The sequence below is a fragment of the Eupeodes corollae genome, chromosome 3 (genome assembly GCF_945859685.1).
Source record: "Eupeodes corollae chromosome 3, idEupCoro1.1, whole genome shotgun sequence".
Taxonomy (NCBI): domain Eukaryota; kingdom Metazoa; phylum Arthropoda; class Insecta; order Diptera; family Syrphidae; genus Eupeodes; species Eupeodes corollae.
The window spans coordinates 2167406-2283283 of record NC_079149.1 but is presented as its reverse complement, the minus strand read 5'-3'; the positions used below and the strand labels follow the sequence as shown (position 1 = coordinate 2283283).

The 115878-nt window shown below is 29.8% G+C and overlaps 6 protein-coding genes across 9 annotated transcripts; all 6 read left to right on the top strand.

Annotated features, from left to right (window-relative positions):
- Positions 1 to 8515: 8515 nt before the first annotated feature.
- On the top strand, positions 8516 to 22155 carry LOC129952975 (putative inorganic phosphate cotransporter). The gene is made up of 4 exons (XM_056065977.1): positions 8516 to 9117; positions 20316 to 20449; positions 20509 to 21588; positions 21663 to 22155. Exons 1-4 carry the CDS (start codon positions 9045 to 9047, stop codon positions 21840 to 21842), a joined length of 1467 nt encoding a protein of 488 aa, XP_055921952.1. The 5' UTR covers positions 8516 to 9044; the 3' UTR covers positions 21843 to 22155.
- A 4259-nt stretch (positions 22156 to 26414) lies between these two features.
- LOC129952974 (putative inorganic phosphate cotransporter) lies at positions 26415 to 41440 on the top strand. Of its 2 annotated transcripts, none has more exons than XM_056065974.1 (4): positions 26415 to 27210; positions 39490 to 39623; positions 39777 to 40865; positions 40929 to 41440. In XM_056065974.1, exons 1-4 carry the CDS (start codon positions 27132 to 27134, stop codon positions 41106 to 41108), a joined length of 1482 nt encoding a protein of 493 aa, XP_055921949.1. In that variant the 5' UTR covers positions 26415 to 27131; the 3' UTR covers positions 41109 to 41440. The 2 variants fall into 2 exon arrangements, with proteins under 2 accessions (XP_055921949.1, XP_055921951.1); XM_056065976.1 differs by lacking the exon at positions 26415 to 27210 and adding an exon at positions 37729 to 37883.
- A 964-nt stretch (positions 41441 to 42404) lies between these two features.
- On the top strand, positions 42405 to 44721 carry LOC129951333 (putative inorganic phosphate cotransporter). Its single transcript, XM_056063430.1, has 4 exons — positions 42405 to 42529; positions 42605 to 42738; positions 43120 to 44217; positions 44285 to 44721. The coding sequence occupies exons 1-4, from the start codon at positions 42493 to 42495 to the stop codon at positions 44471 to 44473; spliced, it is 1458 nt and encodes a 485-aa protein (XP_055919405.1). The 5' UTR covers positions 42405 to 42492; the 3' UTR covers positions 44474 to 44721.
- A 7256-nt stretch (positions 44722 to 51977) lies between these two features.
- Positions 51978 to 53966, top strand: LOC129948936 (putative inorganic phosphate cotransporter). The gene is made up of 3 exons (XM_056060086.1): positions 51978 to 52079; positions 52257 to 53354; positions 53428 to 53966. Exons 1-3 carry the CDS (start codon positions 51978 to 51980, stop codon positions 53608 to 53610), a joined length of 1383 nt encoding a protein of 460 aa, XP_055916061.1. The 3' UTR covers positions 53611 to 53966.
- Positions 53967 to 67180: 13214 nt separating this feature from the next.
- On the top strand, positions 67181 to 79056 carry LOC129952040 (putative inorganic phosphate cotransporter). 2 transcript variants are annotated; one of them, XM_056064465.1, is made up of 7 exons: positions 67181 to 67594; positions 71367 to 71502; positions 71579 to 71643; positions 71770 to 71895; positions 76686 to 76819; positions 76924 to 78012; positions 78082 to 79056. In XM_056064465.1, exons 4-7 carry the CDS (start codon positions 71865 to 71867, stop codon positions 78259 to 78261), a joined length of 1434 nt encoding a protein of 477 aa, XP_055920440.1. In that variant the 5' UTR covers positions 67181 to 67594; positions 71367 to 71502; positions 71579 to 71643; positions 71770 to 71864; the 3' UTR covers positions 78262 to 79056. The 2 variants fall into 2 exon arrangements, with proteins under 2 accessions (XP_055920440.1, XP_055920439.1); XM_056064464.1 differs by having other exon boundaries at positions 71706 to 71895.
- Positions 79057 to 83079: 4023 nt separating this feature from the next.
- Positions 83080 to 111234, top strand: LOC129951015 (putative inorganic phosphate cotransporter). Of its 2 annotated transcripts, none has more exons than XM_056063004.1 (4): positions 83080 to 83399; positions 109402 to 109538; positions 109609 to 110682; positions 110753 to 111234. In XM_056063004.1, exons 1-4 carry the CDS (start codon positions 83363 to 83365, stop codon positions 110957 to 110959), a joined length of 1455 nt encoding a protein of 484 aa, XP_055918979.1. In that variant the 5' UTR covers positions 83080 to 83362; the 3' UTR covers positions 110960 to 111234. The 2 variants fall into 2 exon arrangements, with proteins under 2 accessions (XP_055918979.1, XP_055918980.1); XM_056063005.1 differs by lacking the exon at positions 83080 to 83399 and adding an exon at positions 95028 to 95692.
- The last annotated feature ends 4644 nt before the right edge of the window (positions 111235 to 115878 follow it).

The window sequence follows — 115878 nt, the reverse complement described above, 5'->3', positions numbered from 1 at the left end:
TCCTTTAAAAAATAAAATGCACGACACGGTCGCACAAACTTGCTCCTGCATGCAAAGAGCCTGTTTAAAAAAGTACCTATGTACATATATAAGATATAAAAATATACCTGTAAAATAATTTTGTCTTCAAAGATATAGATGCCATTTGATTTGTCAAAAAAACCTCCATTTTTCAATTTTTTTGTTTGAAAATCGTTAGACCGGTTTTATTTAAACAAATTTTTTTATATATACAAAATATCCATTTTTTCTTAAACATATTTTTTTCTATGCAGTTGTTTAGTGATTTAGTAATGAGAATTATAAAAAAAAAATACGGTTCTATGAGCGATACTATATTTCGTTAGCATGTCTCCCTTTTTTGGCTTTCTTACGGAACTAATTTTAACAAATAAGGTGTAAAAACAAAGAGAATTGTCCGTAAACTATGCGAATTGTATTTTATTGAATATTAATTTATAACTAGTTGAAAAAAACTTAACTTTTTATTATAATAAAAATATGAAATACTCTGAAAATATTATGTTAAGGGGAATGGTTTTGTGTATTGAAATGAACTTATGGAATACACTTCCTTTTTTGTCGGTAAGCTAGTTTCATCCCAAGAAACAACTCATCCCGGATATGAAAAATAGTTGTAAGCATAACGAAAACAATTTTTTGTGCTTCAACTAGTTCGCCCAAAGCTTTTTCCTTTTGATAGCTTTATTTTAATTTCATGCTAGAAGAACCAGGATGGAAAATAAATTATCTGAAGATAAGAAAAGGAAAGAACATGTATGTTTAAATTGTAAAGCGATCGCGTATTGGTTGTGTAGTTAGGTAGGTGTCTAAAACATAGAAAGAATAGTTCATTGGCATGCAAGTAAAAATTATCATTGTACTGTGGACACAATTGAGTCATTCATTGAATTTCACCTCATTCCAGTATAATTTTTTATTATGTGTTGATTATTGATCTTGCTTCATAATTGTATTATTTATTATAAAGTTAGAATTAGGCAAGAAGCATGTGAGATCAAATTAATGACTTAATCATATCCATGTCACAATTTAAGTCCCTTAAATGCATATGTTTCTATATCCAATAACATATAATAAATGAAATTAAATTAGGTGGAGCAACAGTCCGTTGAGTTGAGAACAAGAGGCTAGTGACTAACAACCCTCAACCATTCCTGTGTGCGAGTTTTGTTGTAAGGGTTAGAGAGGACCTACAGTTTTAAGCCAAATCCGAACGGCTTTTTAATTTTTACTAAAGTTTAAGTCAAAAATGTCTGCTCCGTATGTTTAGTCTGTACGTTAGCGACGTTTTTTTCTTCACCCATAGCTCAAGAACTAAAAAAGATATCGACTTCAAGTAAATTTTGTTATACAGATAATATTGCAGAAGAATGGAGAATGAGCTCTCAAGAAAATTGTGTAGGCGGTTGTTTTACCACAGCAGTTTAAAAAAAAATGAACATTTTGATTAACCAAATATAAAGACTTGAATTTAATTTTATAAAGTATACTGTAACATGATACCAAACCAGTATATTTTTGTTAAAAATCCAATTAACTTTTTTTATAAATAAAAAAACTGAAAACAAATTTCACCTCGAAAATTTTACGAATACAAAATGATTTTATCTCCAAATCAATTTAGTTCAATGAAAAAAAAACGTTTTTAACATCTGGTAAAATTTTGAGCAAAATCGAATTGACAGTTTATTTTTTATAAAAAATAAAAACCTAAAAATAATATTACTCAAAGTTGGTAAAAATTAAATTTTGAGATTATAGCTTAATTTACATTTATAAGAAATAATGTTTTGAACATTTGGAAAAAATTTGAGAAAAATCGAATTTACAGTTTTTTTTACAAAAAAAAACAACAAACAAATTATAAAATTTTGTAAAAATTGATTTTTACTCAAATATCTTTCCAAAGCTTTAAGATATTGGCTCTAAACTAATCTTATCTTTTAAAAACTATTGTTGCCAACATTTAGTAAAATTTTGAAAAAATATCGAATTGAAATTTTTTTCTACAGAAAATAAACACCTTAACAAAAAAATTAATAAAAGTTGGTAAACATTGATTTTTGGCTCAAATATCTTTTCGAAACTTTGAGATATTGGTTTTAAACTATTATTATCATTTAAAAAAAAATGTTGTCAACATTCAATAAAAACCTCATTGACAGTTTTTTTTACAAAACATAAAAGCCTTAAAAAAAAAAAACAATTCTAAAACTTGGTAAAAATTTACTTTCGACTCAAATAGCTTTTCAAAAATTAAAAATATTGTCTTCAAACTTTTTTTATTTCAAAGAAAATATTGTTTTCGATATTCAGTAGTAGTAGTAGTAGTATAAAAAATCTACTAAAAATAGTACTCTTGCTTTTTTTCAAATTTTCGTTTTTCGTTTTCAAATTTATCGCATACATACATTTCTTATCTAAAGTGGCTTAAGTAAGTTGCAAGTTGCTACTAATTTGGTAATTCTGGAACAATAAGTCTTTTAAAATCTAGGCAAAATGTAAGTCATTGGAAAATAACTGAAATATTTTGTTTCAGCTTTTAGTTTTGTAAAATATAGTTTAGAATTTTATCACTGTGGCTTCAATTTCGTACATTTCAATTCAATGTTGATGCTCTTAAATATGTATTCACTTTATTCAATGTTTAATTTCACTTAATTGTTTACTGCAGATTTTTTGTGGAATTCCAAATAAAAATAAGCTCATTGAGACCAATTTGATGATTTTGCAGAAGTTATCGAAAAATTTAGCAAATCTGACTAAAAGCGTCTAAAAGAGCAATATTGCAATATTTTTTTAAAAAATGTAAGATTTTTTTTTAAAACACAAAAACAATACTCTATACAGCAGTTATAAAGGTTTTAAAGTTAACTTAAACTTTGATCAGTTAAAAGCTCAACTTATATTTTAACAGCTCCTAAAAGTATACAGATTCAATGGCAGAGTTTGCATATAGACTTCAAATCTGCTATAAAACACATGCAAATAAATATTATTTTCTTGCTATAATTTAAAACAAAATATAGGCACATGCATAGTATAGGCTTGATTTATGTTATAAAAGCATGCTTGTTTCTGTTTATCTTATCAAATTAATCGATATTCAATTGCACTTAATATTCAATGAAATTAGTTGCAGATTAGAAATGAACACAATAAATAAATCCATTGACCATAATATGACTTAAGACTGTTATCGGTTTATATATTAATAAATTCGTAATAAAACTATTGAAATTCTTACAACGAAATTTATTTGATTGAATGACAGCTCATTGATGATTCCAAAGCAATCATTTTTTTTAAACACAATAATCACATGCATCATATAATTTAATTGGGTTTTTATTTTACATCATTATGTCATTTGATTACAGACATATTGATTTATTATGAGCACACTTAAGAAAATAATGAACTCTGGTTCACCTTATCAAAAGAAAACAAATCCAATTGGAAATAAGTCGGAATTTCTTAAAAAAAAAAAACTTATAAAATTGGTTTAAACTGCTTTAAGTTAGTACGGCTATAAAAAATAATTTCAAAAATAATTTCTGTGGTTTTTGCCAATTCTAAGTAATTTCGAACTTGAGATCGACCAAGCTAAATAAATGATGAACGCTCAGTGAATTCAAAATTAAATTTTGTGTGCGACCGGAAAGTTTGAGGAAACACAAATTAATTATTACGAACGCGAACCATAATCATGAACTTGAACGTCATGCTTTTTTTGTATCATTCGTATATTGCCATCGAAATCTATGAACGGATTGTATGGGGTCAACATGGCGTATACGTAATAAAAAATAATCGAATTTGCATGCAATTTGAGATTGGTTGTGACTATAGATTATGTTATTCTTTACTTTGTTTAATTAATATTACTTCCTCAAATTGCCTTGCGAATGACAGTTTTTAGGTATGGATGCACATTAAATTCTGCACTAATCACTGCCACTTGCCACACCATTTAGAGTAGAATATTTTTTGTATTAAATCATTATTTGTTGCGAGTCAATGTCATGAGTGTGCGTTTCGCATGTGGAATTTGCACTTTCTGTTTCTTTATAATTTTCATTTTATTTTCCTCAATTATGCGAATAATCGCATTTCATGTTTCATATGGTGGTGTTGCCGGTCATGATAAAAGCACAGCATCACCTTGTTTAACTAGTTACTAAAGTTACTTCGTAAAAGAAAGGTGCCTTACTTTGACATTTCGTAATAGAAGTGACACTATGAACTGGTCATAACTTTCTCTGGAAATACAAATGTGATTTGTCTTAGGTGTTTGAAATCCTGGACAAATTTGCCGCAATATTTATGACATACATCATTTCAACCTTAATTCGTTGTTTAAAAATATAAAATATAGTATTTCCTGGTTATGATGAGTATCATATCAAATTACTTTTTTTCTAAGATCTTTTGTAGTAGATCACGATACTTGTTAATGAGAGTAAAACTGAACTTGATAATGTAATTAATTTTTTATTAAATAAAATTACAACCGTAATTGAATAATTGTGTATGCTTTGAAGATAAGACCAAAAAGGAAGCATACAAAAGTTTTGAAAAGATTTGATTTCTGATTGAAATTTAATTATTTCTTTGAGGTACTTGACTCAAACGACAGGTTTGCGATTATGTTTGATAATTGAAATAAGATAACTCTAATTTTCGCAATTTCATGCTTGACGTAATAATTTCTACTTATCACTTTTCTATACTTGTCAATCAACAAAATCCTGGGGAAATCACCTTTGTCTACTGATTTTTTGGGAAAAGTTGAATGTAGATAACACTTAAAAACGAAACATAATAAATCTCTTATAAGTTTTGTGTGATTAAATGTGTTGTATTGCTTTTAAATTGGCTTGGATCAAATAAATTACTATTGGCCAGATAACATGTTTCTAGAACTGAACTTAATGTTAAAACTTTAATTGAATTAAATTAATAATTTTAACATATCTTTCAGTCTGTAACACGTTTGATAATTAAAACATTTTTTTTATGATTGATAATGAAAGCTCAGATTAATGACTTTTTACACGCGTAATATTTTGAGATATCTGTAAATTACTTAATAATCATAATAAATTTGACATGATTCTTTTTGTGATAAATATATTTTGAGATTGTATATAATTGTATAAACCAATTTATTGATAAAATTAATGTGTTTTTTACGATATCTTTATTTATAAGTTAGAAGTTCAAATAATTTAAAATGTTTACTCTACTCATACACATTTTTTTTTGTTGAAAGAAAAGATGAGCTGATCAAGCTGATCGAAGTTTATTTCCAAAGAAAATGATACTTCTAAAAATTAAATCAATTTTTTACATTTGGAATTTTTTTAGTCTTGTTGGAATACTACTTGTACACATTTTGTTGTAACTTAAGATTGAAAAAATATTCAAATTTCTTGTATATTATATTTATTTGAACAATTTCTAGTGCTTAATTGATTTCTAAGACATTAACAGAAAAACTATAAATAACCTTGTTTATTATTTCTAAGAAAAATCTACCTCTATTTTTGTTTTTTCTTTGAATTTTGTAAATCTCCAATCACACAAGAATATATTGAAAATTTAATCATGTAAATTATAACCTTGAAAATTTGCGAACTACTCACAAATTCTCTTTTTTCAATTTGTTGCAGTTTCTTAATAAGACTTGATTGATAAAAAATAACTAAAAGAATAATTTAATTGTTTGCATAATAATAAGCGGATATTCAAAGGGATATTACTACCCTTATTATGCAAAGATTCAGTGTGAACACTGGGATAAGAAGAAAGGGTTTGAAAGGAGATGTCGGGACACATTAGTTTTGAATTTGAATTTCCGAATACTGCAATGACTGAGAAGAACAAAGTTTATTAAGGCATTCCACATTCGCTTAGTACGGCTAAAGAACGAATTCGACAGTACGACGACGTTGGGCTCGAGGGTATACTGATAATCATTCCTAGAAACGTGAGTATTACGGTTGAATTGTTAAAGGGGAGGAATGCAGCTGGCTTATTCTCTGGAGCATAAACTGTTAAAAAAGGGTGACAACAAGAAAATTTACGACGATGTTCAACCGAAGTAAATCATCCTATGATGATATTATCACCAATTAATCTAAATGATATAAATTCAATACTGTCGAAGATGCTTAAGTACGTTGCAGGAGTAGCAGCCCAGAGATGGAAGTTATACTCATATACTGAAGCTTTGGATGTATATAAGTCTTGCAGATCAGAGAGGTACATTTAGGCATTTAAGGCAACATCACGTATGTGTTCTTTCGACAAGAGGAGGTTGGTGACACACATACCGAGAGTATCGAGACGTTCGGTCTTCTTCAATGCAAGTGTCATCCTTGTATAATCACAAGGGGGGTATATCTCGCTTTTTTATCCCACATTGTCCCATGGTGTCTAGGTCGGAATTTAATAAACTTATCTTATTTTGTGGTTGTAGTTCCACATCCGAACTACCGAACTAAAAATAAATATAAAAAGCTAAGAGTACTATCGTCAGCGAAACAATGTATTGGATTAGAAGTTAAAGACAGAAGATCATTAATAAAAATTAGAAAGATAAAAAATGTTGTTATTGATGAAACATTTTTGCTTAAAAACTTCCACAACACAATTATTCTTGTATGTAATTAAAACTTTGGCACTAAAAAAGTCGTATAACCTTATCGTTCAGTAACAATGTTCGACCGACTTTTTTTTAACTTGTTTCGATAAAAATTATACTACAAGAAATATGTCACTCTGTAGTAACAAGAAAAGAGTGAACTAAAAATAAGTGTTTATGTATCTTATAGTGCAGAATGAATTTGTTTGAATGCCAGAACTTGGCCACCTAACTTCATTCTTAAAATGCAAGAATAGAAATCTGGATTGTATGTTAACGCTTTATGTTATAAACAAATCAAAATTACATAAAACAAAATACAAAAAATATGTAACGATTATTTTTTACCAATACTATAGCTTATATAAGAACCATATCATGAATAACAACAGCCTTAATAAAACCTTAAAAAAGGTTAAATAAAAATTGATAATCCACTTCATATCGATAGATTTAATTATTAATATTTTTGCCTAGGTAGATTTAATAAAGATTTAAAGCAATATAGATAAGTCAAGGTCAGTGTACCTATAAGTTCTATAAATAATTATTGTTAAGTTGCAAATGTCTGCCTTTTGGGCTTCGTTGACTTCTGTTCCACTTGACTTACATTATTGATTAATTAATATATTAAACACTTAAAACTCTACCTAACCTATACTCGAATTATATACTTCGTTTTGCTCAATTTCATTTTCATTTTTATTGAAAACGATAACTTATTTTCAATACTGTGCTAAACACCGCACGATACAATAAAAAGTATGTCAATTTCCATGTTTGTAGGACAGTTTGTATTTCTCTTCAGATTACATAAAATCTTTTAAATGATAAGATGGCAATTTAAACATTGCAAATAGACATATAACTTAGATATATAAATGCCCTCAATATTCCAATAGCCCAACAAACAAGAAATTCGCAACTCCATTCATGCGTAGAGCATAGTAAGTAAATAAATTAAATCTAAGTTACTTTTTATAATTTTAACATATTGGTTTGCATTTTTATTTACCTGATGATATGGCTGCTATAAATGACGTCGAAAAACTCTCACTCTGAATCTACTTCTAATCAACGTTACTAGAAAAGACTATACATACTAGACGGACATCAAGTTTTTCATGTTAGATGTTGGAAGTTGCAGGTCTTTTTTTTCTTTTTCTTGTTCATCAAGACTTACCTTTTAACTATACTTAGATATTAATAAATAGGCACGTATCAAATTGAGGGGCTTGGGGCCTTTAGTCCAATAGTGGAATGAAGTTTTTAATTCGGTCTTCTAAGTTTGATTTGGCATAAGAAAAAGACGTGACAACTTTATACAATATGTCTTATCTTCTTAAAGAGACATTCCATTGTTTTTTTAGTGAACATTTAAAGGTAATAAAATATTTTTTTTTAGATTTTCCAGATGAACCCACTCTGGGAGCTTAGCCATTGTTAACTAAATCCAGAAATTCCTTTATCCAATATTCCCTTAGTTTTAATTGTTAGGAAAATTCTTGACATTGATATCTGTTTATTTCAAAACCTAATCACAACCATCGTCGTTATGTTGGAAAAGTTAAGATAATTCCTAGAAATCACAACTTACTTATCAAATAATAAAACTTGAGTATCACCTCTTTTATCAACAATAAATCCAAATCTACAGAATCAAACCAAATTGAATTGAGTTCTATCTGCTTTGGCGTCAATTTCTAATCAGCTTGTGTCTTAACTCAAACAAAACAATAAATTCACTATCCGCTTCACGAATCTACACACAATAGCAATTTGAACAAAAAGTAATTATTTTATGAACAATATCATTAGTTACCTGCAACAACTGTTCGGACGTGCCGACTCCGACTCCAATATTATACCGAAACCGTTTCTGAAAATTTACAACAACAACATCATATAAGAGTATACTATCGTATACAATTCCGCATATGAGCTCGCATGTTTGCTGAAGCTAAAACTTGAAGCTGAAGCCTAGCCCGGCGGTAACGCTATTAGCGGCTGATCATTCGCCTTTTAACTCTGTTCAACTAAAGTTGAGCAAATGTGCAATTATCCAGACATTTAGTCGTCATATCGGTATAGAAGTAGTCGACGAACGACGACGCCGCCGACGACGTCTTGGTTGTGCTCTGTGGAAATAAATGTGTAAAAATCTGAAATAAAAACAGTGACTTCCCCATAAACTCAATTAAACAACAACAAATTCAATAATTATAGTGTGCGTTCAAATTTCGAAGGCAGGATAGTTGCGTTTTGTTTTAAGCGTGAATCGGGAGTATTAACTGAATTGGCGAACGGAATCAAACCGCTATACTCTAATTTATTTTGAAAAATCAAGTCAAGTGCTAACAAAACCGAAACCATGAAGAAGCCATACGACATGAACGTGATGGACAAATCCAAGGAAGCTGCATCGACCGGAGTCAGAAAACCAGGTAGACTAAATAGACTTTAACATAAAATCAATCAAACAACTTTACAACTTCGTTAGAGAGTTTGAACAAAGCTTGTAACCTTGATCTCACTGAACACCCACCAAAAATGGGCAGGACAAGTTTGATACAAGTAGATGTTAGATGTCAATTAAGTGCCAAGAAGAAAAAGTCCTAGTTGAAACATTTAATCAAAACTACAAGAAACATTGTGAAGGCATTGTGTAGAAATTAATTTTATTTATTTTTTTTTGGCTCTAAACATTTCATTAAGAAACTAAATTTATTCTATCGAACATTAAAAAATAATGAGACAGTAGCAAAAGTTTTTCGTAAAACACATTCATTAAAAATGCACTCCTATAGAAGCTCTGGGGGAAGTAAGCAAGGAGTTCTACATCTAAATAGAGTTCCGCAAATGATCATGTCAAGTCTTTTTTTTTAATTTTATTTTATTTAATTTAATAACTATAATTATGTAGTAGCCTAGTTTTTAATTGTTGTTAGTATATAGTATGCAGGTATGACTACATTAAATTCTAGTTTATTTAGAGCATATTTATTTAATTCAAGTATTGAAAACTTTATTGCTATAACCTTCCATAGAAGTTATAGAGCGTGCTTCATACTCTAACTCTTGGCAGTAATGAGAAAAGTTGCTTTGTGTGGCGCCTAATGTCGCCGGTAGGTATAAAATGCATATTATTTATTGGATTTTGGTTTCATAAATCATCGGTCGTATATATATGCATTTTTTGTTGGCACTCAAGAATCTAACACATTAGATAACAATAATTTTATTAAATAATATGAATAAATGCAAATTAATGTGCGTGGTCGAGCAGCGTTGATATTTTTCTGCCGTGTCCATTATTCAAATGCATAAGAAAAATTATTTTGTAAGTCAAGTACAAAATTTTAATCGACGACACATGTCTATTTGCCAATCCTATGACCATTGGATTTTTGTCTGTTACTTGTAGAAAAACCTTTATAGAACGCATTAATTGATTGTGATTAAAAATATGTTGTTTCTTTAATAGTGTCTTACTGATCGTTTTAGTAATGTAGCATAATTTTCACAATCTTCTATAATTATCTATAAATTTTATATTAAAAACTTTTAAAATTATTTATTTCATTTATAATATTACTAGCTTTTTACCCGTGGCTTCGCCCGCAGTGGAGAAATTAAATAAGTATGAGAGATAAAGGTTAAGGGTAGGTTAGTCTATGTTTGTACTTATTCCAAAGAGTTTGAGGGTTAGAAAGACCGCAAGAAGATAAAAGCGTAGCGTAAAGTTCCCTGATTTTATCTCTATAGTTTCATCCCAATGATTGTCATTTTCTAACAGTCGCCAAGCTTCACCTGCTTCTCGGTAGGTTTGACATTCCTGACCATTGACAGTTTTAAGATCTGTAAAGCTAATTGGACCTCTAACATGATGCAACAACATGAGCAGACATTCCTAACATGTACGGTAAATATAGAAAATTAGAAACAGTTGAAACTATATTCAATTGAATTAGATATTGTCGTCACCGTCGGTAATACAGTGGTTTTGTATTACAATATTCAGGGTTGAAACTTCATTACTATGATGCTAGATGATGTTATATGGCGTTGACGTAGCTACATTTGACGATATTTTGACAAACAATTTTCTTATTTTTCGTTATTTTTTTAATTTTTTGTATGAGCTACAAAGCTATAAAAATGTTTTAATGATAACTAAAAACTAAATAATTTTTTACTAAACACGAACAAAATTATTAGAAGAAATAAATTAGTATCGCTTAAAAATCTTTTAATTTTATTTAAAACTAGCTTTTTACCCGCGGCTTCGCCCGCAGTGGAGAAATTAAATAAGTATGAGAGATAAAGGGTTAGGGTATAATAATAGAAATGAGTCAATATAATAACTAAATTTTATTGCTTGGCTGAGATCAACAATTTTTAAAAATTACTACAGACAATGAAGTTTCAACACCTTAATATATGCTTATTGAAATGCAACAAAAAAAGTTAAAATATATTTCACCGTAACAAAAATAAATAATTCTGAATTCTAAAGAAAGAAGAGTCCACCACTGCCGGAGTATATTTTACGTAAAACTTGATGGAAAACATGATTTTGCTCTGGAAGTAATTGAGGGACTAATTCTGCCACTTTCTGTTGCAGTGCTTTGAAATCATAACCTAGCTCTCGTGCAATTTCATTATGAAAATCATCCACATTGTCTCGTCGAGGGATGGACATTCCAAAATCATCTAATTTTTTTCCAACCATCGTAAAAACCTTGTTTTCGATTATAATTAGCGTTTTATTGTAGACATGTTCATTGAAAGTAATTTCTGCGTGAACTTGCTGCAGTTGATGTAAAATATCTTCAGCCATGTATTCTTTGTACTTATTCCAAAGAGTTTGAGGGTTAGAAAGACCGCAAGAAGATAAAAGCGATCGATAATGGCGATCGGCATTGTAAAGCTTGTTCCATAGTTTCATCCCAATGATTGTCATTTTCTAACAGTCGCCGAGCTTCACATGCTTCTCGGTAGGTTTGACATTCCTGACCATTGACAATTTTAAGTTCTGTAAAGCTAATTGGACCTCTAACATGATGCAACAACATGAGCAGACATTCCTAACATGTACGGTAAATATATAAAAATTAGAAACAGTTGAAACTATATTCAATTGAATTAGATATTGTCGTCACCGTCGGTAATACAGTGTTTTTTGATTGTAAAATACTACCAACTGCAAAACAGCATAGATGACATTCAATTGGGGTTGAAATTTTGACTTGTTCGAAATTTATATTTTGAAAATTATTTGATTGTATACCTTACTAGCAGCCCGTCCCGACTTTGCACTGATAGACATAAATAGGTACAGATATTTAGGTTATAAGCATGCTAATTAAAACGACCATGAATCACTAAATTAGAAAAAAATTGTGTGTTTATCTTAAAACCTCTCTGTACACTACGTTGGCTGTGGTATTTGTAGGTGGCAACAAATCGTGTTGATTTTCAGGAGATCCTACTCGAGAAAGTGCCACATACAATTGCCTGTGGGAAAAGTCGATACCAACTATTTTAAAAGTTTGTCCCTGGGATTTATTTATTGTTATTGCAAAGGATATTTTTAAAAGAAACTCTAACCTTTTATAAAAGAAATGGGCAAATAAGTTGGTATCATCGGGATCCGTGGAACATGTGCGAGCTGACCGGCCGAGGGACCCGTAACGATAATTGCTACAATCACATTATCTCATAATTCTTTGATCAGTAGTCAGCTGTTACTCAGTGATAATGTAGCTTTCTAATGAAAAATAATTATTCAAATCGGTTCAGTTCTTTTTGAATTTATTCGTTACATACAAAAATACAAATCTTTCCTCTTTATAATATTAGTATAGATTTGATGATTTGCATAACTTTATAATAATATTGAAACAAAGTTAACATTTTAAGAAGTAGAATTAAAAAACAAATTTGAAGTATTCAAAATGCTAGATACTCGAACAATTACGAGCTGTTTTTTTGATGTCTACAATATTTTTCTTAGAATAAGCTTCTTTGATTTCTTCATTAAAAATCTGCAAACTTATTTACCATTGAATTATTACAAATTTTACAACTAAACAATATTTTTAGGACAGTCAGATAACAAACATTCAAATAAATTTAGCAAAACAATATTTACGCCACGAATAAAACGTGTTGAAAATTTTCTTCAAAGAACCCTTGTTTTGTTTTCTTAGCGTTATATTTTTAGAATCAAATTTAACATGAGACTAATTATAACAATTTAAGGGTAGATTTAAGAACATCAAAGGCCATAAACTCATTTCAATACAATTTTAATTCTAATTATAAAATTTTCTAGGATTTGTTTACATATTTTTGTACTATATTCGAAAACAAAATAAAGTAATAAAAGTAAATTAAAATTTTATTTGATAAAATAAAAGTTTATTTGAATCAATAAATTCATATATGTACATACATAATGACAAGTCAAGTCTTCATTTAATTTACTATTTGTAATTGTGCCATTGTGCTAAATTAGATAACAAAATAAATTTTTTTTATACAATTTTGAAAAACAAAACGTCTATCGGCAAATTTTCGAAACACATAAAGTAAACTTAACTCAGAAATAATCTTTTCAGTACATGTAATTACTTTGATTATTGTTTTAGAATTTTAAATAAAATTATTGGACGGATTTTCTTAAAACATCAAAGTACAACAATAGAATTTCAAGACTTTTTTTGACTCAAGTGGCCGTTTATCACTTTGACGAAAACCATATGTTTATTTGATGAAATAATTTTATGAACTAATCAAGGCTCTTACAAAAACTGACCTGTATATTTCATGCAACTATAGAGTATATCATAAATACAAGTAATTCTGCAATATAACAATAATTGTTAATAAATTTAGACAATGAGTTGTAAAAGAAGAAGATAAGAGTATTTTGGGTTAAGTCTATAAGTGTTGTCATAGTCAATTTCAAATAGGGGATATCACAGGCAGCCAATAATTGACACAATGATTTAAAATCCATTTTTATTATCTTTATAAATGAAGTCGTATGTCCATGATGGGGTAATAATGATAAGTGTAATACAGTTATTTATTGATGTAATCCTCTTATAAACTTGAAATAAAAAATTGATTTTAAACTTTTGTAAACATGAAAACCTTATTTCTACGATATTGACAAGAGTTTATGCGAAGTTTTTCTTTGTGGTTAACAAACAATATTATAAGTCATAATAAAAATCTATAAGAGTTCTAGGCAGAGGTAATAAAAAATGTATAAAATTTATTACAATAACTTCGTATTGTTTTTTCAATTATATTGTTATTATTATAGAGACACTTTTATTTTACACCATTCGTTAACCCTATTTAATTCTATCAATGGAAAATTATTTCGTACCTTCCTTTATATTATTAGCACATAATTAAATTAATATGTATATAATAATTTTTGTTCATTAATCAATACAATAATATATTTAATGGAGAATTATATATTTATTTTATTATCACATCATCTAAGGAGATATCTAATTATAATTTAATTTGTTATGTTTCATAGCGCAGCTAGTTAATTTTATTACAGCAACTGGAAAATTGTTTGTTAAGAAGCAAATAGTTTTGTGATTTATGAAGTTGATGAAAACTGCATGTATGCATTTTTCTTTTTATATTCAGTAAACTTTAAATTCTCAGTTTCTTTTCTAGTTCATCTGAGTGAAATCAAAGCAGTTTAGAGTTTAGTGAACTTAATTTTAAAAAATAAGTATTTATCCATGAGCGGTTTTTAATAAGTACAATAAATCATTTTTGAATTTTATTCCGGAAAATGAAAGATCAAGATGTGCATTTATTTCATTGACTGAAACTGACCTTGAAATTGGTTCATTCATTCCGTAGTTTGTTTGTTCTATGTCTAGGTTGAAAAACAAGGTGTTTTTCCCACAACGGTCTTGTTGGAGCATAAATAAAAATTAAAGACAGTAAGGTAGGGCATTTAATATGGTAGCACATAATATCACGCACAAAAATTATATCATGAATAGTTTTTCGAGATTTGAGCATCTGAAGGCCTAGAAGACTTTGGGTGGCTAGGGAATTTGTACAGAAATTCCAATGCATTTTATAAAAAACATACCTTGTAATACAATTTCGGATTTTTTGAATAGTTATTGGTGAGGGTTCCAGATTTCAGATTCAGCATATTCCAAAATAGATCTTACTAAAGTAGTGTAGAACGCAACAAAGGTGTAGGGGTCGGAAAAATCTGTTGAATTTCTTTTTATAAATCCTAACATTGAGTAAGCTTTGGCGACGATGGCATCAACATGTGGAACAAAAGAAACTTTGTGATCGAATGTTACCCCTAGATCTTTAACTTTAAAAGTTCTTTGAAGGTGGCTGGATCCTAGAGAATAAGGAAACTCGTAAATAAAATGTTTCTTGGAGATAGAAATAACAAAGCATTATTTAACGAAGTTACGAGCTTTAGGCTGTTTGACTTACACCAACAGGATAAGTTATCTTAAGTTTAATGCAGTATTCGCTTGGTACTTTCAAAAATAGTTTGAGGTCATCAGCATATATTAAACATTGGCTAAAATTAATGTGGTTGACAATATCACCAATAAATATTATAAACAGCAAAGGACCAAGATGACTACCTTGAGGTACACCTGAAGTACATCTAATAGGCCTTAAAGTATATTCCTCTATTTTCACTTCTTGCACTCTACCAATTAGGAATGAGCCGATCCACTGAAGTAGACTTGAGTGTATGCCGAATACTTCAAGCTTACGAAGCAATATATTGTGGCATACAGAATCTAAGGCTTTGCTGAAGTCTGTATAATTAGCGTCAACCTGGCTTTGGGTTTCAATAGATTTAACCACGAAAGAAGAAAAACTTTCTAAAAGTATAGGAATGGCAAATAACTTACAAATTCCCCTTTAGTTTTCAACGTTGTTTTTAGAGCGCGATTTAAAAATTGGAATCAAGAAAGATGATTAACATTCAACCAGAAATATTCCGGAACACAAAGAACGGTTAAAAATAATAATTAACAGAGGTAGGCAAAGAGAATTATAGCATCGTTTTGAGACAGTCGCAGGAATTCATTCCACAATAGGCTTAGCGTTGAGACTTTGTAATCCTTCTAAGACATCAACAAAATTAAGCTGTATGGGCCCAATATCCACTTTGGGCTGATCATTAGAAGGAAAGAAAGCATATCCCTGAGCTTTAGAGTATACGGATTCAAAATACTGAGCAAAAAGTTCAAGTGTCTTACTAACCTCAGTAGATTCATCACCTTTAAAATTCATAGAGTTGGGAATCCCAATTGATTTCCGATTAGAATTAATAAAATACCAGAATCGTTTTGGGTCGCATTTTAAGTTCGCTTCAGAGTTCAAGACATAATTTCTGTGCGTGAATTTACTAAGAACAATGAATTGAATCGTTGAATTTCTTAAACTTGGCAAAAGATTTGTTTTTTAGATTTTTAAGGTGAACCAGCCTCTCCTATTATACCACGGAGGCTTTGAGACATTCTTTTTCAATCTAGCTGGAACAAATAAATAGAAAGCATTATGTATTAATCCCGAAAAATAATTAAACATATCCTTCAAGTTTAAAAATTCAGTCTTCCAGTCGATATTTCCAAGGTAGTTATCGAGCTCCACGAAATTGGTTTTTAAAAAGTTATAAGATTCTAAATAGTTATGATCAATTTCTAAACAAATATATAATTCATAAATTTAAATTGTATACTAGTTTAGTCAATATGACGAAAATAAGATCAGCGTCTGAATTCGAAAATAAGTCTGATATTTTTTATAAATACTTTCCTTTGGATATTCCAAAGAATGCTAAAAAAATGTCATACAATTTGGTAGCCTATAACTTAGACCGCTACTGGTACACATTTTTAAAGATTTGTGTACACAATGTTTGAAACACCAAAAATAAAATGTAAACCAATTTCTTTGCCTTTAATTTTCAATCAGTACCATTAAAGCTTTAAATTGATTTACATCCGAATTTCGATCCAGTTGAAAGTACCTTTGCTTGAAAAAACTTAATTTATCAAATTTGTTTCCTTCTCAAACCAAGAACAACACATTACTGCGTAATAAGTTCTAATTGATAAAAGAGGTGTAAAGTAAAGTCCAAAAATATATCTACACATTTTACATTTTATCTTACAAAAAAAACATAGGCATGGAACTTATCTTAAATCTACCTAATTGATATTGTTTAACATTTGACGGAAACTCCAAATCGAAAACTAAGAATTTAAGTACCTGCAATTCTTTGGGCAAAAGCTCGTTATCTAATGTTAATGATCAGTAATTCTTAGATATTTTTGATAAGAACGTATAACGCACATTAAAAATTAAAAATAAGCAATCATCTTCAAGGTTTATCGTTTTGTTATTTGTTTATCAATTCGAATTTGTCTGGATAAATACCACAAGTGGGTTTATTTATTTATTAAGTTTTGATATAAATCTGAAATTACTTTTTGAATAATATTTTTCAGATATAAATTAATACTTGGCTTTGGTTTTTGAAATGCAAAACCACATGATAGTAATATTCAATTTAAGTGATTAAACAACCAGCTGCTATTATACTTTATCAAAGAATTTGATCGTGTATTTGGAATAAGTTTATTAAGTATTGTTGAAATAAGTGTAAAAACCCTTGTTAACATCTTAATTAAATGTTATCATTGTGAAAAAGGAAACTGTTTTATTATTCAAATAGTGTATTCATTTTTCAAGCACGTTAAGCTTCCTTATAAATGTTTAAAACCTTAATTTCTTAATTGATTTATGATACCAACTTATAAAAATAATTTGCATACTTTTTAAATCAATGATTCAAGTGACAATAAATACCAATAACTATTTCATCCACAATTACTAAGAATAATTTTATTATCATTGCTTACATTGGGTCACTGATCTGATATTAATCATAACTTGTTAATTTTCTATATTTTCCGCAAAATTTGAAATAATAAATCACATTGTCACTTTATTTACTAGCTCTGTTATTATATGCATATCTATATAATTATAACATTCCTCGGCACATCATTTTGAATCAAACACCGATGTAGTTTATTTTTATATTTGTAAACTCGAAGTTTTCAATCCGAGTTATTAAATAATTTTTTTTCTTACTAAAATTCCGTTGTAAATGTGATAATCCCGCCAACTCTCTGGATTTCCATGTTTGATGATTGATAATGACATGTTTGGAAATAATTGCTTATTGCAATTAATCTTTGGTTGCGATTTTTATTCGCTGCATCTACAATCTACATGTGTGTGTAAAAACATGCAACATGTTGTCTACATATGATTTTATACGAGTATTACGCAAATGTTACGAATAGAATAGGTATTCCTTCGGTAAATTGTTAATTATTATTATTTATATATGTATAACAGAACACAATAGAATAGAATTTCTGAATATTTAATTCAACCCACCATAAATATTAAAATATATATAATATATAAAACGCAAACACAAAATATGGCAGAATTTCTAACGCGTGTCAGCTTACATAGAACTTGGAAACATTTATTTAATTAACAGAGATAATGAGGTTCTATTTTTATTTAAGAAAAAGTTTACCTCTTATTATAATTTATGAAGACATGAATAATCATTTTTAGTTTACAGCTAAATATTGGTAGATAATGCAAATTTCATTTATTTTATAAAAAAACATTTCCGACTCAGTAAACTTAAGGAAACAAATCAAATATTTTGCGCATTTTATTAAAATTACTTTAAGCAAGCAAAAACATTTAAACGGATAGGGTACAAAATCTCCATTTTCAATACCAAGTTACTTCAGATGGTAAGTTAATAAACAACAATATATGAATTTTATCAACAGTTGTTGTTGTTTCTTCATAAGCTCAAAAGAAATTGTATGGTTATAATTTACAATTTAAAGGATAGAGCTAGGACATAACTATAGCCTGGGAGCACAGAATAGGGTCTGCTTACATAATTTGTTAATTTTGAAACAAGTATACATATTTTCAAATACGCTGATTGTGGCTAAAATTTTAAGTTTAATTTTGATTGATAATGAATTGTGGATCGTGTGCAGTTTATTATAAGCTCAAAGATAATTATGGTTATTTTGTACAATTTGGAAAAACAAGCTATGATATTGATAAGAATTTGCTAGCACATTAAGGGCTCTGCTTAGGTATTTAGGTGTGAGCAGGGCCTTATCGGTGACACCAATTTATGAGAATCAACAAGAACGAAGTTTTTGAAAAGACATTTACTCATTTTTAAAAGTTATATTTTAATATCTCGAACACATAAGAGCTCCCGTCAGGCGTAAACAAAAACAGTTTTTTAAAATTCAAAATACCGTGGGTTCCTAATTTAGGATATTGCAGGGATTTAACTCCCTTTTTCGGGCGGACAGCCTCTCATGTAAAACCGTCGCTTCACTTAGACAATAACCAGTCATAAACAGTAAAATATTAATGAAAATTCAAATTTAAAAATTAAAATAAATTAGTATTAAATAAAATAGTGATAATCTCGACAAATATTTGTACAAAATATTCCTCTGTGGGATTTTGTGTGGCAGAATGTTGTGCGGCTGGATTATGTTTTCCATTTGAAACTTCTTAGAATTTTCTTCAATTTGATACACTGATCCAAGAAGTAAGAAAATAATTCCATAGTTATGCTAGTTTAGCAGATGCATTTAAAAATGTTTACATGAGAAAACTAAAAAAAAAGAAACAAAATGTTCTTAACGGACGATGCATTTATTTGAAAAAAGAGAACAAAGACAGTTAAAATAAAATTGTAAATATGTTATGGGATTTCCTTTATATTAAGTTTTAGATTTAGCATTTTAATAATACTAAAAGTTTTAGACATCTGAAAAATAAAGTTCTAAAAAAATTCTTTAAAAATATACCTAATTTAAATAAGATAAGCGAAATTGCAAACATTATTATTTATCAACACCAAAAAGTACAACTGCAATTTTCAGTGTTTAAGATTTGTAATAATAGTTGCATAGTTTTTGGTGCTAACGACGACATCTAGCTGCGAGCATATGTAACGTTGCTAAAACGAAAATGTAAAACTGTTTCAAAAAATTATTTTTGTGCAATAACTTAACATAGTACATAACGTATATGTGATTTATATTAACAATAAGTTTGTCCCTTGTAATTTTTGATGTCGATAAACTTGTTTAAAACGATTAAGTAAAACTTTGCAACTTTTTTAGTAAGTGTACTCCAATTTATAATAATTGTATATGTTTTTACATTACTATGGTTCCGTTCTACGGGTTAACGTTTATTTGCCTTGTGCTTTGTCTCAAGAACTCTTTTCGTTTTGATGTGTTCAGATGTTTTTCAATAAAAAGAAAATTAGCAATTTACTAGTTAGGAGGGTAGTAGATTTTTTTAAATAACAAGCAAGAAGCAAGTAAAAAAAGACATTCTTAAAACCGCAACTCTACTGCAAGGGTTAATCATTAAAGAAAAAACTTGTTTCACTTTTTAATTTTAAGTTATTTTTTAATATTTCAATCGAACAAAATTTACACACATTTCTTTCTGGTTTCAGATTCCATTTTTGGAGTTCGTCACGTGCAATGTGCACTTATATTTTTCGGCTTGGCTGTCGCGTATGGACTTCGAGTGAACATGTCCGTTGCTATTGTGGTTATGACAGATAATTCAACCAATCCAAACTATCCGGTAAAGCTGAAAAACCTATTTTATAAAAGATTTTCGTCACTAATTCTACTATTTTTTAGGAATACAAATGGGAAGAAAGGGCAAGATCTGTAATTTTGAGCAGTTTCTTCTGGGGTTACGTGTGTACTCAAATTCCTGCTGGACAGTTGGCTCAGAGATTCGGAGCTAAATTAGTTGTTTTTTGGGGTCTCACTATTTGCTCAGTATTGGCCATCCTTACCCCGGTCTGTGCTCAGATTGGCGGTTCTCCACTTGTGATAACCTTGCGTGTCATCCAAGGACTTTGTCAGGGAACAGTCTTTCCGTCAACTCACACACTGGTCGCTAAATGGGCTCCCCTGTCTGAACGTGGACGGCTAGGAACTCTTTCTTATTCTGGAGCACAACTTGGAACCGCACTCATGCTTTGTGTCAGTGGAGAACTTGCTTCTTCAACAATGGGTTGGCCAAGTATTTTCTACTTCTCCGGTGGAATTGGTTGCGTGTGGGCGGTATTATGGTTCTTTTTTGCATCAAGTTCTCCATCCGAGAATCGCTTCATTTCTGAAGAGGAGAAGAATTACATCGAATGGAAACCCACAGACACCGATGGCGAAGTGAAAACTCCACAAAAGCTCTCAACTCCTTGGATTAGTATCTTCACATCATTACCCTTCCTGGTTCTCCTGTGCTCGCATTGCGCTAACAACTGGGGCTTCTGGACTTTACTCACTGAAATGCCAACCTACATGAAAAACATTTTGGAACTGGACATCAAAAAGAATGCAGTGCTTTCGTCCTTGCCCTATTGGGGAATGTTTGCCATGTGTTATGTCTTCGTGTTCATTGCAGAACTGCTTAACAAGTACCCGTGCATGAGTCTTGCGTTCAGCAGAAAATTCTTCAATTCTATTGGACTCTGGGTTCCAATGGTTGGACTCATTGGCATGGGATACATGAGCAGGGACAACGTCAATTTGGCTGTAGTCTTACTGACTCTCACTGTTGGAATGAATGCTGCCTGCTACCTAGGTTTCCAAATGAATCATATTGATTTATCACCAAACTACGCCGGAACCCTAATGGGCATTACAAACTGTGCCGCCAATATTATGAGTATCATTGCTCCACTTCTTGTTGGATTTATTGTTACGGATGAGGTAAGGGCTCATTTTCGCACATTGGAAAGTTTAATAAAATATTTAAATTTTGTTTTGCTTTTTTCAATTTTCAGACTGACCCCACTCAATGGAGGATAATTTTCTTTATTGCCGCTGGAGTTTACCTAGTCGGGAATACATTGTTCATCACTTTCGGAAAAGTCCAACCCCAATCTTGGAACGAACCTAAAGAGAATGCCAACAATGGCCATATTTATAGCCAAAACCCTGCACAAATAGAGTCACGTTATTGAATTTAGGTATACGATTTTTATTTAGATATTCAAATAGAAAGCCGTGATCTAGTCATAAGTGCTTAAAATTCAAAATACTTATAGTCAAGTCGTCAAAAATGATGCAACGAAAGAATTTATATAGAATTGTATTAAGAAACAAAAATATCACAATTGTGAAACTTTTAATTATGGCCGACTTTTAATATTGAAAGTTTTATTTGTTTAAGATTATAACTTAAGATGTAGTTAAGATTAGATTTGTATCAAATTAGATTTAAATTATTTGTTTTGATTGAATTGTTATAATAAATTGTTAAAATAATTTCTTAAACTGAATTTTTTCCTGTTTTAAGTTCGATTTTCAAAAGAAAGAAAATTAGGTACCAAAATGGAATAGAAGGCTTGTGTTTCAAGTTTTTCTTGATAACATGAGAAAGGTACAAACGAAAAAGATGAACAATATAAAAATAAGAATAAAAGGTATAATATTGAGTAGGCTTTGGTTTGAATTGTAAAAATAAAATAAGTTTTCAAACTTATCTTGTGTTGGGTTTTGAAAAGTGAGGGCAACGTAAGGTGTAAAAATTGTCTGAAGGACTTACAAACTAGAGTTAAAAATAGTTTAATATCTAATAAACTAAATATACATAAATACATAAATTATACAACAATAATTACTTCAGTTGATTTAAGATATGACATCGATGGTAAAACTTAACTCGTGCTTTCACCTATGTAAAGTGTGCTCGGATATACTTTTATTTTGTATGAATTGGAAACTTTTCATAAATTTAATTAAAGCAATATTGTCATTAAGATGAACAAATGAATTTCAAAATCAGTTTAAAATGTATTATCAGCGATAATAGAATCACTTAAAAATAGATACAATTATATTTTTTTCAATATTAGAAATCAAAACGTAAACAGTAAGGCTAGACAAATTATTGTTTTGATTGTAAGCTCGTGAATAGCCGGCGCGAAGCAATTTGTTCTGCCAAGTTTTTTGTTCATTGATTAAGTATATTGTTGGCAGAATTTCGTTGATGATGGTGTCAATCTTTATTGAGTTGTTGAACTAAAAGTGATAACTTTAATACATGATTTTTAGTGTTATTTTGCTAGAATACATAGACAAATGTATTTCAGTACAAGAAACTCTTCGATATTTTAATATAAGGAAAGCAAAGTAGTAATCGTTTGTTTTTTTAAGAGCTTGCGAACTTTAAATCATAACATAAAAGAGTATTATGTATTAATTAAACTGGTATCTTAATCATATCGTAGACAATTTGTGGCATATATTTTATCGTCATCGCTTCATATGCAACAATTTGTCTTATTGAAAAAGCCATCTCACCAGAAATTAACTTCTTCACTTAACATCTATCGAGTTAGCTTTTACAGGTTGCTTTTAACTACATACCAATTAATTAATTTATCATTTAAATATTGCTCAAAGCATTTCTTTCTAGGCTTATATCTAAATATAATTCAAATTCATTAAATAATGTCATGCATCTTGAAACTGGTTCATTTAAACCATAATTAAATCTATGATATAGTATATACTAAACAATTGTTTTGATCTTATATATCTTTGAGGAACATACAAATTTAATAGATTAAGTAAATCGGAGCAATTTACGTGGTAAGATAATATATCATGAATAAACATTACACAATTAACAATTCTCCCATTTTCTAAAGAGTTCAGACCAATTGAAGCACATATTGTAGAATAATAAGGCATTGAATCTAAATTCCATTTAAGTTTTTGAAATATAAATTTTGTAAAAGACTTTTGAACTTTCTCAATACGATTTTTTGAAACTCTATAATGAGGATCCCATACAACTGAATCATATTCCAAATGAGGATGTACAAGAGACATATACAGACGGATTTTATTGCATATGGCTTCAAAACTTCGGCACAATTTCTTTTAAGAAAACCCAACATTTAATTCGCTTTAGCAATAACATAATTCATATGCCTAAAGAAATTTAATTCGTTATTGAATATTACACCGAGGTCCTTAATCTCCGCAACTCTACATAAGACGACGTTTTATAATTATAATAGTATAATTATATAGTATGACATCGAGAAAAAGACACACAACTACATTTATTGATTTTAAGCGAAAGATGATTACTTTTACACCAATCGTTTATAGTATCAATATCATTCTGTATTAATACACAATCATTGATACTTTTAACAGTTGCAAATATTTTAAAATCATCCGAAAATAATAGACCATTTAGAGTAATTCATTTATAAAAATCAAAAACAACAATGGACCAAGATGGATCCCTTGTGGAACACCAGATGGTAGATATATTGTTTTTGTTGCGAGTTCAAAATGTTCACAACTGCTTTTCTCATAACCAAATAGCTTGAAATCCACTTGAGAAAAGTTAAAAGAAAACCGAATCTATTGAGTTTTTGAACAAGAAGTGGTATACAAATACTATTAAACGCTTTCCGAAAATCAGTATAAATTGCATCAACCTGAAAACCAGATTTCAAGGCATTTGACAAATGTTTAGTAAAAAGTGACAACTAGTTGTAGTAGTTCTACCACTCACGAATCCATGTTGACATGGAGACATAAATTCTTTAACATGAAAATAATTTTTTTTAACAATCAATTCAAAAAGCTTCGGTTAGCAGAAAGTTTGGTCATCGCACGATAATTCTCAATTTTATGTTATTGACCTGATTTAAAAATGGGATTTAGTGCTCCATCAGTGCTATTTCATGGCTTTGAACGATTCTAAACCTTATCGAACAAAAATTTCATTATTTGACAAAATTTCAACTGTCAAACCATAGACAACAACTATCGAAACTTCACATACTGCTTAAAAAAAAAACACCCTCTGCAGAGCTAAGAAAAAGCTAGTGAAAAACAACTGTAATAATTAACAAACAAAACTAAAACATAAACAGTCTTATTTAATAGAATTCGCTAAACAGATGAATAGTTATACAGTGAATAAGGATTTATGTAGGCTCTATGTAACGTTGCAAAAATTCCTATTTATAAAAAAATCTGCTATAAATTTTAGTTATACAATGCTTATATCAAAAAAAGTGCCAAAAGTACTATAAAATCTGCTAGTTGTCATAACAACTAAAATATAACAAAATAATTCCAATTATTTGTATGATATTCTCTTTCGAAAATCTATATTTTTTTTAGATTCTTCGTTTCTTCGGCTCACGAGCTAAACTCGAGAGGCATTATTGTTTTTATTTTAATTTCAAAAAGAGAGGAGAGAAATCAAAATGACATTTACGAAATAATAATAACAATAATTTCCTTATGTAGGCTCTATTCAACCTCAAAACGCGTTTAGCTTATTATGGGACTATGCAACCTTGTATAAGTTTTATAAATAGCATTTTTGCGTTTAGAGGCATTATAGAGATAACATAACTTTATGTAGGCTCTATACAGCGTTTTTAAATAAGACTGAAAATATATAAAATATTAAGTGAAATTATAACAGATAAAACATCTTTCCATACATTTTAAATCCAAAAACAAATAACTAGTATAACTAGATTCAAACCATAAATCTCGCACCTAACATTGATTATAGATCATGTGAATTATCTCCATGACAATATACTTTCGTATACAATGTAAAAATACTGTTCATGTTTCATATAACCATAATCATAGTTATTTAGAACAATCTGACGTCTCAGTTTGGTTAATAACTCGCTGTGAAGTATTGGTCTTGAACTATAACATGCTCCTTAAGTAGGTAAAATAAAAAAAGGCTTTGTTAACGTTGATTTTGTTCACATAATTTAGCTTACAAAAAAATTTATATTTATATCAAAAATGCTTTCTTGGACGTGGGAGCTCTAAGCAAAACAGCTTCATAAAATAATCAACCTAATGTTGTAGCAAAAAATAGAACAAAGCAATTAAGATTAAAACTCAAGGTTTTAAAAGAATCTTATTCATCTTGGCTTCAATGTTTAACCTCCTGAAGACATCTTAGAGGGAGAAAAACTCTAACTATGGTTTGCCCATTTGAAGATAAATATAAAAACTTTACAAAATAATTAAATGCAATTCTGACCAATGACAACACAAGGATGCAAACGTTAACAAGACACATGGTCCAAGAGGCTTTAGAGGAAGTTAGTAGAGTACAAAGCTACAAAGCTAGAATAAACGAAATTCGGTGATATATTTTTGTATTATCATTAAATAATTGGATCTTTAAGTTACATCTTATCAGCGCATTGCATAAAACAAATACTAATCACAGCTCCCTCAATACCTTAAGTCAATCCAGGTCATACCCAAGTTCGAAAAACTGTCACGCTGCCACTTTTTCATCATAGACACTTCCCTCTTCATATATAAAATTTATCATACCCGTATTAGAAGCCAATAATGTGCAGGTATTAACATTTTTTGAATTATTAGAATTATTGTTAAAATGAAGAGTCATACACTAAATGGCACTCAAAGCTTAAACTACTCACCAAAGTACTTATCTATTGAATAAATGCCCAGGGGATGTATCTAAATTGGCCAGAACGCCTTTTACAGTCCAATCGATTGGAAACGAGTTATAACTGCGTCAAACAAAATATATACATTTTTCTTTTTATATAAATATAAACAAAATAAAAATACAATCTTTCAATCTTTTTTTACATCACACAGAATATTTTTGTATTTTTATATTATTTTTTTTAACTTTATTTTGTTTTTTAATTTGAATTAACTTCGATTTATAAATAAAATAAAAAAGTTAATAATAATTATTATGTTTTATATACGTATTTGTTTTCGGTCGGATTTGACGCGTTCGTATTACCAACCTTAACAGTGGTCGCGTGTTTGCTGAAGCATACCAAAGCCTGAATGACGGTAACTTTAGTAGCCGTTGATCATTCGCCTTTTAACTCTGTTCAATTTAAGTTAAGCAAATGTGCAATAAGTCAGGCATTTAGACGTGTCCGTTTGTCGGTTATGGTTGGATGAAATTTGTTTCTATTGAAAATTCTTGTTAATATAAAATTAAAACAAACAAAAAATTAAATGATTTAATTATTCGTCAAATCATAGCAAATTAATAAATACAAAAACTGATATTTGCATAAAATTTGACAACATCAAAAGAAAAATAGTGATACTTGCTGGAATTCAAAGTGGACAAAGTTGTTTTGGTAGAGTCTTACGAAATCTCCAAAGTTGTGTTTTTTTATTTACTTTTTTAAGAAAGTGTTTTTTATTTTTGTTTGATACAATTTAAATTCATCGCAAACATGAAGAAACCTAATGTCAGTCATTTGATGGTAAAAGCTAAGGAAGCCGGAACTGTTCCAACTAATATACCAAGACCAAGTAGGTTTTAATAAGATATTTTGTCGCTCTTTTTTACAGGTTACCATTCCTTCTATTTTTTAAACGAAATAAATTTAATAAAACATAAAATTAATTTAAACATGTAAAGAAATTTGTCGGCCAATATTATATATTATTTTCAATTGTCAATAAATTTGGAAATGCGAAAGAATCTTATTTCAATGTGAACATTAGCAGACTTGTAGCACAAAATTGAAATGCACTGTATTTTCATTACTAAAAGTGACATAGGTTAAAGACTTTTTTTTAATTCGGTTTTTTTGTTATAAAATAAAATCTTAAATATTAGTAATAATATCCTTTCTAAACATTTTCTAAGGTTAATGATTCTTAAAAGAAAAATGTTTGTATGAAAGAATTTCGAAGATTTTTGTAAGCTTATTGTAAGTCTTTTTGCTTAAAGGAAACGTTGTAGTTTAAAATTTGTATATTTATGTATTTAAAAGAAAACATATATTTTTGACATACAATAAGATCTAAAAATTGGGAAATTAGAATAAAAATATTTTTGGAAAGACAAAAAATATGAAATGCAATGTTCAAAAAAATTTAGCACCATCTCAAAATCTTCATCCATTAAATTTTCGTTGTTTCAAGAATGCATCAAATCAAAAATAAACCCTAAAAAAACAGATAAATATGAAAGAATAAAGATTTAGAAATTCAGGCAAATAAAGAAAATATGGTAACCAATTAAAGTCAACTGCCTTCGAAGACTTTTTTAAATAAATTTAAATGATCTTATGTCAATTTCTTTGATAAGTAGTATAGTATAATAGTACTTAATTTTTTTTCGTTACAAAATACGGTTTGTGCTAGAATTCTTTTTATATTCATGTTAAGATATTTATATCAGTTTTTTTCTTTTTATTAAAATCAACCAAGTGATAGTAGTTCGGTGTTTATAGGATTAATTAACTTGGTAATTGCATTTATTTAGTTATTATAAAATACTGATGTGGGTTGGTGATATCAAATAAAGTATTTTATTACTTTCAATATTATACTTTTTTGTTGTTATTTTATTGAACTAGACCGACATGTAACCAGTTTTTGTTTGTTGCAAGTAAAATAAAAAGGTTATATGAAAATATTTCAAATTAATGAGGGTGACATTGTGCTAGAAATGGTAATTAAGTTTCAATACATTAACATCTATTAAGAGCAAGGAAATCAAAGTATTGTTTTCATTATTATCAGATTTATTTTATAATTGAATTAATTTTTGGAGATATTTTGTTTTGATTATAAGGTATAAAAAATGTTTTTTAAATATTTACTACTTCTAAAAATTACAATACCAATTACTATATAATTAAATTCTTTCAGCTGTTGCTTGCCATAATGAATTCAATGGTTTCGCGTCTCATTAAATAAGGTTATAAATATAAAATTTGCATTAGAACTCCCATTGACTATTGTAATTCTTGTCTATTAAGTTTATTCTAATCCACATACAAGTTTGAGTGCATACTCATATGCAACAAAGAACAATAATAATAATTTATTAGAAATTCTTTTACGTACATACATACGATTATAGTCGTATTTTATAAAATTATCAATTTTTATAAAATTAACAAATTGAAGGGCTGAACAAATAAAAATTACACGTGCATTAAGAAAAAGTGCCACACTCGCCAGCTGATAATTGTATTCAATAATAATAATAAAAACTATGTCAATATTATTTTATTGTTAATATTGTTGAACGGTACTTAATATTTTTGTGTTTTGCACTTGTTTTTTGAAGTTTAGGTACCGCTATTCACTTTTTGTAAAGTACCTTCTTTTAGAATTCGAACATTAGAAGTGTTTCGGTTTTACGTAATAAAAAGGATGTAAGATCTTCTTATTGCAAGAGTTTCTCATTAGTCTACCTTTTATTGATAAGATTAGAAAATCTATTAAAGAATAGACTGACGTTATGAGTACGCAAAAGTCCACTTAAATTATTAAGTATTGATTTTTTTCATGAATCATAATGGACGCAAAAGTCCACTTAAATTATTAAGTATTGATTTTTTTCATGAATCATAATGCACGTATGATATAATCCATTGCAAAATCTGTAGGTACCTACTTAATGTTAAAATTTTCGAATTCTGCGTTTTCCAACTTGTTATCTCAAATGTTTTTACATTTTTTTTTAAATTCAAAGCAGGGAACCACAGTAATTTTTGTTTAAAATAGCGTCACGCGATTATACAATGCAGATGTTTATATTTACGAATAAAAAAAAAACACTAAAGTCCCTCAAAAAAGGGACTAAATTCGAGCATTAAGAAAAATGTTTTCCAAAAAAATTATTAAGACTAATTATTTCTTAGTTGTTACGGAAAATTTCCGAAATTTAATGTTTATTGAAAAAAGAATACAAAATAAAATGCACTACTGGGTCGCACGAACTTGCACCCAAAAAGTCTGATTAAAACAATTTATTGTATTTTAGGATTTGAAAACGGACCTTAACTTTTCAAAATCTTTATTTAAATATCATTATAGCTGATTTTTTAATATTAATTTTGTGTATACAGATTTTTAACTTTCCATAGGAAGTTATTGAAATGGGTCTGTGGGTGAGTGTGTACGTACGCTCGTACGTCCATACGTCCGTACGTTTGCGAGGTTTTTTCGTCGATCATAGCTCAAGAACCAGGGGAGATATCGACTTCAAATAAAATTTGTTATACAGATAATAAGGCAGAATGATGAAGAAAGGGTTCTCAAGAAAATTGCGTTGGTTTTTTTTTTACCAAAGCAGTTTAAAAAAAAAGCAAACATTTTGGTTAACCATAAACATCTAACGAACCAATAACGCTTGAGACTTGAATTGAATCTTACTTGATATATTGTAACGTTATACCAAACCAATATATGTTTGGAAAGAAATCCAATTAACGTTTTTTTATAAATCAAACAAACTGACAAAAAACTTGTCACCTCGATAATTTTGCGAATACAAAATGATTTCATCTCCAAAACAATCTTATGCAACGAAAAATAAAGTTTTTAACATCTGATAAAATTTTATGAAAAATCTAGTTGACGGTTTTTTATATAAAAAAAAACCTAAGAAAAACATTACTCAAAGTTGGTAAAAATTAAATTTTGACTCAAATATATCTTCAACGACTTGAGATTTGAGATTATAGCTTCTTTTTAATTTTAACTTATAAGAAATATTGTTATTGACATTCTAAAAAATTTGGGAAAAATCGAATAGACAGTTTTTTTACAAAAAATAAAAACCTTAAAAAAAAACAACTTGATAAAAAATCGGTTGATTAGTTCCAGAAAAAACTTTAAAAAAAATAATAACTTTAAAAAAATAATGGGGGTGCCCTTCTCGAACAAAACCAAGATATTTTGTTCATACTAAAAAAACAAAATTAAGAAAAAAAATTAATCGAAACTTTAATAAAAACATCTATGGGTTTGTTTTTGAAAAAATTCGAATTTTCGATTTTTGATGAACAAACTTCTACGGGGACTATACTGTTATTTTTAGTCTAAAAAAAAAACCAGTAGAAAAGCCTAACTCGATTCGGCTCAAGGCTTTTATTTTCAAATATTAAAGTCAATCTACCAAATGCTTTCTGCTGTTAGACAGACGAACAAAATCGGAGGACCCATATCGTTATGTTTGATTAAAATCTCGAGCTTGAAATTTTTTACGTATGCAAAACTTGCCACATAGTTTCTACCCATATATATGTCGCCAGGTGACAAAATTTAGAGAACACCTTTTTATTAATTAAACATCTGTTCCTATTGTTTTTTTTTTCGCTTTACGTCACTATAAAAGCTGTTTATAATTTCAAATTTTTAACCATCAATCCGTGAATAATAAAATATATGCTTGTACAATACATAGTCATTGATGCATGTGCTAAAACAAGTAGGTTAAACTAAGTTGAATGGGAAAAGACTCTTGCAGCTTTCATTTCTTCTAGCTTAAGCATTTTTTGGATACATTTTGATTCAAAATAAAACAATGATGAAAGCAGCATATTTGACAATCTTTTCTTTAGATCATGTCATTTTAATAATATCAAAGTTTTTTGTTATGTTAAGCAATCTTAAAGCTTTTTCAAAATATTGATTGAATACATACTTACTTACTAAAGGTGGTGCTACAGTGCGGGGTGGACCTGGGCCTTAACCAACATGCGTCTCCAGCCAGCTCCGTCCCTATCTAGCTGTCTCTAGTTTCGCTCGCCAAGTTGGTTGAGGTCTTCACCCACCTGCGTGCGCCACCTGAGTCGCGGTCTTCTTCTACTGCGACGTCCCTCGAGATTGCATTCGAAGCATCCTAAAACAGTCTCATCTTCCTTTGACGGGGTCCAGGCCTCAGCGCAATAAATGAGAACCAGGATAATGAGTGTCTTATAGATGATGATTTTACATGCTCGATAAAAGACTTTACTACTCAATTGCCTTCTAAGTCCAAAGAAGTAGCGATTTGCAAGAGTTATTCTTCGTTTGATTTCAGCGCTGGTGTCGTTGCCTGTGTTTATAGCTGTGCCTAAGTAGACAAGTTCCTTAAATACCTTGAAGTTATAGCTGTCCATGGTGACGTTTTGTTCAATACGTCGTTGTTCAATGTCCTTTTTTGATGACAGCATATACTTGGTCTTGCCATCATTGACCACTAAACCCATCTTCTTCGCTTCCGTCGCAATGCTCAAAAACGCTCCACTGACATCACGCTTTGATCTTTCAATTATGTCAATATCATCTGCGTATCCGACTAATTGGATGGACCTTTTGAAGATAGTACCTCTAGTGTTGACGGTTGAGTTTTGTACAATTCTTTCCAGAACGATATTGAAGAAATCGCCTAAAAGTTCATCGCCTTGTCTAAAACCTTTTTTGACATCAAATGCATCGGTGAGATCTTTTCCGACCTTAATAGAGCAGCGTGCATTCTCCATCGTCATTCTGCACAAACGGATAAGCTTGAATGCCAAAACTAGACATTTCCATGTAGAGCTCATTCCTATTGCATGCATGGAAAGACAGTTCGTTAAAAAATAACAACTCAAAAAATGGTCCATTTAATTTCAAAGGCTACCGAATAATTTAAAGTAAATGCTGAGATTTTGTTATGTTAGTATAATGTAAAATGTCAAAAATATTTAAATTTTTGGAACCAGAGTCGGGTTCGTTGGTTCCTAGGTTCCGTTTTGTCCTTAAGTGACTTTAGTTATCTCTGATCTCAAATTCTAGCTCCCATTTTTAAATATTTATCTATCTTATGGATGTTTAAAGAATATCTCATAAATTTATCATTATTTTATAGAATCTCGTGCGATAGCCCTAAGTTAGTAAACAGTAAATACATAAGACCAAGTTATGTCTTTTGTTTTTGCGTCAAATTTTAAGGCAACGGACTCAAATTATTAACAATTTTACGAACGTACCTACCCAAATATTTAAGATGGTAGGTCAGTACCATTGACTATAGCTCTGCATTTACTGACGTCATTTCTTTTTGAAATTTAGTACGAAGAGAATTTTAAATTTTTTTGTCATTCAAAATTTTAATTTTGTTGTTTGTAATAATCAAAATAATCACGATGTTGTTAATATTTTTTAATTGCATTTGAACATTTCCATTGCTCGTAAAGATTTGTATTTCAATTTCGCTGATGGATGTTCAGTTCCAGTTCAGTTTTAAATCAACTAAATTTACACGTCTTTTGATGTTAGTTGATAAAATGAAATTTATTTATACATCAGGCATTTTACTGCAATGTAATTTATTGTGATCGCAATTAAAGTTGCTTTAATGCTTTATTTTTTGTTTGTTTTTTGCTTATAACTTATTTATTTATACGAGTATAGGACTGACAATCTGAACTTTACTCATATGCAATTAAATTTCCCACGTTAGAACAATAATCGCATTAATTAAGTTTTTGTTTTTATTCAAATTAGTCGAGTGAAGGTGGAATCCCAGAGTTATTGGGCTTGCGTGCTCATCTCGATAGCTTTGTTATTTGTCATACCGTCAGATAAAAGTTGACATCGTTTGATTGTTGAAATGCATGTTTTTAATATTTTCAATAATAACGAATTTCAATAATCAAGTTGCTTTCTTCCTAATGATCTGTTAATGATGGGAATGGGAAACAATAATTTGAATGTCAATTCTTCTGAATAAAAAGAAATGTAGAATTAAAATTGTCTTTGGTAGAAAAGAAGAAAATCATGATGCAGACAATTTTAAAGAATACACACTATAGGTTAAGTTTTTTAGTGCAGAAAGGAAGCCGAACAATTCTGTTAAGATATATTTGTTCAAAAATTGCAATTTGAAGATTAGAACTCATCAAAAAACAGGGTTATTTTCTTTAAAAACCAACTTTCAAAAAGAGGCCGGGATGCAATAACTGATAACTTTCCATCCCGTCTGTCGATATGTCTTGCTTAAAAGTTTGTAGGTTACGTGTTGGGTTAAAAAAGTTGTCAGTTGAATTATTAGAAATACTTTAGTATGAAAATCTAGTTTGTTGAATAGATTTTTAGTAGAAAACAAATGTTTACCAATTTAAGTTGCATTTCTTAATTTTTTAAAAATTGGATGAATGAAATTAATTTGAGAGATATCAAGAACCGAACATCTATTTTTACCGAATCGGCATACTATTTTTTATAGATTTTATTCTTTTTTATGAAAAAAACTGACTGTTGGATTTTTTATAAAAAAAGTATTTTTTCTTTAAAATAAAAAGAGTTTGAAGACAATATTTTAAATTTTGTTTGTATTGTTTTTTTTTCAAAAACCTATCAATTCGATTTTTCACAAAATTTTACTGAATGTTTGAAACAATATTTTTTAAAAAGATAAAATTAATTTTAAGCCAATATCTCAAAGTTTTAAAAAGATATTTGAGTCGAAAATCAATTTTTACCAACTTTTATTAATTTTCTTGTTAGGTTTTTATTTTTTTGTAAAAAGCTGTCAATTTGATTTGTCTCAAAATTTTATTGAATATTGACAACAATATGTTTTAAAACATAAAATTAGTTTCAAGCCAATATCTCAAAGTTTTGCAAAGATATTTGAGAGGAAATCCAATTTTTACCAACTTTGAGTAATGTTTTTTTTTTGGGTTTTTATTTTTTATAAAAAAACCGTCAAAAAACGTTGTTTTTCATTGCACAAAATTGTTTTGGAGATAAAATCGTGTTATATTCGTTCAATTTTCGAGGTGACACATTTTTTTAAGTTTTTGGCTTATAAAAAAACCGTTGATAGGATTTTTTTTTTCAAAAAATATACTTGTTTGGTATAACATTACAATATATTATATAAAATTTAATTCAAATCTCCAGTGTTATTGGTTCACGAGATATTTAGGGTTAACCAAAATGTTTAAATTTTTTTAAACTGCTATGGTAATGCAATTTCCTTCAGAGTCCTTTCTGCCTTATATTTGCATAACAAAATTTAGTTAAAGATGATATCCCTCCAGGTTCTTGAGCTATGGATGACGAAAAAACGTCTGGAACGTACGTTCTCACGCAAGCACAGACATCTTTCGACTTCAAGGACCTTGAAACGTCGAGAAATATCAAAATTTTCAATTTGACTAATCGGACCCATTACGATAACTTTCCATTTGAAGTTAATAATTTTTCGTAGCAACCCTAACTCCTTAACTATTGGCCCCCTTACACGGACCTGCTTAAATAAATAGATGACCAGCATTATTATAAGGGCCCTTCAGATTTAACATTAATAAGTTGAGTGATTTGTTGTCGCTTAAATAAGTATACTTGCAGTATTTTTTATTAAAAAAAAGTGCGGGTTAAGAGAGGTTAAAGGGTTGATATAATCCCAATTAAAGTACCAAAAAATATAGTTTATTTGAAAACAATAATAAAATAACATTTCACTTAAAAGGATATATAATTTGTATATATATTCTTATTACTAATTAATTTAAGCTGAACAAATAAACACTTGATCATAAAACAAACTTCACATTTTATGGTTGTCTTATCTTATTTATAGAGTTTTGTATATTGTTAAAAGTTTGCCGTTTTTTAGATTTTTCTTTTTTTTGTTTATAAATTTTATTGATGGTATTTATTTGATTGAATTGATGAGACTTGTTTTTGTTATTTCATTGCATTTTTTAAGGCATCGTATCTAAAGCCTTAAATATACTCTTCACGTAAAAGCTGGTGCACTATAAAAACATCGGGATTTTCAGTAATTTTTCAAAATGAACTCATATTAAAATTGTTTATGAAAAGAAGGTTTGATCAAAGCAATTTACTTCCTTATTTCAAAAAAAATACGTAAGGAGATATAAATTTAAATATTCCAACAGAAATAAATCTTTAAATATAATTTTATTCACAATTGATTGCAAATTCGACCGAAGTCCAACAAAAGACCAATGAACATGTTTTATTTTTGTTGTTCTTCAAGAAAGTTTTATAAGAAATTTCGCAATTAATCATATTATCGAAATCTTCACAATATTAAAGAGGCTGTCAACAATCTTAAGATTTCAATTATGGTTCAGGAAAGATAAGGCACTGAGTAATTAAAAAGTAAATCAAGGACTTTAATGATTTTGTCGCCAATTGATAATAACAATATGAAAGCACAACCAAAGAACACACCCCTCAATATTCACTTATTTATATGTTATCAATTCGATTAAGAATGGAAATTCTTTTTTGATATTCTCTGTTCGTTTAGTAGATGAGTTTTGTTTTTTTTTTTTTTTTCAGTGTACGCACTCTTAATTAGTATATAATATTAATAGAGAATCTGTATCATGGCATACAAATCTTAATACGTAGGAATCTGAAGCCTACCACTTTCAGTTGGCAGAATTTTAACCAAGAAATCCATAAATAAAGTGACTTTAATTTCGTGTTATTTATAATAACTGTAACAAAATAAATAGATTTTAAAATCTTTTATCTATTTGTATTGCAATTTTGAAATTTGTGTTCTATTTTTATTTTTTTTTGTTTTCATTGCGCTAAATCGTCATAATTAAAAGTGTTACGATTACAATAAAAATATGTTTATCTATAAAACTTTCTTAAGGTTGACTTTGGTTTAAGTGAGAATTAAGATAAGATATAATAAATTAAGATAAAAATTTCAAGCATCATCTTTGTTAAATTTTGTTTATAACTTTATAAAATGTATTGCAAAATATCAACCTTCGTGTATTTTGTCTTTAAAATTGTTTTAATTTTTATCTAACAAGAAAAATTTTGTTTTTATAAAACTTCAACACAAGTATAATAAGTATTTTCGGAATTAATTATATTTTTGTAACTACAACTAATATAACACGAAACAACGATAAAGGTTGAACATATTCAAAAGAAGTTAGACATTTTATTCTAATGAAGACTTCGCTGCATTTACAATATTTGAAGATAACACGAAACAACTTATTCTAAACTATTGTAAGATTCTAACTTTTACAAGCAAAATGTGTCGAACAAAAGATTTGCATTAGGTGATCAAAAACTCCCTTATTCTATCAGTTCAACTATAGCTCTAAATTAAAACTATTAATCTACTTTATTTAATTTAACATAACAACGTTGTTGATCTTATTAATTGACGTATCTGTAAATACTCAGAACAAAAGTTAATACCAAGCATTGTTGGTTCGATTTCATTTGATTTAATTTACAAAGTGTATATGCATTTCAACTTATAGCTACCAGCGGCTTTTCAAAGCTTCATCTCATTAGTCACGTCACGTGTTTTTACTTTCACAATCATGAGTTTTAAAGTTACAGTATTTTAAATGTTTGGCTTTTGAGCGTATCTTGAAAGATGTAGAGGGTTCAATTTCTCTAACCTTGAAATTTCTATGCACCCTTAAAATAATAGAATATTTTAAAATTACTTTGTTTCATAACGAATATTAGAGATTGAGAGCTAGGTGAACAAAAAATGTTTTCAATTAAGGATCGAAATTTCATCATAATTTATTTATTCTTGCAAAACGTGTACATTGACTTGTCCCTAGTCCCTAGAATTATTGCTATCTATATAAAAGGTCCACAACCCATTAAATCAAAAAAACGTATATATTGTATGTGGCATCTTCTGAGCAAATTTAACCTACCCCTTGGATTTCTGATCAATGATACGCTCTAGCTCTATACTATACATTTTAAGTTTGAAAAACCAAACTTAAAACACAAGTGTTCAAAACAAATCGTTATTAAATAAATATTAGATATTTATTGAAAAGTATGTATACATTCGGAATGATTGATATACACCTTTCACATATTATACATTTTTTTAGTAATTTTTTTTTAATTTAAAGCACCAATACATTTAAATAATTATGATATAAGAATTTTATTCATTAATTTCATTTAACATCAGTAGAAATGTAAATATTTGTTCCTTATTTTATTATCAACTATATACACTCAGAAGAGGGCAAGGTTTGACGGCAATGATGTGATAGCATTAAATTTCTTGATGCTACTTCACTTTTAATCATCAGTCCGTAATTACATCTTAAGGTGTCGAGACAAAAAGTTGGAAAAGTAGTGAAGGTCTCATCTTTGGTTTTGATATAAGAGCAAGCAAATTAACTAGTGAATTTTAAAAATGGTTAAGAATCGCAGATTCGAAGGTACAAATATTGATGGTTTATTATAGGAGTAAACATTTGTTGTTTTTTTTTAAATAAATTAATAAGATCAAATTATTCTTTGACAATATACAACAAGTACAATCGTTCTGGGAAATTATTTTCTACAAACATTGAAAACCGGAAATTGAAAAAATTATAGTTTTTTTTTTTGAAATTCTAATATCTCTTGAAAGGTGCTGTTTTTTATTCAGTTTAAAAAGGTGTGAAAAGACGTTGTTTTTTAAAATACATGAATAAGAAGAAATTAATCTTTAACAATATACCACAAGTACAATCGTTCTGGGAAATTATTTTCTACAAACATTGAAAACCGGAAATTGAAAAAATTATAGTTTTTTTTCTGAAATTCTAATATCTCTTGAAAGGTGCTGTTTCTTATTCAGTTTAAAAAGGTGTGAAAAGACGTTGGTTTTTAAAATACATGAATAAGAAGAAATTAATCTTTAACAATATACAACAAGTACAATCCTTCTGGGAAATTATTTTCTACAAACATTTAAAACCAGAAATTAAAAAAATTATAGTTTTTTTTTGAAATTCTAATATCTCTTGAAAGGTGCTGTTTTTTATTCAGTTTAAAAAGGTGTGAAAAGACGAAGTTAAACGTTTAACAAATATTTGAATGTCACACTGAAAACTAGAAGTCAGTCTAAGAAATTTGAATTTTTTTATTTGTTTAGTTGTTTAAAAAATAATCCAAAATAAAAATTGGTGGGAATCCTCATAAACAAGTGCGGAAAACTTTCAATATTATATAACTTTGTGTATTTTTGGGTGTTGGTCTATATACACACTGTGATGATATTCAATGTGGATTTTGAGGCAGAGCATTTATTTGTGATCTACCAGACGGACCTATTCACCCCCCTCAAACGATTTTAATTAAACTTTGTATAGTGTTCAACAATTTTTTTTGATAGGCGTTATTTTGTTACATATTCTTTTTAACAAAAAAGAGAAGAGTGTTTGAATTATCCTCGAAAATAGCTCTTAAAGTTACTATAAATTATCGCTTTATTTCAATGTTATGAGTGAAAAGAAAAATGAGTTCGAACGTTTTAGTTAAAATTTGTTAGATGAAATGTTTATCAATATACCTTTATTATTTGCTTAGTGTATTTTAAGGAAATGCTTGAAAATAAAGCTGTTTTAATTTTACCGGCTTCAACTCAATTTATTTGACTGTCGTACTCTTTTAAGCAATCAATAAATACTTAATCAACTTATTACTTTCCATTCAATGGAAATGTTATACAACATCCGCAAACAATCATTACAAAAAAAAAGTCTTAGTCCTTATGTTTACAATTCAGCTTCAAAATCAAATAAGTTAATGAGTTGCTATTGTTTAAAACAAATAAACTAATAAAGTGTAAAATTCTAAACTAACATTCAGTAACGTATTTTCTTTATGTATAATACACAACGATTAACACCTAAAGTTAGACTTCCAAAATTGTAATTCAAGTTTTGTTGCATATTTTTCGAGCTGAAAGAGTAAAATAATAAAAGTGTTTGCTTAAATTCAATTACTTATTGTTTTTATTCGATTTCTTAACTTATGACTTTGTTTCTTCTTTTTCAGAACAAATATTTGGAATACGACATGTACAATGTGCCCTTATATTCTTTGCCCTAGCTGTTGCATATGCACTTCGAGTGAATATGTCAGTTGCCATTGTGGCTATGACTGATAAATCAACAAATACGAAATTCGACGTAAGTATTAATCGCATTCTTTTGGATATCGAAGTTCTCCTTCTAAGACTAACTTTTCTAACTATCTAAGAACATACAAGAAGACTTAGGATCTGGCTTTAGTATCTTTGAAGAGAAAAATTCTAACTTTGTAAAATGGTTTTCTTTTTTCAGGAATACGATTGGACAGAATCAACCAAATCACTTATCCTTAGTAGCTTCTTTTGGGGCTACGTTGTGACGCAAGTTCCAGCCGGCCAGCTGGCTCAAAGATATGGAGCCAAACTTGTTGTGTTCTGGGGCGTTCTTATTTGCTCCATTCTTGCCATCCTAACCCCCATCTGTGCAAAAATTGGCGGATCACCACTTGTTTGTACGTTGCGAGTTATCCAGGGTCTTTGTCAAGGAACAGTTTTTCCTTCATCGCATAATCTCCTCTCCAAATGGGCTCCATTTGCGGAGCGTGGTAAACTCGGAACAATCAGCTATTCGGGAGTACAATTTGGAACTGCACTTATGCTCTGCATTAGCGGCGAACTCGCTTCATCTGCATTTGGTTGGCCTAGTATATTCTATATATCAGGAGCAGCAGGTTGTGTTTGGGCGGTTTTATGGTTTTTCTTCGCATCCAGCTGCCCCGCCGAAAATCGCTTTATTTCTGAAGAAGAAAAGTTGTACATTGAAATGATTCCCACCGATGAGGATCCAGGTGCAGGGAAGAATGAACTTAAGCCAAAACTGCCAACTCCATGGTTGGACATTCTGACCTCTGTGCCCTTCTATGTGGTTTTGTGTGCGCATTGTGCCAACAACTGGGGCTTCTGGACTTTGTTAACGGAAATCCCCACTTATATGAAGAACATTTTGGGAATGGACATTAAATCGAATGCTTTGTTGTCGTCACTGCCTTACTGGGCAATGTTTCTGCTGTGTTTCGTGTTCCTTATCATTTCGGAGATTTTAAGCAGAAACAAATGTATGGGTCTGGCATTTAGTAGAAAATTGTTTAACACCCTTGGGCACTGGATTCCAGCAATTGGGCTCATTGGGATGGGCTATATGGATGGTGATAACGTGCTTCTGGCGATAATCTTCTTGACATTGACAGTTGGAATGAATGCATCTTGTTATTTGGGATTCCAAATGAATCACATTGACCTGTCGTCGAACTTTGCTGGCACTCTCATGGGTTTGACAAATTGTGCAGCGAATATTATGAGTATCATCGCTCCACTAATGGTTGGATTCATTGTTACAGATGAGGTAAGATACAAAACGATATTTTTTAATTTATATTGAGTTTTTATTTTATTTTATTTTTTTCAGAAAAATCCTGACCAATGGAGGATTGTATTCTTTATTGCAGCGGCGTTCTTTTTCGTTGGAAACTTGCTATTTATTTTATTTGGAAAATTCACAACACAATCTTGGAACGAGCCTAAGACTGTTACGATCAAAAATGTAACGAATGGTCAGAATGTAGTTCTTATGGAGTCACAAAATTAATACTGCCAAAAGTTTCAATTGGGTTTGAGTCTAAATGGCAAAAATCAATTTCAAAATAAATCCGTGATCTAGTCATTTAAGTATTTATCTTTAAGCAAAACAATAGTAGTTTCAAAATTTAATAAGGGTTTTTGAAAAATCCTTTTTATGTTCCTTATTTCTATAGATTAACTACTTTTGTATATTAGTTGTTGTTAATGTAATCATAAGAAGTTGTAGCACGTTAAAAATGTTAAGATAAATAAGCTGTAAGATTGTTATTACCTTTGTATAAATCTGAAAATTATTTTTATTTAATTTTGGGAATAAAAATGTACCATGTTTTAAAATTATATGACATAATCTCTTATTCATGCAAATATTTTTTTATTTAAAATTAATTTGAAGAACATAATCTTCACCCAAACCTGTTGCATTCTAAATTCCGAAAGAACTGGCCTTCTAGATATTTTCCGACTTCAACTTTTGTTGGGCCAAAGGCCCAATGTACGCTTTAGGAAAGGAAGAGGATTTGAAAAGAGGTTTTGCTTCAGTTTATTTTGGTTTTGAATATTTCAATGACAACTAAAGACGTAAGGTATGCAACCGACTATTCTCCGGTCACAGTGTTAGTTGCCATAATCCAATTTCAATGAAATTTTGTCTATACATTCGGTAGATCTGAGAACAGGTTTGTATCTATTTTTTATATTTCTAAGTGCTATAGTTTGATTGCATCAACATTGTGCACGTTGCGATAGTATTCAGTGACGCTATGTACAATGAAGTATTGATTGCTATTGAGAATCTTTGCGTTATCATTGCCCACTTACTACTCAGTCATAACGGTATTCATTGACCATATCGAAATGCATCTTATTTAATAGACATTGAATTGAATTGTAAACTACAATACAATACTGTAAAAAATACATCAGTAGTGTCAAAAATTTAAAATTATTATGAGTTTAATTTTCAAACCTGGTAAATCTTCATGACAAATAATTAAAACTTTGTCTATATTTACTTTAAGACCAATTTTAAAGCTTTTAATGCATATACACTCACTTTTGTCACTTATTCCAATAGTTTGAGCCGTTTTTAACTGATTGCATGGAATAATGGAGCACAACCAAAAAACAAACGAGACCAAAAATCAATTCATTTGTTCGTTATTGTTTGTAAAAAAAAGCTAATTATGTAGGTTTTGAAATGTAAACATTGATATCGTTTGTTTTATTCCTCAATTAGTTGTATCAATTCTAATTTTGACAATGAACTTATTTAACAAGCAATTTCAATTTTATCAGTTTGGAATATCGACTCATCGTGACAAGAAGTACAGGCAACACAAATTGTGGTTTTACTGCGAACTTTGGGTGTAATCCCAAGAATTTTAAGTAAAATGGGTGAAAACCAAATTCAAAATTTTGACTACAAAGGTATTTTCAAACTTTAAGTTAAAAATAGAACATTTTATTTACGGAAGATTTCTTCATTGTTTTTTATTAATGCAGAAAATAATTTCGGAATAAGACATTTACAATGTTTTCTAATATCTGTTTGTTTGGCGGTAACTTTTGCCCTCCAAGTCAATATGCCAATTGCTATTGTGGCAATGACGGATGTGACAGTTGATTCAACTATTGGAGTAAGTAAAAGAACTGGTGGAAATGTTCATGACGTTTTTTAAATTGACTTGGTATGACACAATTAATGTTTTTTGAAATAGAGTGAAAATATTTAATGAACACACTTAGAAAACCAGATTCATTTTTCAATTTATAAAAGAAATTTGTTAAAATTAAAAATCACGCGGCAAATGCACGTTTTTTCACTTTTGTTTCAAAATAAGATGCTAATCAACTGATAATTTGTGTTCGTTTTTTTAGCCAAATCACTATCTATCAGCTTTTCACTCATTGATAGGTCTAAACTCTAAAGTCCATTTCAAGCTTATAGGAAGCTACTAAAATACATATTACTGAAATGTAAAGAAAAACATTCTTATTTATTTGCATCTCTCTTGCAGGTTCATCAATGGTCTGAGCAAATAAAATCACTTGTCCTTGGTAGTTGCTTCATGGGATCTGTAATTGGAATAATTCCAGCTGATTTGCTCGCCCGTAGATTCGGCGGAAAAGTTATGATATTTTCAAGTTTATTCATATCTTCAATTCTGGCCCTTCTAACACCGATTTCTGCTAACTTTGGCGGATGGTTCTTAATATTCATTGTACGTTTCATCCAGGGCATTTGTCTGGGCACCACTTTCCCAGCGATGCATAATTTCTTATCTAAATGGGCTCCAGTTCAGGAACGTGCAAAACTAGAAACCTTCTGCTATTGTGGATCACAACTTGGAACTGCACTCATGCTCAGTGTAAGTGGAGAAATTGCCATCTCAATGCTAGGATGGCCTGGTATATTCTATATATCTGGGGCAATTGGTTGCCTTTGGGCCGCATTATGGGACTTTTTCTCCTCGAGTTGTCCGGATGAAAGCCACTTTATAAGCGAAGAGGAAAAGATGTACATTGAAATGCTGCCAATTCCCAGCTGTGAAACTTGTGATGATGAATCATTTGAAGAAGATCTACCTTTGCCACCGATTCCATGGAAGAACATTTTTAAATCAGTGCCTTTTTTGTGTTTATTGCTGGCAAATTGTACAACCTCGTGGGGGTTTTGCACTTTGTTAACTCAAATACCTACGTTTTTAAGAAACTCTCTCGGAATGGATATCCAAACGACAGCCTTTTATGCTTCCTTGCCGTTTTGGGCGATGCTTCTGATGAGTTGTTTGTTTCTACTTGTTTCGGAAGTCCTTCATAGAAATCAACTGATCAGTGTTTCAGCAAGTCGGAAATTATTCAATACCGTCTCTCATTGGATTCCTATGCTCGGCCTCATCGGCTTAGTGTTTTTAGACCGAACCAATCACACTCTAGTCATTGCCCTTTTGACGCTAACAGTTGGAATGATTTCTGCCAGTTACTTTGGATTTCAACTAAATCATTTCGATTTAACACCAAATTTTGCTGGAACATTGATGGGGTTGTCAAATTGTGCAGCCTTTCTCATGAGTGCCATAGCAACAATAGCAGTTGGATTTATTGTTAACGATGTGGTAATAATTATGAGACATTTCGAAATTTGCCTTCATTGTTAATTGTCTTTTATTTAATTTGTTTTAGAAAAATCCACACCAATGGAATGTTGTTTTTATTGTTGCAGCTGTGTTCTTTTTTATTGGTAACTTTGTGTTCATAATTTTTGGAAAATTTGACACACAAGACTGGAATGAGACCAATGTTGCAATGGATGGTGAACATACCCCAAATAGACGTAATTCCGTTAATATTAACGTGGAGTGTGTTTACTAACAAAGTAACAAAAGTCTAACCTACAAATGTTTAGAATTTTAAAGACCTAATAATGTATTATGATAGTTTTGTTATTTTTGACTTGTTAAAGCTTAGAATAAGTTTCAAAGAATTAAAAATTGAAATCTCTGTCGGTAGAAATAACTGCCATTTTTAAGATATCTAAGGTATGTTTTATGTGGTATCAACATTAACACATATATTGATAAAAGGAAATAAACCCACGCATTGTGCACTAGTTCAATTGTTATTGCTTTTTTGATTGAAGAAAATCTTATATTTGGCAGGTCTGTAGCTAACATCTAAGGAAAGAAAAACTATTAACTTGAATGTATACAAAATGCAGTTTCGATTTATCAAATTCATCAAATAAATGATATAATTCATTCTAAAGTTTTAATAACAATTGTTCAGAACAGTAAATAGATAAACATCAAGAAAAGTGGATTTGTTTGAACGAGGATCCAAGATTTTAATATAATTCTGAGGATATCAGCTGTTTATCCGTAAAAAGGTAAGTATTTCTAATTATTTTTTAATATTGACGTTAGCTGAACTTGGAACTTCAATAATCAAAGGTAGTATATAATTTATACGTTATTATAACACACATTGAATGTACGCAATGCTTCGCATTTATCTCTTTTAGACATAAGCATGACAAACCTCTGAGTTCTTCTATGATGCTGTTTTGCTTAGCGCCACACATAAAAAAAAACGAAGTAAACCCAGTCATGAACAAAATCTGGAGGGAATTCCCAAACTCATTGTTTTCAAATAGAATTCTGGTACTTTGAAACTTGAAAGAGCGAAGGTTGGCACAGCATTCGTTATTTTAGAATATTGCTTAGCTATAAATGTCTACGCATACACATTTCGGACTGGCCATTTTTTATGTTTTTTAATTAAGGTCTCAATTAAGTAAAGATAAGTGCGGTTTTTATTTAATTGAAAAACATTAAAGTAGATTGATATCTTCTTAGAACAATGCCGCAATGGCAAAAAAAAAAATATACCATCTTAGATTAAGGACGCGTGCTATTGTCTACGCATTATCTCCAATTTGAAGGTCAAATAACACATGGTGTGAGATAAGACATATATACCGAAGATAATAAAGGTTTTTGAACTAAAATTTATTTCACAATATTGACAGTAGTTTTTCTTGCAAATGGTAAGTGTGAGATTAGTTCTCTATCGGTATTCAAGAAGAAGTTTTGAACCGTGTCCCGTCGTTCGTGTTGTTTAAAGGTCTTCGAATTGTGATAAAATCTAAACAAAACTGTGTTCCAATTTAGTTTTTGTACCCTAAGCATAGCATGTATTAAATAAGCAAGTTAAACTTTTTTAAGATATATTCAAACTTGCATGACGTGAACTAAAAAAAAATATTTATTCACATTTATAAGTTATTTTAACATGAAATTTAAAAGAACTGAGATTATTGAATAATTTTCAAACTCAATATATTCAAAATGGGTAAGAAATAATTTCAGTTTTCAATTTATTTTATTCGTGAAGTGCTAATATTAAGACATATTGTCTTATAAAATAGATACAATCTTTAAAAATTTTTAACTTACAAGGTTTGAAAGTTTTCATTTTTAACATTATTATGATAATATTCAAAGACTAAATAAGAATACAAATTTATAAATACAACCAGTTAATAAAAATAAAATAAATAATTTAAAAATGCATACGCCAGACATTAGAAAATAACTTTCTAAGAAAAAAAGAAAAGAGAAAGACGAATCAAACTTAGCAAGTACAAGAATATTTGAAAGAAACATACTTTCAAAGCAGGGAGTAATGATTTTTAATGTTATTATCTAGTCTGGTAGAAGTGACGGGTTAAAGAGTTCCATAGAGGTGTAAAATATACAAAGAACTCTGAAGCTCGGATGTAAGAGATGCATAGCGTGGTTGTATCAAAATTCAAGTTTTAAGGGATGAGACCTTACTTATTACCTCCCTAAGGTATTGGGGTTGATTGGTCAAGCGAATGTTTGTAAGAATAGAAAGGGCACGTAGCTTAAAATTGGTTTCAAGGCTCATATTAAGAACACACTTTGAGAAATTAGAGAATCTATCATATCTGCATAAGCCCAAAATGTGACGAACAAGATTATTGAATACGACACTAAGTTTTCTTTTGCTCATGAAATCACAGTGAGAAAATATTTCACAAACACAAATATGGGTTGGTTGGCTTTGCCAGAAGCACCGTCCTTTGAATGGAGTTAAGAACTGGGTCACCCATAATATACTAAGAATACTATACGTTTTACCCATTACATAATTGATATGTTTATTCGAAGTTCAAGTACGGTTAAAAACGACTAACAAAATTTTTAGCAATTTCGACATACGAGATAATAATACCTTGCAGGATCACAGGTGGAAAATATGATATATCGAAATTTTTTTTTTTGATATGACAATGGAAACTGATTTCTTGGGGTTGATTACAATTCTATTATCCTGAGACCTTGAAATTCTGTCGAGATAATTCAATAATACAACCCACAGTGTGTTCTATAAGACCAAGGGGGTAACTAATATACATATAACTGAACGTCGTCGTCGGCATACATTTGTAAATAACTATATTTTACAACGGACGGCAAGTCATTAACATATAGACAAAATAAAAGCAGACCGAGTTTTGAAGCCTGTGGTACATAACGTGAAGAAGGAAGAATATCATAGAGAACGTTCTTCAGTTTTCGATCTGTTAAATGTGAATGGAAAAGTTTAACTGCACTGTTAGAAAAATTAAAGGTTTAAAAAAGTTTTTCACATAAAACCGAATGGTGAACCATATTAAATGCTTTATAGAAATCTAATAGGATAAGAAAGCTTATATTTAAAATTGCCGTTAGTTCTGACCTTTTCGCAATCCTGAGAATAGGTTAACAGAAATAAAGTTATGGTGTAATCTGTTTTTTCTTCCTAGAAGAAGTTATTGTAATGGGTCCGATTTGTCAAATTGAAAATTTTGACATTTCTCGACGTTTCACGGTCCCTAGAGTAGAACTAAAAGATTTTTGAAAAGATGTTTGTACGTTTGTACGTCTGTACGTTCGCGACGTTTTTTCGTCATCCATAGCTCAAGAAACAGAAGAGATATCGACTCCAAATATATTTTGTTATACAGATAATAAGACAGAAAGATGCAAAGAGGGCTCTCAAGAAAATTGCGTTGGTGGTTTTTTTACCACAACGAAAAATAACGTTTATAATGTCTTGTAAAATTTTGGAAAAAATCAAACTGACGGTTATTTATATTGCGATAAAACCGTAAAAACTAACATTACTCAATTTTGGTTAAAATTGAATTTTGACTCAAATATCTCTTCAACAACTTGAAATTATTCTTTGTTATTTAAACTTATAAGAAACATTGTTTTCAAAATTCCGAAAAATTTTGAGAAAAATCGAATTAACAAATTTTTTTTAACAAAAAATTAAAATCTAAACAAAAAAAATAATAAAATTTGGTAAAAAGTTATTTTCGACTCAAATATCATTTCAAAAATGTGAGATTATGGCTTCCAACTAATTTTTATTTATTATAAATATTGTTGTCAACATTCGGACAAATTTTGAGAAAAATCGAATTAACAGTTTTTTTACAAAAAATAAAAACCTAAACAAAAAAATTAATTAAAGTTGGTAAAAACTGATTTTGGACTTAAATATCTTTTCAAACTTTGAGATATTGGTATAAACTATTTTTATGTTTTAAAACATATTGTTGTCAATATTCAATAAAATTTTGAGACAAATCAAATCGACAGCTTTTTTACAAAAAATAAAAACCTAAACAAGAAAATTAATAAAAGTTGGTAAAAATTGATTTTCGAATCAAATGTCTTTTTAAAACTTTGAGATATTGCCTTAAAATTAATTTTATCTTTTAAAAAAATATTGTTTCAAACATTCAGTAAAATTTTGTGAAAAATCGAATTGATAGGTTTTTGAAAAAAAAAATACAAACAAAATTAAAAATATTGTCTTCAAACTCTTTTTATTTTAAAGAAAATATTGTTTTCAATATTTAGTACTTTTTTTATAAAAAATCCAACAGTCAGTTTTTTCATAAAAAAGAATAAAATCTATAAAAAATAGTATGCAGAAAATAGATGTTCGGTTCTTGATATCTCTCAAATTAATTTCATTCATCCAATTTTTAAAAAATTAAGAAATGCAACTTAAATTGTTAAACATTTGTTTTCGACTAAAAATCTATTGAACAAAACTAGATTTCCATGCTAAACTATTTCTAATAATTCAACTGACAACTTTCTTAACCCAACACGTAACCTACAAACTTATAAACAAGACAAATCGACAGACGGGATGGGAAGTTATCAGTTATTGCATCCCAGCCTCTTTTTGAAAGTTTGTTTTTATAGAAAATAACCCTGTTTTTTGATGAGTTCTAATCTTCAAATTGCAATTTTTGAACAAATATATCTTAACAGAATTATTCGGCTTCCGAAAACGAAAACCTACAAACTTTTAAGCAAGACAAATCGACAGACGGGATGGGAAGTCATCAGTGTGGGTCGCATCCCAGCCTCTTTTTTTTTAAGTTCCAAAAGTTTCAAACACTTTAGATAGAAAAGGTATAATAAAGGTGTATAGGTCTTTAATCAGTTTCCTTAGAGTTCTTGGAAATATGTATTACTTTAGCTCGATTCCATTGTAGTGGGTATTCACTTGTAGTAAATATAAATTATTTCAAATATTATGCAGTTCTAATATTAATTGGACAAAGAACAGAACCCCAAGCACACAACATAAGTTTTAGGAATATCAGAGTTTTAAATAAAACAACCCGTATTGAACTTAAAATATATTTATAAATACTATACAAAATTTGTGCCCGTAAGATTTTCCTCAAATTATGTAGGACCAAGTAACAAGCAAAATATTCTTATTTCAAACGTTATAAACACGTCTCTTTTTGAAAGTACCATTTTCTTGTTGTTTTTAAATTATTCTTATATTTTGTTCTACTAATTTCTTATGTAATAGAAACTTTGAACAGAAAAAGATTTATAAGGCTTAGGTAAAATTTTTGTATCCATTTTCTATTTTCAAAATAGTCGGGTTTCTGATTTAAATGAACTAAAATCAATAAAAACTAAGAGCTTCTCTTCTTATATAAGAATAGAAAAATATGGCAGCTAAAAAGCTAAATTTATAAAAGGGATTCATAGCCCATATTTAAGAATTTCCTAAAAAAATTTATATTTTTTTGGTAGGAACACATTTGTATGCACTTGTTCTAATATTTATAAAATAAAGATGCATTCATTTATTAACTCCTATTCATATATTTAGTGACAAATTTATTTCTTCAGAATAGATTTCAAATGATAACTCCTTATTTATATTTTTCTTTTAATTTGTAAACGGAAGCATTGCGATCTGACCTTAAAACTTAAAGAAATGAAAATGTGTCATTGTTATCAGTTAACATAGTTTAGTTATTAAAAATAATGTTAAGAGAAAAAATCTATTATTGGTAAAATTCAGCTTTTAACCATTTGTGCAATCAAACCGCATATTGCCTACCTCACTTTTGTTTCTCAAAATACATATATATTTTTTTTGTTTTTTTCAGAGAAGTAAATATTTGTTTCTTTTATCTTTTTTAAGTTATTAACTCGAGAGTATGAGGCGGCAGGCATCATGAGCTCCTACAAAACTTATTTTTTTCAGTCTGTGATAATATCTTTATGTGGAATCAAGTTAATAAAGAATAAAGAATCCATTATTAGAAAATTCGTTATAATTTAAAAAATTAAATTTTTTTTAAAATGGTTGATAATAGAAAATTCGATTACAAAGGTAGTTTTTTTTGTTTTTATGGTTTCTATTATAAAGTGTAGAAGCATTTTGATTAAATAATTAAATTCAAAATAGTAATTTCATAACATGGCTTACGTTCTGAAAATGTACTCTAAAAACAAAAGTCATTGAAAAATCATTATTTTAATGAACTAGTTCCGATTACAGATATAATCTTATTTAATTCAATTTTGTAAGTTGTTTACAATTTGTTTCTCCAAAATTTTATGAACAATTTCTTTCCAAACCTCGCCACAAATCTGTTTTATGATTGATTGTGAAATTATATGCTTTTCGCAATTTTGAACCTATATTAGGGTTTGAGCAAGTTTTAAGTTTTTGTGTATTTATTTACATTAGAAGATCTCCAATGAGAGTCGAAAAAACTTCTTTTGAAAGGAAACACGCAAAAGTTCTAAGTCATAAGCGCCCTTAGAAATTTCCTGAAATGGGTAACAAATGAAAAAATATGTATTTAGATAAAATATTGGTCTAATTTTGTTTAAATTGATCCAACTTGTTATTCGGTGTCTAGAATTAGAAATTGAAGAAACGTAATGGACAAAATAATAGTTGTTCTGATTTTTACTGAAGTTTACAAATTACCATACCATGATATTTGTATGCTCTACAAGTTCAAAAAAGGTTAAGAGGGAGGGGGCAACCTATAATAGACAAAAGTCTAAGTTTATGCCCAGGGGTTAAGCGAAAACTTTCCCCTTGAACTCCCTCCTGCTGACGCTTTTATAAAATTCCGCTTCCATTGCCTATAATAGCATAGGTGATTCGTATTGAGTTTAGTTTGGTAACAATATTAACAATTTTTGTTTGCACAAACCACTTCCAATATGTAGGTGGAAGTATTTTAACATGTTGTATTTCAACAAGTGTTAACAAAATTATGTTCGTTGTTTATTTACCTGGGAATAAACAAAAAGCCTACCTTGTTGCGTCTTAAGCTATGCTTAATTTTCAAGTATTTACTTTTAAAGTTAGCAGATTGGTAAATCTTGAAAGATGATCTTCTTGTTGAAATTATAAAGAAGCTAATAAATGTACATATGTGATTATAAATGCCTTTGTTTTAGGTTAGATTATATTTTAAATTAAATCCTTTAATTTATGTGCATATTTTTCTTTTATTTTTAGAAAAGACATTCGGAATAAGACATTTGCAATGTACTCTTATCTTTTTTGGATTGGCTGTTTCGTATGCACTTCGTGTAAATATGTCAGTTGCTATTGTAGCCATGACAGATAAATCTGCAGCTTCTGAATATGGAGTAAGTATATGCACATACATTTGTTTGTAACAGTAATTTAGTAATAAATCAGGGATTAAATTTGCTGCTTGTTTTATTGTTGTGTTTAATTGTTTAACTGGGTTGCAAATGTATTATTACGAGCAGTGTAAGTGTTTTAATATTGTTTTGATTATTTTTGTGATTAGTAGACATTAAAAGATTTTGAAAAATTGGTTATAAATATTAAAAATTACAATAAACATACCAAAATAGACTAATTACTCTTTGAATTTTGCTATTAGATTTATTTTGTTCAAAGTTAATTTCTACAACTTGAAAGCGTTGTTTTGGAGTTTAGTGATTCATGATTAATTGCCAAACCTTACTAAACAGAAATGTTAATACTGTTTGACATTCCGTGCTATCAAACAATCGACTACAACCTTCAAACCTTTCAAGGAAAAGTTATAAACTTTGATGGATCTAGTTTTATGTGTGTAATTTTCTCAGCAATAAATAAGCCTTACAAACAATTCCTTCCTTTAAACATGATAAATAGTTTATCAAATAAATTCATATCATTTTTCCAATTGTATGGGGTCATTCCATAACTTTCAATAGTTATTAAATATCAAACAACAATATTGATTACCTTTATAACTTTTCTCTTTCAGGTCTATTTATGGGATGAGAAAACAAAATCCATCGTTCTTAGTAGCTTTTTCTGGGGCTATGTAGTCACCCAAATCCCCTCAGGTCAACTTGCTCAAAAATACGGCGGCCAAAGGATCTTATTCTGGGGAATCTCGATCTGTTCTATACTCTCTGTTCTAACACCGTTCTGTGCCAAAATCGGTGGATGGCCCTTTGTGTGTGCTCTGAGATTAGTTCAAGGATTATGCCAAGGATCGGTTTTCCCATGCACACATAATCTTATCTCGAAATGGGCACCAATCAAGGAACGCGGGAAACTGGGAACAATTTCCTATTCTGGTTCCCAACTCGGTACTGCTCTTATGCTCTGTGTAAGTGGAGAAATCGCTTCGTCCTTTATGGGATGGCCTGGAATATTTTATATGTCTGGTGGAGCTGGTTGTGTTTGGGGATTGTTGTGGTATTTCTTCGCATCGAATTCGCCTTCGGAAAGCCGTTTTATCTCGGAGGAAGAGAGATTGTACATTGAAATGTTACCCGTTCCGAGTGCTGAGTCCCCCAAAGACACCAACGAAGAAGAAACCAAACGAAAGTTACCAACTCCATGGCTTCACATTTTGACTTCGGTTCCATTCTACTGTTGCATGCTTGCCCATGCCACTAACACTTGGGGCTATTACACCCTTCTCACTCAAATACCCACCTACTTGAAGAGTATCCTTGGAATGGACATCAAAAAGAATGCTTTACTTTCATCCCTTCCATACTGGGTGATGCTGATGCTCAGTTACTTCTTCCTGTTTATTTCGGAGGTTCTTAGAAGGACACAATGCATGAGTTTGTCGGTTAGTCGTAAATTTTTCAACACAGTTGGACATTGGATTCCAATGCTTGGACTTATTGCCATGGGATACATGACCAAGGAAAATGAAACCCTTGCTATTGCCTTGTTGATGATGATTGTGGGTATGAATGCAGCCTGCTACTTGGGTTTCCATCTAAATCATATTGATTTATCTTCAAATTTCGCTGGCACCTTGATGGGAATGACGAATTGTGCGGCGAATCTGATGAGTATTATGGCACCACTAGCCGTTGGATTTATCGTTACTGATGAGGTTAGTGTCATTAATTATTATTGTTTACTTTGAACAAAGAATTATTGATTTATTAAAATTAACTTATTTGCAGAAAAATCCAGAACAATGGAAGATAATCTTTTTCATAACAGCAGGATTCTTCTTTATTGGAAACTTAATGTTTATTAGTTTTGGTAAATTTGAAACCCAATACTGGAATGATCCTAAGCCAGTTATCGTTAAAAGAGCCAATAATAGAAGTCAAAATTCAGTATACATGGACACAGTTCACTAAAGTATTTCTTTTCAAATCGATTTTAAAGTAAAACACAACAAAAACACACTCGTGATCTAGTCACAAAAATTAAAGTTAATGTAAAATATAAAATATAGTTACTATATAATGTAAGGAGTAAAGTAATGTGTAACTTTTATCTTAAAGTTTTAAAATTATTTAAAAAAAAAACAATCATCAATCATCAATGGATGTAGATTGTAGGTGTCAGTATTCTTAGATAGAATTATTTTTGTTTAAATTGTGTGTATTTGATGTTAAGAAACTACAAAATTGAAGAAAACATTTTAGATATTTTTGCTAAACTTACTGCTGCTGCCAATTTTATATGAATATGTGAAATAAAAAGAATATACAAAAAAAATCGAATTTATGTTGATAAATGTATTTAATCATATTTTATGATACAAAATTTTAATTAAATATAATTTTTAAGAGTTGTGTGATTTCTCCTAAGATTTAAGCAAATTAAATCAAATAAAAAAGAATAGCTACATCTTATTAAAAACTTTCCTTAAGTTACAATCAAAATTTCTAATTGCGTCTCAGATCATATTAGTTTAGTTTAGTTTATTCATCAAACAAAGTTACAATAGGTACTTTAGTGATTACTAGATAATATAATATATACAATTTAAAAATTGTAACCTTACCACCAGCAAAGTTATTTAGAATTAACAATACATTTCATTTAAATAAGTAGCTACTAACATTGAAATCAATCATGTCGCAAACAGTATTTATTTCGAAGCAATCTTGCAGTAACATTAATTCCAATTAGAGCTCAAATTTGTGAACAATCAATATGATCTGCTACTATGGCACGAATGAACATAACCTCTGTGAACTTTCTACGAATGTTAAGAGGCAAAATACCAAGTAATTTACACCTCGTTTCATAGGTAGGAAGATCTATGTCCCATTGAAGTCTTTTCACTACAACTCTCGAAAATCGTTTTTGGATCTCTTCGATTTTAAATTAATGAAGAAAATATGAGCGATTCCAGATTACACTGCAGTATTCAAGATTAGACCTTACAAACGCCAAATATAAACACTTTAAGGTGTCTGGATCAGAAAACTCCTTTGAGTTTCGCAATATGAAAACTAACATTGAACTGACTTTAGCAACTAAAAAATCTAAGTATATGCTTTACAAAGTCAATTTTTTTTTTCAAAAATCACACCAAGATCTTTTTTAAATGTTATGACGGACAATGGCATATGATTGATTTTATAGATAAAATTAATTGGACAACGGTTTGGAGAAAACGTTAGGCTTTGGCATTTGGAAATGTTCAAATTTAAATAGTTAGCTGAATACTAGGCCGATAAAAGATCAAGATCTTGTTGCAGCAGAAAACAATCATGTTCAGATTTTATACAACGAAATACTTTTAGATCATCTGCATACATCAAGCACTTAGAATTTAAAAACATATCAGGAATGTCGTTTATAAACAACAAAAACAGAAGAGGACATATAGCGGTGCAGGAATAATGTTATTTATACGATAGTACTGAATACGATCCATTAAGTATAAACTTAGTTATTTTAAAAAGTTTGAGTGAAAACCTACTTTATTTATCTTCATAAGTAAAGGATCGTGATTGACTCTGTCAAGAGTAAAGTATAGACAACATCATACTGATAATCTTTCTCAAGTGCATTCAAGACTAAATTACTAAAAATAGTGAGGTTAGTAGCAGTGGATCTACCAGCTACAAAACTATGTTGGTATGGTGAAATTATTGTTTTAATAGAAGGAGTTAATTTGTCATAGACTAACTTTTCAAAATATTTGGAAATCGTAGCAATTTTACTAATTGAACGATAGTTTGAAAGATCTTGCCTACCACCTGATTTGTTAATAGGTGTAATTGTTGAATGTTGAAAAGTATTTAGAAACTCGCCATTTCCAAGTGATCAATTAAAAATAATTTATTTGCTAAAAAAGTTAAACTTTCACAAGTTCTATAGTAAAAAGAATAAGTTATAAAACAATATAAAAATTCTAAGAAAATGTCAGGTTTAAAATTCGAAAAAAATAGAGATTTCAATAAAACATGGTCACCTTCGTAGTGCCAAAAAAGTGGGTCTCCCCATTCCATCCGTACGTAAGTTTGTCCTCGCCCCTAACAGTAGTGCCCATACAAAATTGTTGGTAAAAAAAATCGAAAACATCCATTTTCTTGAAAATGAACAGATAGAAATTTATTAAATTTACTATAACATTTTCTTTCTTAAGTTGGCTTTTAATAATAAAAATTTTCTCTGAGAATTTTAAATATGACTGAAAATAATAAGTAGTTTTTTTTAAACAAAGTCCTACCGTTTATTTTAAAATATTTTTTTTCTAAGGAATTTTAATTTTTGGTCCTATGTTTGTATTTATTTTAACTTTGATCTTATTTTTTAATTTCAACATAAATTAAAGAAATTCTATTTTTGTTTAAATATTGATTTCCTTTTAGACGTTATTGATTAATTTCAATAGTTCGCACGTCCGTAAGATTGAGATCCTTTGTTATTGAACCATATCTGACTTCTAGGATATTTTGTTTCATAAAAATACTTTAAAAATATGGAAAATGTGGTTGAACCCAATTATCTTACCAACTAATAACGTTATTGGTTTTAAATAAATGTAATATTAAACAATGTGACGTCAAACAGAATTTTTAAGAACTTTCACACCCTGTAATCATTATAAATAAAATAAAATAAAAAAAATAAAATAAATACATGGCTAGGAAGAAAGAAGTTGGTCTTGTATCCAAAGAGTCTTTTTAAAAATATTTCTTGTATCTAACGCGATGTATCGGCAACAAAAGTTTGTTTTAATTGCAATACAATTTGATTTTTCAAAATAATCTTAATTATTTATTAATTTGATGTTGAAGTTTTTTTTTAATTATTTTGTATATATAAAATTATATACATATACAATGTAAAAGATAAAAACAATGAAATTTGATCATAAGAAATTACTGTGCAGAAAAAAATTATTAAAATCGGTTGATTAATTCTTGACAAAATTTAAAAATAAAATAACGGGGTACTTTTTTTGAAAAAATTTTAATTTTCGGTTGACCAACAAATTTGGATACGAACAACTGTTATTTTTAGTATTAAAACTAAAATAAAATATAGGCCAGTCTGTGGATTTATTTTGCCTAAAAATTTGTAGGTTTTCGTTTAGTTTAGTTTGAAAATCTAGTTTTGTTAAATAGATTTTTAGTCGAAAAAAAAACCTTTTTAAAAATTTTAGTAGCATTTCTTAAATTTTTACAAATTGGATAAACGAAATTAATTTGAGAGATATCAAGAAACGAACATCAATTTATAACAAATTTTCGTACGGACTGTAGGATTCTTACAAAAAAAACGACTGAATATCGAAAACAATATTTTCTGTGAAATAAAAAGAGTTTGGAGACAATATTTTTAATGTTCAAAAGATTTTTGAGTCGTAAGTAAATTTTTACCAAGTTTTAGTATTGTTGTTTTGTTAGGTCTTAATTTTTTGAAAAAAAAAGCTTATTAGATTTTTCTTAAAATTTTACTGAGTGTTTACAACAATATTTTTAAAAAGATAAAAGTAGTTTAAAGCTAATATCTCAAAGTTTGGAAATATATTTGAGTTGAAAGTCAATTTTTACCAAATTTATTATTTTTTTTGTTTAAGTTTTTATTTTTTGTAAAAAAACTATCAATTTGATTTTTCTCAAAAATTTTCAGGATGTTGAAAACAATATTTACTAAAAGTTTAAATTAACTGGAAATCATGATCTCAAAGTTTTGAAAAGATATTTGTGTCGAAAATCAATTTTTACCAACAATGAGTAATTTTTTATCTAGATTTTTATTTTTTATAAAAAAAAACTGCCAATTCGATTTTATTCAAAATTTTACCTGATGTTGAAAAAGTTATTTTTCGTGGCACAAATTTGTTTTGGAGATAAAATTATTTCGCATTTGTAAAATGGTATCACGTTAGAATATATTATATATAATTTAATTCAAGTCTCTAGCATTTTTGATTCGTGAGATATTTAGGGTTAACCAAAATGTTCACCTTTTTTTAAACTGCTATGTTATTTAAACTACCCACACAATTTTGTTGAGAGCCCTTTCTAGACTATTACCCGTATAACAAAGTTTATTTAAATTCGATATCTCTTCTGGGTCTTGAGCTTAGGCCGACGAAAAAACGTAGGGAACGTACGGACGTACGGAGGTACGAACGTACATATGTTCGTATACACACGCACTCACAGACATCTTTCTAAAAATCTTTTATTTCGACTCTAGGGACCTTGAAACGTCAAGAAATATCAAATCGGACCCATTACAATAACTACCTATGGGAATTTAAAAATGACAAATTTGATGATCAAAAATTATTGTGCGGACAAAATTATTGAAATCGGTTGATTAGTTCTAGAGAAATTAATTTAATTTTCGATTTTTGCCCAACAAATTTGGATGGGAACTACTGTTATTTTTAGTCTTAAAACTTAAATAAAACACCCAACTCGCACGGCTTTATTTATACATTTTAAATCAATCGACTCAAAAATGTTGGCTGTAAGGTCGAGGACAGACAGATATACAGGAGACAAACGACGGACGTAGTCAAGGGACCCATCTTTTTGACATCTATTCCATCGTAGTCGTGTTTGATTCAAATCTCGAGTTCAAATGCAATACTTGCCATAAAGTTCCTATATGTCGCATGTAAAAACCGAACAAAATTATTTATTACCTTGAATATTTTACAGAACATTATATAAATTTCAAGAATAATATGCAACGAAGAATAACTTTTATAACATCTAGTAAAATTCTTAGAAAAATCGAATTGACAGTTTATTTACAAAAAAAAAACCACAAAATATATTTAAAAATGATTTTAAACTCAAATATCTTGAAAACAAAGGTATTCATTTCAAACTTATTTCATCTTATGCCAAATATTGTTATAAACACTTGTTTAATTTTTTTAAAGAATACAATATGTTCTAAACAGGAAAAGAAATTAAATAAACAATATTCCTTAATTAACATAACTTGCAAATTTCTCCAAAATGCAGCTTAACATCAAACGTTGATTGCATACTTTTTTAAGTTTTTCAAATAAAAATCTATCTCATAAGTCATAAAAAATAACATTTAAAATTTCTTAAGGCAGCCTCTTTTATTTTAAACTTTCTTAAAACACATCAACTGATAAATTTATTCTTTTCAAGTTTATGTTATTGTCCTTCAGAATTTAAAGTACAATGAAAAACCAAATACAAATTTCAATCATCAAACAAAATAAACAATAAACATTACAGTTAAGGAGACTCAACTGTAAATCATTCCTTATTAACATACATATTTGCACGCACATAATCCTACTTGAATTGTTAATTTTTTAAATGAACATTGCTAATCATAACTTTTATAAATAAATAATAAGATATTATCAAAAACATATCACAATATTGATAACAAACTATCCCCAAAAACATAACAAAAACTATGGATACTTTTATCTTAACAACAACAAAAATTAAACAAAAAGCATACGAGTACCAACTACACTTTATCCCATCGAAGCACGAGATACCTACTTTAAAAATATGTTCGTTACACGCCGCGTACTCACAGCTCATAGCATGATAAAATAGCGTAATATGAAGTTGGTCTACAATACATAATTCGAGACACGCATTTGGCCACTAAGTGTCAGCAGAAGCGTTTCGTTAATATTCTATCCGTCTTCTGTACAATTTTTGTTTTGTTGCTATTTTAGTTTTAATTAATTTCTAGTTTAGTGCATTGTTTTTAGTTCCAGTTTGTATTCTTTTTTTTTGAATTTTTTAAAAACTTTAACATCCTTTGGGTATTGAAAAAAGGTAAGAAAAAACAATTATTTTTAATGTAAACTGATTTTCTAAAAGACACGTGCAAATAGCCATACTCGTATGAGGAGAACGAAAGGAGACAAACGACTCTGGTACTAGTCATAAACAAAACCATCCGTTTTTGTATTTTCTCATTTCTGAACTTCATCAGTAAGTCGGTTCTAAAAATAAATATCCACATCCACTTAACCATCATGCGCCTCTCTCACCGTACTAAAAATAAAATAACGCACAGCACAGTCCGGTGTAAGATACTCGTACTCGTACTCGTACTCGTACCCGTACCTATGCTCAACAAATCGGGAGTTTCAAATTAAAAAGTCTGACAGAATGCAAAGGGACACAACCGCGTTGCTTTGGTTTACTCATACTCGTGTTTGCATTGCAATTAAGTATTGTGGTTTGAGAATTATAGGGTTGCCACGTTTCCTTTTATGTATTGGATTCGAAGAATTGCTCGCCTACTGAGATTTTTTTAAAACTTCGTCCTTACCGTTGAACAAAACTTTAAAGAAATAATTCTTTTTTAAATGTTTGCTTTAAATTAAAACTAAACCTTATCATGATATTTTCCCCCCACGATCGATATTCCTCAAAAATATGAAGAGTAAGTTCCTGAGACATGGTCGGTGTTCTTCAACGTTCTTCGACATTCTTCTATGTTTTCTATTTTGCATTCATGAAGTAGATACAGTCACTTTAACCACGTGAATAATAATCGAACATTTTTGGCGCACTCCCGATCACACAGGTTGTTTTCTTTTTAATTTTATACCATGAATTTAAATTATTTAAAAAACAAAAACAAAATTGAGTTCTTGTGTTAGCTATGTATGCATGTTTGTATTTTTTCAATTTTATTGCAAAAAAAATTTAGAACTTTTAGTTAACTATTAATAATATGGCAAAAGAAAAATGTGGGACAAATTTTTATATTTTTGAGTTCACGTGATTTATTTATTTTTTTTGCGCTGTTTTTATTTATTTATATAATAATTTATGTTGACAAAACAAAAGAACTAAACTAAATATTATGTCTGGAATACATTTATTACTTCGAACTCATTTGTTTAAAATTCCGATTCCTGGACAGGCTTTTCCAGTTTACTCATTTAATGTTTAAAATTGTCTTCATCTATTTTTAAATTTTGGAAAAATAAAATAGGTTTAGTTTTATTTATGGAATTAAAATTGACATAAGAATGTTTTAGAGCCAACAGGACAGTGAGGAAATTTTGTCTGCAATTGAATTGAAACAGTTAAAACTTGTATGCGAAAGGTTTTAAAATTTTAAATATTTAAACTTAAGTAATGCATAAGTTTCAACAAAAAAAACCTCATAAGCTCTCTCATGATATCCAATTTTACTTAAATTTACTAAATTTTTTTAAGCTTGACTTTTATCAAAAATAAAACAAATGTTAATTGTTTTTGCATGATTTTTATTTATTTCTAATTTTGAAATCAAGAAAAACTAATACTAAAGTCATCAATTTCATAAACATTCATAAGCAGGCTTTAACATTTTGAACACTGACAATTTGGGTAATTAAATAATTAATTCCAAAGCACTCAGGCTACACCATCCCTCAACTGCAATTCTACAGAAACTTCCAGATTTCTATACCTTCCAAGTCTTTCTGAGAGAATAGGGCAATTCTGGAAGACTAGTCCACTTTCATACAGATAGCTAAAAAAAAGGGGTTTTTGAAGGTGTGTACTCTTAACGACCGAAAATAAGTCTCTCATTTCACCTTGCCAATCTTTGTAGCGTGTTCCAGGCGGAACTTTTGACGATAAAAGAAGCCTTGTCCTGGCTTAAAAAAAAGGTGACATCAACATTCGTATTTTATCAGGTAGCCAGGACGCTCTCAAATCTTTGAACTCTGTCTCTGCAAGCACTATAACAGTCCACAACTGTCGATCATCTTATGGAGATGGCACAATTTGTTAATATGTACCTTTGCTGGGCACCGCCCGCCGCGCCGCCGCACAGTGGGGAAATAGCGGAAAAAACCTGTTTACCAAAGGAGGATTTAAAAAAATTTTAAAACATGGATGGAGAATTCGGAAATATGTAGATTTAAACTGTCGCAGATATGTATTTTCAATTAAAGTTGAAAAACAAGGAAATTTGGAAAAAATATGAGTAGTCTGAAATTGCTTATTTTGCACCTTTTTAAATGTTGTTTTTTGTAAATGTTTGAAATAGAACAGACACATAAAATCATAGTTTTTTTGTAATTTAAAATAGGATAGTATGTTCTTTTACGAAAAACGGTTTTTAAAGGTTTTTTCAAATTCAAATAATGTGTTGACTGTTAGCGCTGTTTGCACTGTAAGCCAGTTAATTGCTTTTGAAAATCTCACCCGAAGACGTCCGAATTTAGATTTTTTAGCCATTTGAATCTGAAAAGTCAGGTAAAAATAATGAGTTTCCCCGGTAGATAAAAAGAGTGTGTTCATGATATATCGTTTTTTAAATATTTTTTGGAATTCTTAGTCAGATTTCGATACCCCTTTTCACTATCTATCCCAAAAAAAAGAATGTCCCAGTGTTATGGTAAATGTAAGGGAATTTTAAAGTTGTTTTTGACTGGTAGAGATCAAAGTGGAAAGTATACTGTATTGAAACTGCGAATATCGCTGTTTAATTATATCCTTGGTACTACATACCATCAAGTGTTCATAAGATTCTTTTACACGGAAAGAAAATTATAGAATCTTGTGAACTTCTCATTGGTAGCTTATCAAAGGAGGCTCAGCCGAAATAAGGATAACAGATATTTTGGATCCAACAATTGAGGATAATTTCAAGGGCGGCTACAAACGAAGATGTAGATGATATCGACTGATCCCTTTATTTCATTTTTAAGGCCTGAACCAAAGTCCAAAAATTATTTGATGAGTGGAGAAGCTAAACACTTATTAACATAATTATGAACAAAATAGCCATTACAAAAACTCTAAATTGTTTGAGAAAGATTTCTTCAAAAATTGGGTTTTTGAGGGCCCCAAATATTAAACCATGTTTTGGTCAAACGGCATTGCCTCTTCCTATGGGAGTGGGAGTGGGTGGCTATTTTTATAGTTGATTTTCCTTGTATTAATCAATCTTCTCTGAAAATTTCATGAAATTCAATTTAGTGGTTCAGATTTTATAGAGTTTTTTTCCGGTTCCCCATACAAGGTGTGCCACTGCGCGCCGCCACCGGGCATTCTAAAAACTATAAGGCAGATGAGTTCGCCTGGAATGGTACTGTACAACGTATTCTACCGTGTTTGGGAAATGCTGGCATACCAGTCGCTACATGTAAACTATTGCTAATGCAGGACGCTATGCCTACACTATATTTAAAGCGATCAAGGTGATTGCTATCTCTAAGCAGATCGCATATAAGCTCGATAATCGGTGGCATTGCCGTGTCACTGTCTTAAAGGAAAGCACTTCACACGGCTAAGCGTATTCTCAAATGACTTTTGCAGAAGCAGAAGAAGGGTGACAAACATGCCCTGCTCTAGCCCAAAAACATAAGAATTACCTAGGAGAATTCATCTGTAATGATCTAAACGATATAAATCATATTAACATAATCAGCCTCTCACGTTTCGTAAGGGACTCAAACTGGTTTCATTGAGATTAGCACAAAGCTTTAAGATTCATGTGGTATCACAATGGGCCATTTAACTGGCCTAAGTTGGTCCTACTTCATCACGGACAGACAGCCACTTTAACAATAACTTAACCTATGTATAAAATCATCAATTTTTTATTGCCTAATCGTCAATTTGTATTCCTCTAAAATACCCCCCAGTCGATCTTTAGACGGCTGTAATTTGGAACATACTCGTATTAGAGATATGATCTTGAAATTTTCACAGAATATTTTGGAATATATAGGTATTGTTTTATTTTTTGGAAATATAATAATAATAGTATAGCCCCTCAAAGAACAGTCTCCTTCCTGCTAAAAACAATGGCGCGTATTCATAGAGAATTACTAAAGTCATGATTTCTTGATCTATATTTAAGGCTTGTTGATTAAATAAACACAGCTCTTTTTCCTATCGATTTTCCTGATGTGTTTGGTAAAACCCTAGTTTAAGTTTGTACTCTAAGCAAAGAAATACTGTTATATTAGCTCTGTTAACTCTGTTTTTCCCTCCAATTTCGATGTTCAGAAGTTTAAGACTAATGTGCACCGGTATCTCCTCACAAGTCCTTCCCTATTTTCCTAATGCTCGAACTGTGTTTAAATATAAACATATAAAAGGTACTAATAACAGCTTGAGTACCTGTAAATTATAAAAAAAAAAATAGTTATTTTGTGCTGTCAATACTCAAATTGGATGTCGAAAAAAGTAAGTAAAACAAAACTATTTAATAGAAAATAAAAAAAAAAACAGCTAACAACGTTCCATAATATTTTAAATTAACACCAAGGGAAATATAAAACGCGAACACGGCAGGAAAACTTATCGCAGTAAGGCAAAGAACTTTTTAGCAAAACTTGCCAATAAGAAGAGCTACACCAGCAAGTTTACGTTCAATTTATTTCATATGATTTACCTTTTCAGCTTTTCAATTCGCAAACAAAAATCAAATTTGACATTTGGCTGTGATAATAACTATTTAAACACAGCTTTTCCTATGTTAAACCATAGGTTTAAATTTATTAATAAATAGCCTAAACTGTGGACTTGCTTTCTAACAACTTAGCAAGAGTTTAGCAAATATCTATGAATATACATATGTCCTAATGAGTTTACAAAATTTAACAAAAAAATTCGTTTTTAGATATTTTCAAAATTGTACTTTAATTGATTCAAAAACATTACAAATTATCAAACGGGTTTGAATGTTGTGATATACTTAAAAGAGAACTTAGTTTTGGAAAATTTATTTTGATGTTCACTTCTAATTATTTAGACACTGGCTTTTCTTGCATTACTGGAAATGCATAATTTATTTTTAATTTTTAACCATACAACAATTCTTTGTGGATGCTAATACTTTTAATTTCTTATAAAGTTCAATATTTTTTAAAGTTTATCTATATCTAAAGTTTTTTCTATATTCTTGCACTGCAAATTAAAACCACTTGTTATTTCAATTTACCAAAACTTAAGGTGTTTCCCCAAAATTAAATAACAACAACATCTTCTCACTAAATTATACTTTAATATTTACCAATAAGCAATTCCAGATTTATCTGTAATAAAAGAAAAAAAATCCTTAGAATCTGAAGAAATTATTATACTGTCTCCAAGAACCTTCTTATGAGACTTAATATAAGACCTTTGGCTCGTATGGCAAGGAGAAACCAAATCAGCAAATTATGATAATGACATAAATTCAATAAGACACCTTTTGCATATTAATTTCGTTAATTTATTTGAATTTTTAATACCCTTTTTAATCAGTCGCCTAAGTTATATATCTACTTATAAGAACAAGAAAAAAACAAACAAAATTAAAAAAAAAAAAACATTTTTATTTTAAAAACCACGCAACAGATATAAAATAAATAATGATCAGATTCATTGTGAATTTATTGGGTGTAACACAAAAATACCTTAAATGCGATTACTCATAAGCCCCAGATTTTAAGCTTATACCACAACTTATAACTCTTATAGCCATTTAAGCTAAATTATAAAGATTAACATAAAAGCTACAATAAAAAAAAAACAATAATAATAATAATAAAATAATAAATAAAAAAAGAAGAAGAAATCAAAACTAGAACTATTAAAGCTCGAGCACGAATAACATGAATTAGAATCTGCACCTTGTCCGAATGCCTTTTACTGCAAACATGTGATGTTTTCATTTATTTTGGCATAGACCACTCCTTTTTTGGCAGTGACAAACTGGCAAAACTGCAAAACAGCTAACACAAAAACTGGGTTAAAATCACTGATGAAGTTACGTTTCAAAATTTAACAATTTTTGTATCGACAGGTAGGTAATGGACTTATGTATGTCTGGCACGACAGTGATACCATTGCAGTGTACGTTTTTAAGTACTTAAAAAATATTTTTTTTATTTTTCCAAAGTGTACAATATAAACTCTATGTATGCAAATATGGCAATTTAAAAATGATGAACATTTCACGTTTATGCAGTGATTTTTCCATAAATATTTTCATTGAAAAATTATATGATCAAAAAATTCGTGGCAGTAGTATATAAGGATTAGAAGCAAATGCAACCGGAAAAGTTTTTCTAAAAGAATCCCTTGGGACGTTTTTAATCGATTATAAACGTGGCCCACTTTATTTCAATTGAATTTAGGATATCTTATTCTCTTTTGATATATAATTTGTTTGATTTGTATCTATTTCTTCTTACAACTAAATCCTTCACATCTACTTTTTCATTTTAAACTTAGCGTTGATAGTCAATTCATGCAATTCACTTTTATAAAGTGATAACGTAAATCTATAATAATATTTATGTAGACGCATATTAATAGATGTTTGCTAAACTCTTGCTAAAATGTTATTAATGAAGTCCGGAGTTTAGACTATTTATAAATAAATTTAAACCTAAGTTTAGGGTTTAATCTGTGGTTTAACTATAAACAAAGCAATTGCTGTCCTTAAGTTGTTATTATCACAGCCAAATGTCATATTTGATTTTTGTTTGTGAATTGAAAAACTGAAAAAGTAAATTATATCAAATAAAAATGTCGATTGATACCGCAATTAAAGAAGATAATAATTTCTTAGAGGAGTATTAGTTATTTATATGCCATTAAGAAAAAGAAAAATGTACAAAACAAGGTTCAATTCATTTAAATTAAGCGACAAGAATTTTTAGGAATGATATCGTTTATAACAGAAACATGACAGTACAAAATAACAAGTTTAAAAATATAAAGCACTATTCACATGAGCACGACCAACGACCAACGGATGAACGAATATACGTCGATTTTAAAATTTATTTTACATGAGTTTTTAATTCGTCGCGAATGAAGTTAGAATGAAGAATACAGCCTTAAACTGGGGTTTTATTAAACACATCAGAAAAATTGACTATGATTAAGAGCTGTGTTTATTTAATCAACAAGACTTAAACTATAGATCAAGGAATTGCGACTTTAGTAATTCTCTATGAATACGCCCAATTTTGCTTTTTAAAAAATCAGTAAGAAACGAAAAATGCCCAAGGATTGCCTGGGGTGCAGATGTTGAGTGAAAACGAAGATTTGTGCAGCTTGAGGAGTTCAAAGAGCAAGGCATATATAGGGGCATAACTAAACTTAGGTTTCGAACACAAATCCTAATGCAAATCAATCAAATAGCTGATTTATTAAAATTTGTTCCTCAACATCGTTCTTGTAAAAAGTTTTAAATAGTACTCACTTTCTCATCTGCTTGAAATTTCATGATTTTTCTAATTTTGAAACATGAATGGTTTTACATTATTGGCAAAATAACTAAAGACAAAAACTTAAACAAAAAGCAGCATCTTAAACGTTAAGTAAATAGGTAGTAATAGGTATCTTAAAAGTTGCCCCAAATAAAGTACTTAAACTCAGCATTGGCAACACCTCTATCATAAATAATACTAACTATCATTGGTTTTATTTTATTTTTATTTTATTTTTTTTGTTCAAGCATGACTTCCGCAGCATTACGATTATTTTAAATCTCACTGTTATTTGAATTCGCGAAAACTGTCCACCACACCATGAAGTAAAGTGATGTGAAGTGGAGCTGGAGGTTGAAGAAAAATAAAATCCAATGTAGCCACTTAATCTGGACATTTGTAAGGCTCCCACTCCACTTCGAAATTTATATACAAAAACTCGTACATATAATATCGTATCTCGCATCTATAGTTAGTTTGGACTTCTAAATATACCGACCGGTTGGTTTTGCTTACTGTTGTCGTTGTAATCCAAAGACCCGACTAAACCAAACCAGTGGCAATGTACTTCTTCTCGCGGTTTGACGTTTTGTAATGCGCCAACATGATATCGCGGGTGACTGTCTTCTTGCATTTAATTAAGGTTTTTCGTGGTACTTTTGTAATTGTTAGTGTTTTTCTAAAAGGTACATACAAATTTATATATAAATTTATTTTATAGTTTTGAACAAATTATTATCTTTAATTTAATGTATTTTAAAATTGTTCTACTTTTTTCAATAATTTTGTTTTAGACGTACTAAAGGTCAAGTCTAAAACTAGTGATTTTTGTTTATTTCTCAAATTCGGTACCCCAAGCGTAAGGCATAAGTCTTAAGGCATCAGGCAGATTTCTAAGTGCATTTTAATGTTTTATTTTTTGAGAAGAGACTCAGTATTTTTCCACTCGTTTCAATGTGCAAAAATGAAAAAAAGAAAACAAAAATTAAATGAAATCAAATGTGTTGTTTCAATTTTATGATCAAGCTAAATTGATTCCATTTTATCCGTCCATATTGACATTACTCTTTTTTCTTTACTGTACCTGCACGCATTTGATACTAAAAATAACTTTTAATTGCTTGTTACCTGCGACAAAGAATTATTATTATGATTCAATTCGGATGGAAGAATGCTGTTGCGGCGGCGCCGCTGCTGCCGCTGCCGTTCCATGGTTCGCTCGGAGCTTGGAGCGGCAAACACCCCTGAGTTTTGCATTTGGGGCAAAGCCGATCGCGATCCGGTTTTCGGTTTGAAATAAATATCCTAAAAAAAAGTCGTAAATTTGTTATTTTTAAGAGTATGAAGTTTGAAGATGCTGCTCGGGGTTTTTGTTTTAAATTATTATTTTGTTTTGTTTGTTTGTTCGTCTGTCTTTTTGTTTTACCGTTAATAACTTTATAATGCTGTGACTTATAATTTTAACTTTTGAGATGCTTCATCATGGAGAAATAAATAATCTCTTAAAACCTTTTTACCTCGTAATTTACAAGGGAAAAAAAGGGTTTACGTGTCAGTGAAAATAATTTTTGTTTAACGATTAGTCCAAGATCATTCTGTTAAATTCGCCTTGCAGTGAAGTTGTGATTTGGTTTCTGACCCTGACAGTGTTAAAACTATCTGAGACTTTTCCTATAACCTATTAGGATCATTTGTGAAGTTTTGAAACACATTTACTTATTTCAAGCTATTCAATATTTTTAAATAATAGCAATAATTTATCAAGTAACCTTCACATAGGTTTGTTCAAGTTTTCAATTGTTTTATTTGTATTTTAAAAACATAAGTTTGCATTTATGGTTATTGTTAAAATGTAATTCAAATGTAGATTTAAAATTATAAAAATTTGAGAGATAATATTTAGAAAAACATTAGAATGTTAATTTGTAGATGCAAAACTATTTTGTTTTTAAATCTGTTACAGATTTACATATAACGCTTTTTTGAATTTCAAAACAAAATCATTTCAACATATAGTTGTATTTTATTTGTAAATTTAAAAAAAGCTGATTTTTGTTCTATGTGATAAATTGTGTTAAAAATATCTTCATTTTACTTTAAACATTAGTAAGTATCAGTTTTTAAGAGGCTATTGCATTGTTGCATTCAACAAAAACTATAACATGAAACATTATCCCCCAAAAAGTCCAAACTCATTTATTGATGTGGATAATGCGGCTTTAGAAACAGTTTATTGAAACATTTTTGTTGAATTCAAAATTCTTTTCATCCAACCAAAATTTAACATATTATGTGCGTTTGAATAACATTAGAAATGTTACTAACTATTCATTTTGGACACACTTTCTTCTGATTTTTATTAGAATCACGTTGAAAGAAATGACCATAGTTAACTATTCAAGCTAGAAATCTATGAAAAAAACTAAACTTAAAATAAAAAGAAGCATTTGGTACAAAAAATCTCAACTTGAGAAAAAATAGGTGATAAAATTATATTTTGGAGTATTTTTGTTCATTGATGTATTTAGAAAAGATTACAATTTTATGATTCAAAATATGGGATGTGAACCACACTACTTTAATCAAAAACCATTTCTTATCAGTATTTTGTTGCTTTTGTAGGTTTTCGTGTTTTTTTTTTAAAGTTTCCAGTTGATTTCTTCTAAATAATTAACTTAAAAATACCAACAATATTTTTCATATGATGAAATAAAATAGTTCGATTTAAAGATTTATCGAGCTTTTTAGTTGAAAACCAATTTGTTGATTGTTGGATTTTTATAAAATTTACTGAATGTCGAATATACTACTTTCTATAAGATGAAATTAATTTGAAATCACTATTTTTAATTTTAGAAAAGATACTTGAGTCAAAAATCAATTTTTACCAAGTTTTAGTAATGTAAATAAAACTGTCTATTTGATTTTCAACAAAATTTTACCAGTTGTCAAAATTTACCACATGTCTTAGTTGCTTACAATTATTCTGGAGACAAATTCAAGTTTTTTTTCGTTAAATTCGAGGTGACAACCTTTGTTCAGTGGTATCACGTCACAAACTTTTAATTTAACATTTAATTCAACTCTCTAGCTTTTTCATTAACTTCCGACAGGAAGTTATTGTAATGGGTCCGATTTGTCAAATTGCTTGACATTTCTCGACGTTTTAAGGACCCTAGAGTCGAAATAATTTTTTTTAGAAAGATGTCTGTGCGTGCATGTGTACGTACCTTCGCGACGTTTTTTTCGTACAATTTTGAAAAAGAATCTAATTAAGGTTTTTTGTTATAAATCAAAAAACTGAAAAAAGAATATGTCACTTTGAAAATTTTACGAATAAAAAATGATTTTATCTGCAAAACAATTTTGTGCAACAACAAAATAACGTTTTTAACATCTGGTAAAATTTTTATTAAAATCGAATTTACAGTTTTTTTTTATAAAAAAAACCTAAACAAAACATTACTCAAAGTTGGTTAAAATAGAATTTCGACTCAAATATATTTTCAAAACTTTGAGATCATGGCTTACAGCTAATTTTAACTTACAAGAAATATTATTTTCAACATTCGGACAAATTTTGAAAAAAATCGAACAGACAGTTTTTTTTTACAAAAAATAAAAACCTAACAAAAAAACGATACTAATACTTGGTTAAATGCACTTAGGACTCGAAAAGCTTTTACAGATTAAAAATTTTGTCTTCAAACTCTTTTTATTTCACAGAAAATATTGTTTTCGATATTCAGTATTTTTTTTTATAAAAATCCAACAGTTCGTTTTTTCATAAAAAAATAAAATCTACAAGAAATAGTTCGCAAATTTGGTAAAAATTTTTACCAATTTCAAAGTAAAAAAAATAATCTCAATTAAGCTAATGTTTCCATTTTTTATGTTTCTTCTCCTTAATTTATAACACAGTTTTCAAGTTACGGTTTTGATATATTGAGACATTTAAAACCAAATATATGAATAAAAGTGTTTATTTTCTAAAATGGGACTAGCGAAAATCTTGGACATATTTTTGAAGTATATTTTTTGGATAGGTACTCCTAAAATAAAAGTTGATACCTTTGATGTATTTCTACACTTTATGCCTCGCAATTAATTCAATCCGATAATTTCTTTCAACAAATCTTGGTTATTCATATAATTCTTTAAAATTTAAAGAACACAAAAAAAACTACATAAAATCTGGATTTTTAAATCGCCAGTTTTGTGGAGGTCAAAATACTTGTAAGAACGTACTTTCCAGTTGGCTTCATAACTACAACCCACATTCAAATATGTATAACGATTTGTTTGTTAGATTTTTGAAGAATAATTTAATAAGAAAACATGTTATTGAAACTAATTAGTTGGTTTTGTTTTTATTTTTTGTTTTGTATTTCGAATTTAATGGTTCAGTTTAATTTTATCTATAAACTAAATCTATGCATACATTCTTTTCTTTTTCAGGTTTTTCCAATATTCAACCATGACGAATAAAATATTTTGAATTCAAATATATACAAAAAGATTTATATAAATCTTATGTCAAAATTCTAATAATTTCAACAAGGATATGAAATAAAATCATATTCGATGAGCATAAGTACATTTATGGAGTTATCATAGAAATTATTGAGCAAACATAATTAATTATTTTTTATATATTAATAAATTTATAGGCAATTTATTCGGTTAAGTGCATACGGTTTTGTTCAAATTCAAGATACTGTCTCAATTAAAGCAGGTAAATATTTATATTGAATTATTTTATATTTTTCTAAATTAATATGATTATTTTTTGAATAGTGCATCGAAGGCTAACAGACGTTTAATCAATAATTTTATTTTCATATTGATTTTTTCACATCAGTGTTTGATAACGTCTGCAGTTGAATAGAAGTCCAAAACATAAAGTTACATCAAGATTTCTAGTTACCGTCCCGTCAATAGATAGTCAATTGTAAAATGGTTAACAATCGCAGATTCAATGACAAAGGTGAGTTTTTTAAAACAACTTTTTTTGTTTAATGATCTGAAAATGTTCATATGCTAGCTTAGATTTTTTATAAATCTTATTATATCAGCAAGAATTTAAGTCATATTAATAAATATTTGATCAAAATAGAGTAACATTAAACCGTTGCCATACTTGCAAACAAACCCTCGAGAAATTATGTAAATTATTAGAATGAAATATCTTATATATTAATATATTGAAATCTACAAAATTAAAAGCTTTGGACTGGCGTCCCTAGCCTCAAAATTTGAAACAACCTTTTTAAGGGCTAAGCACTTTGTTAGTTTAACAATTAAATTAATTTTTATTGAGAATAATGCATCTGAACTCGTCTAAACAATGACGGTTCGTAAAAAAAAAACAAAGCGAACAAACCTTAATCTGGGAAACAAAATTTTTAATTTTAAATGGCGGTCATCTAGGAATCATAGGGAATTACTTAAAATCAAAGTGCCATTTTGTTATTTTTATTTCATAAATACATAGTTAAGAAAAAGTAAGATGATAAGATATCAATTCAAATTAGCAAAATCATCGTTTTAGCCAAATAACTTAATCATATAGTTTTATCTTTTTACTAAATCAATTAAAATGTTTGTCAAATATAATATAAATTTTCTTTGCAAATTTTTTCCGACAGCTGTCGAAAAGTTAAGGGTTCAAAATTGCACAAACATACACTCCCGACCACTAGGATAAGGCCACACATCTTGCAATTGGTTTTCGTTTTTTTTAATCGGTGGAAGTTTTGTACTTTGGAACGTTTACTACCTCTGAATCGGTCGTATTTCTTCATTAATAATTTATAAAATTAGATATAAATTGAAATTTCCTAAGATCAAAAACTAAAATAACTAAAAGGTGTATATGAAAATTCTTCACTAAATTTTTACATTTTATGTTCATACAACATCTTTTGGTTCTGCGAGGAATTGACAATTTCTTCAAGAGTAATTCTTGTCATGAAAAAGTGCTTTCTCAAATTAGCCATTCGGATTTGGCCTAAAATTGTAGGTCCTTTCCCTTCCTGACAACAGTACTCGCACACAGGAATGGTTGCGAGTTGTAAGTCACTAGGCCCTGGTTCACAACGGACTGTTGCGCCACCCAATTTATTTATTTATTTTATGTTCATACAACATTTATTTATTACGTGTTTTTTACATAAATAATGATTATTTCCGCCGGTTCTGTATAAACCTTTATAAGATTAATAATTTTATTATTTTTATAATAATCATGGGAATTTGGGGCCCAGGCTCCTTGTCTTCTAATTGTCTGCCACCTTCATACACTTAACGAGATAGCTATAAACAAACGTTTTGAATTATGAATGATGGCCATGGCAAATCTTACACGTCTTCTGATTGAATTCAACTTCTAACAACCTTGGAAGTGTGGATGTTGGAGAATCCAAGCACGAGATTAAAAAATGTTTTAAATTTTTGAAAATGCCTGTTCCAGCAAAAATGTATAGTTCTTTTAGTTTATTGTTTCAGATAAAAGCTCGAAGTCTATTGTGCCATAGTAGGTTATAGCTCTCCACACCGTAAAACCTGATGAACCTATGATGCCTTGACATCTTAAGCTCATCGTTTCTCAGATCATTTAAATAAAAGTTGTAACCATATTTCGGGTTGGAATCAGTTCTTTGAACCTTTGTTATGCCGGCTAATACTCCACTTTTGGCCCCTGTACGCTGTTTTAGTAGTTAATTATTTGATCTTAGGAAATTCCAACACCACCGGTGTTTGTTGGAAAATCTATCTAGTATAGTAGGATTTTACACGAATAACAAAAACAATATCCATAAAACGAATATTGGTGATAAAAGTTAGAGCAGAATCTTACTAAGGATGGGTTTTTGACATTTATCCGAGTCTCCAATGGATATAATGCGATTTCGTTCTTAAATGTTGGTACCATTCATATTGCATTTATATCTCGATGGCTGTGTTCGTTGAGTAGTTGTACATTTGGAATCATGAGTTTTCTATTGGAGGAAAAAAATCAATCTGTTACTGATGATATTATATAGTTTTGTTAATGAAAATGGACTAACTGGGCTTATTTTGCAAGAATAGAAAAGATACTTAAGTTTTGCTATGCTTCCACTAAAGGTTTATCTCATTTAAGATAAAATAAATCTTTTTGACGGTTTAAAATGTTAAGTTTGGTAGCACTTTCTAAAATGCAAATGGTGTTTCGATGTTTCTTATGAAGTGCAAGGAGATAGTTTTATGCGTGTTTAACAATGAAGAGCTGAATAGTTCACCAACATATAAGAATACGCTACCTACTCCATGTAAATATTGTTTGTATTTGATTATTTTTTACCCAACATACAAATAAACAGACCATAATGCATTATCAGTAAAACAAACTCTTCCACACAGGCTTTTCTTCACAAATTTTGAATAGACTCAAATCCCCGACCGGAATCGAGTAAATCAAGCTCATTTCAACTCGATTCAGTTATATAAAGAATTAAGGCGAGCTTTAAGCTCGCTTGAAACCACATGTTAATGTAGTAGTCTACGAACAAACCCCCTTCTTGAGGTTTTTATTTTATGTCAAAGCTGCAATTGTTAAATTAACTTTTTTTATAGAATCTCAATTTCCAGATGATTTCTTAACATTTCTTCTCCAAAATTGTTCATTTTATTAGTTTTAGTCAATTGTTTTAGCAAGTTAGGTAATTTTAACATTTGATTTCCATAAAACTTTCGTCTATTGCTGTGTTTTTTTATTATTATTCTGACAGATCTTTTTACAGTTGTACCAATTTTTAAATACAAAAATCTAGCTACTGCCGATCGTTTTGTTGGCAATTTCTTTCTGTACTATATATGGAACACCAAAAAAACGCACTTGACAATGTTGCCTCATCCTAGTGGTTTGCTGTGTACGTTCATTTCTAAGTAGATACTGCAATTTAAGCCTCGTTGCTATCAATAGGAACAAACTCAGAACATTTCGGTGATATCGGTTCCGAAGTTTATTCATCGTATTCAAAACCCAAATATTTTAATACCAAACCCAAAAACACAAAGTATTTGTTGATAACTATAATTTCCCACAAAAATATTTATTTATTGATTAAATAGTGTTCATCAACCTTTTCTTTATAATGTTTTTCTACTTCTATAATTTTCTCTATTTACATATTCTTAAAATAAAATAAAATAAATATTCTCATAGCATTTTACTACTAAGAGCTTTTGCATTCTTCAACGACATCTTCTACTTGAAGAGTGATGGTTTCTTGAAAAAATTACTTTGAATGATGTTTTGAATGAACTAATTCAATATTGCACTTGAATAAATAGGAACAAATTATTATTGAGTGCGTGCTTTAATAAGTAAATAGAAGCCGACGGCGTTTTCCGTTTTTGATTAAACAAAAATATGCACTTGAACAAATAATTTTATTCAGAAATAAAGAAATTACTTAAATATTGTATTTATGCACATATCCGTTCTTAAGTTCAACTTCAAAATAGTAAACTGGTGTGACAATTTTTTATTTAGCTAGAAAATTATAGAAATAACCGAGGTTTATAAGCGAACTTAAATATTTAAGTTTCATATCGAACAACCTCTTCTAAAATCCATAAATGTACCTACCTCTAGACCAATTAATTAAAAATGCTTTCAAGGTAAAGACGTTATCACTTTATAAACATAACAAAGTTAGAAATTCAAATTCAGTTGAAACTGTCTATGATGGAACTGACATTGCCTTGCACATCATAAGAAGTGCAATGTTAAAATTTAAGCTCAATCTATAAATAAGACGAAGAAAATAATATAATGACAGCCTTCGAAGTGCTGAAGTTGTTGCTAATGCGATAATGTTGACTCCATCGTTTTGCTCTAGAACGATACTGGTATTTAAGCGGAATTTTACCAGGGTAATTTCCCCATTGGGCTTATCAGACAAACAATCAAATCAGTCAATCTTGGATATGAATTTGTAAACGCATATTATTATTTTATAATTCTGGGGAAAAGTGTAGTCTTTGTATCTCAAGGCCATAAAGTTCTTTAAGAAAAGCTATATTGTTGAGCACTGTTAAACAACAACGTACAACATATTTAATAACAATTTATAATTGATACAGGTTAGGTTAGGCTATAGTGGCTGCGAATACAGAACCCACACACTTAGGCCAAAAGAAAAGCTCCATTGTGATAATATATAAGCGTGAATAGTCGAACCATTCTTAGCTTTTTATAAAGAGAAGAAGCTATTTGATATCCTTAATAGCTAGTTCACTGGGATTATCAAAAAGGTAATCTCCCAGATAAAGTCTGCGTCGTAATGAAAGAGCAGGGCAAGTGCAGAGAAGGTGAGAGCTTGTTTCCTCTACTTCCCTATCCATGCAGCTCCTGCAGCAGTCATTTGAGGCTACACCAAGTCGTATTGCGTGTCTGCCTATAAGACAGTGTCACGTAGGGATATATATTAGGGAGCTAATATGAAGTCTGCTTTGAGATGATAACAAGTCTTTAGAGCGCTTATATAAATAAAGAGTGAATTATTTGCCATTTTATTATTTTAAATTTGGTCAGAAGTCTTCGAACTTCCTGATTTCAAATTTTTCAGATCAAAGCATAGGAAAAAGAGGAAACAATTTCTGAACATAATGTCAGCAATCTAAAGATTTTTATTTGTATAATTCCTGTTCCTATATTTTAAGTTTTTGTTAATATTTTAATCTATTCATAAAATAAAAAATAGAGTCATACAATGTTTTGAATTGCAGAACCAGCTTTTGGAATACGTCATTTACAATGTGCTCTTATATTTTTTGGCCAGGCAGTTGCCTATATGTTGCGTGTAAATATGTCCGTAGCTATTGTAGCAATGACTGATGAATCCATAAATCCCGAATTTGATGTAAGTACCAGATATGTTTTTAGCATATTACAAAAAAATCTCTTAGCAATAACGGCTGGGTGTGGACTTATGCAATTTTTAACTTATCTTCTTTTATTCTTCAGGTTTTCACATGGTCAGAACGAACAAAATCTCTAATTCTTAGCAGTTTCTTCTGGGGTTATGTTATAACCCAAGTTCCAGCAGGACAACTCGCTCAACGATATGGCGCAAAATTAGTTCTCTTTTGGGGAATCACAATATGTTCTGTCCTTGCAATCCTCACACCAGTTTGTGCCCGAATAGGTGGATCAACATTAGTTTGTACATTACGTGTTATCCAAGGCCTTTGTCAAGGATGTCTTCTGCCGTCAACACACAATCTCATTTCGAAATGGGCTCCAGTCGCCGAACGTGGCAGACTAGGTACAATAAGCTATTCGGGGGGTCAATTTGGAACCGCTTTAATGCTTTGGATAAGTGGAGAGCTGGCGGCTTCATTAATGGGCTGGCCAAGCACATTTTATTTTCCCGGAGGAGTGGGCTGTATATGGGCCGTACTGTGGTACTTTTTCTCGTCGAGCTCCCCAGCTGAGAGTCATCTTATCTCCGAGGAAGAGAAGTTATACATTGAAATGTTACCCGTCAATGGAGTAGCTAGTAAAACTAATGACGAGAAAAAGCCAAAGTTGGTGACACCGTGGAAGGAAATTTGGACATCGTGTCCATTCTATGTTCTGCTCTTTGTGCACTGTGCCAATAACTGGGGTTATTGGACTCTTCTGATTGAAATTCCCACTTACTTGAAGAAAGTCATTGGAATGGATATCAAAAACAGTGCGCTCCTGTCATCACTGCCATATTGGGTGATGTTCTTACTGAGCTACTTTTTCCTCTTCCTCTCGGAAATTTTGGACAAAAAAAAGGGCAGAGATCTGGCCTTCAGCAGGAAATTCTTCAACACCATGGGACATTGGGTGCAAATGTTGGGACTTATTGGTTTGGGATTTGTTGATGGAAACAATCCAACAATAGCAGTTGCCCTACTGACACTGACAGTTGGAATGAATGCATCCTGCTATTTGGGATTCCTGATCAATCACATTGATTTGTCGCCCAATTTCGCCGGAACTCTAATGGGCATTACAAATGGTATAGCAAATATCATGAGTATTTTCGCTCCACTTACTGTTGGGGTTATTGTTAGCGATGAGGTTTGTTAAATTAAGTTAAAATATGGTTTAAGGAAACAAACTGAAATTTTGTATTTGTAACATTTTCAGACAGACCCTGTTCAATGGAGAATAATATTTTTTATATCAGCGGGCTTCTTCTTTGTGGGGAATTTGATGTTTGTAATTTTTGGTAAATGTGAAACTCAACCTTGGAACGAACCCAAAGTTAAGGACAATAAGAATAAATTAAACGGTCACAACACAGTCAACGTAGAATTACAGCAGTGAGACCAGATGCGTGTTTTTTTTTAATTTCTAGTTTAAGTTAAGGTTACGTACTCAACTGCAGAAAAAAGTGTGATCTAGTCATAAGTACCTACCTTTAGTTTTAATTTTAGGTAAAATAATTATTTAATCATAATTAACTAACTTTAGCATTAAAAATCAAACAATAATAATAATATTTTATTATCTTATAGGGTTTTAAAAAAATGTATAATGTCATATCCCATTAATGATATTATAATTTATCGAGATTTTTAAATGAAATTAGAAATAAAAAGGATATGCAATGTTCTGCATGTTTAGAACCAATAATGTCGTTAGTTTATGACTTCTGAAGAAGATTTGCAATTTATGAAGCAAACTTTAATACAAGTATCAAGTAACTTTAAAATCTAAAATCTAACTTTTATTGCATATTAATTTAAATTTAATTTGCAAGGTATTTTTAAAAATACCTTATTTGTTTTGTATAAGTATGGGAGCTGTGAGGTTTTAAATGTAAGATACGAATTTTAGTACCAATGCTTTAAAATAACTTACAGCTCCGATTTAAATATTCCCTTGCTTATGTGTTAGCATCATTTAGTCAATAATAAGTCAATTATTTAAGATATTGTAGACTTTTTTTAATCTATTGCAAATAAGTTAATAAGTATATATATTTTTAATTTAATAATAAATTCAATTTTAGTTTATAATTTTTATTGTAATCGGGAATATGCATATAATAAAATAAGCTAAATAAAAATAATTGTAGATAAATAAAATATTTACTTTTAACTAACGGAAAGAGCCGAACTAACTGTTTTTTTTTTCATTTTTAACTTTTCATAGGAAGTTATTGTAATCGGTCCGATCTGTCGAATTGAAAATGTTGACATTTCTTGACGTTTCAAGGTCCCTCGAGACTAACAAAAAGACAGTGTGCGGACGTTCGTACGTTAGGGAACCTTTTTTCGTCGTACATATAACAAGATTTTATGAATTAAAAAGACAGAAAGATGCAGGAAAGGAAGTTAACAATGTATTTAACCCATAAACTTTACTAACCAATGAAGTTATTGGCAGCATCAATTAAATTTTGTAATAATGTGACCTGTTACCAAAATAATATAATTTTATATAATAATAACGTTGTTTTATATGCCAAAAAACTGAAAAAAAATAATTGTCACCCCGAATGTCGTACAAACAAAAAATGATTTTATCTTCAAAATAATTGTATGCAACAAAGAACAACGTTTCTGACATCTGGTAAAAATTTGAGAAAAATTGGTTGTCGACTTAAATATCTTTTAAAAATTAAAGATTTTGATCAATTTCATCTTATAAAAGAAGTTGTTTTCAAAATTCAGTAAAATTTTGAGCAAAATTTAATTTGATGTTTTTTTACCAAGCTAAAACCTGGTAAAAAATTATTTTTTAGTAAAATATCTTTTCAAAAATTTAAAATATTAGCTTCAAATTAATTTTGTCTTATAGAAAAGATTATTTTTTCATAAAAATTTAAATCTACAAAAAATAGTACGCAAATTGGTAGAAATTGATAATCGATATCTCGATATCAAAAAAATAATATATTGACTTCAAAATCATTTTATTCTGTTCTAAGTTTTCTTAGAAAAATTCAATCTGTTTTATAGTTTTATATAAGGAATAAAACTTTCAAGAAATGCTTGTAAGATTGGTATAAATTGCTTTTCGACTTAAAATCCCGTTAACAAAAATAGGTTTTGAAATCAAACTAGCACTATATTTATGGTAATTTTTAGTTGAACTTTTAGAAAAACTGAACTACCAACTTTTTAAACGAAACACTAAAACCTACAAAAACTGTTAAGGAATGGTTTTTGACTTAAGTATTAGGAAAGATATTGACTTTAAATTATTTTAATTCAAAATATTGTTATGAATATTTTGTTAAAGTTTTACGCAAGATAAAGGGCAATCGGAATGGGGAGATATCAGAGCCTCTTTTGAAAAATGTATTGATTTCAACATAAGGAACATTTTGTAATCAACAATCAATTGACTGTTTTAAGTGAAAGATTGCATACCGTATTGCGTATTGTATTCTTCCTTAAGTCAAAAGATTGGTTATTATGAAGTCACAGATTTAAGGTCATTGATGATTGTATTTGCTTATATATTTTTAAGAGAACTCAAAAAACAAGTCGATATCAATTTCTTGTTAATTCATAACTAAATCGCAAAATAATGAACCCCACTTTTAAATACTCTGCTCCAGATTTATTTTACTTAAAATTGTTCGTAATTATTTAATTTAAAATTGAATATAAAAATGTATTTTATATAATATATTGTAACGTGGTACCAAACCAACATATTTTTGGAAAAAAATCAAATAAACGGTTTTTTTTTAGATCAAAAAAACTGAAAAAAATGTGCACCTTAAATATTTTACGAATTAAAAATGATTTCATCTTGACAATTGACAATTGACAATTTTTTTTTTAAATAAAAACCTAAAAATAAACATTACTCAAAGTTGGTAAAAATTGAATTTCGACTCAAATATCTTCTCAAAACCTTGAGATTATGGCTTTAATCTTATTTTATCTTATAAGAAATATTGTTTTCAACATTCAGTAAAATTTTGAGAAAAATCGCATTGACAGTTTTTTTACAAAAAAATTAATAAAAAATGATTTTCGGCTTAAATATCTTTTCAAAACTTTGAGATATTGGCTTTAAACTACTTTTATCTTTTAAAAAATATTGTTGTCAGCATTCAATAAAATTTTGACAAAAATCTAATTTACAGTTTTTTTTTTACAAAAAATAATAACCTAAAAAATAAGCAATACTAAAACTTGGTAAGAATTTACTTTCGAATCAAAAAGCTTTTCAAAAATTAAAAATATTGTCTTTAAACTTTTTTTTTAATTGAAAATATTCTTGTTCGGTAGTCCGTTTTTTATAAAAAACAAAATAAAATCTACCAAAAATAGTACACAAATTTGGTAAAAATTGATGTTCGGTTCTTGATATCTCTCAAATTAATTTTATTCATCTAATTTGTACAAATCTTAGAAATATAACTTAAATTGGTAAAAATTTGTTTTCGACTAAAAATCTATTTAACAAAACTAGATTTTCAAACTAAACTATTTCTTCATATGAAAAATATTGTTGGTAATTTTAAAATTTTTAAGAATAATTCAACTGGCAATTTTTTTTAACCCAACACCCTAAAAACTTTTAAGCAAGACAAATCGAAAGACGGGATGGAGTTATCAGTGTGGGTCGCATCCCAGGCTCTTTTATTTTAAAATTGTTAATAGTGATCTCAAATAAATATTAATTAACTGAATCGCAGTAAGACAACAAAATATTTTAGCATAAAATAATACACCTTGCTTTTGAATAGTCTGTCCAGGTTTATTTTCTTTAAAAAATATAAAACCTACAAATAGTTCGTATTTGCATAATAATTTAAAATTGTATATACAATTTTTTTCAATTGAAATTATTATCACTGTAACGCTCTTTTACAATTTTCTAATGTACCACTTTGTGTAATAAGGCAAGACAACAAAAATGTGAAGCTCGACTAAAGGTAATTAGTATAATTAAGTATAATTTTGTTTTATTTGTCAAATTTGCGAAAACCTCTCTTAAATCTACAGAAAGATTATTAAACAGAAATAAAAGACATTTCTTCAGATTTCTCAAGAAATTATTCGCAAGCCTATTTGATATGTTCAGCTTGCTTAAGTCAGATTTAAATGCTCTATATCTCCCACTTAAAGCATTGTTAGCTAACGAATATTTTTTGGAGCAACGACAGATCGCAACATTATCTTAAATCGCTTGAAGCTTAGTTTGTTGTCAAGGGCTTTCAAGAAATTATTCTTTCCAAAGTTTTATTCCTACATCAATACTATATTTAGAAAATAAACATTAAACACAAACATTTTTGTACTTGTTTGTATCTCTTTATGCCTTTATACCTATAAATTTACTGGTAAAAGCTAACTATTATCTTTGAACTATCTAATGTTTTAATTATTTATGTAAGCATATTAACCAAATTACAGCTTTGAAGCTATTACTCACCATATTTTTTCCAAACACTTTATATGTTAGGTTACAGCCTCTCTTAATATTCTCTGAACTTCTGAGGCAAGATACAAACCCAATAATTTACCCTTAGAGTATAGATATACTAAATTACAATTTGCGAACATTTCCCTTTGGTATTGATTGATCTATTAGCCAATCGAAAAAAGATCATACATTGCGATAAAGAACATTTATGTACAACAATCAATGCTTATTAGAATTCAAACAACTGTCATTCTATAGTTGACATTCATTTTTTACCTGATGGCAACAAGCACTATTTTTGAAGATTCTAAATCCCCTAAAAAGATATTGCAGATCTTCATACAAAAGGTACCAGGAATTGCTTTTGTCAAAAACAAAATACTGTACCTTCTTCTACTCACGCATGTCGGCATAGCACATCACAATTGCAATGCAGAAAAGACAAATAACCAAGTATCGAAAAAAAAGAGAATATATCGAGACATTCGTCAAAACGAAATAAGATACAATATCTACGTACGTACACTTTCGCTTGTAAGTATCTCAATATGTTTGTTTTTGTCGTCGTACATAAGATGAAATGAGAAAAATAAAAATTATGTGCAAACCTCCGTACCTCTTCGCTTAGCACATGTTTTTTTTTTTTTGTACAATTTTTATTTTTCTTGTACGAAAATTTTCACGAACCTTTTGGAATAACTGAATCTGGTTTTTCATAATAAAATGCAGCTGTTGGATTCGAGGTAAAATCAGTAAGTGCAAGACATGAAAAGTGTTCAGATCTAAGTGTCCAACAGTGTAATATGTTTAATATATCTTTGAATAAAACACACACAAAACAATAAAAAGAAAGAAATTCAGACAAACAGACAAACGAAAATAAAAAAGAATGAAACAAAAAAGTGAAATCCAACATGAAATATCTAAATGACACGCACCAGATAGTTTTTGTTCTAAGAAATACATAATTTCTCAAGTGCTCCAAATTAAATTTAATAAAATAAAAAATAATCCCAACAAGAAACAAAGAAGAATGATTTTAACACCCCCATCTTCTACTTCCAAACAAAGTGAGTACCTAACCTATCGTAATTTGGTGTAAATTGAATAAATTTATAACAAACAAAACATTAAACAAAAAACACCCCCTACCCTGACCTAGTTTAAGAAATAAACCATCAGACAGTTTGTTTTATCAAAATTATAACCTTTTCCCTTGAAATTCTTTTCAAGTATAGCTTTTTTTTGTTGAATGGAAAACTTTGACAAGGTCTTCAAATATATTTTTTTCTTGTCAAGCTGGCTTAAAAAAACATTAAGTTCTTAAAGACGACAAAGATAAGCACAAGTAAGATGCGTATCGGCTTGCGAGAAGTGTAATGTCTTCAATTGCGGATCGATGCTTAGTTTTATTTGAAAACAATCAATCAATCAGAAGATTATTAATATCAATTTATCACTTTCTTGTTAATTGACTTCACTTCAACTTCTTTACATACGAGTCAGATTATAATTTTTGTATAGGGATGTTGATTTCTATGAGGACTTTTTATGTAAAAGAAAAAAAACCAACTAACGCAACACTTACAATTTTAACGTTCAGCCTTGAATTTCAACGGGGAAACAGAAAAGACAAAATGCTTCTTGGAAGCCAAATAAATTGTTACTTGTTGTTGCGAAATTTTTAGAACCGGTTACCTGAAAGCAGTGATCATGGTCTTGATAGATACTCTCGTTTGGCCAATGCAACGTGGTTCCGCCAAGTGACAATAAGAATTAGAGTGAATCAATTTTAATTTTTAACAAATTTATCTGACTATCTTTGAAGTCAATGTTACATTTAGTTGTTTTTGACCATTAATTTTATGTTACCTTTCTTAAGTCAAGTCTAGACAATTTGTAATAACTTTATTGCAATAGACCCATTTTGTGCGTTTGAAGGAAAGCTTAATAATTGACTATTTAAACAAAAACAAATCATAAAAAAAAAAGAAAGTTAGAAAGACTAAAAAGAGTCTAAGCTTAAAAGTTGTATAAGAATTAGAGCGTTGTTTAAAACACAAATGAATTAATTTTTAAATCAAGTTGTATACTTTTTTATTAAAATCCAAGAGTTATAATTATGTAATTGCATCGAATTTACTTGGGTACTTTGTTTTTTGGCAACGAATTTATAATAATGTTTTGAATATACAGCATCACTTGCCTTAAATGCTGCCATACTGGATTTTCCTTTTGATTTCGCGAGATTTCTTAACGAGTTCAATTACCTACTTCGATAAATGTGACATCACATGTTGCATATTCATTTTCTGAAATTACTGGAAGCCTCTTTAAATGTATCGCTATTCTTTCTTGAACTTTAGAAAAGACCATTTCGACAGTTTAAAGAAAGTTTTATTTGATGATTATTTTACATTTATATTTACATTTAAAAAAGAAATGTACATACGTCTCAGGGCATAAGTTTGAAACCAATCTGCAATGATTAATGAAATCTTATCATTATATTAATTGGTTGTCCTTAAATATCTCAATATATCAATAATAATCACTTCAATCAAGTTTCATAGAGTTTGGCTACAAGCTCTGTTATCATAAGTGCGTGCATTTGGTTTTGATGAATCTCTTTCCTTTTGGATCCTTTAATTCAAGTAGTATTGGATGAGTTCAAATTTAATATCCACAAAATAAACGCTGGTGTGCCACAGGGTTCCGTTTTGTCTCCTACACTTTTCCTTATTTTTATAAATGATCTTTTGTCTGAAACTTCTAACACACTTAATTGTTTCGCTGCTGATGACAGAACACTCGCAGTTTTTTATATTCGTTTTTAGATGTTTATCCTTGTTCTTCGGATGTGGACTACCAACGCAACGGCAGCGTATGATAAGCTCATTATAGATATAAAGTCTTCAAAAACTCTGCTAAGGGTTCAGGTTTTCTCCGTCTATGCATGAAGTTTGTTACCCCTTCTGATCTAGCTATAGTTTTTGAAGCCTATATTCTTCCAAATCAGGACAGGTGGTCCAAAAACCTACATGAGTCTCTTGGAAAGAATTCAAAAGAGAAGTCTTAAAATGATAGGTGACCGGTGTTTAACTGAAAGTTTTGTATCTTTTAAGCACCGCTTTAAGGTTTCATGTTTGTCATTATTTTATAGCTATTTTTATAAACAATGCTCTAGTAAAATAGCCAATTGCATTCCTCCTCTCAAACAATACAAGCTTAATACCCGGTCTTCTAAGAATGCTCATCAGATTACCCTTGAGCCCAATTTCGGGCAAACTCTAAAGTACAGAGATTCTTTTTTTAGTCGCACTTCACGAATGTGGAATGCTTGATTGATAAACTCATCCCAGCCTCTTCTTTTTAAATAATTTTAACGATTTCAAAATGAATATCAAAATACAATTCCATACCATAAAAATACCATCCGATAAGTTTCGGAAACCTTGTCGGTCGACGACGCTAAGTTTCCTGACAAATTTTTAACGTTAGATGAAAGTAATAATGACCTGCTTGTCAACAACAAATATTTTTCAACGGAAGATTCTACTTTGTTAAATTTTAATAATAAATTGTTGAAAAATACTGATAAGAGTATTTGCTTGTCAATATCATAAATATGTATATTATATGATTTAATTTTATTATTTAAGAAAAAATATATCTAATACCTTTATGCAGTGATAAAATGTCATTTTAATCATAAACTTCATTTAATTGTTCCTTGAAAGTAATTATTTTGCTTTGTGTTAAATTAACATATTTTATTAATTTTAAATTAAATTGTAAATCAATTAAGATTATTTTATCTACTGCATATAATTTATATCTATAAGATGTTTAATTATTTTATTAATACTGCAAGAGCGTGCCAGTAAATATTTGATAATATCTTGCGATATGATTATGTTTTTTTCAAAAAAGGTATTTATTTTTTTCTTATATAAAATTCAATTCTTGCGTTGGTTTTTTGATGTAACGCTTAAGATAATAATTGTCTTAGTTCCAGCTTTATCAAGTTATCACTAGTAAAAGTTACATTATTTTTTAAATATTTGTACATTGATAAACTTGGTTTTACTTATCCACTTAATTCAACCAAACTTCATCGAAAATTGCATCTAAAAGTTTAAAGAAATATCTTTTAGATAATAATCCCACTTCTGATGAGTAATAATAAAAAAGTGACGCCAGAGTAGAGCGTTTGTTAAAGTACGCATTCACGTCAACTTTAAGATTGGACTTCAGATAAAAACAATAAGAATTTGAGCTTAGTCATCAGTCTTGTTTGTTTGTAAAAATCGTGCCATTCCAAGGGTAAGCATGATGGCACTCAAGTTGGAAGGTGAACATTTTAACATAAGTCGTTATCGAAGTTTTTTAAATATTAAAACCAAATTAATTACCTAATATCTTTGTTATCCCGGCAATTAAGGTTTATTTTTTGTGTATCAAATTGACGTCATATTGCAATCTAGATTCAAGATAATCCCAGTTGAAATACAAGCGTCTTGGACACACTTGTGACGCAATTTATTTGAAATTTCAGACGAGCGCATATTTGCAATTATTACAGCAGTGATATAGTTTAAATATTATTAAAGTTCTGTTTGATTGAAATGTACAAATAGAAGCCTGATAAAATTTTAAATATGAAAAGATAAACACAAAATCCCTCGTATACCTAATATTTTTAATTCATCTCAAATAAATTGCTCTTTTTGTTTATTTGTTTGTATATTTTTTTTTATTTTTTGTATATACTTGTAGAAATATTTATTTTGTGACACAGATCTGAGTTTGATTTGATGATGTATAAAAGGTGTATGGCGTTCACGGGGGCAAACGCAAAACGAATGCGAGAAATATATATCTATCTAATACTGATGGCAATGATTCTAGATACATTTAAGTGCTAGGAATAAGTTCCTGTTTCTGAAAATAAACTTTTTTCAGATCTATGTATCTTAATTTGATTTTTGTTACTTTGAAAAGAATAAAAATACAAAAAAAACATCAACGCGCCGCTGTCCCGCACAGCTGACTGCAACTAGCCTATTCCTACTTTAAGCGACGACATCGACGACGACGCGATGCGTTGCTTGAAAAGTTGTATTTTTATCTTTTTATATGAAAATACAAAAAAAAGTAGAGGCTACGACATTGAAGACCGCCAGCCGATGCAATTGTGAATTGAACGCCAATTCACATTCTCAGGGCTATGACAATAGCATACCTAGCTAAGCTATGTACATTCGGAAACGCTCTGTTCCGTAAACATTAAAAATGAAAATGTTTCATATTTTTAGTTTTTTTGAGTAGAAAATTCATAAAATTGGCAAGTTGTTGGTAGATTAAATATGATTTAATGTCTTAGCTCAGTTTATGTTTTTAACTTTATTTCGAATTCTTAATATTTTCTATGTTCACACTTTCAAATTTCCGTTCCATACTTTGAGTAGCTGATTTTTGAAACGAAGTTTCTCATTATCTATATAATATCATATATCTTCTGAGCATTTTTCATATATCACCTATTCATTATTTGGAACCAGGCCGAGCTCTTAATAATGATCTTTAAACAACCTATTTAAGACTCAATGTATTTATTGGTATCTTTACTTCGTTTTGCGAAAAGTAAAATCACTGCACTTGATATTTCAAAAGCATTGAATAGGGTTTGGCATCAGGCTCTCTTATCTAAAATTTGTGCTCTTGATCCCTCCTTCATTGGATTAGTTATTACCTTTCGGATCGTTAAATACAAGTATTATTGAATAAATTCAAGTCTGAAAGCCACTAAATAAATGCTGGTGCGCTCCAGGGCTCTGTTATATCTCCAACACTCTTTCTCATTTTTATTAATGATCTCCTCTCCTTAGACTATGCAAGAAATATTTCACTACTTCTGATCTGGCTAATATTTACAAGACTCACACACATGTCCAAAGCTTGAGTATAATACTTATCTCTAGGCTGGTGCTCCTGTTACTTACTTTTACTTATGCCTCTTGGATAGTATTGAACGTAAAGCATTTAAATTGATTGGTGATAATTTTCATTTACTTTGCTTGAACATCGTCGTTAGGTTTCTTCTTTACCGTTATTTTAAAGAACTATACTCTCGCAAAATAGCCAGTTCCATTCCTCCCCGTAAATAGTTCAACAGTAATACTCGCACTTTTAGGAATGCTCATCAGAAGGGCAACCAAAAATATGTTCGAACATATTTTTTGTTCACATCACATCAACACGAGACTGTGATAGAAATGCGTTTCATTGAAATCTTCGTCTTTTAAACATCATCTGTTAGAGCATATTTTTGCAGATTTCACTGCAATGCATTTTAGCTTTAAAAAGGCATATTATTGCATATTTTTCTTTTTTTGTAAAGGCAAGTAATAAAAACATAGCATTAATAGGAACGAAGAATGAAACGCAACAGTTTTTTGGACAATCTTCGAGTATTCAAAACATATAGAGTTTTAAAGAGATTTGTGTGGTTCTTTTGTGGGGGCAGATATAGGCTTGTTCAAAATTCGCAATGAAGGTATTCCTTTTTTGTTGGAAAATATACCGAGCACAACCCTTCGCTAAAAATATGTACACAATTTGTACAAAAAAACAATCGATTTAATCAAAAACAAAATAAAAAATCGATTTTTATAAGTTTCAACAGACGCAGCAAACAGATATGTTGCAAATGCTATCATTGGAATTTTGGATCCAGACGAGACGTTTGGGTCCAGAAACATTAAATGTAGCTCAAACGGAAATGACAAATCACTTAACTATCATTGCCCGGCTCTTCGATGATTCGGTTAGAATTCTGGGTGCAGATTTTAATAAAGACTCGATCTTACTTTTTTTAACCGATGCTGCTCCGAATATGGTAAAAGCGGCACCAGCTATTCAAGTTTTCCACCCAAAAATAATGCATGTTACATGTCTCGCACATGGACTTCACCGAGAATGTGAAAAAATTAGAAGTGAATATGCTGATATTGACCGCTTTATACCAAATGGAAAAAAGTGTTTTTAAAAGCTTTATCCAGAGTGAAAACTCTTAGAGACATGCAACCTGGACTAGAACTTCCTTCATAACCAATCATAACGCGATGGGGGGCATGGCTCGAAGCAGTGAACTGCTACGCCAAGCATTTTTAAACGATTGTTCGGGATTTTTATGCTTTTTTGGCATCAAGGTTTCTAGTAACATCAATTTCAAAAATTGAATCACGTGGTTTATCGGTCAATTCCAGCACACAAATTATAAGTGATGCGGTGAAGACAATCTACAGCATTCACAGCAAGGCTGCAAAATCAGTGAAGAAAAAAATAGAACATGTAATGGAAAAAAATGCTGACTTCAAAAAACTAAAAATAATTTTAATGGCTTTGTCAGGAGAGAAATCCATAGCAGTTGAAGAATATACAATTGCTGAAGTTTTCGCATTCGGGCTCCGATCACTTCTGTTACGTTGAACGGAGCTTTTACATGTATAAAAGTGTTTTTCGATCAAACAGACAAAGCTTAAGTTTCAAAACTTTTAGTGAAATGTTAGATATTTACTGCACCAAAAATTTGCATTAAATTTTCTTACTGATCGCTGACATTAAAAAATTAAAAAAGAAGAGTTTTGATTTTTCTTTCTTTGATTGGTATTGTTCTTATTAATTAATTTCCTAAAGCAAATAACGCTTCTTATAAACATCTTTTATATTTGTTGAGCATAATTTGAGGGCATATATGTAATTTTTAAGGGTACAATATAGTTTTGATTTTTCTTTCTTTGATTGGTATTGTTCTTATTAATTAATTTCCTAAAGCAAATAACGCTTCTTATAAACATCTTTTATATTTGTTGAGCATAATTTGAGGGCATATATGTAATTTTTAAGGGTTAAATATAGTTTTTTAGGACATATTATTGGTTTCCCTACTCATCAGTATAACCTTGAGCTTTGTTCTTTAACCGTACTACATGAATGTAGAAATCAGGAATTCAAAACCAATGTGCAACGACATATCTTTTCAAACCCTCCTTTTCTAGTGCTTACACTGTGTCTCTGCATAATAAAGTTACTAATATCCCCTTGAGTGTGCGCTTATTATAAGAAATACTAACATTATTAAGAAATTGATAATTCGATAGTCGTAGTATTTCGAAAAATATTTTTGATTCGAAAAATTTGTCCCACTTCTGTAAAAGTATCAAGAATGTTAATCGTTCTACATGTTATACTATACATTCAATTTTGGTGTAAAATTTGGCGAAATTAGTTTATTTTCATATTTATTATTATTATGTTTTAACTAATTACAAATTAAAATGATCTTTATAAGTTAAAACAAAAAACCTCACACACAATTGACACTGTGAGCCAGAATAAGCAATTTATATCAAATCCATGATGAAAAAGTTGTGATTTACTCTTTAAATTACATTTTGTATATTTTTCATATCAGTTTGTTTTGGTTTAAAATTATAAATCAAGTCAATATAAATAAATCGTATTAAAGAATTATTATTTTATTGTGGTAGTGTATGGATAGATTTGTTATCAATAAAACAAAACAAAAAATTGCTAGTAATTTCTTCTTCTGTCAATAATATCAATAATAATTGAAGATTAATGGTCCTGTAATTTTCCGTTTGATTTATAATCAATTTGTTTTTTGTTAAGGGGCCAATGTTTAACTACTTATGTTTATAATAATAATTGCAATATACACAGGATCAGAAACAAGAAGCTATAGTATTAAGTGGTTATCTATAGCAAATTTTATAAATCACTGTGAAATTGTTAAGGAATTATGATAAGTTATTCTTTGACTAATGTTATAAGTTTCTTAAGAATCACTTCAAAAATTAGACAATGGATGATGACAAAAATGGCCTAATTGCGTAAGTCGATCACTCTCCAACGTTTTTAAGGAAATATTCAAAATTTTAAATATTTTTAAAATAACAAAAATTGAAGTAGAAGTAAAAAACTATTTTCACAAAAATTAGTTACATGATTTCTTTAATAAAAAGCTAGATCCATCCAAACGTTGGCAAACATAAAAGTGAAATGAAGGTATTAAGAAGAAAACATTTATTTGTTGTGTTGCTTAAAGTTAGACAATTGGATTCAATTATGAAAAATTCATCACACCAACTATGGAAGAAAATTACCTTTTAAACCACATTCCAAAGTACTTACACATGTTACTCTGGAGACTAGATCATATCAAGCTAAACAAAGTGCGTGTTAAAAGAGATACATATTACAAATTAAGGTTTTATTCTTTCTTTTACTCCATTTATTTATAAAACAGCAGTAATGAATGATCCAGGTGCGTAGACTGAAAGGGGTTAAAGAGTGTTCAAATTCCCTGCAGAAATTAGATTCATTACATATTTTCAGATATTAACAATGAACAAACTGTCGTTACTTCAGATCGTATTTAGTACCCTTTTTTCATAAACACATCCACCTACGGTCTTATTTTTATGCTTATCGCACTTCCAACAGGTCTATCCTATCTTTTCTATTATTCTTTCTGCTTTTTCTTTCTTGCTTGGGTTTTTTATGAATCGCTCTTCGTCAACAAATGGCTAATTGACATACCTATCTAACCTATATTTCGTCGATACAGATACAGACAGTATACCTAATAAGGTGTAGATACTTTTATGCTTATCAGGTTATTGTTTTTTTTTCTTCTTTTATTTGCCGGGTATCAGACTGTTTTTTTTTAAATTTATTTTTCTTTTGTTTCTTCTCCTTCTTCTTTTTCTTTCATAATGTTGCCGTTCAACCAGTTTCTGATAATAAAAACATACCTACATATATTCATTATTGTGAACCCATACCATACACAATGAATCGATACAATCAATACAAATCGATCTGAAAGATACATAAGAGTATAACAGAAAAGATACAGATACAGAGGCTCGCATCCGATTCCAAAGGTTGACTGACATTCAGTTCGAAACAGTACGAATATTTAGTAGTATAATTTTTGCTCAGGTTCTTTGGAATCGAAATAAAAGAATTCTTACATACGAAAGATACTTATGTATATTTAAAAAAAAAGAACGCTCCAAGAAGAAAAACACATGCTTGTCGAGTGAGATATTTATGGTTGCCAAATGTTGTCTATATTGAACCTATGAAATACACTTCAAAGCTACGAAAGGTTTTAGAATTTGTTCTCTTTAATTTTGTTTTCTTGGCATTTCAGCATCTAAAAACGGACTTTCAGGCGTACTTAGTCTTCAACTCCATTTTGGGTTAAAAAAATTGTTTACATCAGTTTTGCACTTTCAGCTCAAAATAACGAATGATGAGGTACTAGTTAAATTAAAAACAAACTTCCTTATTCTTGCAAAAATGTTAAGAACGCTAATAAATATAAGAGCCAATAATGCGAGGCTGAGTTTTTGAATGATATAGAGACCGTAGAACAATTTTTTTGACGACATTTGATAGTTTTGGAGTTATGAGCTATGATATTTTAATTGATTAAAAGCGTCACTTATTTTGATTACCCAGAGATTTACACATGGTACACACTGAATATCATGTTTTTTGCCAAAATATTCACATAGCAAATACAATTGAAATTTAAGTTCTTAGTAAAATAAGTTCGTTTTTTAGATAAATGAGCATATTTTTCGTCATGAGTCGATTTATATCATAATTTCTTATTGGAACATTTTAGAAAGAAGTACTTTTACTATTAGGGAAAGATAAACAACGGCTTCAAATTATTTATTTATTGTTAATAATTATTGAAGTATTTATGTTATTTGTTCTTAATTTTAATACAATTTATATAGCAGAGGAATGGTCTTAAAAAAATTGCAGACGGTTGACAATATAATCTTTTAAAATCAAAAATTTAAACAGATTACTAAAATTTGGCAGACGACAATCTTGCCATGTTCATATATTATTTTAATTCAAAATTGTAAACAAAATATTTTTTTTATGAAATAAAGAAAAAAAAATGTTTTTTAATGAAATAAAGGAATAATAATAATAAATAATAAGGAACAACAATAATAAATAAAGATTGAAGCTTGAAGAAAAGGCAGTCATTAACAGAAAAGAATCGAATGTTTAACAAACAAATTTGCATTTATAGCCTTAGAGCTGAAGCAAATTATGGAAGTAGAGTAATAACCAACATTTCTTGATATGAATGTTGGTAAAGTTGGTATGCTAGATTTGTAAAACAACTCAAATCATGCTTATTTATTTTAAGGCTGGTTGTTTTATCCAATATGGAAACAAACTCTTGATGTTTTAGTATATCAATATTTTTTGGTAATACCTTATAGAAAAAATGTTATCATGTTTTTAAGTTGAAAAATGCATTTGACATCATGAACACACTCTTTTGTAATCAGGGTCTTTTTTTCTGATTTTTTAATGTACCATTCATGTGGTTGTAATTTTAACATTAAACTCGGATAAATTACCATTTTTGACCTCCTATTTCTGACCACGGCTGAAAAAAAACCCACCAGACCGTTGAATTTTATATAATAGCGCATATTCACATCAATGAGTTTTGTTTATACTCCAAATATTTTCTCTTGGTCTATTAAATAAATAAAATAAATAAGGTTGCGCAACAGTCCGTAGAGAACCAGGGCCTAGTGACTTACAACTCTCAACCATTCCAGTGTGCGAGTAATTGCAGGGATGGAGGGGACTTATAGTTTATATGCCGAATCCGAACGGCTAATTTGAGAAAGCACTTTTTCATGACAAGAATAACTCTTGGAGAATATGTTTCTTTTTAGGTGGCACAGGCACTTTTTTTAATTCATTTTTATTAATTCAATCTTACACCTATCTTAAAGCTAGACAAAAATTCGTAAAACTAGCTTAATAAACCGTAACTTACAACTAACTTACTGGTCCCTTACGGACACTCTAAGTTAAACTAACAGTTCAACGCACTAACCATCATGCCACGGGTATTTCTGCTCTTGGTCGATTGGTTGTGAATAAATAACTAAGCGAAATTTGACATTATTACATTGTCAATCAGGACAATAAATAAGGTTTAAAATAAACGCTTTTGAGACATTATTATATTGTCAATCAGGACAATATATAAGGTTTAAAATAAACGCTTTTGAGGTTTTGGAGGTCTATCATCGAAACTTGGCCCCGATTTCAAATAATTCTCAATCGAATGCCGTTAAGAACATTTTTGAGGGTATTTTTAAAGGCCAACACAATCCAAAAAACAATTGTTAAATCATTAGCAAATTAATACAACTTTATTTAAACAACTATACATATGTCTACATTGTCTAGATTTCCGGTAGGGTCCGAAGGCTTACTGATAGCTGCTACATAGGAAACTTAAGCCAAAATAGAGTTTGTTGAAATTTTAAAAACTTTTGTCAGATTAAATGCTTCAACGACGAAGTTTTGAAATATCTTTTCTAATAAAATCGAAGAGCGGAGTGTGTTAAGAGCACGTGAACAAACAGGGATCGGGAATAACTGACTCACCGTGAATTTTAGTTTATAAAATGTATGTGGCAACACTGACTCCACTTTAACCAAATCGTTTGCTTGTTTTTGCTTCCAAATTCCATCTAGTATATTAAGTAAGTAAAGTATCGCTCTCACCAAAGTCACAAGTCACAACGTCAACGTCAGTAGTCGCTTCTCTCTTATTGTTATAGCCTCGCTGTCGCTGTCGCTGCTGCTGTTGCTTCTGCTCTGCTGCTGCCTGTAGCCTATAGCCTGTGCCTGTGCCTGTTGTCGACGCCGCCGCCGCCGCGACGCTTCTTAGCTACGTCAAGATCCACAGAGTGGCTACTCAAAAAGAACAAAAAAGAAGTATCTGCGATAATTATTCGCTTATGATCTTTCATTCTTTTCGGTGTTTCTTCTATTTTTCTTGAATGGAAGATGAGTGTTAACGTACGGTGCCATTTGTAATCTTTAACAAAAGATTACTGAATTCCAATACTTAAAATTAATTAAAAGCAAAAACGGAAAGGTTCCACTTTTTTTGAGTGACTGAGTGAGTGAGTAGTGTATGGTGGGTCTTCCTCTTTTGTTTGCATTTTGTATCGAGAAAAGTTTTTTTTTATAATTTTCAAATAAGACTGATAACGCTAGGTCGGTTTAAAAGCGCCACACCAAGATAGATACGCCGGCAGTTCAATTACTGGAACGAGACATTAAAAGCTACCGCGCGAGATATTTTCAACGTATATTTAACGGTGATCGTTGCATTTTAATTAATTTTACTAAACAACTTATATATACTCGTACCTGCCTACACATTTTAAGACCATGGTCAAGAATAGGAGATACGAAGGAGGTAAGGATATAAAAATAATAGTGTCCTCTATTTCTTTTTGATTCTCAAGTTTTTTTTTCAATTTTTGTTTACTTCAAAAATTATTATTAACCTCTTTTTCGAAAAACGGAAAAATATACGAGTGTAATAAATTGTGTGAGAATTATATTCAACGTTTTGCGTATAATGAAACAGCGATGTTTTTTTCTTTTTATTTATATTTTTCTATTTGAATTTTATTTTTGGAAAAATAGAAAGCACACATTTTCTTATCAGTCTACAAATGTGATTGTGCAATATTTGGTTAAAGTGTTTGTGAATTTCAATATATATTGAGGTTTTTTAAGTAGTGTGTGGTATATGATTGTGTTAGTTCTCAACAAATAAAAATAAAAACCTTTTTCTACTGTTATGCGTGTTTGTCAATTCTAAACGTCAAAACTTAACTGTGACTATGAACTAGATAACTAACAACTTAACCTCATAATATCATAAAACTGAATAATGTTCCAAAATAATAAAAATACTCCTTTAAAATAAAATAAAGAAAACAACGATAAGTCGCAACAAAACAACGCTCTACAGCAGGTTGTTTAAGTGACCGAAATTATTTGACACATCATGCGTCAGATGGGTGTTCTTTTATTCAACTTCAATACATAAAACCTGAATAACAAATAAAATAAAGAAAGACAAAAACGTTTTTAAAACGTGATAATACAAGTGAAACAATAACCAGCGTGAGTGTTGACGTTAAAACTGGTATTTCTTTTTATGCACAACACACAATTTAACACGTGTTTTGAAGCTTTTCTGCTTAAACATCGAGAACTCTAAAATGGTGTCTAGAGAGTGTTCATATGACAGATTATTTAATCTATCAATCTAAAATGTGAATTATGTGTACTGTCATTTCTAAACCCAGTTGTATCTCTGTTGTTCATATTTACCTATGTGTTATAGTTATCAAAAGGTCTATACCTCGTACATTGTTTTATTTGTTTCTAAATTAAAATTCAAGGACATTTGAATTATGTTATCACTATCAGTAATAAATCCCTTAGAGATGTAAACACCCTTGAATCTTACAACAAAGTTGGAATAGGTGCAAACCTTAAAACATATCTGTCAAAATCACATTGTGCAATGACATCTGCTTTAGAAAAAAACTATATATTTCACGTCAAGCAGATAAGATAGATTTTGAAATATGGAAGCTAGCGGATGCTGATGACGTTCATCTCTTATAAAAAGTTGTTGGATTTCAAATTCATACACAGTTAATTTTGAAATCTTTTGCATATATATTAATAAATGTCAAAATCTTCAAGCCTTTGAGTGAATTTAAGTTTACCACTTGATTTATAAACCGCACTTTTAATAAAATTAATACCGTGTCTCGAGAGATGGAAATCTTTATGCAGTCTTTGAAATGCAGGATTAAATGTTCAGAAGAACAGCGAAACAGTAGACGCTGGAAATATCATATTAATCTGCAGAAATGTATAATGCAACAATATTTCGAAAATCGTTCGAAGATTTCAAGTAGTTTTAATGAGAAAATGTGAACTTCTTCCGTGATAAATGGATGGTCTTTTCTGTTCCGATCTCTAGTTAATATTATCAAAAGGTTTTGATTTATTTTACTTGAATCTTTCTGAATAATTGTATCTTATCTTCTATTTTCTAATGAGAAATTGTTTTATTTAGAATTAGCAAAGAAGAATATTTTATTTGTTAAATTTTTCTTAGTTTGTTGAGTAAATAAAAATAAGTAACAAGAACTCACGAACTTCTTTTTGAGTGGCAACATTGTTTGTTTATGTTTTGTTTAATTTTTGTTGGCAAAATGAAAATCCATTTAAAATTTGTGTATAAATATTTGTCTGCAGATTATGGACATCAACTCTTTGGACGCGATTCACGATCTGTACACGTTTTGGATTGATTAATGGAAGATTTTGTGTGTTTAAATGGAATCTTATAACATGACTAATAACAGAGGTCCATCTTGATGGAAAAATAATTTTTAATTCTTGAATTCCATTAAAAATTAACTTTTACTCTTGAAGAGGCTCAAACAAAGATATTAACACTTTTTATGTGCAATATTAACATAGGTGCTTACTTAGTGGGATTTTTATTTTTAATGGTTTATTATAAGTGTAACACTTAATTTACATCGACGACCGATATTTTTGACGACTTCAGTCATTTGTAAGAAAAATTCCCAAAATATGCAAAGATGGAATATGTTAATTTATATTAAAAGTATAGCAGTGGAAAAAACTTAATTCAGTTATGTGTCATACATAATCAAAGCAGACTTTTGGATGTTAAAATTTTTGTTTGTTAACCTTTGTATTGGTTTTTCCAGGAATTTTTTCAAACTTGGGACCGATAATATACAAGCTGTATTTATATGGAGAATATCTTAACTTCACCTTAATTATTTTATTTCAGTTTCTAAACAGATATTTTGGTAAAATAAGAGTATCAATAAAATCACTGAAGATTTCCCGTGTTTTTTTGGCATTTTATAGATAGTATAGTAGAAAATTCCCAAGAAAACGCATCGGCAGTAGCCAGATTTTTGTATTTAAAAATTGGTACAACTGAAAGAACCCCTGTCAAAGTAATAATAAAAAAAAAAAACAAAAATAAAAGAAAGTTTTGTGAAAATCAAAAGTTAAAATTAACTTCAGCAAAATAAAGCTAACTAAAACTAATAAATGGACAATTTTCAAGAAGAAATGTTAGGAAAACATCTGGAAATTGAGATTCTATAAAAAAAATAGTTCATTTAACAATTGCTTCAAGGAGGGGGTGTGTTCGTAGACTACTGAATTAACATGTGGTGCTGAAGCGTGCTTGAAGCTCGCCTCAATTCTTTTTATTCCTTAATCAAGTTGAAATGAGCTTGATTCGCCTCGATTCCGGCCGAGGATCGGAGTTAAATCAAAAATTTGTGAAGAAAACATGTGTGGAAGAGTTGCATGTTTGTGTACAATAAATAGTTTTTTTAATCAAATTAAAAAAAAATGCACATGGAGTAGATAGCATATTCTTATATGGTGCATTTAAGAAAGTGCTGTCAAACATTTTTAAAATCTTTTTGTGCGTTGGTAACACTAAAAAGATTTATTTAATCTAAACTGAAATAAACCTTTGGGAGAAACATAGCAAAAACGAATTATATTTTCTATTGTTTTTTCTTGCAAAATAACCCCAGTCTATTTTCATTAACAAAAGTAAATAAAATCAACAGTAACAGATTGATTTTTTCCCCAATGGAAAACACAGGATTCCAAATGCACAACTACTCAACGAACACAGCCATCGAGATACAAATGCAATATCAATCGTACCAACATACTACGGATATTGTTTTTGTTATTCGTGTAAGATCCTACTATACTATTGATAGATTTTCCAAAAAACACGGGTGTTGTCAGCCCTACTTTTATAATTTTCCACAAAATATTTGACTTTTATTTACGACCGCGAGGTGGTGTAAACATAGTTTTTAGTATAATCTTTCATTTTTTACTATACTTTTTTTAAATTTGATAATGTTGGATAGATTTGACGAAGTGCGGAATATACCACACTTGCTCACCATTTCTAAGAACTAAAAAAAACTATGATAGTTCATTTCGTCAATATTTTCAAAAAAAATTGTTTTTAACGTCGATTTTCGGCTCCCAAGTGATACTTGTATTATTTTCTGCTAATTTATTTTTTCACAACTTTGGATGTGAATATACTTATGAGAGATTCCAAAAATATCAACATCATAAAAATGATTTCATTATTGAGTTGAGCTAAACTTACTTACTCTTATGCAAACAAGACAAGTTGAATCATTCCTATTTCCCTTCCCTATTTTTGTAGATATAAAAATATATGAGTTAGTGAATAACAATATTTTGAGATAAAATTTGTTTTGTTTCATCCATCTTTCATTTTTAGACAGCTGTCTAGATTATGTCACACGTAATTATAGTTTGAACAAATCTTAAACCGAATACATATTTATTTAATAATCAAAATGTTTAATAAAAGTGCAAATCAGGAGATATTAAAAATGTGCGTCGTTTTCAAAATATTCATTCAAAATCATCATTTACGCAAATAGATAACCAAAAACCTCAATCGATGTTTTTGAATGATTCCAGGAACTGAGATGAATTTTAATTCCTTCCGATGATTTGATTTTTACGAGTGTCTTTTGAATTTAAGTCATTTCTCAATTCTGAATAGATTTTTAAGACCATTTTTCCTAAAACATTTCTAACCACTGTTTTTATTAATGCACTAATAATTTTAACCGGAATTGTTTATTTGTGTTTGGATAAAACCAATAAAACAATTAAGTTTTTGTGTCATTAATCTTTATCATTACATTAGGAGTATGTTCCTACTTTCAATTAATCTCTAATGCGTATTTTCCCTTTATTTCACTTCCTAGTTCAAATATTGTTCATGATAAGAATTTATCAGGCTTTGATGGAAATAAAACGATTTTACTTTGAGTAATTTCAGAAATGATCTATTTAAAATTTCACAATAAATAAAAACAAGAAACAAAAGTAAACTAGGTACCATTTTGAATCAAATAGGTTTTATTTTATTTAATTTTTATAGTTTAGTAGAAGTTCTAATATAAATTTGAAAATTTCATACCCAAAGTACCTTTGTTTCATAAGAAAAGAAAAAATTTCAACATACTAACTAATTATCAATTGAGGGTGTATCTATCTACTTTATATTTTAAAAATAACGATTTCAATATCAATTTTTATTTGAATATTTAAGATTACTTAATCACTTTATTTGATTATAAATCAATACGTGAATTTTCATCAAAAAACAGACTATTAAGCAAATATCAATAAATGATGTCAGAAATTGATAAACATTAAAAAAAAATATTATTTGATTAATTTCTGGCAATATGCATATATTTGTATACTTTTCTAGTCATATGCAAACTATCAGCTGTTTAAAAATCATGTGCTGAAAATTATTAAATTAACACAAAATCATTTCTTCAAATTATCTACTTACAATCAAACGTATAATACTTATAAATGTATATCACTTTTGAACACGTTTCAATGTCAGCGACTCTTTTTTAGTAATTTATATTTTTGTATTACATTCAATTGACATAAATTTATTAAGTTAAACGGCACCCTTTTTTAATGCCATGCTGTACAATATCAGTACATAGAAACAACGCAGCAATCAGAGATACGAGATTGTTTTTCGTTCTTAAATTTAACACTCTATTACACTCGCAACAACACTTATCGATAATTTTTGACAGTGGCGTAGCTTTTTAAATCTCTGATTTTCTTAAGTTTTTCTTTTAAAGAAACAATCCTTCTAGTAAGATGATACTTCAGTAAAATTGGTTGGGTGTGACAGTCTGCTTCTTAAAATCCCTTTTCTTGAAATCCCACTTTTTAAAAAACCATTTTTTAAATCCCATTAATCTTAAATTCTGATTCCTGTTTTAAATAATAATTTTCAAACAAAATTATTTTATACATTTAAAAAAATTATCATACATTTGCTAAAATCTAACTCTTTATAATATTCTGTTTTTTCCATTCCACCTTTTAAAATCCCATCGCCTTTAAACCCATTTTTTAATAATATTAAATTTGAAATCAAAGATAGGAATTGGCGAAATTTGTGCCAATTTTAAAAGGGGGAATTGTAATAAATCGAAATTTTAAACAATTTTAATTTAAACATTTCTTATTCAAATGATTGTTTTAACAAACGGGATTTAGATAGAAGAAGGTAACTTAAAAAGAGTGGATTTTTAATAGTTGAAAAAAATGATAAAAACAAATAATTTCTGCAGGAAATTTAAGACAAACTTAAACTAGGCTTAAAAAAAGGATTAATAATTTGTTTTTCCTTCTTTTAAGTTCTGATAGTTTTTATTTTACTCAAATATTTCTGTTTTTAGTCTCTGAACTACAACTCTGTACTATATTTTACAATCTAGACGTACTTTTTATTTTTTATAGTTGTAAGTAAAATGTTTACAATTCGTATTTAAATTCACAATAGGCTAGGCAAAGTTATTAGGTATGCTACTCGGATTCTGGAGCTTTATTAGGTACATTAGGTATGCACGAGTATATACTTTAAAGAAATTAATTCATTTACAGTGTTAGTTAAATCGATCGTGAAAAATGATAATTTTCCTATTGAAAAATACTTAATTCTCAAAACAAAAAGCGATACAACAACAGCTTGTAAAATTATCTTACAATCTCTTAACATTTAACTCATGTAAAATTATAAATCAGAAAATTGCATAATGACTACTTCTGAGTGTATGACATTTTAAATTTAATAGGTTCAGATTTAGGTTTGTTTGATTTGTTTATTTTGTTGGCTGAAACACAAACACGCTTCAGCTTCGGCTTCGCCTGACGTTTGCAAGTTCAGCCATAGGACTTCAATGCAAGCTATCACAATGAACCTTCGACCTCATGTTTCATTTGACAATCGTAAGGAAATAACGTAATGTTACGTAAAGTGACTCCAAACGGAAGCTCTATCTCAAATTAATTGCTGAATCACAAACACGCTTCAGCTTCGGCTTCGTCTACGTTACGGTGGGCCTGCTTCGATGTTGCTTTGAATGACATTTCTATTATTTCATCCCTCCAAAGAGAAATATTTTGTTTGTTGACATTTTTTTACTGCTGTTGAGCTGTCAGACAAAGCAAATGTTCATATAATTGAACTGAAGCTGAAGCGTGTTTGTGATTCAGCCATTACTGAACATTTGCTTTGTCTGACAAATCAACAGCTGTAAAAAAAAGTCAACAAACAAAATGCATTTGTTTTGGAGGGCTTCCCATTGGTTATTGAAGGCTGTGTAAGCTACTTACGCGATAAATTTAATTTTTTCCATTTCAAACCTTAAATTTTTTTTTCATTTTGAGAAAAAATAACAACTGCTAATGACATGAGTGCCATTTTAAAAATGTCATATTGGAAGTGACATTCAAACTGTTTGTGTTTCAGCCATGTATGACATGTCACTTCTTAGACGTGTTTATACGCACTGTTTTTATTAGCAATGGAATAAGTATTTTACCAGGATTTTAGCTAATAAATGTATAGTAAACTTAAGAATATGTCTAACTAGAAAATTGCTTAGTCCTGAACAATAGGTTGTTTGAATTAATTATTTAAGCTTCAAGAGAGCACTTCTTCTTGGTTCTTTTTGTATTGTTGAGCTCTCTTTATGAGTAAAATATTTCCAAAATTATAAGAGGACATATAAACAATTAGTATACATTTTTATTAGGTCTGGAAAATAATGATTCCATAGCCCAGTTATCAACTTTAAACATTTGAAGTTTCACACATTAACACCTTTCAATATTTTATTCCATCATTAATAAAATTGCGTAATCTATAAAAAGTCATTGGACCCAATTCTCATTTTATTGACGTAGACGTTACTCAGCGAAACTATATAAAATGCAAAAATTTTGATTTCATTTATCTCCCCGCTTGCGATTTGATTCGTTTTAATTTGTTTCATTTTTATATATTTGTTTTTTTCTTTTACGCCATGAGCTTATATTAAATAATCATCAAACACGTTGATGTAAAATAAATAAGGTACAGTCTTCACTTCGCACCACAAACAGAACTATCATAATAATATATTGGTTATTTAAATTTTCAACTTTCATTGACAAAATTAGTATATTGATTTTGTTTTTGCGTCTACACGTTTTATACAATTTAATTTGCTTGATTGAAAGCCGCCTCTTTTTTTTAATTTGAATGGAACTTTTTTATTCAGTAGTCGTTTGATTTATTCATTTAAAAATTTGACACAAGCAGCTATTAATTAACTATAAGAGTTTTTGACAGCATAATTGCGCTTGATATAAACTAAATATGGCTATTTGTAGTAAAAAGTTATGGGTAGCTTTTATATCTATATAAGTGAGTATAATCATGGTTGATTCAATTTATAATTGTGTGGAATTTTGAACTTTAACTTGAATTCTGGTTCTTTGTTGACCTTTGTACTTGCAAAATTAGTGTGACTTAATTATATTATAGGAAGAATGTACGGTTATAGCATACAGATATAAAAGGTATCTATAATTAAAAGTCAATTATTATTTGGAAGTTATAAATTAATTTGGAAATACCAAAAATTGTTTGAAACGATTCAAACAAATCACCTTAAATTTTTTTAAATAGTTACATTTTATTTAGGGCAAGAAATCTGCACAAAAATACGTCTTAATGAGTAAAGTTTATAAATATTATATCGTGTTATGACTTTAAAGAAGAATTCGTTGAAGAAAATTCGTAAAAAGAATTCAAATAAAGTTTGTCATATTTCTCATCGAAGAAGAAATATTTCTCCAAAAATTGGAATTCGTCAAATGTGGAATCTGTAGTCTTTAATTCTGTGTTAGTATTTAAGTAATGAACGAGGCTTTAAAAGGTTATTTTTAACCATTCGTAGTATGAATATTTTCGAGAGGATCTGTAATAGAGCCCAATATTTGTTGAGCACAAAAGCACTCTCTGGGAGAATTTTAGTTCTTGTATTTGACCAATCAGAGCCGGATTTAGGGGAGGACAACAGGGACGAAAGCCCCGGGGCCTTAACAAACTGGGGGCCCCCACAATAGAGGCTTGAAACATTTTTATTTCAAATTCCAACTAATAAACACTAGTAAACATCTGTTCCTTTGATATCTTTTTTTTGCTCTTTTACCTTAACCTACAGCCACAGTACTTTGTACATACATGATTATTTAATTATATTGATCCTAAATACCAGAAATTCGATACGGGTATTCGATTCCGTGCCTCGACAATTTTGTTTTCTTGTATGTCTACATATTTACATATACATAACATATATATATATGTACATAAAATTGCTGTAAATAAATTGGTAATTTGTCCAAGTCCAAGTTTTTTGTTTTCAAGTCTTGAAAAAGCTCAGCGACACTCGTTGGTCTTGTCGAGCTGAAGCTACGAAAGCCTTAGTCAACGGCTATTCGGAAATCGAAAAAGCTCTAACCAGCATATCTTCCAATAAAGGAAAAAACAAATCGTGCAACGCACCTTCTATAGAAGATGAGTGGTGTCGAAACCGATATCTTGGAGCGTTTTAACGCTACAAACAAGATGTTGCAAGACCCGAAAATGATTCTTGAATCGGCAATGCGTGCACTAGGATCATTGAAATCATTCGTGAAACCTAAACGAAATGATTTTGATAAATACGAGGAAGCATACTGATGAATATGGTGCACCCGTACCAGAACGAGAAATGTGAGATTGAATTCGCTCGATTGCGGGAAAGTACAAGACGCAAATCTTTCACCCAAGTAAAAATACAAAGTATCCGCCTTCATCCCAGTGATTGACCAGTTATCCGTTTCTCTTACTGAAAGATTGCATGAATATGAAGCTGTACGTTCGAGATTTGGATTCCTGAATCACATCGAGGAGGTGGATGTTAAAAATTTGAACGCTGCAACAGAGTCATTGGTGAAAGTGTATCCGGATTATTTACAGCCTAGTCTTTGTAATGAGTTGGCTCAATTTGTGTCTTTGATTGACTCATACAAAAAAGAAAAGGACTATGGAATAGATCATTCGACGGAACTATTTTACTACCCAATTCTCAAAATACAAATTTCAGAGCTACATTCTCAAACCTCGAAATTGCACTGAGAATGTATTTGGTAACAAATTTCACTGTAGCGCGCTCATTTTCAAAAATGAAAAGTAATAAATCAGCATAAATCAAATAAACGGTGATTTTTTAAGAGCTTGAGAACTTTACAAAAAAAAATACGCATAAAATTTGCAAAATCTCATCGATTCTTTATTTGAAACGTTAGATTGGTCCATGACATTTACTTTTCAAAGATAATTTCATTTAAATGTTGACCGCGGCTGCGTCTTAGGTGGTCCATTCGGAAAGTCCAATTTTGGGTAACTTTTTCGAGCATTTCGGCCGGAATAGCCCGAATTTCTTCGGAAATGTTGTCTTCCAAAGCTGGAATAGTTGCTGGCTTATTTGTGTAGACTTTAGACTTGACGTAGCCCCACAAAAAATAGTCTAAGGGCGTCAAATCGCATGATCTTGGTGGCCAACTTACCGGTCCATTCCTTGAGATGAATTGTTCTCCGAAGTTTTCCCTCAAAATGGCCATAGAATCGCGAGCTGTGTGGCATGTAGCGCCATCTTGTTGAAACCACATGTCAACCAAGTTCAGTTCTTCCATTTTTGGCAACAAAAAGTTTGTTAGCATTGAACGATAGCGATCGCCATTTACCGTAACGTTGCGTCCAACAGCATATTTGAAAAAATACGGTCCAATGATTCCACCAGCGTACAAACCACACCAAACAGTGCATTTTTCGTGATGCATGGGCAGTTCTTGAACGGCTTCTGGTTGCTCTTCACTCCAAATGCGGCAATTTTGCTTATTTACGTAGCCATTCAACCAGAAATGAGCCTCATCGCTGAACAAATTTTGTCGATAAAAAAGCGGATTTTCTGCCAACTTTTCTAGGGCCCATTCACTGAAAATTCGACGTTGTGGCAGATCGTTCGGCTTCAGTTCTTGCACGAGCTGTATTTTATACGGTTTTACACAAAGATCTTTGCGTAAAATCTTCCATGTGGTCGAATAACACAAACCCAATTGCTGCGAACGGCGACGAATCGACATTTCAAGGTCTTCAGCAACACTCTCAGAAACAGACGCAATATTCTCTTCTGTACGCACTGTACGCTTTCGTGTGGTTGGTTTAAGTCCAATAAAGTAAACTGAGTGCGAAACTTGGTCACAATCGCATTAATTGTTTGCTCACTTGGTCGATTATGTAGACCATAAATCGGACGTAAAGCGCGAAACACATTTCGAACCGAACACTGATTTTGGTAATAAAATTCAATGATTTGCAAGCGTTGCTCGTTAGTAAGTCTATTCATGATGAAATGTCAAAGCATACTGAGCATCTTTCTCTTTGACACCATGTCTGAAATCCCATGATCTGTCAAATACTAATGCATGAAAATCCTAACCTCAAAAAAATCACCCTTTAGAAATCATCAACGATTTTTTTTAATTTTAGATAATTATTTTTTCGTTTTGTATTTACATGCTTAAGAAATCTAATTGGTTTCACAATAAATTATTTATTGAAAAACTCAAGTGAAAAAAATGGTTTACTTTATTTTGAAAATAATTTGGGGCGAGGGGGCCTCCGCTTCTTCACTGGCCCAAGGCCTCTGGACCTCTAAATCCGGCCTGTGACCAATACTTAGTTTTCATTTGATTCGATGCAGCAGACATTTTTCGTTTGTCCGAAATACAAAATCACTTCAAGTGTATAATTATCGCTACCCTTATGTAAATTATTAAAAATAGTTCCCATTTCTGAGCAGCAATTAGGTACAATCTAAACTGTTAAACAAACATCGTAATTTAAATAACTGCCATTAAGTTGTTGACATACCTTCATTAAATAAATTGATAGTTTATTTATAATAAATTGTTTAAGTATCAACTATACAATCAATTAGTTTGACAAACCAGAAATAGGAAATGCTTCTATTTACTATCTTTTGTTTATAGTTTTTACTTTTTTAGACAATACTTTTAAATCGTTATTAAAAGTGTTTTTTAAATGCATGTTTTAGATGAGTGTTTATTTGATTTATTTCAGTAGCAATTGATTTTATTGACAAACAAACTTGAATAATTCAATCAACAAACGAAAGAAATTAATTTACTTACTTTTTAATGGAGTGTTTCAGAGATGAAAGATTAGAAATTTTTAATTACTTGAGATTTTAAAAAAAAGTACTATTTTTAGCATAAATGCATAATGCCAATTGTTTATCTACAAATAAATATTTGTTTTTAAATTCCACATTTAAGTCTTATTAAAAGTTATGAATTTTTAAACTTTGAAAACCTTCTTCTGTGAACTAAATTGAGATTGAATTCATAATCACTTTTAATAATAATTGATTGATACTAAACAATTAATTATGGTAAATCAATTTTAGGATCTTCTACTCTTACTATTATCTTTAATATAATGTCTCGATAGTAATGGGTTCAAATTTAGAGTAGTAAGCCAATACTTTATCAGTCAGAGTTATTTTTGGCATATTGTCTGGGTTAAATTTTTATAATTTTTTTTAAACCCAGACATAATCAATTACAAAAAAAATACGATAAGCTTCAGAACAAGGATAATCAAATCGATAAGACATCTTCTACACTTTAAACTCACATGTATCGATTTAAAGTGACAAATCACGTACAAGACTGATAAATTACTTAATTTCAATCAAAATAAATTCCTCGAAATTATCTTCTTTTTTGTTTTGTTTTAAGATTAATTTGTTTTAAGTAAAAATGTATACCAATATTTTTAAAAAACATGCTCATAAATATTTTTGAGAAGATTTAAAGATTTTAGTAATCAAAGAGATTCTTCTTTTTTATTACAATTATGGGTTTGTTTTTTAATAACATGATTAATTCGGTTATGACTCAATCTGAAACAAATATTTTTAAACACGTCTCAGACAAGACCTAAGGACTTTTGGTTTAATTTTGTGAGATTAATTAATGGTTATATAATCGTTTTAGCAAAATGTTTTTTAAGTTTATATATAATTATTTCTTGAGTTTTTGGAAATAATTTATCATTTTTTTCAAAAACAAGCAAATTTTGCGAGTTCAATTTTGATACATATCGCTCATAACTTAAAAAAAAAACTTCAGGAAACAAAATTTTAATTTCATATTTGTCTCTATTTTTAGAAATTTATTTTATTCGATTTTTTAGTTATAGAAATGAAGGTATCTCATAATTAACTTTTTAGTAAATGGATTCAAACTGTATCATTAATTTAAATATTTTATTTTTTGAGATATAAATATAATTCTTTTTGATAAGCGATACGTAAGTTTTTTAAAGTTCAAACTTTGTGCGGGATTTGTATATATCAAGTGCGTAAAGTCCAACTTGCCAGCACTGGGAAATGTTTCAACTTTTTTCTATTTTCAAAAACCGGACACTGGAACAATGATTATTCAATACACTTTCTAAAATATAGCATGGTAATCCATTTTGAATGAGTTGATTCACTAGGTGTCCCACTTCTACTGTACTGAAATTTTGAAACGTGTGTTGAAAAGACAGATTCGAAACGTGTACTTTGAAGTGTGTTACGATACAAACAAACAAAAAAACAGAATATAAATTCTGTGTTCGATGCACTCGGATAGAAAAATAATGGACATAAGTCAATCAACCTTGTTTTTGTTATTTAACGATTTGTTCTGATAATTTTATCTTTTTATTTCATGAATCTTTATTTTTGATTTTTGGAGTAAGATATAGAGGACGTATGAATTAGTAGTTAAATTTTTACTACAGTCATTTAGTTCTATAATTGATTTTGGGTTTGTACGTACAACATTTTAGATACTGTTTTGAGGAAAGATTAAAATCATTTATGGATGCAATTAATGTGATTTCATGCTCTTTTTTTAAATTCGATTTTTAAAATATAAAATCAAACGCAACTATTAACCTTGATAATGAAATATTTATGTAATCAATTGTGTTTTTATTTTTTGTACTAATACATTTGTTCATGTTTTTTTTAGAATCCTTGTTTGGAACGAGGCATTTACAATGTTTTCTATGTTTTTGCTGCTTATCGGTGGCCTACGCCCTGAGAGTGAATATGACTGTCGCCATTGTGGCGATGATGGATAAAAATGCTACTAATCCCAACTTCGAGGTGAGTTCTCAAACACAAAGTATTTCTTCCATTTTTTTACTTAAACTAATGAATGATATTTTTAATACAGGAATTTGAATGGGATGAACAGAAAAAGTCGTTTATTCTGAGTAGTTTCTTCTTCGGCTACGTTGTCACCCAGATACCAGGTGGTCAAATTGCTCAACGATATGGTGCGAAGTTTGTTCTTCTCTTTGGAATCTTAACATGCTCTTTGATGGCCTGTCTGACGCCCATTTGCGCATCTTTAGGTGGATGGAAGCTCGTTGCTGTGCTGCGTATAATTCAAGGCATGGTGCAGGGGTGTGTTCATCCGGCAACGCATGCCATGTTGGCCAAATGGGCTCCAGTTGAAGAACGTGGGGCTCTAGGAACCTATTGCTATTCAGGATCACAATTCGGAACTGTCGTCATGCTTGCCACAAGTGGTTACATCGCTCAGTCTTCGGCTGGTTGGCCGGGTATATTCTACATTTCGGCAGCATGTGGATTTGTCTGGTCAATCTTTTGGGTTATCTTCAGTGCCAGTACTCCGGCTGACCACAAGACTATATCGCCTGATGAGAGAAAATTCATCGAGACCTCCCTGGGACACACAGAAACAACACATTCAACTCATTTGCAAACACCTTGGTTAAAAATAGCCACATCCTTGCCATTCTTTTCACTTATTGTGGTCCATTGTACACACATGTGGGGCTTCTGGACTCTGCTCACACAAATTCCATCATACATGAAACACATTCTCGGAATGGATCTCAAAAATAGTGCCCTACTCTCCGCCTTGCCTTACACCTTTATGCTGCTGCTGAGTTTCTTCTTTATATTCCTGTCCAAGGTTGTGGCAAACAACAAGAAGATATCACTGTCGTTTAATAGGAAGTTTTTCAACTCGATTGGTCATTGGATTCCAATGATTTCGCTGATAGCTTTGGCATATGTGACTAAGGAACATTCAATATTGGCCGTGATCCTATTAACGCTCACAGTTGGTATTAATTCAGCGACCTATCTCGGCTTCCAGGTGAATCACATAGATCTGTCGCCCAACTTTGCTGGCACCTTAATGGGTATTACAAATGGAGCAGCGAATATTATGAGCTTCATGGCGCCTCTTGTCGTTGGATTTGTGGTTACCGATGTGGTAAGTTCTTGCCGCAAAGCCATATTTTTTTGTGTAAACTTTTTAACGTTGATCTTTTTCAATTTGGCAGAAAAACCCAATACAATGGCGAATGGTGTTCTTCATAGCGGCAGGTTTTTACTTCTTTGGAAACTTGCTGTTTGTAATGTTAGGCAAGACAGATGTCCAGAGCTGGAACTCTGTCGAAGATGAGCTAGCCAAGAGGCATTCAAAACGGCTAAGCATGTTCGATGTGGAAGATGCGGCTCACGAACTAAAAAAGCCTGATGTGAGCTAGGAGTTGCAAGGAGTCGTGAATAAAAAAGCGTAAAAGACTTTGTTATTGTTGATAGGTTAGGTCTTAGATTTATATGTACGTATATATATATAAAAAAGAAAAGTTATATTAGTTTTAAGATAACCCTATAAGAAGACCATGAGTGATAATAAATAAACTTTCACTCCAAAGAACTCAACTTTTGAGTTTTGCTAGTCTTTAAAAGAAGAAGAAATTAAAAAGGTAAAAACTAAGCAAATAAAGGAACAACAGGGCAATTTATATTTTATATATTTTTTTAAAAACTATCATAATATTAAGCCGTGTGTGAAGAACAAAACTGTGTGTGCATACAGTATTTTAGAAATACAGTTTTAGATTTATATTTTTAAACAAAAATAATGCATGTGTGAAAATAAAGAACGTAATTATTTTTTTGTAGGTAAATTTGAATGTTTAGTAAGAATTTTCTGTACGTAGTTTTAAAAAAAATGATATTTTAAATGTTAATAATTTAAATATTTAGCTGGTAAGTACTTATGATGTCAAAGTGTGCTTTATTGCAGAAAAAAGAAAAATATTTTGGTGCCTTTAACACGTAACAAAATAGTTTGAACTATTTTTATTTCTATTTATGAGAAAAAATTAAAATTAAAATCAAAATCAAAAAACAATAAATTTATTAAAACAAAAAACAGGACAACAGAGCAATTTTGTTTTATTTAAGAAAAAAATCAAACGTCTTTTTTTATATTTGTTAAGCTTAACTAATAATCAAATTTAATGTTGAGGTTAAAATTTGTATGAAATTGACCTATATGCTATGGACTCATATTAATAAACCATGCGTGCTATGACCTGAATATTAATGTCGACTCTTAGCCATAAAATCTAGGTGATTGAAAAACGCCTTACAAAGGTGCTCCACAATTTATTAAGGTCTTATAAGTGCTTACGTTTACAATAGGAACAATTAGATGGATTGGCAAAAGTTAATTACAAATGTTCCAAAATCAGTAAAATAACGAGTGCGTATATGTACATAAACGGTTTAAAAATGATAAATTTTAGTTCTTTATCATACTTGCTTCCGTTTGTCGTTCGAAACTTTAATAAACATTAATAAACAGAAGGCAATAGTTAAAAAATCTCAACTTTTTATACACTTTTCTGTCAGTGAAATGCAAGTAAATAACAAAATAAATCAAGCGTGATCACCATTCGACCTTGAGTTTAACGCCTAGAAATATGCTTAAATACACTTGTTTCTGTTTGTAAAAAGCATTAATCTTATAAGGTCTGTTCTATTTCATACTAATTTAAATTATTATTAACAATCGTTAACTGTCGATGTTTAAGTTCAAATCCAACTTTTGTTATAATAAGCGCACACATAAGGGGATATTAATACCCTTATTTTGCAAAGACACAGTGTGAGAACTAGGAAAGGGAGAGGGGGGTTGAAAGGAGGTGTCGGTGCACATTGGTTTTGAATTCCTGAATATTGCAATGGCTGGGAAAGTCAGAGTGTGGTAAGAGTGTGGTAAGGAATTCCACATTCGCGCGTACTACGGCTAAAGCACGAATCTCTGTACTTGACGGTACGACTGAAGTTGGGCTTTAGGGTATACTGGTGAACATTCCTAAAAGCGCGAGTATTACGGTTGTACTGTTTAAGGGGAGAATTGCAACTGGCTATTTCTCTAGAGCATAAACCGTTAAAATAACCGTAAAAGAGGGTGAGACTGGAAACTTTACGACTATGTTCGCGCGACGTAAATGATTCTATGATGGTATTATCACGAATCCATCTAAATGTTCTACGTTCAATACTGTCCATGATGCTTAAGTAAGTTGCAGAAGCACCAGCCCAGATATGGCAGTTATACTCAAGCTTTGGACGTATATAAGTCTTGTAAATAACAGCCAGATCAGAGGGGGAGAAATACTTCTTGCATCGCGCTAGAAAACCCAAACACCTTGCGTCATTTTTGGCGACATCGCGTATGTGATCATTGCACAAGTGGTGGTTGGTGACACACATACCGAGAATATCGAAATGTTCAGTCTCATTGATGCAAGTGCTATCCATGGATAACGGCAAGGGGGTATATATCATTTTAACGATACAAGACTGCATTGGGTTTTCAAAGCATCAAATTCCACGTGGTTTTTTTATCCCCATTGTACAATGCTGTTTAGATCAAAATTTAATGAACTTATCATATTGCGTTATTGGAGTTCCATATTCGAAGGTGAGGTATATGATTCTGAAAACGAATATGAAAAGCTAAGAGTACTATCGTCAGCGAAACAGTGTATTGGATTAGAAGTTGCAGACAGGAGACCGTTAATAAAAATGAGACAGAGTGTTGAAGATAAAACGGAGCCCAAGGGTACACCAGCATTTATTTTGTGGTTTTCAAACTTAAATCGATCCAATACACCTTGAATTGAACGATTTGAAAGATAAAAATTAATCAGCCTTTCCATGACCTTGGAAAGAAGGGACGTATGTGCAATGGATCGGTTATTAGATGGTGAAGATTTGCCTTTTTTGGGAATAGGCTGGACAAATGCGGTTTTCCATCCACTCGGAACAAGACCTGAGAATTAGGGCAGTTGAAAAAGCTCACGCAGTGGTTTTGCCAGCGTTGAAGAACACCTCTTCAGAACAATAACGTGGATACCATCCGGACCAGCTGATTTATGAATGTTGACATAGTTAAAAACTCTTGCCACAGTACGAGTGCGAAAAAAAATTGGTCCCATAGAATCATTAACCCGCTCTAGTAAAGGCGGAGTCATAACACTCACTAGCAGCGTTGAGTTGGCGGCGAACTGCCTAGCAAAGACATTAGTTTTCTCTAAACAGGTAACAAATGGAGTGTCAGTGAAAACGAGCGTAGGAACCGAGAAAGAGGGAGAAAGAGGGAACCGAGCATAGTGACCAGTTAAAGATCCTAAAATAATTGTTTAGACCATCCCAGTTGGCTTTCTCGTATTGCCAAACGGTTCTCTTAGGAGCTCTTTCTTTAACTGGAGAGTTTTTACACGAGAATTTTGATAATTTTTTTGATCTGAGTATGTAGCTCAAATCCGAGTTCGGATTCGGGATCCGCACTAAAATTTAACTCTAAAACTTATTTTCCAAAACCATTAATATTAACATTCAAGATTTTTTTAAACTTCATAAAGACTCATAAGTTATCATGTCTAATGAGTATTACTTGAAACTATAAAAGACATTAAACGATTTAAATTGTATCTAGAAGATAATTTTTTTACTTTGCTTCAGAATCATCTTTCAATTTTTTCGATAAGAGTTTTTGGCTAAGAAATGTGCGGTGTTTAGGGAAAGCTTTGAAAACACTATATTTTTTTTTAATTTTGAAAGGATCTATTTAAAGCAGAAAAAACTCAATTATTAATTTTCCATGACGAATTTACTTAAATTGTACATTGTAAAGTGTTACATCATACCAAATTAGTATTGTTTGGAAAAAAATAAAATTAACGACTTTTTATAAATCAATACAAAACTGAAAAAGAAGTTTTTGTCACTTCGAAAATTTAACGAACTAAAAATCATTATACTTCCAGAATTATATGCACAGAAAATAGGAAAAGTTTTTTGACATCTGGTAAAATTTTGAGCAAATCAAAGTAATATTTAAAAAAAAAAACTTAAGAAATTGCTTTTAAAGTATTTTATTTATTTATCTTTTGAAAAAATCTGGTTTTCGTCTCAAGTATTATAAGAACAGAGAAAAAATCTCACATAAAATATTGTTTAAAATATTTTGTTAAGACCTAAGAAAAAATCTACAGAGAGACAGACGACCGACAATTGTTTGATATTTAAATAAATGCCAGCCTTGAAATATAGAGTTGAAATGGTTCGTTAAGTAAGTTATGTTCAACCGCTATGAAAGACTAGTTCTTATATTAAGCAACAGTTCAAACCATTAATGAATTATAAATTCCTAAATCATAAAATCCGCTGCAACGCTCCACGCTCTAATCGAAGCCGCGATCTGATACCAATACGCTACTCCTATCTTGTTTCGAGCCATCAATTTTCCGTTCACGCGGTTTGGTTGTGTGGAGGGAATTACACAACCAAACCGCGTGAACGGAAAATTGACGGCTATAATGATGATAGGCTACACTACTCAGTTTAGAACTTAGACAGTATTTTGAGGCATTGCGATGATTTTAACTTTTGTTTCTTTTGTATACTTTAAAGGTGTTTTAAAAGGTATTATAATAAAAACCATTGATCAAATCTTTTTCATTAATTCAATACCTAGTATAAAGTAGTTTTGTTTATATTAATGTTTTTTTTTTTTTAATGTAATATTCATTCATTTCATGTAAACCAATTGTAAAACTGAAGCTTGTACTACCTTAAAAGATATTGTATCTTAAAGTGCAATACTAAATAATAGTCTAGGCTACATCCTGTACATATCATACAAAAGATGTTCAGCTAATATTTGTTCATATCTTATTTTAACTTTAAGTACTTGTCAGATAGATTCCGCTTAACAAGCAGCACTGAACTAGAAAACTTTATCAAAAACTTAACCTACTGCCTAAAAACTAACCGTTAGTATCACACTATAAATGCTTTAATTTCGATTCTGAGCCAGAGTTTCTTCAACAACATCTTTTCTTTTCAATTATTATTACTCCTGCTAGTACATTAATTAATCATTAAAACTTTAATAATCCTTAAACGTTGAAGTCTATTCGTTGAATTCTTCTTTTCCAAAAATATTTGCTTACAATATAATTTCCACTCTTAGTGTACTTGCGTGCGTCGAAAGGCAGTGTTTTGTTTACAGCGGTCGATAATACAGTTTGATGACAAAATCAAGACAAACCAGCTGTTGTAAATATTATTTGTTTTTGTTGTTATTATTTATTTATTTACT

Excerpts from the sequence above, each read along its gene's own strand:
- LOC129952975 (XM_056065977.1), top strand. The coding sequence starts at position 9,045 with ATGAAGAAGCCATACGACATGAACGTGATGGACAAATCCAAGGAAGCT. Across the intron at positions 20,450-20,508 it reads CAACCAATCCAAACTATCCG|GAATACAAATGGGAAGAAAG; the intron begins GTAAAGCTGAAA and ends ACTATTTTTTAG. Across the intron at positions 21,589-21,662 it reads GATTTATTGTTACGGATGAG|ACTGACCCCACTCAATGGAG; the intron begins GTAAGGGCTCAT and ends TTCAATTTTCAG.
- LOC129952974 (XM_056065974.1), top strand. The coding sequence starts at position 27,132 with ATGAAGAAACCTAATGTCAGTCATTTGATGGTAAAAGCTAAGGAAGCC. Across the intron at positions 27,211-39,489 it reads AACTAATATACCAAGACCAA|AACAAATATTTGGAATACGA; the intron begins GTAGGTTTTAAT and ends CTTCTTTTTCAG. Across the intron at positions 39,624-39,776 it reads CAACAAATACGAAATTCGAC|GAATACGATTGGACAGAATC; the intron begins GTAAGTATTAAT and ends TTCTTTTTTCAG.
- LOC129951333 (XM_056063430.1), top strand. The coding sequence starts at position 42,493 with ATGGGTGAAAACCAAATTCAAAATTTTGACTACAAAG. Across the intron at positions 42,739-43,119 it reads CAGTTGATTCAACTATTGGA|GTTCATCAATGGTCTGAGCA; the intron begins GTAAGTAAAAGA and ends TCTCTCTTGCAG. Across the intron at positions 44,218-44,284 it reads GATTTATTGTTAACGATGTG|AAAAATCCACACCAATGGAA; the intron begins GTAATAATTATG and ends AATTTGTTTTAG.
- LOC129948936 (XM_056060086.1), top strand. The coding sequence starts at position 51,978 with ATGTTAATACTGTTTGACATTCCGTGCTATCAAACAATCGACTACAAC. Across the intron at positions 52,080-52,256 it reads ATGGATCTAGTTTTATGTGT|GTCTATTTATGGGATGAGAA; the intron begins GTAATTTTCTCA and ends TTTCTCTTTCAG. Across the intron at positions 53,355-53,427 it reads GATTTATCGTTACTGATGAG|AAAAATCCAGAACAATGGAA; the intron begins GTTAGTGTCATT and ends ACTTATTTGCAG.
- LOC129952040 (XM_056064465.1), top strand. The coding sequence starts at position 71,865 with ATGGTTAACAATCGCAGATTCAATGACAAAG. Across the intron at positions 71,896-76,685 it reads TCGCAGATTCAATGACAAAG|AACCAGCTTTTGGAATACGT; the intron begins GTGAGTTTTTTA and ends TTTGAATTGCAG. Across the intron at positions 76,820-76,923 it reads CCATAAATCCCGAATTTGAT|GTTTTCACATGGTCAGAACG; the intron begins GTAAGTACCAGA and ends TTTATTCTTCAG.
- LOC129951015 (XM_056063004.1), top strand. The coding sequence starts at position 83,363 with ATGATTTTAACACCCCCATCTTCTACTTCCAAACAAA. Across the intron at positions 83,400-109,401 it reads ATCTTCTACTTCCAAACAAA|AATCCTTGTTTGGAACGAGG; the intron begins GTGAGTACCTAA and ends TGTTTTTTTTAG. Across the intron at positions 109,539-109,608 it reads CTACTAATCCCAACTTCGAG|GAATTTGAATGGGATGAACA; the intron begins GTGAGTTCTCAA and ends TTTTTAATACAG.